The 144,179-nt window shown below is 35.4% G+C and overlaps 5 protein-coding genes and 5 pseudogenes across 10 annotated transcripts; 3 read left to right on the top strand and 7 right to left on the bottom strand.

Moving 5' to 3' along the window:
• Positions 1-7,017: 7,017 nt before the first annotated feature.
• LOC306638464 (olfactory receptor 10AG1-like) lies at positions 7,018-7,974 on the bottom strand (the record flags this gene model as incomplete). The annotated part of the gene is made up of 1 exon (XM_079101727.1): positions 7,018-7,974. Exon 1 carries the CDS (start codon positions 7,966-7,968, stop codon positions 7,018-7,020), a length of 951 nt encoding a protein of 316 aa, XP_078957853.1. The 5' UTR covers positions 7,969-7,974.
• A 10,828-nt stretch (positions 7,975-18,802) lies between these two features.
• Positions 18,803-19,731, bottom strand: LOC306639075 (olfactory receptor 5W2-like; annotated as a pseudogene). Its single transcript has one exon. The product of its transcript is annotated as an olfactory receptor 5W2-like (transcript).
• Positions 19,732-44,118: 24,387 nt separating this feature from the next.
• Positions 44,119-45,053, bottom strand: LOC306639242 (olfactory receptor 5W2-like; annotated as a pseudogene). Its single transcript has one exon. The product of its transcript is annotated as an olfactory receptor 5W2-like (transcript).
• Positions 45,054-56,577: 11,524 nt separating this feature from the next.
• Positions 56,578-57,552, bottom strand: LOC306639217 (olfactory receptor 5I1-like; annotated as a pseudogene). The gene has a single exon. The product of its transcript is annotated as an olfactory receptor 5I1-like (transcript).
• Positions 57,553-77,503: 19,951 nt separating this feature from the next.
• LOC306639053 (olfactory receptor 5W2-like) lies at positions 77,504-78,436 on the top strand (the record flags this gene model as incomplete). The annotated part of the gene is made up of 1 exon (XM_079102494.1): positions 77,504-78,436. The coding sequence occupies one exon, from the start codon at positions 77,504-77,506 to the stop codon at positions 78,434-78,436; it is 933 nt and encodes a 310-aa protein (XP_078958620.1).
• Positions 78,437-80,609: 2,173 nt separating this feature from the next.
• Positions 80,610-104,465, top strand: LOC306639029 (olfactory receptor 5W2-like; annotated as a pseudogene). The gene is made up of 2 exons: positions 80,610-80,785; positions 103,689-104,465. The product of its transcript is annotated as an olfactory receptor 5W2-like (transcript).
• LOC306638963 (olfactory receptor 5AR1-like) lies at positions 89,338-90,279 on the top strand (the record flags this gene model as incomplete). Its single annotated transcript, XM_079102413.1, has 1 exon — positions 89,338-90,279. The coding sequence occupies one exon, from the start codon at positions 89,338-89,340 to the stop codon at positions 90,277-90,279; it is 942 nt and encodes a 313-aa protein (XP_078958539.1).
• Positions 104,466-116,503: 12,038 nt separating the features above from the next.
• On the bottom strand, positions 116,504-117,527 carry LOC306638463 (olfactory receptor 10AG1-like; annotated as a pseudogene). Its single transcript has one exon. The product of its transcript is annotated as an olfactory receptor 10AG1-like (transcript).
• A 9,879-nt stretch (positions 117,528-127,406) lies between these two features.
• LOC306639231 (olfactory receptor 10AG1-like) lies at positions 127,407-128,350 on the bottom strand (the record flags this gene model as incomplete). Its single annotated transcript, XM_079102627.1, is given in 2 exon segments — positions 127,407-128,269; positions 128,272-128,350. Coding segments are annotated over 2 exon segments (939 nt in total). The 5' UTR covers positions 128,348-128,350.
• A 7,454-nt stretch (positions 128,351-135,804) lies between these two features.
• On the bottom strand, positions 135,805-136,752 carry LOC306639228 (olfactory receptor 10AG1-like; the record flags this gene model as incomplete). The annotated part of the gene is made up of 1 exon (XM_079102624.1): positions 135,805-136,752. The coding sequence occupies exon 1, from the start codon at positions 136,744-136,746 to the stop codon at positions 135,805-135,807; it is 942 nt and encodes a 313-aa protein (XP_078958750.1). The 5' UTR covers positions 136,747-136,752.
• Positions 136,753-144,179: the final 7,427 nt, after the last annotated feature.

Below are 144,179 nucleotides of genomic sequence, written 5' to 3'. Positions count from 1 at the left end.
GACTGATAGAGGAGCAAACTTGGTTTAAAAGGCTTATACCTATGTATGGAACTACCACGTATCAAAAGTCAGATACTTATTCAACAATTTTGAATGTTGTCATCTTGAAATGTATTTTATCTTAATTCAAGCTATAAGAACACCTTTGTAGCAATATCTCATTTGGGATTTAATGATATCAGGCATCATTAATGTGATTATTTAGTATCTATATATCACATGTACAGTACATATGAAACTATCTTGTCTATTTGTTTCTCTCAAGCTATTATCTTTTGGGGATATTCAGCATATTCTTACCATGTTTGCTTTATTAAATAAGTGATCTGCAAATATTATCCCAGCATGCATTTTCGTGATTCTAACAACAGCAATACAAGAACAAACTATTTCAATTTTAAATATAGGCTAATTAAAAATGTCTTCTATGGATTGTACTATTGGCAACATACTTCAGAACCTTTTTTTTTTGAAGAAATGTTTTCATTAGAAGCATTTTAGATCAAGTGCCTTGTGTATGAATTTCCTCTGGTTTCTGTAACTATCACAAATTTAGTGACTTATGACAACACAAACTCATAATCCAACAGTTCTGGAGGGCAGACATCTTAAAGCCACAGTGTACTTAGGGCTGTATTTCATCTGCAGGCTTTAAGCAGGGTACTCTGATGTGCCTTTTCCAGGTTTATTTTTTAATTTTTTTAATTTTATTTTTACAGACTGCATTTTGATTCATTGTACACAAATGGGGTACAACTTTTCATTTCTTGTCTATTCCAAGTCATAAAGATTTAACTTTTTTTTTCTATTAATTCCATAGGTTTTAGATTTTACATTTAAATCTATTGTTTGTTTTCATTAATTTTTTCGTAAGTCTCCATTTTTAGTTTGATTTTTTTTGTTTATGTTTGTGTGGTTGTGTATGAATATTCAGTTCTTCCAAATTATGTATTTAAAAAACACCCTTTGTTCAACTGTAACCAATTGCACTATTGTCAAAAGTTAGTTACCCACATTTCCTCAATGGATTAATGAAAAATCAGAAAATAATAAACTGGACAAAATAGTCAACTGCACTCAGGTTTTCTAAATATTAGAAATTATCAAAGGCAAATAACAAATTGTTAACTGTTTCAGAAAATTAAACCTACCTTTTTATGAACATTCAAAATCAGTTCATTGTAGAATGTGATGATACCTATTATCTATTCTCAGCTACTTTGATCAGGACATCTACCAGGGTTGTGTATGCCAAAAATATTGGCTCTCTGTTGTAAGTATTGGCAGAGGATAATGTTACTTAGAGCTGAGTACAAAATTTTTTCCAAGATTAGTGTAAAAAACTGTAAGAAATTTAGTGTCAAATAATATAGAAAAACAATACTACAGGTATATCTAACTTTATTGAATAGAACAGATGAGAAAGGAATTCAATAGGGATAACTGAGAATTGAGAAACATCAAGTGGGTATTGACAGCATGTTCTTATTCCTACTGATCTGGAAGACTGGAGGCAAGAACAGGGCTCCACACACACCCAGGAGAATCCAGAAATCAACCAAGAAGCCATTCATTCCTGGTTCAATATGACCTTGTTAGTAGAGGAAATAAAAATTGAATCCCAACACAATTTTTTAAATTACTCAAACTGTATCACTTAATCACAGACACATGTATTAGGAAAGGATATATTTTTTATTTGAGATGAGTAAGCACAGCATATTATGTGACCACTAAATTACTTCGAACCAAGAATTATACAGAGAAACTCAGAATGGCAATTATTAAGAATACAATTAACAATAAATTTTGATAAGGGTGTGGAGAAAAAGGTGCACTCAGATATTGCTGGTGAGACTGCAAATCCGTGCAACCACTATGGAATGCAATATGGAAATTCTTCAACAAACTAGTAATGAAACCACTTTTTGACCCAGTTATCACACTACTCATTATACACCCAAAAGACTTAATATCACCATACCACAGTGACCTAAATGCATCAATGTTTATAGCAGCTGAATTCACAATACGTAAGTAATGGAACAAAAATAGGTGCCATTCAACAGACGAATGAATAGTGAAAATATACACGCACACACACACACACACACACACACACACACACACACACTGGAATATTACTCTACCATAAAGAAGAATGAAATTATGGCATTTGACAGTAATTAGATGCAACTGGAAGCTATCATGCTAGGTGAAATAAGCCAGTCCCTCAAACCAAAGACTGAACGTTTTCTCTGATATGTGGATGCTAACACACAATAAGGAGGCTACAGAATTTTACCGGATTAAACAAAGATATGAAGGGAAGGGAGGGGGAATGAGAATAGGAAAGACAGTTGAATCAATCAGACATAACTGTCCTATATCATAAGTGAATACATGACCAGTGTAACTCCTGTACAACCACAAGAATGGGCAGTTACACTTCATGTATGGATAATATGTCAAGATATACTCCATTGACGTGTATATCTAAAAATAACAAATAAAAAATGACAAATTGAAAAATAAAGAAAGGAAGTCAGTCTTGTAAGCATGAACCATTTAAAATAAAGTTGGTGGAGTGCAGAGACCTCAGCTACTGCACAGCATAATGGAAACAAGATTCAACAAAATCAGTCTAAGCAAGTTACTAAAAATACAAAGAATGACATCAACCATCCCTGGAGGAAACCAGACTTCACAATGGCTATACTGTATTTATGGAACATTTAGTTTTAGTCAAAGTTTATGATATAAGCAAAGAAACAGCAAAAGTGTGCCATGTACAGAGAAGAAGAAAAACTAAAAGAGCAAGACACAGAGAGCAGACAGGGTGTGTAGTGCAGACAACCCGAGGGGCAGAGCTCCCTCCTCACCCCAGCCCTTCCTCCTGGGCTGAGTCTTTCCCAGGTGAAATGGACCGAGTGCCCTGAGCTCTGCTGGTTCCTGCCTGAGCTTGCTTAAAGTGCTGAGGTTTTCACTGCAAAGGGCAAGAAAGGAGACTGGAGGACACAGACCACCAGTGTCTCATCCTGGAACAAGGTGTCACTCTGGAAAAGTGGAATCTTTGTCCTTGTCATCAGTTCTTTTTACTAGTGCTTAAGTTTCAGTAGTGCAGCAAGAGGTAGGGGAGAAGCACGTGTGAGGGGAAGGAAGGCCTTGGAGTTTACTATGCTCTGCCTGAGAAAACTGGTATTATTATTATCATTACTATTACTATTATTATTATTTTGGGTTCTGGGGATTAAACTCAGAAATTCATGGCAAATGAACTATGTCCTCAAATGTTTTCATTTTTCAATTTAGAAAGGGTCTTTCTCAGTTGCCTACTCTCCTAAAACTTGGTTTTGGTTTTTTGGAATTGGCTTATTTCACTTAGCAAAATGGTCTCCTGTTCCATCCATATACCAGCAAATGCCATAATTTCATTCTTCTTTATGGCTGTGTAATATTCCACTGTGTAAATATGTCACATTTTCTTCATCCATTCATCATTGTAAACCATCTAGGTTGTTTCCATAGTTTGACCATTATGAATTGAACTTCTATAATTATCAGTGTGGCTGTGTCACTGTAGTATGCTGATTTAAAGTCCTTTGTGTAGTGATAGAGAGCATCTCTGGACCATATGCATACTAAGCAAATTGTCTAACAATAAGAAACACTCCCAGACTAGAGAGTAATATTAAAAAAGCTGTATTACATACAATAAAGAAACAAATTCATCACATGGAAATAGGTGAGTCATTCCAATCAATTCATAAGACAAATACACTGAAAATAAACACACGATATTTTAAGAAAATGATTTAAAAATAGGTGAACTGTGATAAAAAGATGAAGGAATTCACAACTGGAATTCAATTGATGCAAAATAATAAAATGTAATTGAGAATTGCAGTATCTAGCATGAGCAAGTCATAAAATGCCTTATTGTCACATCAATTGTCAGAACTGAGTCAGGTTATTTATCTACATACACAAGTATATTACATTTTGGAATTTATATGTATTAATAATAATGTGCATTTTTATAGGACATTGTCTATGTTATTGCAATTCTGGTAAATCCCAAGATCTGCAGAGTGTGTTGGTGAGTTGCAGAACCAGAAGAGCAAGTGGATTAGTTCTGATATAAATCCAGAGACCTCAGGACCTGAAGAGCAGACACTGCAGTTCTATGGAAAGTTAAGCAGACTTGAGACCCAGGAGAAGCTCATGCCTCATTTCTAATCCAAAGACAGAAGAAAGCTGATGCTCTAGTTTGAAAACAGTCAGGTAGGCAGAGTACACAGGGGGCTCAGACCCTGAGTACTCTGCTCTCCTTCCAGTGACTGGATAAAGTCTCCCACATTAGGAGACTTTTTTTTAAAGACATCCCGCCTTTCCTTCTCTTTCTCTTTAAAAGGTCATGTTATTAGATTGGTCTGACTTGAATAATCTCTTTTTTTCAGGATTTAAACCTTTAATCACCTGTGCAATATCCCTTTGCCACATGATGTGGCATATTCAGATGTTCCAGGGATTAGGAGGTGGACATCACTGGGGATCCTTGTCCTGTCAATCACAATAACTCAGTGAAGTAGGAGGAATAATTTTTACAGTCTTTGTTTGAATGGATCCATAACCAAAATAAATTGTTAACTGATGCACCATATGATATTAAATCCCAAGGAATTATTCGTTAAGTCATTTAAGACACAAACTCTAAAATGTTCATGTTGATTGATGGTTTTTACAATAAATTTACAATTAATTTCGAAGATTATCTTACCAAGAATATGTTCAATATTTGAAAAATAACTGCATTACTAAACGTCATTTCAATTTGTAAACAAGAGACTTACTTGTGCAGGTAATCAACATTGATATTCATTTCTTTTTAAGTAGCAATGTATGGTCATCTCAATGAATTTAAATATAAAATACATAACTAATGATTTCTTTAAGAATCATATCTGAATACAGCCACCACTTTAATGTTTCCTTCATAAGGTTTTTCTAATTTTTTTATCTTAGGTGAATAGTTATATTTTCTAATAATCCTGCGTATTAACAGGAACAAGCACATTGTCAGTATTTAACTAATTTTAGTTGCTATACAATGTATTTAGATGACATTTAACTACTTTGCACTTGACACTTGACTCCTTGACACTTGCTGAGAATATGAAGCATGTAATTCAGTTATCTGAACTTCTGGGACAGCTTGGTGCCAGGGACATTGTGATTGGTGCTTTATTAAATTTCAGACAATAAACAAATACCAGAAGCATCTCTGCTATAAACTTTACTTTTATTGCCACAGTCATATCATTGTTGTTTATGCCAATTTTCAGATTCAAAATAAAGCATTAAATCATAAGAGATATATGCATGTGTATTTTTAGGAATAAAATACAGAAATGAATAAATATAAAACATCATTACAGATGGTGTAGGATGTATATAGGTTGATAAAGGAGAAATTTAGTGTTTCCAGGACCGGAGCTAACATGTCCATGCATTGTGTGCACTATTACATCTAAAGTTACAGGATGGAATGATTCTCAGAAGCAAAAAACAAACAGAAAGATAACTTATTTGAAAAAGTGGTAGTGGATGGGTGGCCATTTCTGGTTCTATTGATTGCTTCTCCTTTCCTCAATGTCAACTCACAAATTTAATAATTTTAATCACTTTGGAGTGGGTTAAATGCATGGAAGAAGTGGTAAGGTAATGCAGTCCAGCTGTGTGGACTTCACATATTCCTGAAAATAGTTTCTACCATGTCCTCAAATTTTCACTCATAGATAACAGTATAAAATAGGAATAGGTTTGGGAGCGTAGTAAAGCTGTTGAAGTGTAGAAAGAGATGAGGGCTGGGGATGTGCCTCAGGGTATTGGAGAGTCCTAGTATGCATAAGATCCTGGTTCAATTTCCAGCACCATCACAAAAAAGAAAGAAAAAGAAAGAAAGAAAGAAAGAAAGAAAGAAAGAAAGAAAGAAAGAAAGAAAGAAAGAAAGAAAGAAAGAAAGAAAGAAAGAAAGGAAGGAAGAAAGAAAGAAAGGAAGGAAGAAAGAAAGAAAGGAAGGAAGAAAAAAGGTGGAGGAAGAAAATGATTATGCAAGGTATCCTGGGAACATGACATCAAACATGTGAGCAATAGAAAATCAGTTTTGTAACATCTGGTACTCTTATGGCAAGGATGAGAGGACAGAACTTGTATGCATGTAACCTTTTAAAAGAAATTATATTTTACTTATACTTTTGGTATTGGTGATTGAACACAGCTCTTCTTTTCAACTGAAGTAAGTTCCAAGTTCTTTTTTTATTTTAATTTTTTTTTAAGACAGGTTCTTGCTAACTTGCTGAGGATCTTGCTAAGTTGCAGATGCAGGCTCAAGCTGGAAATCTTCCTGCCTTACACACCTGAATTTCTGGGGATACAGGCATGCACAACTTCAACTGGCCATTATGTCTTTTCTTTTGATGTTATTCAGGAGTAATCCAATTTAGTGCATTGTTATCCCAATACTTATGAATGTTAAAAATGTACAGATTTTGACAAAAATCTGTGGTAAGCCAAAATAACATTCATTTATCCATTCACTCATTTTATTTCCTGAACAGACATTTGTTATACAACTACCCTTGGTAATTATGTCCTAACCTGCCATATAATTAAAGAAGAATGTTAGCCAATATACAGAGAGATTTGGTAAATTTTAATGTTTCTTTAAATTCAATGCACAAGACCCTATATTTTGAATTTTGCTCATATATTTACAAGGAAAATGTGATGCACTTTAACATTTTATGCATGAGAAATAATTTTCTTTAGGTGGGATCAAAGCAATGGATAAATTTCCCTATACATAGGTGAACAAATTAAATTTCAGGCTATGATTTAAATATAACAAAAATATGACATAAAATTGAAGGCATTACCCTCTCAAAAGGAGAATGCAGAGAGTTGAAATGATTCCCTGATAACTTTGATAATAAGATGAACCAACCTAAAGAAAACTCAGAACACTGTTTGAAGCCATAATCTTCTGAGTGCAGCAAGCACATCCTGGTTCCTGAGACTGTAGATCACAGGATTGAACATGGGAGTCACTATGGTGTAGAACAGAGAGAGCAGTTTGTCAGTTCCTGCAGAATGGCTGGATGTGGGCCTGAAGTAGGTAATGGAAGCTGATCCAAAAAATAAAACCACAACCAGCAGGTGGGAGGAGCAGGTGGAGAATGCCTTAGCCTGTCCTTGTGCTGTGGGCAACCTCAGAATGGTGCCAATGATCTTGCTGTAAGAGACAAGTATCAACATAAAAGGTACCGCCCCAACCAATATCACCACTACATAGACAGACACCTCGTGCACAGAGGTGTCCCCGCAGGCTAGCTTGAGAATGGGGGGTATGTCACAGAAGAAGTGGTTGATTTTGTTAGAATGACAGAAATGCAGAGAGAATATCTGCCATGTCTGCCCTACCTGGACTGGCATTCCCCCAAGCCAGGCACCAGCTGCCAGTTGATGGCACTTCTTTGGGCTCATGACTAGAGGATAGTGCAGAGGGTTGCAGATGGCCACAAAGCGGTCATAGGACATCACAGCCAGGAGGAAACTTTCTGCAGTTCCCAGTATAAGGAAGAAGCACAATTGAGTGGCACAGCTCAGTAGGGAGATACTTCTGTCCTGAGTCCAAAGGCTGAACAGAATCCTGGGGAGAGTGACTGAAACGTAACAGATTTCCAAAATAAAAAAATTTGCCAGGAAAAAATACATGGGTTTGTGTAATGCAGGGTCAATCCTGGTTATTATGACTATGAGGCTGTTCCCAATGAGGACAACCATGTAAATGATGGAGAACAGCCCAGACAGAAACCCCTGGAGGTTTGGAAGTTCAGAAAATCCCAGCAGGACAAACCGCACCACTGTGGAGACATTGTCTTCTGCTTCTACCTCTTCAAGCTTCATCTGTGGGAAAGAGTTCACCAGAAGTAAGAGTCATTTCACTGTCTTGGGCTTTTGTGTTCTCATGGATAGTGCAATGATGGTGAGCGTTCTAATTTTCCTGTTCCTAAGGGAACAAAATCTATCACTTTCAGAAATCTAACATTAGAGTTACGTTTTTCATTATTAATAAATTTATCTACATGAAAAATTTTAATCTCTTTTTGTTTCATGGAGATAGTATATTTCTTTTTTATTTCGATAAAATATGTTATTTTAACTCTTTGTATTCATTTGAACTCCTCAAAACTCAAAATCAGAATGTATGCCCATTTTTGCAATGATTTTCTTCCAGTTACCATGTTTTTCTTCATATTTTAAATCTAATTTCTCCAATTATCAATATGAAATTAATTTCGCTCTTTAAGTAACATATTGTGTGGCATTTAAATGTATAAATGCATTCTACTGTCATGTACAACTAATTAGAACAAATAAAATAACAAAATTAAAAAAATAGTTTTTAGAAACAAACATAGTGAAAATTTAAAAGATGTTGGTTTTTCTGTAATATTTCCAAAATATTGTTCAGCTTTGACTTTATATCTTCGTACTTTTATTATTCAGAAATTATAAACTATCCATTACATATTATGAAATATTATTTACTTTTATAAATTATACATGCATTTCAATGTATGGTTTATAGAACCAGCAGTCATGAATTTTATTCAGACCTTCCAGTGAGAAGAAAAGGAATGCCATGCTATTCTTTCTGTTAGGGAAAGCTCAACACAGAAACGTCGGCAAAGGTAGCACCTTTATTCACAAAAGCAATTGTAACTGCAATGTGAACGTTTGAATACACATTTATGGTATTAAAGAAGCATCTTCCACAATTCACCTCTGAAAGCATCATAAACGTCTCATGTGCTCCCAAATTCCTGTTTGCTCTGACCTCATTTGTTTCATAATTTTTTCCCCCTGCCTGTGTATATGGGTGCTTTCTCTGACTGAATATACTGCAGTGTGACTCTAAATATTTATTATGTTCTTTTCTTATCCCTTAACCTATATTGCAAGCTTATTTTAATACTCTAAATTTCATGTGTCTTACATAATATATTTTTTACAAGTTTAAATTTGCTAACTTCTTGAATAAATTATGAATAAGTCAAAGTGGTTGCTTCATTTGAATAGGCTTCAAGGTATAAGACTAGCTTCTAGCCTGAATGCAGACCCAACCCTTCAGTTGCAAATTAAATATGTTTCACATGTCTTTTCCTTTTCGAGTTCATGCATTAGAAAGGATGGGAGAGAGGATGTGTAGAAATTATGGTAGTTTCATCCACTTTTGCAAAGGTAGCATTTTATCTCATTTATTTTGTGTGCGATAAATGATATCCACCTAACATGCTAAGTAATTTGAAGACTTGAAAGGGACTAACTTCCTGCAACAAGACACATCTCTAAGCACATGCTAAGAAGTCTAGGTCTGTACAGTCATTAAGATTTCCTCTTCAAACACATATGGACAGAAGTGAGGAAGTGACTATGAAGCGCTTCCCTGGGCATCCTAAGGACTTTCTGTTACTGGGTAAAACAATGGTAAATACATTTTTTAATCATTTGTTGTTTTTCAGTCAATATGTTGACATTCTTAAAATATTTAAAAAGTTTTTCATAATTATATAAGTGTCTTCATTTTATAGACTATGACAATGCTCTAAGTTCATGTCACAGAAGCAAGAGTACAACGTAACAGAGCTGAGGAAACTGAGGAACCGGCCCTGGAGGGATGGGGTGAGGTTGTACTATGTTCTTGTAGTTACATCGGGAATTTCTGACATGCCATTGCACATCAGGGCTACTATAGACAGCAAAACAGAATTGTTGCATAAAATGGAGTATCTAGATAGTGAAGCACCTCGAACAGTAATCTCAGCTCCTTGAGAGCCTGAGGCAAGGAGGGTTGCAATTTCAAAGCTAGCCTCAGTAACTGAGTAAGACCCAGTCTCAAAACAAAAACAAAAAGGGCTCAGGTTTAGCTCAGTGGTAGAGCCTTTCCTCCCCAGGTTTCAATCCCCAGTACTACCAAAAAAAAAAAAGAAAAAGAAAAAAGTAGCTTTTTACCATAGACATGTCAGTGTTCAAAAAGTTATTTTTACACTGATTTAAGATTATACAGGTGTACATGTATGGAAAAGTCACTTGGTATCACATAAATAGGCACACTTTATGTATCTGCTTAAAATTAAGAGTCAAATGACCACACAAAAAGGAAAATGCTATAACTAAGTTTTTAACATGTTCAATAATAACTAGCTATAAATGACATTACTTAAATAAGATTTCAGGTTAACACTATACAACAATTTTTTAAAATTAGACTACCATATAATAATCAAATTCATTAACTTATTGATTTCAAATTAATTCAATATGGAGACTAACACAAGGACAATTATCAGAACAAACTGCAAAGCACTTTGACATCACTAGGATATAATGCAAACCCAAATCAATAATATCTGTTCACTACCTGAACAGTCATAAGAAATAGTATTTGTAAGAGGCCTTCCCCAGACTTACTACATATGAAATATAAAATACTTGAATGCATACTTAACGCATAGAGATCAACCAATAGAGATTATTTTAATGTTAACATTGAAGAAGATGACGATAAAATTATGATAATTTTAGAGATATGGACTCAGGTTTAAAAACACTTTATTTTCATCTCATGTGATCATAAAATAATTAAAGCCAGAAAAGTAGAGGGACCATCTTAATCAGTGCTTCGAAATCATAAAAACATTTAATGTTTTTCTAATATGATGTGTTCTTCGCTGACACTAAAAAATGCACATGTATGTAAAATTAAAATTGTATTAGTTAGGAGTAGTTAATGCTTACCTATTTGGATCAAGTTTAAACAAAATGCTTACCTTTTTTTACTTGGTGAAAAGTAAGAGAGAAATAAGAAAGATTATTTTTAAGGTCAGGCAATTTATTTCATTTGAAAGAGAGGCTTACTGACTTCTCAAATATATTCTATCGTCAGAACTAATAATGCTCTACAAGTACCGAATATTCTTTGCCCTGGGGATCAGTTCTTTTCCCAAGTCGTCTTCTAATTGAACTAAACCCTTCTGCTTCAGATCAAGGAGTTTGGTACAACCACCAAAAATATTGCTGATGTAAGATTTTGGTAAATTCTCAGCCTCTCTTCCCCCTTTCTTTCTTTTTTTTTTTTTTATGTGTGTGTGTGTATGTTTGTGTGTGTGATCTTTAAAAATTATGACCCTTAAAAAATGTTGCAAGAAAATCTACAAAATCTACAAAAGAAATTTACATATTTTTCAGAAATTGGGGAGTAATGGGTCCAGGAGTGGGGAAGTGACAGGTCTGGAAAAGCACATAGAAATTTAAATTAAAATTGCATTTCCTCTCAGAACAATATGATCCTTGGGAATATCAGAATGTTGTAATCACACATTATATAAGATACAAACTGTTATGCTCTTTCTTTAAAGGCAAATATTCAACATCCTAAATTAGAAAACAACTAAATTTCTGCCTTGGAAAGTGAGATGTCGGATGGGCTACTTGGACAGTAATGTCACCTCGAACATGAGCCTTCCTTCTCCATACCACACTGACCAGGCAGGCAGAAGGCAGAGTAGCAAAGAGGGGCTCTCACTTATTCCTATTTAAGTATACCAACCAGTATGTGGGATTTCCAAATACAACCTCTCATGCAAAATTTAGTCACAAGATCACAACCAGCTAAAAGAGAGGCCACAAGTTATCATTTCTAACTCAGCTGCCATGTAACCAGCTAACACTTTCTATTTCGATAATTACACGCGTACATCATCACAATCTACAACTCCAGTTATTGACTGCATGAGGTTCACAGTCATGCAGTTTTCAGTGACTCCTCCAATTGTAATGTTTATAACATAACAGCAATCTATAACACCTGGAGAAACAAACCTGCAGAGACATGTCATCACGAAAAACAATGTGAAAAATAATGGCCTAGTTATAGGAAACAGGAATAGATTTAGACATTCAAAGATTAATATACAAACATATTTTAGATACATCATGCCCATGTATTAAATACTATCACTGTTCAAAGGAATATAATTTTTCACTAATTTTGAATTATATCATTGATTTATTTCACTTCAGTTCATTATTAAAACACAAGTGTAGGCTTATGTTATTTTTAGGTTTAATTTGCATTTTAATAATAGATAATGAAGGCAGGAATCTTTTTTATTGGTTCATATTCATTATGCAGAACAGCGTGTTTTGTTGTAGTTTATTTGCACCTACATAAAGCATAATTTGATCACTTTCACTCCCAAATGCCTCCTCTACTTCCCTCCCCACTTCACCCTGATCGTCTTCTTCTCCCCACTGGTCTCCTTTCTAATTTTATGGAGTCCATTTTTTTTTTTTCCGGGTATTGCCTTCTAATCTTCACAAATGAGAGGTGACATATAAGTTTGATCTTTACATTTGACTTATTTCCCTAAAAATTATGCTCTAGAGTTCCATTAGCTTTTCTGAAAATTACATAATTGTTTTTCTTCATGACTGAATAAAACTCCATTGTATGCATGTATGTATGTAAATATATATGTATGTATGTATATATGTACTTATGTAAATGTATGCATGTGTATGTGTGATATATATAAATATAGAAATATATAAACATATATATGTTATCTACCAATTAAAATTATAAAAAATATGGGTTCATTGCTTTGAGAAAAAAATATACCAATATGTAAAATGGAAAGCAATCATCGGTTAACAAAAAAAGAGAAAAGAAAACCAAGATAAGCCTTCCTAACATCACAATCAATCCCGTACGTTTTGGAGCCAATTCAGTTTTTTTGTTTGTTTGTTTGTTTAACTAATTTGGTCTTCTGCTGTTGTCTAAGAGGTAAGTTTGGATTCTGGAACTTAATGGTGTCAACTAGCAGGAAGGAGTTAAGAAACACAGAGAAATCAGGTGGTTTGGCAGATTTATTTTTTATGATTTGTAAAGAATGGAAGCTTCAGGGACACACCAGGATTTGCTTCCCGGTCCTGACTGGCAATCCAGTCAGGGTGGTACAGATGGGCAAGTTTCCCCTTGCATCCTTGTGTGAGTAGTACTAATCTGGGACCACAGCTGAGGAGGGATAAAGTTGAGTCACAGGATAATCTTTGAACTACCCCAGAGAATACTGTTTGAAAATAATGGCTTTAGAAAATTTTATTCATCATATTTAACTAAGTGAGAAAAATAAATCTATTTAAGTTTTTCCAGACAAGCCAGGCATGGAAATAACATACAGGACACTGCCTTGAAAAAATCCTTCTTCAGAAAATAGCCATCCAGTCCTGCGGTACAGAATGTCACAAAGCAGCCCTTCATGTGACACTGGCATCAAAGCAACCAGGCCTCCCTGCAGCTGGGAGAAGCCCCAGGGGAGGGCCTGTGAGTTGATAAAGAGAATCTACAAACAAGGTAGCACATTCAGGAGCATGAGAACCATTTCCCAAGGTTTTCAATGAAATTTACTCACCATGTTAAAACTACAAATCTGTTTTTGATTTAGATTGTGGAAAAAAATAACTGCTAAATTTAAAAAAAATAATCTTTCATTTATGTAAAAATTTGATAGCGAATAAGAAAACTTTGTAGTATAAAATTTACATTTTTTTAAAATTATCAGTTATAAAGGACGTTGTAGGTTCTCTCTCCAAGCTCTGGATTATTTTCTTTGCTGTGAAAAAGCTTTTCAGTTTGATACCATTCCATTTATTGATTTTTGATTTTAATGCTTGCACTTTACGAGTCTGTTGAGGAAGTCAGTTCTTCAGCTAACATGTTGGAGTGTTGGACCTATATATATATATATTTTTTTTTTCTAGTAGGTGCAGAGTTTATGATCTTAACTTCTAGGTCTTTGATCCACTTTAAGTTGAGTTTTGCACACCTGTACATCCACAAGCCTGGGATCCCAATGAGAATATGATATATTTCATGCTTATGTAACTATATTGAACTAGATTCTACTGTTATATATAATAAAAGGGCATATTAAGTAAAATTTCAGAAATGAAAAATCATCCTTTCACTGAGAACCTTGCCCATTTAAATAAAAGTGTATCCCACACTAGAAAGTGATCCCACACCCATGACAAAGTGACATCTCATCTGGTATCCCAGATTGTGTATTTTTGATGTATTTGGCAGTAATACAGTGTAATTGTTTTTCACATTCATGTTTCTGTTCTTTCACTCAACATGGACTGCAAAATGCTTCTATGTTGTATGTAGAGGAAATTTATTCATTTTCATTATTGTGTCATATACCATGAAATTATTTATCTAAAGTTAGAAATCACCAAAACACAGTCATTAAAGTTTGTTAGAAATCAGAAACTTTTTATTACTTAGTTCTCTACTATTGTTTTTATGATATAAAATAAACCAGAGTGATTCTGGTAGGGAATTTATAGCCTGAAAAACCCAATAATACATTATTCATGACTTTCCTAGTATTTGTTAACTACTAATCCAATGTGTTGATAATATTTGAGTTGCTTACGATGTTATCATGCCAAAACAATGCAATGGTGAATATTTTATGCATGTTTTGAGTGGATCCTCATGAGTTCATCCTGGATATTAACATAGGGATGGAATATAGGGTCACTTGTCATTTTTGTGTATAGTTGATTAAATCTAGTAATTGGCTCTCTTATCCTATGTCCTGGCTATAAACCAGAGAGAAGAAAGTTCAAAGTCATACTGTAACTAGGAGGGTGATATAAGGTGAATTCTTTGTCTTGTGAGTTCAAAGAATGAGATCCATAGACAATGGAGGGTAGATTTCCTGAAAGCTGAAAAGTCTCCCATGGTGTGGGAGGGGCTGCAAAGGAGGGCCCTACTGGCTGTGCTTCCGGGTTTTTAAAGACATTTCTGAAGGCCCAGCACAGGTGATTGGTGGAGCCTATGTAAACAAGGGATGCTGGACTGGACCAGTCAGGCTCATCAAGCTGTGAGTTTAATAGGCCAATTAGAAGTGCACAAGTTTCATCCTTTATTTACACAATTAAGAGGGTGGGTCCAGCCTTGGTTTTGGCGTGTCTGTTGACAAAGCACTTTCCATAAGGGTAAATTTTGTGGTTGGCCGTTGCCAGTGGTAACTAAGGAAGAGCCACCTGGGGTTGAAGTTGTCAAGGACAGTCACAGGATGTCCCCAGGCCCTGTGGCTCCTTCCAGGATGGCATGGTTTCCTTCACACCTTCCTTTCTCTGAGGCCTTGCCCTATCTGCCTCTGGGTGGTCTACCTCCCCACCTCACTATAAATGAAGGAGTTGATTGATTTTATTAATTGCAACCTTCTGTACAATTCTATGATGTCAAATGCCAGTCCCCTTTTCTTCCATCAATGTGAAAGAACCAGTCCTTCCACACCCTTAATGCTACTTGACATTTCAAGTGTGTTCATTTGAACCCTTCTCTAGTGAGTACAGAACTGAGTTTTTAAATTTTAATTATGTCAGCACAAATAGAGTTGTAGATCCACATCTAAGAAGTGTCCATGGACTTCAGAATGGCAAGAAACCCTGGAAAGGACTACATTTAAAGAAATTTGGCATTGTGAAATTTGCATCCTTTTCTGGCATCATCGTCACCTTTATTTGAGACCAAAACAGTATATAGATATAAATGCAATTATTTTGTGAAAAGATGAAGTAGTTTTTTTTTTTTCTTTATTTTCTTCTTTAAATTGTTTTCAATATTGAAGAGGATTTTACACAGTAACAGAATCACAATTCAAAGAAGTCTGAAAAAACAGCTGGAAAATATTTAGAAACAATCTAGGCTAATTCTCTCTTGCACAGAAGGGGCAGAATTCTAGGAAGGAAGATTTCCATTTTCCTTTCCCTAGTGATTCAGAGTGTCATTGAATACCCTTCACATTATGTTTCTAGAGAGACAGAGAGAGCTGTTGGGGATGGGTGGTGAAAAGGGAATTTAAAAATGACTGCAACCTGCCAGGCAAAGTGACTCACACATGTAATCCCAGTGGGACTCTGGAGACTGAGGCAGGAGAATCCCAAATTCAAAACCAGGCTCAGCAACTTATCGAGAAACTAATTAATTTAGGGAGACCTATTTAAAAAGAAAAAATTACTGGGAATGTGGTTTACTGGATAAGCACTCCTGATTCAATCCAATCCCTGGTATCAATCAATCAATCAATAAATTACTGCATCTGACTGAAACATCAAAACTTGCTTTTACTGCATCATTGAACATCATTACTGCTTTATCATTATTACTACTACTACTACTACTACTACTACTACTACTACTACTGCTACTACTACTATTTGGTACCAGGGATTGAATCCAGGGGCACTTAACCACTGAGCCACATCCCAAGCCCTTTTTAAAATATTTTATTTAGATACAGGGTCTCACTGAGTTGCTTAGGGCCTTGCTAAATTGCTGAGGCTGGGTTTAAACTTGAGATCTTCCTGACTCAGCCTCCCAAGCTGCTGGGATTACAGACATGTGCCACCATGCCTGGTATCACTGTTTTAATCTAACTAATGCATTTACATGGTCTGTCACCCATATGTATCTATTGTCTGTGCTACCCATGTACCTAAATGTATCACTGCTATGAAATTCTTTTGTTTAGGGATTTTCAATGGCAGAGAGTAAAAAATGTGGTCAAGACACAGAAAATTTACTACGATAGGAATCCCTCCACAGTCATTTTTAATATTATATTTGGATAATCGTTTAAGTCATGTGTGAGAAGGATATGATTTAGAGATCCTAAGAGAGGAAAATGAGAAGTATTTAATGAATAAGCTAGGATAGACCAAAAGTTTTTGGTGTTGTATTGACATTTTTGTGAAATTCCAAATAGGAGAATATTATGGGATATGTGCTTTTTTTTCCCCCTAATTTTGAATCACCCTAAAAATGTTCATGATAATTTGTTATTTAACTTCCATTTTTCAGGTAGAGAGAAGGAGGGCTATAATTAGTAAAATCAAGGAATCGTGGTTTGGAACTCTCAGTTGTAGTACTTTGAACTTTTTATTATCTGTAGTTCACAGTAAATAGATCCATCTGATAACAGAGCCAAGAGTTAGATTAAGTCAGTGTTTAGATTTTGAAATACATTAAGTGCCATATTCAAGGGCAATGGGTTGATTAGAACACTAGTAATGATCACAAGTATTATTAGCTATCCATTAAGAGCACATTATGCACATATTATTAATAATTGAGAAGTTTTTTGCTGTGGTGTTGCTCATAGCAACAACAAAAAAAAAATCCAAAGAACATACTACAGAAACAAAGTAGAGGGGGAAACCTTTAAAGTCTTTATCTAAAACAAATATTATTAGATTTCCTCCACCATGTCATGATCTGACAGGCCATTTGTCCCATAAATTTCAGCTTGAAAGGCAGAAGGGGCTTCTTGGGCTTTCATTTCTTACTGAAATATTTTCAAACAGAAGCATTTTATAATGGCAACTAGCAAATCTGGAACATCATTGATTTTTAGTTTCTACAGGTGTTATAGATAACTCAGAGTGACTTTGAGTCACATACGATCCTTCAAATATATTGATATGTAAAATTTGTTTGCAACAAACTGATTCAGTCTTCTAGCAAACAGAACACTATAGCAGAGAAGAATGAAATAGACACATATCACAAATATACACAGATTCACAATCTTTATTTTCAATGCAGATATTTTATGCATCTATGGATTTATTACTTTGTATCCTCAAATATTTTACATAATTTATCAGAAGTTCTAAAATATGTATACCCAGTACACATACCTTAGCAATTTATATTTGTTTTACTGGCATCTAACACCACTGAACGTATCTATTATTTTTATTCTTTTATTTATTTGTTTTCCATTTTCTTCTCACAAACACAAAAGAGTTCTTTTACATAACAGGGACTCATCACTGGGTCTTCAAGGAAGGACACTTGAAATATATTGGAAGCAAATACTTAATACATATACAGGATGACATTAAAAAGTGCCTTTAGGAGATACTTGTCTGTGAGATACTAAAATAGGGGCATTTAACCAAGAATCAAGTCGGAAAAGGAGGAGGAAGGGAAGAAAGTATGGAAGAAGTGAGGAAGAGTTGACCCTTAGCAATTACAGCAGGTGGATCTGTAACCAGGCTCTTCCCTTGCTCTGTAATAATGTGGAATAGCTTTCCATTTAAAGCAAAGCATGAGGTGTTTCACCTCAAGATTCCTCTCATTGTCAGACTGTTTGCCTTTAATCCATTCCTCTTCCCAAATGGCATTTCTGTAGAACTCAGAATTGAGACTTTCCAACCAAAGAAGCCTCTCCACACACTAGATTTAAACTAGTTAATTAATGTCTGTTACTTTCAATAGTTGAGAGGATTCTTTACTACAGATATTATTAGTTTTGCTATGAAAACAGATTCTCGAAATGCACAGATGCACTTAGTACAAACTTAGTAAACGTCAATATATTTGAGAGAGTTTTTGAGTAAAAAAAAAAAAATCTGGTAAAATTAGATCAGGAAAATGTTCCACAGGGACATGGTATCATAAATATTTTAAAGACACATACAGGATGGTGAGAGGTTAGGGATTTACAACATTTTCCTATGATCAGACTTTAATGTAAATAGTTATTTCATTAAATAAAAGTGAGAACATTTCATTTTTCATACGCAATTGCTTACCATTTTAGGAAAACAATAATCACACATGTGTTGGAGGGAAGCTTATCATAAATATTTAAAGGTACATTTTATTTTTCAGTTTTTGCAGGAACTCTTTTACAACCTTGTTCTGGAGGATATAAATCAGAGGGTTCAGCATGGGAATCACAAGAGTGTAGAACAGTGAGCTCATTTTATCTTGATCTAGAGAGTAGAAGAACTTGGTCGAAAATACATGAAGAGCACAGTTCCCTGGAAAATTGCCCCTGCAGTTAAGTGGGAGGCGCAGGTGGAGAAAGCTTTGAATCTCCCCTCAGCAGAGTGGATCTTTAAGACAGATGAGATGATGTAGCAGTAAGAGACCAGGACTCCGGAGATGGTACTCAGTTCAATGAAACCAAAAATGGTGAATATCGCTAACTCATTGACTTGTGTGTCAGAGCAAGATAGTAATAGAATAGGAGGGATGTCACAGAAGAAATGATTAATCTCATTAGACCCATAGAAACATAAGTGGAAGGTTAATGTTGTGTGTATCAAGACATCTGCTGTGCCCACCAGGTAAACCCCAGCTACAAGCAGGGAGCGAAACTTGCTGGACATGTCTACTGCATAGTGCAAGGGGTTGCTGATGGCTTTGTATCTGTCGAAGACCATCACTGCCAGCAGTATGCACTCAGAATCAACAAAGGTGCAGGAGATGAACTGCAGAGCACAGGCAAAGAAAGGAATTGATTTGTTTTTGACAAATATGTCAACCAACAGCTTGGGTCCAATTGCTGTGGAATAGCAGAGGTCACAGAAGGAGAGATGGCTGAGGAAAAAGTACATTGGTGTGTGAAGTTGAGGATCCACTCTAATTAAGAAGATAATTCCAAGATTTCCAAGAAGATTAATGAGATAAACAAGCAGAAATGTAGTAAATACGGCCACATTCATCTCAGGGTTATTGGTAATTCCCATGAAAATGAATTCAATCAAAGAGGAGCAATTTTCCCTGTCCATTCTTCTTTACTGTTATGTAAACTTCCAAGAAAATCATCAAAACATTATAAATGTATATTTTGCACTTGTGGACATCAGTAATGTATCTTTAAAGAGAATATGATTTTTTCATGCCACTTCTATTCTGAGGATATTACCTAGTTATATGTCATTTTTTAAACATATTGTTATTTGAAATATTTTAAAAATAAATATCTCTGTTAGGAAGTTGAGAAACTTTGATCTAAATGTACATGAGTCTGTGACTTTTTATGTTTCTTAGTACCCATGGGGCCTGAATTCCTCATCTCATGGAGTAGAATTTGATGAATTGAAATTTCATTTGATATTCAAAATAATATTGAATAAACGCAGATAGTAGAGACACGAGACTATGAAATGCTTCATTATCTTTTGCTATGCTTCAGAATATTCACATGGAGGAAAAAAATCAATTGTATTACATTCCTTAAAAATCATGATTGGGTTCAAAAGACTTTGGCATTAGTTCTAGAAATACAGAGCACATCACTGATTAATAATAAAGAAATTTACTGCTATTTTACTGCTATTTTTTTAGTATTGATAACACATGAAGTGAGTTTTATTGACTTTCCTTTAGAAGTCTATTATAGTTTGAGCACAATACTTGTAACCTATTTGTAGCAGGGGTCTGGTGTACTCTGATGAGTCTTCTGATCAAAGAAATGTTTTAAAAAGAAGAAAAATCATTAGAATTGAGCATATCCTCTTTCATTTCATTGGAATTTAAATGGACTTTTGTGTAAAAATTGGAAATTGGATGGGGCACAGTGGATTTGTTTTAGATACATAGGCTTCTCTTTCTTAGGGATTATGTAATTTTCCTTTGTGTTCAGAATTTGTGCTTACATATGACTCTGTTAATATATAAGAATTGGACTATGGATGATAGATATGTGTGGTTTTAGACCTACATAAATACATTATGTGATTCACATGGATTTGAATTTGCACATGTTGTTAAGTTTCTTAAATTCATACATACAAGGTAATAAAAGGTATAAAGATCTATCAGGGGATCATTTCCATGCATGGCTGAGTTTGTCAGGATAAACCAAACTACTGTATATAACCATAAAGCTCTAATAAAATTAAAAAAAAAAAACTTTTAAAAATAAAAGAAAATAGAGAAATGTGATTTTTGTGGATATAAGTTCAGTCAGACTCTTCTAATGTTGAGGGCAAAATATCTCTTCCAGGCATAGCATTTAAACCAAAAATGCTGGCAAAATATGATTCACTTACAAATTTCTCATGTTTTTTTCTAAAACATCAAATTTCTTAGTATTTTTCACTCTACATTTTAAAGCCAAAGACTCAAGAACTTACCTGAGCTGAGCTGATGAGTGCATCTTTGGTAGCTGAACACTGGGCAGTCAACCTTATTTAACCAAGTAGCGTCTGGGACTCAGAACTCTGATGCAATTTCCCTCAGGTTTTGATGTGATTAAGTATATTTCTGTGCCTATATTTTCTCCTCCATGAGTACTAGCAATTTAAACATAATTAAGCTTTAATTATTCGGTGTTGGAACAAAATTGATCTATATCAGGAAAAGCTGCAAATTAGTTTTTGTATCTGTAAAATATAATCTAAACTTTTCTTCTCCAAACAAGGCAGAAATTTTTTGAAACTCAAGTAAGCCCCTTTCCTCACCTATTCGTCTTTTTAACTTTCTGTTCTTTCTTCTATCTGTTTGTTTGTTTTTGTGGTACCGGGGGTTGAAGTCAGAGCCTCACACATACTTGGCAGGTGCTCTGCCATGCAGGCCCTTTCTATCATTTTTAAACATTGTCTCTCATCATCTCAGGAATATTGTTTCATTTTATATAATTATTTCATTTCTTATTGCATGTAAGGAAGTACAACATTCACCCTTTCAATGTAAATACTTGTTTAGTTTTCAGTATGCTCAGAAATTTGTGCAGCCACCCCTTCTATCGAAATTCCAGAACTTTTTAAATTTCTCCAATGTGAAACCCACATCAATGAGCTGTCAGACTTCCTTTTCATTTCCCAGCAATCCGTGACAAACACTAGGCTCTTTCTGGATTTTTCTACAGCAAAACATACCAACATAATTATGCCCTTTGTCTTCGGTTTCTTTCACTGAATCTAATATTTTCAAGGTTCTTTTGTGTTGCAACATATTACAGAATATCATTGATTTTTAAAACTGAGTAATGTTTATTTTGATTATCCAGTTTGATTATCTGTTCACCAGTTGGCAACCAGTCTATTTCTACTTTTCTGCTGTAATGAATTATGATTCCAGAAATATACCTATCAATGAAATGTCAAAGATCTCTTCTTTCACCCACGGTTATATATTCCCATCCCCAACAGTCTGTCATCCTTCCACATTAATTTTATGGCTACACTGTGTTCTTCACACTTAGTACATGCTTTGTTTAATTAATTTCTTTCTATTAAGAATATCCATATGACATGTACTACTTTAGAATTAAGGTCATTGTCTGTAATTCTATTTGTATTTCTACAGTCCTTAGTATGAGAATTTCTAAAGATAATTGCTTACTAATATTCATTGAGTATTTTAGGGTGTTTATATTGTAGAGAATTAAAGTGTTCAATTGGCTTTGAGGATTTGTTTTCCTACCAATATAGCACCTGCCATGTAATTGTAGTTCTGACCCACTACATAGTATCTATAATGTAGCTTGTAAGATTCAATAAAGAATTTTGACATGACATTCTTTATGGAGCTAGAAAAAAACAGTTCTAAATTTCATACAACAGACTATAAGACTCAAAACAGTGAAAGTAATTCTGAGCAAGAAAAGCAATGCTGGAAGCAACACAAACCATGATCTCAAATCATACTACAGAACTATAGTAACAAAAACAGCACTGGCATCAAAACAGATGTGAAGACCAGTGGAATAGAACATAAGGCACAGAGAGAAATCTACACAGATAAAGGCATCTGGTACCTAACAAAGGAGACAAAAACCTAAGTTGGAGAAAAGATATCCTTTTTAATAAAAGACTCCAGAATACCTGGATATCTATAAGTAGAAGGAGAAAACTGGATCAGGATGTTTCACCCTGCACAAAAATCAACTCAAAGTGGGTCAAGACCTAGAAATTAGACCAGGAACTTTACAACCGGTTAGAAGAAAACATAGGCTCAGCACTTCAACATATTGGTATGTGAACCAATTTTCTTAACAGGACCCCTAAAGCTAAATAAATAAAATCAATAAGTGGGACAGCATAAAAATTAAAAAACTGCACAGCAAAGTAAATAAATAAGAGATTGAAGAGAGATCTCAAGGATACAAGAAAGTCTTTGGCAACTAATTCTACAACAGGGAATTAATGTCCAGGATATAGAGAAAACTTTAAAAACTGAACAATGATAAATAAATAAATAAATAAATAAATAACCAAATCAAAAAATAGGCAAAAGAACTAAACAGACATTACTGGAAAGAAGAAATACCTATGGCCAAAAATATATATGAAAAAAATATTCAACATACATAGTAATCAGGAAAATGCAAATTAAAACTACATGGAGATTTTATCTCATCCCAGTGAGAATGGTAATCATCAAGAATACAAATAAAAATAAATGTTGATGAGAATATTGGGGAAAAGGTACACTCATATACTGTTGGTGTGGCTGCAACTCAATACAACCACTTTGGAAAGCAGTGTGGGATTCCTCAAGAAACTAATACAGAGTGAAATAAGTAATGTCCACTCCTTGCTGTATGTCCAAAAATTAAAGAAAAATAAACATACTATAGTAACAGAGGTACATCAATGTTTAATAGCAGGACAATTAACAATAGCCAAAATATGAAAGGAACCAAGATGCCTGTCAGCAGATGAATGGATAAAGAAAATATTATACAAACATGCACACACACACACATACCTGTATATATACACACACATACACACACAATGGTATTTTACTCAGTCATAAACAAGAATAAGATTATGGCTTATATGGCACATATTGGTACAAGTATGGAACAGGAGAACATCTTTTAAGTGAAATAAGCCAGACTCAGGAGTCAATGGTTGAATGTTTTCTCTCATCTATGAGAGCTAGAGAAAAATTTTAAAAAAGAGGGATTGCATGAAAATAAAAGGTGGAGTAGAGGAAAGACATTTGGTACTATTCATATCACTTATTTAAAAATTGAGAAGGAGAAAGAAGGGACAGTAACAGGGAAGAAGTGTGGAATGACATTGACCAAATTATGCTATGTGAGCAGATGAGTATAACACAGTGAATTTCATCTTTATTTATATCTATAAATCACCAACAAAACATTAATAAATAAATGGAAGGAAGATAGCAGAGCAGATGAAGATAAACAGGGGTAGGAGGGGAGGGAAAGATGAAGTACTGGGGACTGAAAATGAGCAAATTATATTCCATGTATGTATGATTATGTCAAAATGAAACCAAATATTAACTACCAAAAACATTTGAAAAAGAATTTTGGCATGGATAATAAATACTCTAAAAATAATAATTTCTACTCTAGTCCTTGAAACTATACAGAGTGAAATAAGTAAAATTACCTCAGGTACCATACATTCTATCATTATTAAAATTATCCTAATGTAATTTTAATTAGAATAAGATGTACTCCAGGTTTGTATAAATACATCAAATTGTATTCTACTGTCGTATATAACTAAAAAGAGAAAAAATAAATAAACATTATTTTTTGAAGTTTTATTCATTTATTTATTCAGTTACAAGGTAACTGGGCACTGCAGGCCCATGATCACATCCACAGAAGGGGATAAGCTCTGGAAAATGCTGTTTGACTTTTCATCATAAGTGGTATGTGTTGTTAAGTGTGGTGCTTAAATTACATTGATCAACGGGAGATTAAACTATATTTATAGAAAATAGAGAATTGTTATTGCCAACATGACTTCCTTTTAATACAGAGAAGTTTTCTTTTCATTTCCACCTGGGTTGCACTCAGACACCTGCAGCTGTCAAACAGTGTACCCCAGTAAATCTTTGTCATGCTCATTTGTTCCCAGCCAAGAGAAAGACTTGATACTTAGTAGAATCAAAAGAATCTGGGGGCAGGGGCAGCAGTGAAGTATCCAGTACTCCATTTGTGGAATACAGGTGTCCTTTTTAAGTATCATGATTTGAATACAGATGGTGTCATCATCTAGCCCTCTGACTTTACCACATCATCTGTTTCATGACTGCCTGGTGGAGGATGAGGACTGTGTGATGTCACTTGCTACACAGTTACAAGTGTGGCTCTCTTTGCCAAATGTCTTTCCACATTTTTACCTCCTTCCATAGCTGTGATCAAAATACTAAGGGGATCCATTTTATCATCCTCTTGTGGCCACAGTACCCATTCAAACCCATCAGGGAAGTTAAAAACATCCAGTTCATAGGGGTGTTTTGGGACCGATATGCCCAGTTTTACAGTTATTTTTGTTTGGCAAGAGACTTCAAGTACTCAATTTCACAGGCCCACTGGGCTTTCCATTTTACAAAATCATACAACGGTTTTAACTTTTGTGTTAAGTATGGAACATAGTGGTGCCAGCAGTGTAGCAATCCCAGGAGGATCTGTGACTATTTGGGAATATGGTAAAGTTGGATTTTATCCATGATAGCAGCTGGTACTACCTTAGCCTTGCTCAAACAGATCACCTCCAAGAATTTGGCAGGTATCTGAGGTTCTTGAAACTATACAGAGTGAAGTAAGTAAAATCACCTCAAGCACCACACATTCTACTCTGCACAACATTTATATGCAGCTGTTAATGAGGATCCTGCCATTTCTTTACTATCCTAATAACTACCTATAAAAGTTTTTGGCCCTATATGAGGCAGGTACCCATTGCACCCAAGATGGCAATCCATGGAAGAACGACAAGACTTCCTAAGAGAACTGGATGAAGCAGGCCATCTCTGCAGTGAATCACACTGGTTCTAATAATGAGGCATTCTTAGTCTGCTGGAAGGAAGGACACCACTCCTCAACTGACACCAGAGCAATATTATGGGATTCTGGTACAATCCTGAGTCTATTAGTGGATGTTCCTTTTTCTGAAGCAGCACAGGATATAGATGATATGGGGGGGAACAGAAAGGTTTAGAAAGCAAGGGATGCAGAGTATGAATCAGAATGTGGGAAAAAAAAGAGGACTAAGGAAACACAAGTGCTCCAGAAAGGAAAACCAGGAGCAATTTGCTTTCCTGTGCAAAGAGCAGCTTTGAATTTCCAGAGTTCTTCCCCAAGGACATTTACATAACCAAACACCTTTCTTGAGATGAAGGCAGCAGCTCTGGTCCAGTGGGCCATGAATGGGAACACAGAATCACTGGCAGTTTCTGCTATCACAGGGTATTCCACAGGGGAACTTATACACTACTGCATAAGAGTGACAAAAGTGTCTTGATGGTGTGGGTCCCTAGGTCCATGGGAAAGGGATTAGAACAAAGCCTAGAAATAGAAAACAAAATACAAATTAGGACCTTTAAACTCTAAGGGAGAATGTGTTCATTCCATTATGGTCTGCAGTAACCTCACGGTTGACATATTTTCTTAGCTGAAACTGCAGAAACCACTGGAAAAAAAAATATATTACAAATCTGGTAATGGAGCATAGACTGGTGCTATTCTCACTGAGATCAGTTTTTTATGCGTTATTGAATAACATTACATTTGCCTCTATTAACATCTGTTAAATTTCATTCTTAGAGGTAATTTATCTGTAGAATGGGCAGGGACTTTTGCAGAGGTACAGAATAAAACAGATCCCCAGGCATGCATTAAACTGCTCTGTCTTCCTCCACTGATTTCCTGTCGTATCTTCAGCCAGCCACCCTGGTGCACTAGAAGCCAATATTGAACTGAAGCATCACTCACAGCTCACAGTCACAAATTCATCTTCTTTTATGGACTTGAACACAAATTCATCTTCTTTTATGGACCCTAAATATCAAGTCTTCCATTTGTTTGGGGAACAAATAGCTAAGCCTTTGCTGGGATACACAGTGTTTTACAGCTTGGGGTGGCTAAATGCAATTAAGTGGGAATGAGAAGGAAATTTCCTCACCATAAAAAGAGAAGAAGCAATAGCAGTAATACTTCTCTACACTCTGTAAATATGTATTGACCCCCTGTAAATCATCATAATTTAATAGTGCTATTCAGACATATACTCCATAGGATGGAAAAGTCAGACAACTTGTATAGAAGCACACCACTGCCAATGAGGATGATTATGGGCAAATGACACCTGTAGGTGGCCAAAACTGCCTTAAAACTGGGTTGTCTGATGCATCTGAGAAAGATGTTCTATGCCCACATTGTGGGAAAACCCTAGAAATTGAGACCTGACAAAATTCATAGAGTAATTCAAGTCACCTAATATATTTAACAGCTTGTTGTATTTTCTGGTCAAGCAGTAAATATTGACATTGTGTTATAGGTTCAGTCCTTAACTAAATACAATGTTCCTACCTGAAAAGGTTAATTGGGGTCCAGCTATAAGAGTTAAAAGGAGAGCAATAAAGAGGCAAGCACACAGGATGGTGAAGAGCAAGAAGTGGCTTCCATGGGAAAGCCAGTCCAGTTTATCATCTATTCCAGGGTCATATCAAGTTACCTAGGTTAAACAGTACAGTTAGCATTGAGCATGTGCAGATCACATAACTTGCTTACTTCTCAGAGTCCACTACTACCAAAGGTTATTATAACAAGATAATGTCTCCAGGTCTCAAGGACAGAGGAGTTAGAGAGCATCTCTAAGCCAATCAACCAGAGTGCATTTTGTCATGAGGAGTGTACCCAACTTGAAGGATTTTCACTCCTCTGTACATTGACTGACCTGAAATCCCTACAACTCCCCTTTTTTGTTTTGTATGGCCTTTTGAATAGACATGACTTGTCTTCTCTTCAAGGAAGGTGGAGGGAGAAAGTAAGGCAAACATTGGCAAAAACAAGCACAACACAATAAGACAAAATCAATAAGCATTCTCCAATGAAAAGCTGTGTGATCCATGTAAAATTTTGTGGCCATGAGGCTAACTGATCTAATAAATCCCAACCTCCATCATCTTGATATACTTTCTTTATAATGTTCTTAAGATGATCCAATTCCCTTTGAAAACAACACATATAGTTAAATTTTTGGCATCTGTTATGATGTAACAACAACAAATAATCAATAGCAGCTCTATTATCAAGAATAACTTGATGATACCAATTTCAGAAGAAATAATAATTTCCACTAAGTATGGAGGCACAACCAACAGGGATACAATAACAGATAAATAACACAATAAGAGCCTGCATAGTTCTAGAATTTTGGGTAAGTTTGGCAAACAGAGCTGTAATCAAATTTTCTGGTGTACATTTTAAACCCATCTGGGCTAGCAATTGTTAAGCAGATGTTGTTACAACTCCACAAGTCACCAGATTAGAAGACAGAGGGTCTCTTGGATCTCTTGTCTTCATTGGATGTTCCTTCTTCAAATCAGGGTCCTCTTCATCCAGGGTCAAATGGAATTTGGAAATTGGTTTGTGAAGTCCTTGATGCCAACTTAGATGATTGATGTGTCTCACACATCTGGCAGGAATCCAGACAGGATCTGTAGGAGTAAGAACAGCAGCATATCCCTTCACCCATGTAATCAAAGTTACAGGGTCTTGCCAAATTGGATCTGGCAGAACACAATATTTTACCCAAATTTTTGGTAGTGGTTCCTTGGGGGTAAAGGGACAGTCGGAGGTAGAGGAACAGCAATGTGTATCATCTTCACAGTGTACATTAAGAGCATTTGTGAACAAGGCAATATTGAGAGCATTATTAACATGAGCAAGGCTAGGTTCCCTTTTTTGTTTTTGTTTTTAAGGGCATGTTTTAAATGTGTGGTGTGCACATTCAACTAAGGCCTGTCCAGTAGGATTGTGAGAAATTCCATGGGTTAGAATTATATTCCATTGATTACAGAACTGAGCAAAGGCACGTGAAGTATAAGCAAGGGCATTGTCAGTTTTTAAACCATGAGGTTTACCCATGATGGCAAAGCAAAGGAGTACATGAGCGACACAGACTGAGCCCTTCTCTGAATGATGTGCACTGCCCCATACAAGGCCTGTGGAGGTATCTATGGTAACATATATGAAGGAGTAGAGATAAAAAGGAGGGAAATGAGTTACTTTCAACTGCCAAAGGGCATTAAAGTGTAAACCTGGAGAGTTTACAGTTTCCCCAGTAGGGGAACGAAAGGGTGTGCAGTGAGAGCAATTATTAATGGCGAAACGGGCCTGTTAAGAAGAGAAACGGTTTTCATTAAGAAATGAGTATTTTGATGAAAAAAAATGTGTGATTCCATGGCATCTGAAAAGAGAGGATAAAATGATTTTATAGCAGCATCAGCATGAGCTTTTCCTTCAGTGAGTGGTCCAGGATTCTTAGTGTGACTGCGTATGTGAGCAAGAAATATTGGAGCTGTACGATCCTGCAAAAGAGATTGAAGAGTGATAAACAGGGATAACAGATTACAGTCCAAATGAGGTGACAACATTGCAGAGCAAATAGGAGGCATCAGTTTGGCTATATACTGAGAATCTGTAATGATGTTTAAGGCAGTGGGGAACATACGAAAGAGCCAAAATAATTGCAGCTAATTCTGCTCGCTGAGGAGAAGCTTGAGGCAATGTGCAATAATCAGTCCACTTTTTATCAGTGAATATAGATACCACACCCCATTGTTTTCCTCCCTCAGTATAAACAGTAATCCTGCTGGCAAGTGGAAGGGAGGAGATTATAGAAGCAGGAGCATGAGAGATTTGACACAACAAGGAAAGATGTTCATCTGGAAGTGCATGGAAAGCAATAGGAGCTAAAAAATCAGTTTAGGACAGTTTGATAGTATGAAGAAAATTGTAAATACTGTAAATGTCAAGTCTTTCCATAAGTAAGATAAAGTACATGAACAGCAGTTCCTGTAAGATATAAAACACTATCACTTCCCACCGCCCGCAGAGGAAATGATAACATGTACGCCTTTTTTGGTGCAGTGAAGCTTCTTCTCTTTAATGTGGACAAAAGGCTTTTCAATGTGGAACTACTCCAGGTTATAAGGAATACAGGGACCAATCAGAAAGTTGTCCCTGCGGCGAATGCATGGACATATCAAGTAAATGCCTAGAACATGTACTGTACCCAAGCCAAGCACAAGGTATGTTAGTCAATCAGGAGTACTTCCTGAAACATGTTAACAGCTTCAAGCTTTTTCTGGCACTGCGCCAGGCGCCATCTTGAAGATCAGGCCAGGGCATGCCCGCCTCCGTGGGCCCTCAGAGGCGAGGGTCCCTGACAAAACACGACTGCAACCCTCTGAGATCAGTTGCACATACATATCAGCATCAGTGAGAACATTTCTTATTGAAAAGTAAGGAGAATACAACCACTCTCTTATATATATGGTTTGATTATGAATGGCAACAACTACAGCAAAGGCATAAGACTTTCCTTTAAAGATTATTACAGATAAAGGAACATTGATTGTTGGGAATCTATTTATAAAAAGTGTAGAAAACTTCTCATTAACATGCTGAAGAGCTGTAGTCAGCACAGGAATTAACTGTAAAAAACTGGTGGGATTATGTTGCTTTTTTAACAGCTGAAAAAAGGTGAAAGCATATCAGTAGTTAAAGAAATATATGGTCGAGCCCAATTTAAATGTGCTAAAAATTGCTATAACTGACCTAAAGAAAATTTGGAAGGAAGAGTCAATTTTGGAATATGAGGAATGGAATAATGTTGTGTCGGGGTCTTAAGCCCCCTTACTCTTCTCAGCCAGCGACAAGGGAAGGGGACACTCCCCAACAAGGTCAGACCGGGATAGGTAGGGCCAACTGACCACAGGCTCCCAGCCCTCCAGGTGGAGGACAATCAGACACGTCAGGGAGACCCGTCACAGCAGGAACTCGTTTATTGAGGAAGTCACACAGCTTTTATGTAGGGTGGGGGCTAGGCGGGAACCAATCAGCTTAAAGGTCAGCAAGGCATGGGGGGGTTCACCCAGGCGAGAGACCCATTGGACTATATGGGAAGCACGAGCTGATCACGGTCACGGAACTGTTGTTAACCAATCTCTGACGGTGGTCTGGTTTATCGTCATGAACCTTTGAAACCGCCTTTGAGCCTTGATTTTGCTCACTCGCCAGGGAGTAGGGAGTCAGCCTAGTTAGTTAATGTCTCATTAGTCCCAACAATGTTGGAGTATCTTATATGCAAAATAGTTAATAAGGAGTTGTCATTGAATTTTTTCTGTGACCACATGGAAGCCAGATTCTAATAGAATGTGTTTTAACTTAAAGTATCTTCTGTAAGTATTGGCCTAGTAATCAAAAAATCATCCATATGATGATAAACAAGAAAATGTGGGAATAATTGTCAGAAAGGTTGAAGGGCCTTATTCACAAGATGTTGACACAAATTGGGGCTGTTTAACATACCTTGAAGAAGAATTTTCCACTGATATCTGTCAGCAGACTTATGATGATTGAAAACAGGAACTGTGAAGGCAAAATTTTCTCGATCATTGGGAAAGAGAAATAGTAAAAAAAAAAAAAAAAAAAAAAAAAGTCTTTTAAGTCTATTACATATAAGGAAAAATCCTGAGGAATTCAATTAGGATTAGGCAATCCACATTGAAGTCGACTCAGAGGTCGTATACATTTATTAATTTCTCTTAAATCTTATAATAATTTCCATTTTCCTTATTTCTTCTTTATGATAAAATGGATGTATTCCATGGACTGGTAGAAGGTTCAATATGTCCCAATTGTAACTGTTCTTGAATGAGGGCCTCTGTGGATGCCAACTTCTCCTTAAACAATGGCCATTGTTCTACCCAGACAAGAGTGGTGACCTTCCATTTTAATGGTAAGGTGGTCAATTCTGCAGAGGCCCCTATAAAAAAGGTGACTCTGTAGGCATTTGTAACTTGTGTAAGATGTCCTGCCCCATATAGGAAAGAAAATTGCCATAATGTATGGCTGAATATGAGTAATAACTTGCTGTGGGTTGGAAGGGGTGGAGCATTGCAATCATAGAGAGCTTTTAGACACCTGTTCATTATTGCCTCCTATGCCCCAAACTGGGGTGGCCCTCTGTAAGGGCCATGCAAGAGGCCACATTGAGACAGTATAACTGTGACATCAGCACTGGTATCCAATAACCCTGTGATTGACTGTTCACTTAAACAAAGGGTTAATTTTGGTCTATTTTCAGTGATAGGTAAACATGCTCCAATAATAGTGTAACCAAATCCTACCTTCCCTCTTTCATTTAGGGGTTGTTGGACTGTAATATAAGAAGTGACAATTAATTGAGCTGTGGAGGATCCTTTGGGGAGATTTAAGGGCATATGAGACGAAAGTTTAATGTATATTACACCAGTATAATCAGAATTAATCACTGCAGGAATTATAAATATTACTCCTTTAGCACTGAGAGTGGGGCTAAATTAAACCAAAGGTAGCTTTAGGTAGAGGTCCTTGAATTTGGGTAGCAATTTTACAAACTTCCCCAGGGAGACGTATTTGAGCGTCCTCTGTAGTAATCAAATCTATTCCTGCACTCCCTCTAGTGGAAGGAGCTTCTGTTTCAACTGGAAACATCTGTGAAAGAGACATCTGCCTCTGCAGATGAAAAGGGTTCCTCCTCCTTTGACCTCCTGGGTCAGGAGGTGACCCATAATCGGGTTTCCTGATATGCCCATTTTAGATCTGCATTGATTAGCCCATTGAAATCCTTCATGACAGATTGGTAATTTCTGATTGGGTCACTTTTGTGGTCCTATTTTAATCTTACAGTCCTTTTGAAGATGGCCAGGTTTTTCAAAATTGTAAGAAAAATTATCAGTGGGCTTTAGAGCAGCAGCCAGTAAAGCAGCTTTATGAGTTTCAGTACCAACATTTTTGACATGCCTTTATGAAATCAGAAAGCATAGTGTCCACCTTATGATAAACAGATTTCATTACTTCCTTACAACTTTGTTTGGCAGTTTCATTAACCAGTTGTCTGGTCAGAATGTTGGCAGCTTTCGAATCATCTACTTGTCTTTCAATAGCTTTAGTCAGTTGGTTAACAAAATTAATAAAAGGCTCCCCCTGAGGCTTGTTAAATTACGGCAAAGGACTTGGAAGGATCCCCAGTGTCTGGGATCCTCCTCCATGCTTTACAAACTAAGGATCTGGGCAATGGCGGCTGCAGGCCACTGAGTTCCTTGCTGTAATGTCCCTGTCATGAGCAACAAGGAGGAGTCAATGAGAGTAAATTTGGTCCAAAATCAATTGGCTTTTATTTGATGCTAATCACACAATTATGTTAGTTATTTTAACTTTAGTCACACCAATATCACACATTACTTAATCACTAAATTACTATAAGCCCCGAATAAGCAAGACTCACTCCTTACTGAGACCCGTTCCTAAGGTCCACTGGTATGTGACATGTCTTGAGTCGAAGGGCAGCGGCTCCCAGAGGTTAATCAGGAACACAGCTCAGGAGTTCTCCATGGGGAACTCCCTCCGGTGGAGTCCTGATCCCGGAGGACCATTGGAAGGCGTAGGAGGGTGGTGAGGTCACTGCAGGCAGGCCAGGTGCAGACGTCTTAGGCAGGAGGCACACAGGCAACTCCGCCGTCATGGACGACGAGACAGCTTCGAGGTCACCTCCATAGAAACGTCTGGGTCACGGTCAGCACGATGGATGTTCCAGCAAGCACAGAGCAAGTCAGTGAGTCTCCTCCAGGCTTGACACAGCACTGGCATCATTGGTGTACAATGGAAACTGAAGCTAGGCTCAACATGAGTCCTTTTAAATCCTTTTTATCTGACTCTGCCAGCCGGTCTTGATCAGGGGGAAGTCCGTTATCTTACTCGGGGTCAGTTGCACATGTCTCCAGCTTGGGGCAACCTCAATCTTATCTTGGGGCAACAACACATCATAACTTCAGTACAGTATACAGCACTCAAGTTACTTTCTGCAAGTTACACAGTACACAGAGTGTCACACATTTAATTTTGCTCCTTACAGTCCCTCTTTGCCCCATGCAGGAAGGTCATCATGATCAATATTAACATTTCCTTGAGCATTATCCTCAGCTTGAATACTGGCTAAATCAGAGTATTTTTGTAGAAACACTGTATTTTGAGCAGGAGAAGTAACCATTTTCACTAATACTTTCCAATCACTAGGAACAACGGCATAACCCATGCCTAGTCCCTCTATCATATTAAGAGTAAAATTACTATTAATTTCACTTTCCAACACTATCCTTACTAATTCTTTAAACACAACAAAAGGCAATTGTTCATATTCTGGCTGACTAGCATTGTTTAATCTAATGAGGCAGACAGCCAAGGTCGGAGTTTCTCCTGCTGCAGCTGCCTGCCTGAGACATTCAGATAAAGGAGACTGGACAGGTTTGGGGAGCTGGAGGGAGAAGTAGGAATGCAAGGAGATGGCTGAGAAAAAACTTCAGTCTTAGAGACTACCAGAGAAGTTTGTGGCTCTGTCAAGGGTATTTTTGAGAGAGCATCTCAACCCAAATCCCAGGCATGTAACACAGGTATAGGAGCCCTCAGCTCCTCATGTAATTTTTTACCTATGTCTTCCCAATCTTTGGGTCTGAAGGACCTACTCTCTGGATACCATGGACAGTAAGAATCTAATTCCAACAGCAAAGCAGAAAGATCAGCATTACTTACAGTATGTTCAGCCTTAGGAAGTAAATAAGAAATTTCATCCTGATGAGGAAGTTGAGAGTCAGAAAGGGATTTGCCCATAGCTTACCAGTGGGATCTGTACCAGCTGATGAGTGACGTGTGTCAAAGCCTGTTCCAGGAAGTAAACTATCCCCTTCTCTCCTCAACATGTCCAGAAGGGTCCCTGCTCAGAAGAAGTGGCTTAAGTGGGAAAGACATTCCAATTTATTATCTATTCCAGGGTCATATCAAGTTACCTAGGTTACATAGTACAGTTAGCTTTGTTCACGTGCGGATCACATAACTTGCTTGCTTCTCAGAGTCCACTACTACCAAAGGTTATTATAACAAAATAATGTCTACAGACCCCAAGGACAGAGGAGTTGCAGAGCATCTCTAAGCTATTCAAACAGAGCACATTTTGTCCCAAGGAGTGTGCTCAGCTGGAAGGATTTTCACTCCTCTGTATATTGACTGACCTGAAATCCCTACATCTACCTTAAATAAAACTCATAGAGCCTGAATTTTTGCTTAACGAAGAAACTACCCAAATATGGAAATGATATTTTCCTGTTAAATGGTGCTAGATATGCTAACTGCAGCTCGGGAGGTGCATCATTAAAACAAAATGATGTGTACGTATCCCTGATAATCACCATAAAGGTCTCTGGCTCTACTTTAAGTGGCAATCTCACATGATGGCTATAGGTAAACTTGGTGTTTATCCTACTTAGACTTGGTAACAATCACTTTGCTATCTGAGGTGTGTTGAATACAGTCTGTTCTTATAGCAGGATTTCTCATATTCTGTTCTCTTTGTGTTTCTGTTATGAATTTCATTGCAATTGTACATACTGATGTGCCACCCAAGGTACATTATGGAAGATTGTAAAGACCTATGGAAACATGAAGGATGGAGTGTGCCATCCCTAAAGTAAAGGGGGACAGTGAAACACCATGCCCCTGACTGCCCCTTTTCTGTTCCAAAGAAGCTAACCTAAGTAAGGGAACAATGAGAATATGCCTGAATCAGAATGCCCAGATACATATTATATGCATATTATCTTAAAGGAATCTGGTTTTATTTATGTCCACTAGGAATTAGGACAAGTCAGTGCTATCTGTAGAAACTTCTTTCTTGCATGTACACCAGGGGTTGCTCCTTGGGATACTGATCATATAAGCAAACTGAGCAAATCAAAGTCGATGATGTCATTGCTTCTGCAGCCTAACATATACAACCCCTGTCACAGCTGGGACAGGCACAGAACTGAAGGCACCATGGAAAGGATATGGGCCACTCATCCAACAGCCCACCACTGGCCAAAACATCACGAGGGAGAGGAGGCACTGCTTGTCAAAGCATTGGGAACTGCTCAGCTCGTCACCATTGAATTCTTTTTTTTTTAAATTATATTTTTTTAAATTTTTTACAGACTGCATTTTGATTCATTGTACACAAATGGGGTGCATCATCTCATTTCTATGGTTGCACACAATGCAGATTCACACCACTTGTGAAATCACACATGTACACAGGGCAGTGATGTCTGTCTCTTTCCACCATTTTTCATACCTCCTCCTGAATGGAAAATATCATGCTAAGTGAAATAAGCCAATCCCAAAACACAAAGGGCTGGTGTTTTCCCCGATAAGTGGATGATGATATACAATGGGACTGGGGGGTGGGGAGTGGGAGAAGAATGGAGGAACCTTGAGTTCTTCATGGAGCAGTCACTGATCTCTTGTAAACTTTTCCCATAGACTGTATACCTCCAATTCGTGTCCCAACTCTTTCTCTGACCTTTCCAAAACCTACCCCATTGTCTTGCCACAACTGAACTGTGAGCTAGACAAATGGATTGAGTTCTTAGTGTATTTTGAATATTAGCTCCTTATCAAACAGATGGTTTGCAAATACTTTCTCCTGGTGCATAAGTTCTCTCCACTCTATTGAGTGTTACCTTGGATACGAGGAGTTTGTACTTTGATGAAATCTCATGTGTTCTTGATTTCCTGTGCTATGTGCCGCATGTTATTTTCCAGAAGTTGTAAAATTGACACTATTTTCTGTGATCCTATTACTGCTGTGAAACTCTAACATTTGTCCTTGGTGAAAAAGACTTGGTGGACCATAAATAGACTATAAAATAGTGAGTCCTCATTATCTTTTACCAAAATTTAATATGTCGTATGCAATATTATACCTGTCAATCTCTATTATTTAGGAATTAAGGAAAAATAGAACTAAAGGCATGTGAATAAAGAGAATGCTATGTGAATAATAATATGGTGACCTATGGACAGGTCTTCAAAACTTTGGCCTAAATTCATTTATCTGTCCTTGTTTACACATCTTTAAATATAATGTTTTCTTGTATATAAAAAGTCCATTAAAATATTTAAAAGTTCAGGTAAGACTTTAAAAACTGGATTATAATTATGACTACCTACCCAATTAGTGATTTAATTTTATGATATACCCTGTTCTCTGTGAATGTTGATGTATGCAATTAAAATGAAGGTTGATGCAGGGCAAAAGGAAGCTTCTTTATTGTTCTAAATATGAATAGCCAGATTTTACAACACTTTTTGTTAAAAAGACTGTCTAATATAAAATGTATTTAATTCCTAGGTACATACACTGCAAAAACAGTTACAATTTAGGAAGGATTTTATAACTACTTACTAGGTATAATCATGCTTTCTTCTATATACTGTCAGATTTTTAAGCAAAATGAAATAATACAAGCAATAAGAAGTGTTGGTGTAGATGTGGAGAAAAAGGTTCACTCATACATTGCTGGTGGAATTGCAAATTGGTGCAGCCACTCTGAAAAGCAGTATAGAGATTCCTCAGAAAACTTGGAAAGGACCCACCTTTTGATCCCCTTATCCCGCTCCTTGGTTTGTACACAAAGGAATTAAAATTAGCATATTATAGTAACATAGCCACATCAATGTTTATAGCAGCTCAATTCAAACTAGATAGATTGAGAAACTAACCTAGATACCCTTTAATAGATGAATGGATAAAGAAACTGTGGTATAAATACACAATGAAATATTATTCAGCCATAAAGAAGAATAAAACTGTGGCATTTGTAGATAAATGGATGGAGTTAGAGAATATCGTGCTAAGTGGAATAAGCCAATTTGAAAAAAAAAAAAAAAAAAACAAAGGCCAAATGTTCTCTCTGATAAGTGAATAACTATACATAATAAGGGGGGTAAGAGAAGAATGGAGAAATTTTGGATTCTGTAGCAGGAAATGAGGTGGGGGCATTGAAGGATAGGTGGTGGAATGAGACAGACATCATTTCCCTATGTACATGTATGACTACACGAATGGTGAGAACATCGTGTACAATCATAGAAATGAAACGCTGTACCCCATCTATGTACAATGAATCAAAATGCAGTCTGTAAGTATAAGAATGAATAAAAATTTAAAAATAAATAATACATTCATCTATTAAATATTATTAATGATGTCTATGTATTTTATGCAAATACTTTATTTCATCAATATTGCTTCTTACATATCATTTTAGTGTAAAGATATAAAACAGTAAATACTTACACATATTATAAAAATCCCTGAAAACAGTTACAGTGTATGTTCATCATCATATTCAAATGTTTCTTTGCAAAAATCATTGGAAATTAACTTGAGGGCTAATGTGAAATTATTCTGAAATATTTAACAGATTTAGATATTTCTACATGTCATTTTTATTTTTTCTATAAAACACCACATTTTTATATATTATTCCATATAACCTAAGTTGCTTTTAACAGTCTCATGATGTTGGATGTAGCTGTAAGTTCACAGATACTAGGGTTTTCTGAACTTGAGCACTGTGCCCTCAAAATTCCTCATTACATTGCAAATAAATGAATTCCTTTAAGAAATAATTATTAATCTCATGGAATGCTAAAGATTCATTATAGTAAAGTTCCTTTGAAAGTTTTCAAAAAATTAATGAACCACATAATTTTAAAGTTCCAAAAAATTTGATGACATACATTCTTCATTTTTGAATGAGGCAAATTCTCAACAGTGGTGATGAAAGGTAAAAGGGAGGAAGCACATGAGAAGAGCAAAGATGGAAGTAGTGTTTGATGTATATTGACAGAACCATTGAACCTTATTAACATTGATGTGACAAAATACTTCAGAGGGCAGTGACATCTTACAATTTCAGAGTAAACAGAAAATAGGAAAATCATTGTCTATAGAACTTATACCAGATAGAAGGCTTGGAGAAGCTTCTATACTAGCCACATTGTAAGTGACATAATACATTAATCAAGACAGTATACTCTCCATGAAATTCTAAGAAAATTCATAATTATTCTCATTGGGCATATTGCATCATAGGGCGACTCATTGCCATTAACAGTCAATGCAAAACTTAAGGGTCAAAAACAAAACAAAGTAAACAAAGTAACAAAGTGTTTGATGTCACTTGAGTAACTGAGTGTTCTGGGTAATGTCCTTCTTTTCTTCTTTTTTTGAAGCCACACCTGGGAATGAACAGGGACACAGCTTCTTTTGTGTATGTGTGTGTGCCTTTGTGTGTGTGAGTTTGTGTGTGTGTGTGTGTGTGTGTGTGTGTGTGTGTGTGTGTGTGTTTAACTGTTTCATTAGTTTGTTGTTTTCTGTTTTGAAGCTCAAGCCACCAAACTGACTGAGAGTAATTGCCTCTGGTTAAACTTAAGAAGGTAATGAGTATACAACCACAGAGCTTCCTGGCTGCTATTTACTTCTCTGGTGGCTATATGGAGGACATGGATTCCTCTCTGCACACCCACCATTTCTTTCCATAAACATTATCCTCTTAGATGACTTCCTGTCTCTGAGTTACATTTGGTTTAGTTATATATCTGTTTTTTCTTTTTTCTTTTTGTTTTTTATATGTTCGGTTCTGAAAGACTTTTCAAAGTACTGGGGTGGTGGTGGGTTTCTTGACATGGAAGAGAACTAGGGTTCTGCTAAGGCATAAAAGTCCCACTGAAGCTCAAGAGGAAACTTAATCTTCCTTGTGAGGCATTAGGAGTGGGACCAGGTGGAGTGTTGAGAGGTGGCTGGGTCCCAGAGGGCTCTGCCTCACAAATGCATTCATCTCCTCAGAGGTGAATGGGTGAACCAGTTATGGCCAGAGTGGCATTGTTAGAAGCTTCTCTCTGGCTGGCTGGCTCTGTCTCACCCTGGGATGCCTTTCACTATGTTATGAAGTAAAGAGGTAGAAGGACATGGTCTTGTAGAATCCAAATACAAGCTGTGAGCTAAGATGTCAGGTCTCATCATCTCCTGGGCACAGAGAGGGAGGGGGGGCTAGAGTTCACAGCCAGAGTCTGCCCTCCCTCCTGCCTGTGTGCAGCCTGGAGAGATCAGAGGTGCAGGTCCACACGCAGGGGAGTGTATGCAGCCTGTTTTTCTTAATTCAATTTTTGAATTAAAGCAAAACTCATGTAACTTAAAATTCCCTTTGTGTAACCCTCACTACCATCTGAATCTAGAGCACTTTCATTGAAAAAGATACCCTTTATCAATTAAGCGCTTAATACCATTCACCCATTTGCCAACATCTGAAATAATTGTTTATTGTTTCTACAGTTTGCCTGTTCTGTATTTATAAAAATGAATCATCAAATATGTAGTTTTCTGTGTACATATACCTTCTTTTGCTTAGCTTAATGTTTGCATCTTCCATGTTATAGCATGTATCAAAAAGTCAAAATATTCCTTCAGCATATGAATATCACTCATACTTGCACTAAATATTTTTAGATTATAAAATGTATAAATATTTGTTTACTTGTCTACCTAATCCTAATATTCACTGAGTTTCCTATATTTGATGATAGGGAATAACACTATGTCTTACTGCTTTTATTTGTTACTGAATGTTTTATTATTATTATTATTTTGAATATCAGTTTTAGTAATATATAATTTACATACCATAGAATCAAATCATTTTTTAAAATTCTTTATTTTTGCATCCCATAAATATGCATAGATACTATGTGTAAATTAAGATTTTTTAAAATATCTAACTAATAAAAGTTCTAGGGAATCATAACATTACAAATTAATTTTATAGATAAATATGTAAACAATTTTACACATTTGTTAATAGCACATATGTATTAGAGCATATGAGAAAAAAACTCTCCCAGGAGGTGTGCTCTACGTAGAACGTGTTGATTCAGCTCCTTTTTGTTGTCCTAATCTCTAAGTGAGGATTGAAGGGTCAATTTTAATATATGATACATCATTTTATGTTAACTATATCTTTTTACTCTCCAGTAAATTGCTCATCTACTGCTTTAATAAAATCTACATTTGTACTTTAAAAAAAAAAAAAAAAAAAAAAAGTCAAGCAGCTTCGGCTTCTTAAACAAGTTTCTCCTTCACAGCACACAGAGTACAAAACCCAAGCCACACCCCAATTAAGACCTGAGCTTGTAAAGTCATGCTGATTATTACAAATTAGATACTCAAATTTAATGATATAGAAATTTGCATTTTCATTCATAAGGAAATTTCTAAGTAATGATTTCAGGAAATGTTATTCACCGCATGTAACAAATTCAGAAAAATGTATCCATATTTAAGGTTTTTCAGGTGCCCTGGTGACAAAATAACATGCACAGAACTCCCTGCCTAGAAAATCACCTTCTCCAGAAAATATTTGTCTGGTTCCAGAGCGTGGGACCCTGGGAAAGAGTCACACATGACACACAGCAAAGTACACCAAGCCTCTCTGCTGCTGAGAGAAGGATCTGGTGCCTGTGGGCTGAGGAAGATGTTCTACAAATGAGGCAATTTCAGTTAAAAAAAAAAAAAAAAGTTATTTACTGAGTCATTCAATGGAATATGTGCACCAAATTCGTTTTATAAACCTGTTACAACTGGTTGTGTAGAAAAGCACTGATCGATGTTAAACCTAACATAATCTTGCATTAACTTAAAATCTGAAGGTGATATACTTAGTTTTAGAAAACCACCTTATATGCATATTGAAATTACCTATTAAAATTACAGTGCAGGTAAGTTTTCAGAAATAAAGTGTCCATTTGTAATAAACCTGGCCAATGAAAGAAACTCTCTACCATCCCAGAAATTGACCCTGCATCCATGAAAATTGATTTCTAACCTGATAGGATAGTTTGTATGTTGCTTGAGGTATCTGGAAGGAATATAATATACTTTTATTTTATTTTCATATTTGTCTTCATTCACTCAAAATTATTTTGCAAAATTATTTCATGTTGTGTAGAGAGGAAGTTCATTCATTCTCATTATTGTTTAATATCCCAATGTACAAATGCAGCACCATAAAGTTATTTATCTAATGACATAGGGCTCATAAAGATTGTTGGAATTCGGAAATAATATTTCATTAATATATTGTCTATTATTGTTTTATGGTATAAAGACAAAACTGAGTGATTTTCAAAGGAGTTTTTTAACCTGAAAGTTCTTAATTTGTACTGTATGACATTTTACTATGTCAACTCCTGATCTGATGCATTGATAATATTTAAAATATTTGCAATTTTATGTTACTGAAAATAATGCAACAGTGAATATTTGTGTATGTGTCTTTAGGTAGACATAGTCAACAGTTCAGCTTGGTTATAAATGTAAGGATGAATTTTTGGAGTTACAAGTTGTTTAGATATCCAGGTATAGTAGCTGTTTCCACTCAATTTTTGAGTGTGAAATGCAATGATCTTTTCTGCTATCATTCTGTAAGAATCACAGTTGCTTCACATTTTCCCATTACTTGATATTTCAATTGTTCTCATTTTAGCCATTCTGTAGGTGAGACAAAAAATTTCAATGAAGTTTATTTTTTTAAATTTCTTAATGTTGAATTAAAGAACTATGATACAGTTGGAAGCCTTTGAAACCTTTTATCAAAAGCATTCTTCATAGTTTTCTTCCACCATGGTAATATCTAATACATTAAATCATATCATAAATGGCACCTTGAACGGCGGAGAGGATTCTTGGGCTCTCCTTTTATTCTAAATTATTTTCAGAGAGGTACTTTATAATGGCAGCTAGAAAGATTAAGACATTCATTAGATCTTAGCCCCTATAGTTGTAATGGATTATAAAATGTACCTTTGAGTCATATGTGGTCCTTCAAAAATAGGGTTATATCCATATTTTTCCCAATGAACTGATTCACTGCTTTAGGGAATAGAAAGTTAGAGTAGACAAAGATGAAATAAGTGCGTCTCCTGAGCACGCACACATGCATGAACGCCCTTTACTTCCCATGTAGTCACTGTCTATGTCTTCACAGATTTGTGACCTTGGTAGCCACACCTATTTTATATTATATATCATTTGTGTAAAAGTTATTATACATATATATAAAACATGTGTGTGTGAGTGTTTATGTGTTGTAAAGCGCATGCCCTACCTAATGAGTTAGGTTAGATTTACTGCCATCTAACAACATCACAAATGTCTCATGTTTGTAAGTCATTATTGCTTTGTTTGCTTCCTTATTTTTTTCCACAAATGCAATTCAGGTGCTTTCGATGACAAGTCTGGAATACTCACACCTTGAGCAAAGGACATTCACAAGCTCATATTGGAAGCAAATCATTTCACATTCAGAGTGATACTAAGACAATTCCTTAAGGACATAGATAATTTCCCAGGAACTAAGGAAGGGGCATTTAACCAGCACAAAGAAGTGGGGAGAAGGAAAGAACTTCCTGGATGACCTGATGGAGATGGAGAGTTAACAGTTACTGCACAACGATTATCTTTTAAAAGGCTCTTTCCGTAGCTCTTCAAGAAGGTTGAATAGCTTTGCTTCTAAAACAAGACTTGTTCGAGTCCAGACATTTCTAATTGCCAGACCCTCTGCTGAGGATCCATTCCTCTCTCCAATTTGCTTTTCCAAGCACCTGGATTGAGATTCTCAGTCCAAGAAAGCCTCTGTCCTATGCACCAGATTTAGACATTTTGTTTTGGACTTATTCCCCTGCCTTTTGTACTTCATAAAGGATTTAAAGCTTTTTGTGAGTTATCTGAATCCTTAGATAATTAATAGGTTTTACTTCCACTTGTTTTTAGGATTCATTAGTACAGAAATTTCTGGATTAACCATGAAAACAAAGCATTTCAATTCCCAGAGCTCTTAATTTAAAAAAGTTGCAAATTTTAACGTAATTGAAATAATAACCTGAATGAAATAAGGAGCATATAAAAACTTGGCCAAGATAGAGATATTTTCACAGAGACATAATCTCATGCTGAATTCAGGAGAAAACTGTGCAGGTTTTCTGTGAGTGCTATTTATCCAAGCTACTCATGAGATAAGGCAAGAATATTGCAAGTGAGAGGCCAGCCTGGGCAAAATATTGGGGGGGAGCAGGGGAGAGACACATAATGGACTCTGGTATGTTTGGGGATCTGCATTTTCCTACTATGGATTTTAGTACTAATTTTCATTACCTTAAAGTATTTTAGAAAATCTTCTTTCTCATGAATTTCACCATATGACTTTATGAAACAAAAATTAGTACATATGTGCAAAGGTTTGAGACTTTGTAAAAATATTTAAAAACACCTTTTATTTTTAAGTTTTTGTAGGGCCTCTTTCACATCCTTGTTCCGGAGGCTATAATCAGAGGGTTCAGCATGGGAATCACTAGGGTGTAAAACAGAGAAGTCATTTTGTACTGATCTAGAGAGTAGGAAGAACTCCGCCGGAAATATGTGAAGAGCATAGTGCCCTGGAAAATTGCAACTGCACTTAGGTGGGAGGCGCAGGTGGAGAAAGCTTTGAGCCTCCCCTCAGCAGAGTGGATCTTTAAGACGGATGAGATGATGTAGCAATAAGAGACCAGGACTCCGGAGATGGTACTTAGTTCAATCAAACCAAAAATGGTGAATAATACCAATTGATTCACTTGTATGTTAGAACAGGAAAGGAGGAAAAGTGGAGGCAAATCACAGAAGAAATGATTAATCTCATTAGACCCACAGAAACATAGGTGGAATGCCAATGTTGTATGTAACAAAGCATCTGCTGTTCCCACCAGGTAAACTCCAGTCATAAGCAGGAAGCGCACCTTACTAGACATGTCTACTGTGCAGTGCAAGGGTTTGCTGAGGCCTTGTACCTATCAAAGGCAATCGCTGCCAGCAGGACACACTCAGAATCTGCAAAGGTGCAGGAGATGAGGAACTGCAGAGCACAGGCAAAGAAAGGAATTGATTTGTCTCTGGAGAATACGTCCACCAGCATCTTGGGTCCAATTGCTGTGGAATAGCAGAGGTCACAGAAAGAGAGGTGGCTGAGGAAAAAAGTACATTGGTGTGTGAAGCTGGGGATCCACTCTAATTAAGAAGATCATTCCACGATTTCCCAGAAGATTAATGAGATAAACAAGCAGAAATGTAGTAAATATGGCCACTTTCATCTCAGGGTTATTGGTAATTCCCATGAAAATGAATTCAGTCAATGTGGAACAATTTTTCCTCTCCATTCTTCTCTTCTTGTTTACAACTTTTAAGAAACAATTAAAGAATTATAAATGTATATTTTGCACTCGTGAACATCAATGATATAATGCTGTGGCAGAATATAATTTGTTTCTTTATTGTCATTCTTACCCTAGCAAAATTTCTGAACACAATTCATTTCTTAAAAATCATTATCCATTTAAAAATGAAAATAAATAAAGAAATATTTAAGGTTGGAAGTTCAGAAACTGATCTAAATCTACATGCCATTCATGATTTATGACTTTTGATAAGTCCCCAAATTGTTTCCTACTTTCTTTGTTTGAAGAAGTAGATTTAGATGAATTGAAAACACATTTGATATTCAAAGTGATATGAAATAAACACAGACATCAGAGAGACAGGCTGTAAGATATATGAGTCAGCATTTTATATGCATCAAAGTATTCATATGGGCAAAAAAATGATTATAATCATTATATTCCTAAAAACTCATGAGCTATTGAAAAGACTTTTGTGTTCATTCCAGAAATATACGGCATATCCCTATTAATTCTGAAAATTATTGTTGATCTATGAGTCTTTACTATTTGGTTAGATATGAAATAAGTTTTATTTACCATTTTAAGATTATTTTTTAATTTTACTACAGTATTCGTTACCTGTTTGTAGAAGAGGTCTGGTACCAAAGGATAAGTAATCTAACCAAAGAAGTCTGCTAAAAGGAGGCAAAATGGACAGAATTTAACCCACACACTTGCAATTTCATTACATTTAAATAAATTTTTGTATTAAAAATGGAAGTAGGATGAGGAACCATAAATGTTCTGAGCTCCACAGGCTTCTTGCCTTATTTGTATATTCCCATGCATGTGTCTGGTATGGGTATGCATTGCACATATGCATGTTTATCTTGATATATTAGATTTGGAATGTCAGTGATGGATATTTGCCGGTTATTTTAAACTTAAGGAAATATGTACTTCACATGGAGTTAAATTTGCACATATAATTATTTGTGATATAGTTATCAAACATTTTTGATATGAAACAAACTTAAAAATACCTTCAATTCATTTATGTCCATGCACAATGATAAAAGGAATAAGAATTTTCCTGTATAACTATTCTAAAATATTTTAAATATTATTTTTGTGGATATTATCTAATTCAAACAAGTTTTTCTCCAATTCTGAGGGAGAAAAAGATCATGTTCAGGCATAGATAGCATAATTTATTGAAGTCAGTGAACAAATATAAAAATGATTCCTTAACAAAATTCTCATTATTTTTCCTTAAAAAGTGATATTTGAAAAATTTCCCCGTATGTCTTTAAGTCTGGAGACATGAGAACCTACCTGAGGTGAGCAGGTCTTTGGTAGCTAAACACTCAGCAGTTAGCATTTTATATTACCAGCTAGCAGCTGGGACTTCAGTTTCTGAAGCTGTTTCCCACAGGATTTGATGTTTTAATTAGATTCCTGGTTCTGTATTGCCCCTGTGTACACAGGCCTGACTTAGCAAATGTTGAGCTTCAGTTCTTTACTATCCTCACTAAATTGACTATGTCAGGAAAAAAAGCTGTAAAGTATATTTTATGTGTATGTACATGCTACTACCTGATCAAAATCTTCACAGTCCAAGCAGAAAGCAAATGAAACTAAAACAGCTCAACTCATATTGTTCTTCTGTTTTTCATTTTTAAAAAAGTTTTCCTTCATCATCTCATGTTAGAAATATTATTATCCTTAGATGGAGTTATTTTAATCTTATTATATGATTAATATGCTATTATATTCTTCCTTTTAAAATAAACATTTCATTTATGTTTTCATAAGGCTGTGCAGACACCACCACTATCTAATCACTGAAAATCTTTCATCATTTAGTAAGAAACACACATCCCTTAGCAGACACCCTCCTTCTGCATTTTCCATTAGCCTTGGTGATCTTTAACTTACTCTGAGGTTGTGTATTTACCTAATTAGCAGAGTACATATAAACAGAAGTATAAAATATGGACCTTTTGTCTGAGGTTTCTTTCACTAAGTCGGATACTCCAAGGACTCATCCATGTTGTTTCATTTGCATTTTTATCTATGTAATCCATTTTCATTATGCATTCACCAGTTGATGGCTTGTTCCTTGTCTTGTTTCTTCTTTTTCGCTATTAGGAATAATGATGCTATAACCATGCGTATCAATGGAAACTTTGTCATACATTCAGTCCCCAATGACAAGCCATCACCCACATTAATTTTATGAGTATACTACACAGAATCTTCAATAAAGATTAATTTCTTCTACTAAGAATTTATCTACTTAATATAAGACCTTAGTGGTAAGATCAATGTGTATTCTCTGTGTTCCCTATGGTGTCTGGAATAAGGATTGGCAAAAATTATTGTTTAATATTACTTTTTAAGAATATTACACTAGTAATTAGAGATCAAATGTAAAAATACACTGACCTTATGAATTATTTTCCTAATGATATAGCTTTATGTGCAAGATTGAATCATGTAAGAATATTGACATGGATAATCAATATAAAAAAAGAAGTGTTTTTTTTTTTAATTCCAAATATATTTTAGTTTGTTATTACTACTTCTTTTCAAATCAAGAATAATTATGTTAGTCTTTCTTAATCTCCAAAAATCCTCAGCATATAGTAATGAAATTATACAGTTGTGAGGTGATAGCTCATTATAAATTTAATACACATCCTCTGCATCTGTAAAGATGTTACCATTTTTACATACCTGTTAAAAATTTGTGTGTTTTCCCCTAAGAAATACCCTTCGCCCATTTTTATGTCTCCCATTAGATTCCTAATATTTTCTTTATATAATTAGAAATTCCAGTGTTGAGTGTATACATATTTACAATTGTTATGTCCTCTTGAAGAATTGGTACTTTATCAGTATAAAATTGCCTCATTTTCTCTTCTTACAGTTTTCAATCTCAATTCTGTTATGTCTGAAGTAAGCAGAGCTAGTCCGATTCTTTTTTCATTTGCACTGAATGGATTTTCTCTCGTTTCATTATCAAACTATATGTGTCCACTAATGAAACATGGATTTCCTGTAGGTAGCCCATAGGGGGTCTTAATTTTTATATCTATTCAGCCACTCTATGCCTTTCCATTAAAGAATTTAATCCACTTATATTCAAGGTAATTATTGGTGGTTAGGACTTACTAGTGCCATCTCATTAATTATTTTTTGGAAGTTTTAAGAATTCTTTACTCTTTTCTTCCTCTATTACCTTCGTGCTTTGTGGTTTCATAGTTTTTTGCATTGATATGTTTTGGATCTTTCCTTTTTATGGCTAATCTGACTATCATATATATTTACCTTGTTGTTACCTTAAGGTTTACATAAAATGTCTTGTACTTACAAGTGATTATTTTAAGCTGAAAACAACTAAATTTCATTACCTACTTAAATTATATTTTCACCTCTCATGTATTATGCTTTGATGTTATACTTTTTGTCATGACTTGTATGTATAATAAAACATTATAGCTTTAATTTTTAATCTTTATACTAGAGAGAGAGAGAATTGATCAACTGCCATTATGGTGCTAGAATATTTTGGATTTGACAATGTAAATTTATCCATGAATTTTGTTCTTTATGTATTTCCATGCACCTACTTATCACTCTTTTTCTTCAACGTGAAAAAGGCCCTTCAACATTCTTATAAAGTAGTTCTCTCTGTTTTCTTTATTTCACAAAGTCCTTATCATTCTTTCATATTTTAAAAACAGGGTTGCTGGTTAAAATCTATTTGTAACTTTTTTATCCAAGGTGATGAATGTAACATTTCAATTCCTTTTGGCCTGCAAGGTTTCTGATGAAGAAAACTTCTGATTTTCTAGGTGATTCCACTGTACATAATTCCCTTTCCCTAGCTGCTTTAAAAAATGCTCTCTCCTTAAAATTTGACAATTTGTTTATGATAGGTCTCAGTGTGGATAGTTTTTGATTCATCATATTTGGTGTTCTTTGGACTTCTTGACTTTCTCCTGCTCTGGAAAGTTTGGGACTTAATTCTTGGAATATTTTTCTGTCTTTCCTCCACTTTCTTCTTCGCCTGGTACTTAAAAAATGTACATGTTGTAATGATTTATAACTCTTAAATCATTGTAGATTTTCTTTTTTTCTTTATTCTTAATAGAGTGTATAACTTCTAGTTGTCTGTTTTCCAAGTTCACTGATCCTTACTTCTGCTTCATGTAGTTTGCAGGTGAATCTCTTTCTAATTTGTTAGTTCAGTTATAGCATTATTCAGTTCTTTAATTTCTATTTGCTACTTTTTAGTATATATTTTAACTCTCTTGGTTAAAATTCTAAGTATATTTTTGCCTTGCTATCTTGAACTCTAAGTGCATTTCTTTGATGATTATTTTAAATTTCCTGTCAGGTCAATCGCAAGTCCTCACTTTGCTCATGTCGACTTCTGGATATTTATCATATTATCTTCATTGTTTAAATTTGGAGTAAATTTCCTTAGTTTTTTCTTTTCCTTGATGCTTTTTACCTTTGGTCCAAGGATAATTATGTAAGTCTAATACCCATTGCTTCCAGTATTGATGGGTTGAGAGGCAAACCTTGGAGGACTTTGGGGTTAGTAGTATACTGTGAGGTGTAAGCCCTACCCTCTTTAGGAGATCAGTATGAGGTATTTCTATTCAATTTTATGTCACAGTTCCCAGGACATGTTCTTTGTGAGAGTATATCTCACACTTTCCTATTCATTTAAGGTGGATATTTTCTCAATTGTACAGCAGGTGAGGATCTTTCAAATGGCCACTGACTTTCTCTCTCAAAGGAAATTGATTTTAGAAGACATTGATTTGGAGTATTCATGGTAGAAGGGAGAGTTGAGTGACTCATTTGGCATGTTGCTGATATTATTCACTCAGTAATATGTCATATTACTAGTTTGATTATGGTAAGTCTTACCATAGTCAACTTTAAGTCAATAGACATCTTTGAATTTTCTGCATTTAAATATTTATATTTTCCCCACATTTGGTAACCTTTAAGCCATGATTTCCTTAAGTAAATTTTCACTTGATGTCTATATTCTCCTTCTTTAACTCCTATGGTATGAATGTTAGCTCTCTTGAAGTTGTACCATAAATCTCATGGGTTTCTTCATTCCTACTTATATTTTTTTTCCTTTGAATATATATTCATCAAATTCTCTACCTTAAGTTCACAGGTTATTTCTTCTCCTTGATCAATTATACTATGGAATCTTTCTATTGTATTTTTCATTTCATTAAATATTTTCTTCAGGTTCAAAATTTCTGTTAGGTTCTACTATTTTATTTCAATCATTGAAGTTCTTGTTTGGTCAATGTATTATCAAATTATTTAATTCTGTTGAATTGTCTCTGTATGTTCTTTAGATGTTGACTGAGATTTCTTAAAACCACTATTGAACTCCTTTTAAGGTCATTTACAGATTTTCCTTTCTTTGGGGAGAGTTAATGAAAAACTAACCTGTCTGGTTTCAGTGTGGAAAGTCTTTCTCCCGTGGAAGGTGTAAGTGTGTTGTCTGAACAAGGTCTGCCTCCGAGGGAACAGTGTCATGGTCTGTATGAAAGTCTTCTAGCTTAAGTCAGTGTTGGTGAAGATCAGAGGGATCCTCAATGGTCAACACTGTGGATGTCCACAGTAGTAGAAAGGGTTGTAGGAGTCTTTGGTGGGGAAGTCTCCAGTGTCTTCCACATGTTTTTTCCCACTGATAAAAATCATTCCCAAGGGTATCACTCTTGGCACTGAGCCCAGGTTGGGGACAGGCTCATGGTGATGGTAGTGGTAGTGTCTGGTATGCAGAACCTGTGGAATGGGCATGGAACTTTGGTCTTAAACCTGAGCACAGATGCAGAATTTGTAGCTCTGAGATTCAGGTCAGAGGTAGTATCAGTACTCATAATTTCTCTTGATATATTATTGGTAATGGTGTACAAAGTGAGTGCTTGTTGAGCAACTCAGATCCAGAGTCTAGCCCCTGAATGTATGCAAAGATTCTGTGATTCTAGAGGTAGGGCAGTTCTAGATTGCTAGGGAAGAGAAACTTCTTAGTCTGTTCATGCTCTTATACCAAAACAACTGATATTGGATAACTTATAGACAATATAAGTTCAGTTTCAAAATACTGAAGCCTATGAAGTTCAAGATCAAGGCACCAGCAGATTCAGTGGTAAGGGCTTCTTCCTCATAGATGGTACTGTTTCAGTGTCACCAATAGGCAGACTAGGCAAAAGCTTTATTGTCACATGTCAGAAGTGCCAGGGAATTCCTATTTTGAAAGGGCACTATGAGTTTATGAGGGCAAACAAAACCTTCATAATTTGACCATTGCCTTGAAAGCCCCACCTCATACTGCCACACTAGGAATTAGGTTTTAACATGAATTTTGGAAAGACACTTTCAGACCATAACAACAGTTGTCCAAAGCATAGGTACACATAGAAAGATTGTGTTGGGTGTTGGGGGCTATGCCATAAGGACTACGCCAAGATGGCGACAGGCAGCCAGCCAGAAGTTGTTTTGGTCACATCGGCAGTGAGGAGGTTAATTAACATAAGCACTCCCAGGTGTTTGGTCATTGGCCGTATTCAATTAAGTCCATGCACACAACTAGTGCACAGGTGTTCCTAAGTGCTCCTGCTCGGGCCTGCTCCTTTTAACCTTTGCCGTGATAGGGCAGCTGGCTCCTCACCTGATCTCAACTGGCATGGCCCCACCCTCCACCTCCTGGAGGGAATATAAGCGGGAAGTAGTCAGAAGGCAAGAAGCAGCAGCTAGAAGATGCAGCTAGCAGAAAAAAGAAGCAGCTAGCAGAGAAAAGAAGCAGCAAGCAGTAAGCAGCAGGCAGCGGCAGAAGGCAGATCCTAGAGTGGAGAACTGAGAACACACCTCTAAGTTGTAGATCACAGATCGCAGTACGCAGGACGCACCACTAAGAAGCACCTCAGATAGATAGCACCTAGTTCACAGGATGCAGGACCTACCTCTAAGAAGAAGCAGCAGAACTCTAAGAAGAAATAGATCTCTGATAAGCGTAGAAGCCTGTCTTTCTCTAAAACTTTCTCTATAAGCAAAGCCTATCTTTCTCTCAAAGCTTCTCTTCCTCTAAAATCAATCAAGCCTCCTCTTTTTCCTCAATAAGCTAGGGAATAAGCAAGCAAGCAAGGCAGAAATAGAAGTAGTTTATTTCCAGTTCACCTCCGATAAATACCTGTGCAATTTTTGCTGCAGGCGGTAACAAATATCCGTAGGATTGTTGCTGCGGGCAGCGACAGTTGGGAGTGAATGGAGATATAGCAGTTCCTGGGTGCAGAACATAAGTTAAGTTGTTAATGCAACAGATCTGTTGATGAGAGTGTGACATACACAGAGGAACTGAGGATCTGGGTGAAGGACACAATATAGGTTGCAATACTGGTGGTTCTGGTTTCTGAGGCAAGGATGCATGTGGAAGCTATGGAGCTAGTGTCCAGAAGGACAGCACTTATGGAAAGGCTGCAGCTCTGGGGTGAGTGGCATGTGTGTTTGAAAGGGATGCTTCTTGGGGTGATGCAACAGCAGTCCATTAGTGATGGGTTGCAGGCAGCAACATCTCTCACTTCAGGGTTGTCTACAGCAGAAAAACCTCAGGGGCAAAAGATGCCAATAGTCTATACAGAGCACACTGTTGGAGACAAAGATGGTACCACCCTGTCACTCACACAGATGATTTTCTCCCCCTCTTGTTTCTAGTCATCTGCAGACATCTCAAGCATTCTAATCTTCCAGTAGTCTTGTAGTCTTCTGTGAATTTATCCTCCATTTCATTTTTTTTTTCTTTTTGCCCTACTCTATTACAGCAGGTAAATAAATGTCCCCTTGAGTCATCCTGAGACTACTATGACTTCTGAATAATTGTCTATTTTTCCCCTGGAGGAAATGATGTCTTCTATGCCAACTTTCTAAGATTACTATTCTTAAATCTCAACAGGATTGAGTCTAATAAAGTAATGGGACAAAAGGAGACAGCTCCTCACACTCTTGAATCTGAAGGCACATTAAGACATTTTTGTCCTCCCATCCTCACAATGTTGGAATATACTTTGTTTATTAAAAAATATTCTTTCCATCTTCTGAGCTCTTCTTCAGATTCTTTCCTTAGTGTTCTGTAGTCTTCATTGTAGAGGTTTTCACCTCTTTTTTTATATTGATTCCCAATTTTTTTATTTTTTTGAGGCTATTGTGGATGGTGTGGTTTTCCTAATATCTTTTTCAGTAGAATCATCACTGATGTATAGGAACGTGTTCCTGAGAACCTAACAATGATTCCATTAAATTAAGTGGAAGAATGTTAGCTGGGCACATCAGGATGCCCATGCTAAGGGATAAACAGGTAAAAATAAGTTTACTCTCTTGATTGTGGTGATGTTCTCTAGTTATGTTTTTACTGCCATTTAATGAGTCAAGAGGGCAGAATTTCTGGAAGGCAGGAGAGCCTTTGAAGTGTCTTACATTATGTCCATAGCTATTGGAAAAGCTTAATAGAAAAGTAAAACAGCTCATATAAAAATAACTACTGATGACATGGATATTACAACAAGCAATGATAGATTGGATGCCTTTACCAGAAAGGAACCATAACAGGTGAGATGTTTGCTTAAATTGAATAGAGTATGAAATAGATCATGGAATAAAGTAAGTTAGGTTTGCCAACCGTAATGATACCAACAGTAGTGGAAACCAAGATCGTTGTATATGTTTATTTCCTTCTAGCTTTGACATATATATTATAAATGTTATATCCAATATTCCCCCCTCTTCCATTCTTCTGCTTCTTAAACTAAGACATGGTAATTGTGGCTGTACTTCTAACTCAACAGTTTACTAAACCACAGGGTATAAAGTTTCTGTGTGACTTAGCTAGAAAAATCCTCATTCACCCCAGATGGATAAGATGACATGTAAAATTCTATGTAACCTCTTTATTCAGTTGTATGTATGCATCTGTTTGAAATAATCATACTTTTGAATTGGTTTTATTTAAAAATTAAATATGATTAAATAGAAAAAAGGAAGGATTCTTCTAGTTATTGTTCTCAATAAGCTCACCTCTGGGTGCTACATTTATCAAATCAACCCTAGGTTAGAAACAGTTAAAAGAGGTACTTACATGAGATGTCAACATAAACCTCAAGACCCTAGAATACTTAGAGTTTTCTGCTTCCACTATTGAAATGCAGATTAAGTTCCTTTTGATACCAGTTCAGGGACCATATGCACTTCAGAAAAATGCCTCAGGAAGTTCTTAGTCCTATTGTAAATAAGTGGGTGGCTACTGAAAATGATGACTGTGCTGGATCTAAAACACAAATTCAGCTTTGCTAGCTACATTACAGTCACAGGAATGTAGCAAACATCTGACCCCTCAGTGGTGAAGTACAGCGGACTCCCTGTATAATGAGGAGGACAGGACACCTGGAAAAAGAGCAGATGATCACAACCCTCAGGCATTTAGTAAGCAGGCAGAGCTGAGCCAGAGATTCCTCTAAGAGCTGCCCCAACTTGTACATTGGAATTGCCTGTGGACTTCTAAAAACCACTGGCACATTCTACTCCCTTACTTAGAAATAACCATATTTTCTCAAAGACAAGAAAATATTGTGATGTAATTATTGACATCAAATGGCAGTAGTATAGCAAAAATAAGAATTTAATTTTCAACTTCATTGTACTCAATGTAGGTATTATCGCTCGTAAAAATAATCACTAATAATAATAATAATATTAACAAGAGTATTAAGTGACATAAAAATAATAACATTAAGAGGGATGAAAAGCTATGCTTAGGAACCCTGCATCTAACATCTCTTTATGGTTATCAAGTTGGGTGAATTAATCTGAAACCAAATTCAGGATTAGATTGTTCAGTTTGCTTGTGTAGTTTTGAGTATGTGTTTTCTCTTCCTATCAAATGAGGCACCAGAAATGCTGCAAAAGAGCATTGCTCACCAGAAACATCAAGAAAAGATACTTGGAGGAATTTAAACCTGGCACAAGAATGATTCTGGCTGTAACAAATAGAATATTGATGCAAATATACTTTTACTCTGGTATTTCCAGATCAAAGATTATAGATACTTATTATCACAGAATACTATTATGCACAGCAAAATGTATCCATTTCTGATATTCATTTTGCAAGGATAGGCATCCTCCAATTTCAGACTTCTAGTGCACATTGTATTAGAGTGTTCCACCATAGCACTGAAATAATCTTCCCAAGAAGACAGAGGTAGACACTATCATAACAATAGTGGCTTAGACTGTTTTTGAGATGCCACAGAAAAAATGTCCCATACTTTTAGCATTACTTTGTTATGATAAAAAAAAAAAAAAGATAGGGAATAAGTTTGCTTTTCATTATGTTGCTCAAGCTGCTATTTAGACAAGTTTCCAAAATACTCTGGGGTAAACTAAGTGTATAATTGTTAGGTTGGAATTTAGGCAACTGTAGGTGGCAGAGCTGAGCAGCTGGAACAAAGGCCAGCCCACCAAAGGTGACCATCAAGTGGGCTAGAAAGTTCCATTGACTCCTCACGTCCACCTGTCACTCAACAGGACCCCCTCCCATCCCAGCCTATAAAAACCCTGGGCAGCCAGGGCCACCTGTGATTTTCTTCTGGTCCCTATACCCCGGGGGTCTGGGAATTTCACCTGAGAGCCAAATTCCAATAAAGCTTGCCCTGGCCACTTTCTGTCCGATTTTATTTGGCCACTAACTGCCGGTGGAGCCTGCCGAGCTTACATTTAGTCCCGCCGCCAAGCCCACAGAGCATACAAGAATATTGTTTAAAAAGTCACTGAACTGCACTCTATTCAAGTATTTTTAAATTTTTCTTTCCAAATATTTATGTCAGTCACCATCTTATTATACAATGTACTTTCTTATTAATGTGCAATATGAATATATAAAATAAAAATCATTCAAATGGTGATGCTATATAGGCACTATTCTTAGCACTTAAATGTATTAACACTGTTGATCACTTAAATCAATGAATCATATAAAAGTATTCTTTCTAATTTTCAGATAAATGAACTGAGGCAAGGAAAAGTAAAGTAACCCTTTCAATGCACCAGGTACGGACTTAACATATAAACCTAGATGATCTGACTTGCTTCTTCCCTTGCCCAGAAGTTCACACTGTGAGATATTCTGCACACTTACATATACACATTTCTCTGAAATATTTACTATATCGCTTAAGATAACATGACCCAATCCATTTTAACACACATCCTAAGCCTGTGGCCAAAGACTTATTGAAGAACAACTACTATTTAGCTGCTATTTTTTAATGTTTACTTTTATCATGGGATTATACGAAGCATTTGATTGTGTGAAAAAGCAAATTGATAAAAGCCTGTCATGCAAGGAGTTGTGTGCCTGCTGGTAAGGTGGTGCAAGTTCCCAATTAGAGTCACACATTGGGGAATTAGATGAATCTTGAAATGTTATTTCTCATGAAGAATTTACCTTGGATCTTAGAGCCCTCTCAGCTGCATCTTTTATGTCTTATGTCTCAAACTATCAATCAGTGGATTCAGCACTGGGGTGACAATGGTGTAGAACGTGAGATAATTTTATCGGTGTTGGGAGCATCCACAGAACTGGGATGGGAGTAAATGAAGAGAAGAGTGCCCTGGTAGATGGCCACAGAAGTCAGGTGAGAGGCACAAGTAGAGAAGGTTTGCTTCCTCCCACCAGCAGAGCAGAACTTTAAGACTGAGAGAATGTTGAAATAGTAGGAGGTGATGATGATGATGAAGCAGATAATGTACACCAAGCTGCCAAATGCGACAGGTGAGGAGCCATTCCTTAAGAGATGTGTCTGTTTAGGAGAGCTTAAGCGGGGGAGGGAGGTCACAGAAAAAATGGTTAATGGTTAATTTTTTCTCCAGTATTTTAGAATAAAGGCAAAGGATGTGTGAACCAGGGAGCTCATGTTGCCTCTAACATACAACAAGACGATGGGACACAAACAGATGCCCAGTGACCTCATGAGGCTGCAAACAGTAAGAGGTGGCAGATGGTCACATAGCAGTCATAGGCCATGGCAGCCAAGATAAAGGATTCAGCATCTGCAAAAGTGCAGAAGAAATAAAACTGCAGGGCGCACCCAGAGTAGGAAACAGATTTGGTCTCTGAGAGGAAATTGATCTGTATTCTGGGTACAATGACTGAAGAATAGCAAAGGTCTACAAAGGGCAGGTTGCTGAGGAAGAAATACACTGGGGTTCGAAGGTGTGGATGAGTCCTGATTAACAGCATCAATTCCGTGGTTCCCATTAAAATCATACCATGCAACATGAGAAATACGAGGAACAGGACAATCTGCAGTTCAGAGCAAGTTGGAAAACCCAGCAGAATAAATTCAGTGACCAAGATCTAGTTTCCATCGGTAAATTCCATCCTCTGTGTGATTTTCCTTTTGTGAGAATTCTGTCCTCCTAAAATTTATGGATGAAAGAAGAAATATAAATGTACTATTTAATAAAAGTAATTAATCAAACATACCATCAGCTGTTTCACTGCTATGGCTAAATGACCCCACCAGCACAACTGGAGAGGAGGAAGAGTTTATCTGAGGGCTCACAGTTTCAGAGTTCTCAATCCATAGATAGCCAGGTTCATTCCTCAGGGCTTGAGGTGAGGCTGAATATCATGGGGGAAGAGTGTGGCAGAGGGAAGCAGCTCACATCATCAGGAAACAGAGGAAGACCCGATACAAATATATACCCAAAACCACACCCAATTCCCACCTCCTCCAGCCACACCCCACCACTTCAGTTACCACTCAGTTAATCCCTATCACTGATTAAATCCCTATCACTATCAGTGATTAAATCACTGATTGGGTAAAGACTTTTACAACCCAGTTCTCCTCTGAAACTGCTTGCATTGTCTCACATGTAAGAGTTTGGGGGACACCTCATATCTAAACAATAACAGATATATTTCATAATTTAGTGGTTAGCAGATTTCACAGTTGCATCTCTTTATTTATTTATTCAATTAGTGATTGTGTCATTGAAAAAATGGCTCCCTGTGTGTAGGAATTAATGTTTGGTTCCACTAACATTTTTGGACATAAAATAATAGTTGGCTAATTATACTAAGCAATAAATCAATGGACTGACCTAGAATGGTATAAATAACATGTAATTATATATATATATATACACACACATATATATATTTACTTATAAAATTCAAAATTGATTCCTAGAGTGTGTATAAAATGAGAATTTTAGGAAAATGTTTTTCTGTGTAAGATTTAATTTACCCTAATGTGTTATATTTCTTGACAATGTTGATTAAATGTTTTAATGAAATGTGCTAGATAAGCATTTATACTTAAAAATATAAAGTAAAAGCACTATCAGTGAAATAAAAACAAGCATCAGTAAATATCAGATCTGAATATAATTTTAACAAGAGAAAACTTTAGGTAATACCATCCTGTCCACATAATAAAATGAACATAAAATCATTTGCTTGTTTTTTTAGTTTTGATATATAGCATCAGTGAATCATCAGTGAACATTATTCCACTGATACAGCATTTCATGGAAAATTAACTTCTAATTAAATTATATATTTTCCAGTTATTTTAAGATAATAAGCAAACAGAAAAAGCCACTATTTTTGTGGCAGTATAATATAATTTGTTAAGTCTGAGAAAATTTCCTTCACTGCTTTCAAATTCTCAGAATATTTCCAAGAGTAGAACGAACTTGAAGTACTTGTAAGTTGAATTAATGTGACTTTGAAGTAAAAGAAATTTTGAACTTAAACTCAACAAATGGACTTGGAAACACATAAAATAATTTCAAAAAGGCAAGGGACCCATTAGCTATGTTAGCGTCACCCCAGAGAGACAGGAAGGGCTTAAAAATGTGTCAGGATCATTTCCTAATTTATGTAGTAAGTGCTATGGCGGCAGCAGGGCTAATGACTTCATCTTGTTTAATCATGAGCACCACGTCCCAGCAGGGGCATGTTGAACAGGAGAGGGTTGATAACTAGAAGCTTAAGCACCTGCTCAAGGTGCTCTTCTACCTTATCTCCCAGGAGTGAATGCAATGCTGCTCTGTGGCAGGACAGTGCTTAATTTATTTTTATTTTGATTGTAAAATAATCAAGTTTGGTTCATTAGAGTTAGTAAGATTTTGGCTACCAGTCTATCTTGACCAATGAAAATTTGACTTTGTGTAACATTATCTTATTATACATTATCTTATTATACATTATCTTAATCTACACCACAATGAGGGTAAAAACTATCTCATGGTTTCTGTGTGGGTGAATGTAGGAACTTATATCTGTCTACCACCTACCTATCTGCCTATTTATCATTCCATGTGTCATTCCTTAGACAGAATGGCATTTAGTGGGTAAACAGCAAACTTTATATCATGCTGATTTTGTGTAAGGAAAATATTCTAAACATTTTACCTATAACTATGTGTCAGCAAAACCCTTAACAAAGTTATAATGGGGTTACTCTCATGATTCTCTTTTTCTTATAGAAAGGGAAGCTTAGAGAATCTGCGATCTACAAATGTGACCCAAAGAGGATTGGTATCAAAGATCCTGACCCCAAACCTCATGATACACTGGCTCTCTATAAACTCCATATTTGAGGCAAAAACATTGCCGCTTAGGGTGAAATACCAAGGTCATTCAATCAGCACTGAGTAGAAGTGATTCTAGCTCAGGTGTCCCCCAGCGAAAGCCCATGAGAGCAAGTGAGTGTGGTCAGAACGTGAGCAGGGCCGCACTCTGAGACAGGCAGAGGCACCTGGAGTCCTGACTGAAAAAGAAGGGCATTTTCTCTTCAGAGCTTCAAACTGGTCATTCCTCCTGATTGTCTAAGGATTCTACTTAGAGACAGGATAAAGGGAAGGGAAAATGGAGGATGGGAAAGGTAGGGAAGAAAGAGGATCTTGAATGCTTGTTTTCAAAGGAAATTAACACAATGATATCATCAAACTACTGGATTCACTAAATTCTTCCCACATGTCAAACAATCTTTGGTTATGAAATAAAAGTATCAGGCAGGCAGACATGTGTGTTTTCCTGTGTGTGACACAGCAGTATTCAAGCAGAGATGCATTGGATCCTGTACAAACTGGATCAGAGTGACACAGATGAATTATCTCATCGACATGATACTGAGTAGAAATAAACAGGTTTTCCCAATTGCACACAAGTTAGTGGTTCTTGTTCTCAGAACCACAAATACAACACCCTACTTTTTTTACTTTTTTTTTTACTTTTTAGTGCTGGGATTAAACCAGATCTTCTTGAATTCTAGGCAAGAGCTTTACCATTAAGTTACACCTACAGCCCCCAAGCCCAATTTTTCTTCATGAAAGCCAGATATAATAATTACAGAAGCCAATTACCAAGAAAGGAGCTGTTTTCCAACTGCCTCAATGAACAAATTCACCAGCAGGACTAAAGACTTTGACATGGATTCACCTGTCACTGGGGACCTAATAATTGAAAGTATCCAAACAAGCTCATTTCCAAGGGACTCCTAGGAAATGATTGTTAATGGGGTTATTTTTATTTTAATTTTTTTCTAAATAATCATTGGTAATTATACTACAAATACTGTCAGTGTTAATTTGAAGAGGTAGTTTTCACTCCCAGTAATACTGGGGTTATTTGTAATAGCAACCTCTTTATTATAGATGTTCTTTGCAAATAGTTTAAATACTTAAAACTGTAATTCATCCTATATGTACGTCAACAAGAAATAGCAATCATAAATAGTTATACCCCAAACAATGGAGCATCTACATACATCAAACAAACCCTTCACAAATTCAATAACCAAATAGACTACAACACAATAATATTGGGTGACTTTAATACACTCTATCATAACTGGATAGATCTTCCAAAAAAGAATTAAATTTAAAAGCTACAGAATTAAAAATACAGTTAATAATTTAGACTTAATAGACATATGTAGAATGATTTATCCATCAATGACTAAAAACAATTTTTTTCTCAGCAGCACACAATCATTTTCTAAAATAGATCATATCTTAGACTACAAAATAATGCTTAGCAAATACAAATATATATATATATGTACATATATGCAAGATTATCATAGAATGAAATTAGAAATCAACAATAAAATAAAAAATAGAGGCTACTCTATAACACCTGGAGACTAAATAATATGCCATTGAATGCCCAAAATTAGTAGAAGAAATCAGGAAAGAAATAAAAAAAAAATATTTGGAGGTAAATGAGAATAATGACAGAGTATATCAAAATACCTGGGACACTATGAATGTGATTCTAAGAGGAAAGTTTATTGCATTGAACTCATTCATTAAAAGAAAAGAAAGTCACCAAACAAATAACCTAATATTACATCTCAAAACTATAGTCAAAGACAAACAAATCAACAACACCACCAAAAGCAGTAGAAGAGAGGCAATAGCTAAAATCAGATCTAAAATCAATGAAATCAAAACAAAACAAAACAAAAATCCAAAAAGTCAATAAAACAAAAAGTTGGTTCTTTGAAAAAATAAAGTTCCAAACCCTTAGCCAAGCTAATCAAGAGAAAGAGGGGGGGAAAAAAAAACCAAAAAACAAACAAACAAACAAACAAAAAAACTCAAATTAATGAAATCTGTGTTGAAAAAAGAAATTTTGCCATGGACACTACCAAAATACAGACTATAATCAGAAACTATTTTGAAAATTTATATTCCAGTAAAGTAGAAAATCTAGAAGACATCAACAAATTTCTAAAGACATATAGCCTATCCAAATTGAATCAGGAGAACACAGAAAATTTAAACAGATCCACTTCAAGCAATAAAATTGAAGACACCATCAAAAGCCTACCAAAAAGAAAAGTCCAGGACTAGATGACTTCTCAGTCAAGTTCTATCTGTCCTTCAAAGAAGAACTAACACTTATCCTCCTCAACTTATTCCATGAAAAAGAAAAGGAGGGAACACTTCCAAACTCCTTCTAGGAAATTAGCATTACCCTGATATCTACACCAGACAAAGACACATCAAGGAAAGAAAACTTCAGACCAATATCCTTGATGAACATAGAAGCAAAATTCTTTAGAAAATATGGCAAATTGCATAGCAAAACATAGTGCACCATGATCAAATGGGGTTCATCCCAGTGATGCAAGGTTGGTTCAACACATTGAAATCAATAAACATAATTCACCTCACAATAGACTTAAAATAAAGAATCACATGATTAACTCATAGATGCAGAAAAAGCATGTGACAAAATACAGCATCAATTCATATTTAAAACACTAGAAAAAGCTAGGGATAGAAGGAACATACTTCAACATTGTAAAAGCTCTATACAACAATCCCATAGCCAACATCATTCTAAATGGAGAAAAACTAAAAACATTCTCTCTAAACACTGGAACAAGACAAGGACACTGTCTTTCATCACTTCTATTCCATAAAGTTGTTGAAACTCTAGCCAGAGCAATTAGGCAAAATAAGGAAAGCAAAGGGGTACAAATAGGAAAAAAAGATTTCAACATTTCTGAGAATGGAATACTATATTTAGAAGACCTCAAAAACTTCTAGAACTCATAAACAAATTCAGCAAAGTAGCAGAATATAAAATTGATACCCATAGATCAATCATATTCTTAGACAAAAATAATGGATTAGTTGAAAGAGAAATTAGTAGAATTATCCCGTTCATAATAGCCTCAAAAAACAAGAACAAAACAAACAAACAAACCAAAAATACTTGGGAACCAATCTAACAAAAGAGGCAAAAGTCCTCTACGATAAAATCTAAAGAAAGAAATTGAAGAAGACCTTAGAAGATGGAAAGATCTCCTATGTTTTTGGATGGGCAGAATTAATATTGTTAAAAAAGACATACTACCGAAAGTGCTGTACAGATGCAATTCCTGTTAAAATTCCAATGGTGTTTTTTCATAGAGATAGAAAAAGTGGCCATGAAATTCATTTGGATAAATTATTTTAAAAAGCAGGTGAATGCTAAAGAAACATGAGAATGTTTGCATTCTCATGACCTTGCTGTTCCTCTGCTTTCATAAGAATCCTTTAATTTTTTCAGGAGTTTCATGCAAATGCTTCAATCGTTCATTGCAGAAATTTCCTGAACTACCCACAGCTTCTTCAATGGAATACATTAAAGAAACTTTGTTCCTTAAAGTCTTTGAATGTTTTTCCTCCAAATTCTTGCTTTGCTGTTCCTACCAACATGGACTATTCTGTTTTGCTCTCTATCTAATCTCAATCAAAATTTCCCTTTGAAAGGTACACCTGAAGCACGGTTTCCTCTTATTAATGGACTTTTTTCCTTGCCTCCTCTCTCCCCTAGACACTGCAAAGGTTTTTTGGGGTTGGTGTTCTTCTTAATCAGTTTTCAAGCAAAAAACTAAGCTTTGTCTTATCGAATTTTTACTTTGATGATATTAGGGGAGTCCACTTTTGCATCATATATATGAACTCATCAATATGGGCTAGAGTGAATATAATTCAGGGTTCAATCATTCAGAGTTGAGCTGAGGACCCGCAAATGTCCCTTGAACTTCAAATTTTATAATAAGCTAGCATCACTATGAAAGCTCAAAGAAGTGAAGTGGAATATTCCTGTTTCTACTAAGGCTAAAAGGACCTGCAAGGGATTGACGACTTCAGAATAAAAGAAGTGTGAAAGCCTCAGGGAATTGTCACTTGACACCTGTGACCCTTAATCACATTCCTTAGAGAATGCCTGCTAATCTAGGTGCATCTCACAGCAAAGAGTATCATATGGCTCTTCCAGGAGGACTGCAACTGTGGTCAGAATAGTTAGCAGAGCTTCTGGTAATAGCACAAGATTAGAATTTCACAGGCAGAGATCTGCGGGACCTCAACTGCAAAGTGAAGTTGCTTCCAAAATCTTCACAACATTCTAACACTACTTGTGGTGGAAGATTAATGCAATAAGCCAGAAATCTCTGGAAACGCAAGTGGACATTCTTGAGTTCTTTCTGCTGAAGAGACAAAGACCTCAAGCTGATGAGTTAAAGTCAAGTAACAATAAATGTTGGTTGGCAAGGATGTGGGGAAAAAAGTTACAGTCATACACTGCTGATGGTACTGCAAACTGGTGCAACCACTTTGAAAAGCAGTATGGAGATTCCTCAGAAAATTTGGAACAGAACCACCATTGTGCCCAACTATCCCACTTCCAAATGACTTAGAATCAACATACCATAGTGACAAAATCACATCAATGTTATGACAGCTCAATTCACAATAGCAAAGCTATGGAACCAATCTAGGTGCCCTTCAACAGATGAATACATAAAGAAAATGCAGCACGTATACACAATGGAATATTACTAAGACATCAGGAGGAATGAGAGTATTGTATTTGCCAGTAAATGGATGGAATTGGAGACCATCATGCTCAGTGAAATAAGCCAGTCCCCCAAAACGAAGGTCAAACGTTCTCTCTGATATGTGGAGCTAGCACACAATAAGGGGATGGGGGGAGAATAGATATTCATTGGATTAGTCAAAGGGGAATGAAGGGAAGGGAGGGGAAATGGGAGTAGGAAAGACAGTAGAATGAACTGGACATAACTTTCCTGTGTTCATATAGGAATATACGAGTAGAGTAACTCCACATCGTGTGGAACCACAGAATGGGATCCTAATTAGAATAAGCTATACTCCGTATGTGTATAATATGTCAAAATACACTCTCCTTTCATGTAGATCTAAAAAGATTAACAACAAAAAAGGTCAGGATGGCCAAGCAATAGAAATAGGGTAAAATGGAGGGAAACTGCCTCTTCCCAAAGTCGAAAGAAAGGTGCAGTTCTAATAAGTTGTTGATGGGATTGAGTTTTCAGTCTAAATTTTAACACAGGAAAAATTGAGTCCTCTTTAATAAAAGAAATCATCTGGAAAATCTTTGTATTCAAAAGATGGCATATAATAAGAAAATAAATCACTCAATGTGGACATAAACAGACTAGGCAAGACCTATGACCAATAAACAAGAAAAGAAATTCTAAAATAGAATGCATGTTGGCTCAAAATTTGAGTTGGCAAACAAGGATTTTAAAATAACTGTAATAATTTCTTTTCTCCCACATATTTTATTGGTTCATGATAATTGCACTTAATGATAGGATTTGTTGTCACATATTGGTAAATGCACAAAATAAAACAATATATTTTAGCCAATATCACTCCTAGCACTCCCCCTCACCCTTCCCTCCTCCCACCCCGTGGTCCCTTTCCTCTACTGATGTCCCTTTGATTTTAAGGAGATCTGCCCCCACTTTCCTTTTCTTTTTCCTCTCTAGCTTCCACATAGGAGAGGAAACATACAATCCTTGAACTTCTGAGTTTGACTGGGGCTGTTTCTAAGTCGGTGAGCACTTTCTCCAGTACTGCTAAAAATGACACAAAAAAATTAAAAATAGAGAAAACAATAATATCTTTAAAAATGATTTTCATAAAGAGTTGGATAATGACAAAAGTCTTTCACCATGGAATTAAGCTGTAGTAAGACATCAAATGGAGCTGGCAAACAGTGTCCATAGGAATGGACAACTTCCTGAACACATTTAATAGTACTGACTAATAGACACAAGGAATTGGGTGGAAACAGTCTTTAGAAAAAAGACATTGGGATTTGCAACTAATTTAAAGTAAAAGGTTTTCAGAAAAATATAATGTATCCAAATACATAGAATGCCCACCCTGAACCAGCCTTAAGACGTTAGTCTCTAGTACGCTAAGTGAAATAAAACAGTCCCAAAAGTCAAAGGTTCAATTTTTTTTCTCTGGCACGTGGAAGCTAGTCAAAAATAAAGGGGAAAAGAGAAAAAGATAAATGAATAAAGGGGACTATTCCATCAAAATAGGAAGATCTGTGGACTAGATCTGTGGGATTGAGGGGAAGGGAGGCGGGACAGGATAAGAGACGAAAAGCGGAAGGAATCTAAACTAAATGTCTTAGGTACATATATGAATATACTACAATGAATCTCACCATTCTCTATCTCCACAAGACACTAATCAGAAAAAAACATGATAAGTAAATAGCAGAAAGATTAGTAGAGTAGAGGGAGGAGAACAGGGGAAGAGGAAGCACTAGGAACTGAATTGGAGCAAATTATATTCCATCTTTGTATAATTAAGTGAAAATGAATCTGAATGTTACATACAACTAAAATAACCAATAAAAATAAATTTTAAAAAGCATTTTTTTTAAAAGAAATAAGTCTGTCCAGAAAATGTTCTTTCTTTCACATTTTTTGTGCTTGGCAAGGAGTGATTGGCAAAGTGGTTTCCCCTGGCACTGCACCTACAGTGTTCTTACCTGTACCACACACTAGATGGTGCCAGCGACAAGTAGGTCATCACCTAATTAGTAAACCAGCCTCAATCTTTCAGTTTTCTTCCAGGGCTTTGGTATATTCAAAGTCTCACATCCGGGTGAACGGTGTTTTGTTTCTCACTGTTCCTGTGTGTGTGCACATTTTTTTTATGTTTATTTTCTTTTGAAAAAAACTTCTGTCTTTGGTAGTTTGATATCACTTCTCTTTCCCATGATACTCTGATCCTCAGATTCCAGTAAGCAATTATCAAATTATCAGGTAAAGTGTCCTGATTCTATACTTCCCCAATCTTGTCATCAATACTCCTATTGGTTAAGATAATTTACAGGTATATCAGCTAACACATAACTGAATTGAAGCCAAACTCATTTTCAGGTGACTGGTGGAGCCAGACTCTACTGGCTGGGGAGATATCCATGAACGCTAGTATAGGACTTTATGTCACAGTCCAGTGCCAAGCCTGCCAAGGTGAGCCCCAGGACCTGGTAGAAACTTGAGACTTCAAACAGCCAGAGATCACAGAGGGGGCCTATAGACTAGACCCAGCATCAGGGAGAGACCTGGGCGCCGGTGGGACTAACTGAAGTATTTTCAGCCTTGCAATGGACGAAAGTCACAGCCTGCCCACCTCTCTAAGATGGAGCAAATTTCTTCTACTGTGAGACTCAGACGTGACCCAGCTTAGCGTCAGTTTTGGTGGCCAAGAGACTGCTTCCACGAACCATCCTCCAAATCCAGGCAATATAGACTTCACCAGGTCAGTGTTTGAAATGGGCTTCCAGTACCAGGGAGACCCATACCCCAGTGAGATGAAATCTCTTGGCTTACATCATCACTAGCTGTTGCTTAAACCTTAGTAAATCTTTGAAACTGTGCATGTTCTTGTGGCCATGAGACTCAGATATGATTCAGATTAATCTCAGCTTAGGGAGCCAAGGGACTGTTCTCACAAGACTCATTCCAAATTCAGGCAGCATAGCCTAGTACATGACCCTATTCACTGGGGGGTAAGTCATGGTAGTAAACACAAGACTGCCCTCAAACTTAGTGTTGGAATGCAGAAATAAAACCCTGGGCAGAACCTAAGGAGCCCCATCCCCAAGCCTGCTTGTGGACAGAGGCTCTAAAATAGCTTGAGTTCCAGGAGCAGACAGGTAGCCCTAGTATTTCAGGCTTCGATTAAGCTAATATAATATATGGCTGTTTAAACTGTCTTGAGTCACAAGTCTACATAAGCATTTGGCAACCCATTGAACTGTGGACCTTGGTCTTGTTCCAATATTGTGTTTCTTATGGGACCTATGGGTGCATTGTGTGATCCAGCTTGGAAAGATTGGTGGTCTCAGGTGCAACATGGGAACCTTCCATAGTGATTCTTCATAGAGTCAGGCAAATTCCAGCAGGGCCTGACTTCTGGCTAGTAACTATGGACAAGGCATCTCAGCCTAATCCAGCCTCAATGAGAGCTTTGGAGTAAGGCTTTGTAAGTACTTTTCTGGTATTTTCTGAACAATACACCAACAGTGTATATGGATTACTAGGCTTAGCTTGACTTCTAGTACTGAAACGATGACCACAGACACCAAAGGTACACCAACAATTGATCCCAGATGCTTTAGTCAACTTTTTTGCTGCTGTGACTAAAAGATCTGGCCAGAACAATTTTAGGAAGAAAAGGTTTTCACTGATTAGGCTAAGGCTATAGTCCAATCATTTCTCCTCCAAACTTTCTTGCATTGTCTCACACATGAGCTTTTGGGGGACACTTCACATGCAAACCAAGCATGGAGGTGGGAATTATTCACAGTTCAAATAATAGAAGTGGCTAAGTTTGTGTGTGTGTGTGTGTGTGTGTGTCTGTGTATGTGTGTGTGTAATACTTTAATCCTACTAATTTAATTTGCCCTTTTCATCCTGATATAGATCAACTCAATGATCAATGTCAAGAGTTAAAACTCAACCTTTACTAATGACATGGATGCACTCACAGGAGAAAATAAAGAACCATAATATAATTAATCATATTACTTTTGCATAATGGCAAAGTCTGAAGGAAATAGCTTTATACTATATATATACTATCTGCCGGTGTTTGTCTACCAAAGAACTGCTTCTCTTAAGAAAGTTTCTGATTTCCAAATTTAAAAATTTAGGGTAAAAATGACCCATACCTTTTGGGGAAAAAATGAGAGCTTTATAAAGTAAATCATTTAATGCCAGCTTATTTTGATTGATAAATTTTGAAATTTATTGCTCAAAAAGGATATTTTCTACTGAAAACCAAAAGACTTTCACTGACCTTATTAGTGTCCAAAAAATAATTTTTAATTATTTTGTTATAATCTGGGTTCACAAGCAACCCTTAGTTCATTTTATCATTGTATAGAAACATATATAAATTTAAGGACTTTATTTTGTTTCTTTGTGTTAAGAGATAACTGAAGTATCATATTACAAACAAAAATATGTAAATTTCAACTCAATTGAAACATTTTCCATAGTTACCTAAACGTCAAGGGGACCCACAAATATCCATCCCCTGGATTCCGATTATTGTAGTAAAATCACACTTGTGGTAAAATCATAATATATTTCCTGAAAAATAGAAGTCAATAATATTTATTTTTTACCAAATACTAAACAGCACATTGATTATGAAAAATATAACAATTTTAATTTTTTATTAGAGATATGCTCAGTATATGTAGAAGTAACACAATACTTTTTTAACCAATGATGATTTTGAGGAAAATCATAATTGTATGATTTTGTGTCCTTGCAAATGTTTTTACAAAACACAAAATTACAAAATTGTTTGTTATTATATCTTGCAGACTAGTCTTACTGTAGTTGGTGTTTATTCCATATTTGAAAACATACTGAGATTTCATGAAGTAAGGAAGGTAAGGTCCCAAGAAATTAAAAATCATTTAGAAAGTTCTATCCCTCTTCGATGACATCTAGTTCTCAAATTTTCTCAACTGCTATTTCAGAATTTTTTCTACTTTTTTCAAATAGATAAGATACATTTTAAAGAGTAATGCATGACTAGATATTTTTTTCTTAGGATTAAAAAGAAAATTACGGAATTGTTGTTATTCTTCATTACAGACAATCCATGGATATACAGATTAATTAGACACATATATAACATTATTGGGATTTTTTTAAGTTTACACAAGAACAAAGGAAAATGGATGGGGGAAATTCCTCCATGACTGAATTCATTTACACTGGCATTAAGATTATCCATATTTGCCATGTTTCTGCTTGCTTGTCTCATTAATCTTTTGGGAAATCTTGGAATAATCATGCTAATATGCTAATTAAAGTGACTTCCCAGCTTCACACACCAGTGTACTTATCCTCAGTCACCTTTCTTCCTGTGACCTCTGCTATTCTGCAGCAATTGGGACCAAGATGCTGGTCGACATATTTTGTGAGAACAAATGAATTCCACTTTTGATTGTGCTCTGCAGTACTTTATCTCATGGGTCCTTGCTGATTCTGAGTGCCCAGTGTTGGTGGTGATGGCCTTTGAAAGGTACATGGTTTGTCCCCTGCTGTTGACTGGAGTTTACCTGGTAGAATTGGCAGAAGCTTTAATGCATAAAACATTGACACTCTAATGATGTTAATAATTTCTTCTGTGATATTTCTTCTCTATTATACCATGTTGCTCAGATACACATTAGTGAGTTAATGACATTCACCCTTTTTGTATTCATTGAACTGAGTACCACATCTGGAGTCCTTGTCTCTTATTACTATACGATGTCTTCAGTCTTAAAGATCTACTCTACTGAGGGAGATCCAAAGCATTCTCCACCTGCACCTCCCACTTAACTGCTGCTGTAGTTTTCTGGGGCAATATGTTTTCCATGTATCTCCAGCTGAATTCTTCCTACACTCTAAATAAAGACAAACTATTCTCATTATTTTGCATTCTTGTGATTCTCCTGCTGAACCCTCTGATTTATAGTTTATGGAACAAGGATATGAAAGAAGCCCTGCAAAGATTAAAAAATAAAAAGTGCATTTAAATATTTTCCTGATGTGTACATATGTACCTATTAATAGTTGTATGTTTTTCTGCAAAATTATATTGCAGAATATAATAAACAATGTTGTGTCATATTGTTTAATATACTAAAATAAGTGTTTCTGCAAAAGTCTAATCACAAGAAAACTTTTCAGATATCCAAACATGTTATGCTTCATTACTTGTCATGAATCAATATACAGTCATCTTTGTGGAAATTTTTCTGATACTTTCAATAATTTCAAAGTTTTATTTCTTGATTCTTCCACTCAATTAAATCACTATATGGTTTATTCCGTGTATATGAACTGCCTTTTTTTTTTTTTTTTTTTTGGCACTGGGGATTTAACTCAGGGGCACTTGAACATTGAGCCACATCCCCAGACCTATATTTTGGATTTTATTTAGAGACAGGGTCTCACTGAGTTGCTTATTAGCACCACACTGTTGCTGAAGCTGGCTTTGAACTTGTGATTCTCCTGCCTCAGCCTCCCGAGTCACTGGGATTACAGGGGTGCACCACAGTGCCTGGCTACTAACTTCCTTTTAATGCATTTAGATTCTTTGTATTTCATGGCAAATCTACTACCTTATTTACCAATGAATCTTATATATTAGTGAAAGTAACACACTTTCATTAACTAAACTCTCAGCTCACATAAGTCTCAAGGCAATCCCAAAATAAAGAAATCAACTTGGATAAAATTAAGAACAGAACGTTTAAATCCAGTGTGAACATGGAAAGCTTCCTTGGATGCAATTAGTCTTAGATCAAAACAGATATTTGTTGGGGAGAGAGAAGGGTCGGTGCCTAGGATTTAATAGGTAGGAAAGATGAGGTGAACAGGTTCATGATGTTAGAAATAAAGGAGTCCAAACATGTTAAGTTATAGAAAGCAATTCAAAAGGCCCGGGTACATCTTTGAATGCCCCAAAGTGTCTGCCAAATACCCCTCCATCACTGTCTCTAGGCAGCTTTCCTTTCCTTTGTCCCCAGTCCCATCTCTGGTCAATAACATTTTCCAATATGATTCACAATTACCTCTTTAAAACATTACAGCCCACCTTCTTAAATCAATATCTCTAATAGCATATCATAAGCATATTTTTTGCTCCATGACTGAGAATTCAATCCCTGTTAGCCAACACGCTTGCATCATGTCTGGGAAACAAAATGGGGAAACTAACTAATAAGAATAAAATGGGGAGTATGAAAAATGATGGAATGAGACAGACATCAATATCCTATATACATGTATAAGTACACAAATGGTATGAATCTACATCGTGCACAACCATAGAAACGAAATAAAGTACCCAATTTGCATACAATGAATCAAAATGTAGTCTGTAAAATTTAAAAAATAATTAAACTAATAAAAAAAAGAATAAAATGCCAGATGCCATAACACCTAACTGTTCAATCAATAATTGAAGCAAAATTAACTACACATACCCCACAGCTTTTAAGAAGGCACACAAAATGATCATGGATACAAATATAATGGACCTAGAAAGAAGTGGTTATTAATTGAGAAGTAAACTGCATACACGTGAGTATGCCCCCGAAATTTACTTTTTCATCATTATCTGCTCCAGTATTCTGATGAGGAAGGTGCTGCATGAGTTTCTTGACAAAACTAAAAAAAAAAAAAAAAAATTTTTTTTAGTCTCACACAAAAACTTCCCTGTCCTGCAGAGGCTCAGATCCTAGAAGGAAGGTTAGGATTCCTGAAGGTGGAAGATGTTAGGCACAGTTGGGACAGTGGACATACTTTATTTGGAGGCAGCCCCAACCCCAGCCCTCTGAGTTCTTCCATAGCCCTTTTTTTATATGCAGAGCAAACAAAGAAGGCCCAGAGCCAACAGGTTACCTAATGAGTACATGCTCACAAGCTGCTGCTCATGACCTTGAGTACACATGCTGAGTCAAGGTGTTCATGACCTTGAATATATACTAAAACATGTTTGGCCAGAAGTCCAGTTAGCCGGTTTAACTATACCCTCTTGGGCCTGTCCTTCAACCCTCAACCTGCCTTACAACTGTAGAACCTACAAGCCACCAGGACTCTCAGGGTTTCCAGCTGACAGTATGAAATGTCCATTTGTGAAATTTTAGTATAGAAATAAACTCAAGGAGCATTTGTTTTCAAGGTGGCATGTGGGATACTGTGACAACTTAGGGAATGGCATCATGGTAGAAAATAACTGTGAGGAATCTTGTTTCAAATAAGAAGCTATTTAGAGCTCCACCTTTACCACATTTTTCTCAGTTAACACCTACTCTTTTGTAATTGTGAGCCATGAGCACAGCTATGGCTTGCTTTCCCTATATTTTGAGATTCTAAACACTGGATTTAGGTTGTGAGTTCTTTAGGAAGTGGTGAATTCACAGGGCAAGATTCTTAAAAGTTAAATAATTGCCTTTATCATGCAGGGATTGAGACCTCCCTCACCCCTTCCACTACGGAAGGACATTGAAAATCATGCAGTTTATGAACCAGAAGGTAAGCTTTCCTTAGACACTAAATCTGTCTGTGCCTTGATTGTGCACTGCCCACCTCAACTTTGAGATAACATTTTTTTTGTGTATAAGTCAGTCAGTCAATGGTATTATAACTCAAAAAGATAATACAAACAAACATAACAGAAAACATTGTTTGAAGTATATCAAAGAATATATATAAATGGGGTGCACATTTTCTTTCAATTGATTCATCTCCTATTTCAACTTAATTACAGATTCTAAAGACTAATTTGAGCTTTAAACTGGCAACATTTAATTATGTTTAATGAGTGTGAACTCATTAGAGAGAAAGAAAATTAGAATTCTATATAAAATGTCCAAAAATTCAGTGAACTCACTTTGTCACTGAATTTATGCATTTAAAAAGTCATGGTTTGGAATTATTTTAGGGTATGTATAACTCAGAAGATTGAGTGAATGGATCATGAATCTTCCATTTTAGGATTCTACAGAACTATGGAAAACAACATCAAAGTCATTCTTCTTTCCTGGAGTTTCTGGTTTGATTTTCATTATTTCCTTCCTCTCGTCTCGTAGTGTTTCTAAGTTTAATTCCTCTTTCATGTCAACCAATGTCTAAAGCAAATATTCATTAGACTTAATGGCCTTCAAGGGCAGATATGTAAAGGAAAACAAATTTAGGTTCTACCTAAACAGAACCTGACCTAAAGAGATATGCTATTCTTGGAGAGAAGGAATCACCTGATGGGAAAATTAGTTTGGATGAAAAATAATTCCCATTTCTTAAATACTCACAAGAGCATAGATTGTTGTAGCATAGCTCTTTGGCAACACAAATGCACCAGCTCAATTTAATGGGTGGGAGTTAGCTTGGGCATACCTTAGCAATGCTTTCTACAGCGGTAAGTTTATTATGTTTGTGTCAGCACCATCACCCACAAAATAACAATAAAATCTGAAAAGAATTTGAAAAGTATCAGAAAGAAAACTTTGTGGGGCACTGTGGTGCACACCTATAATCCCAGCAGCTTGGGAGGCAGAGACAGGAGGATGGCAAGTTCAAAGCCAACCTCAGCAGTGAGTCCCTAAGAAACTCAGCAGGACCCTGTTTCTAAAAAAAAAATATAAAAAGGTAAAAAAAGGGATGGTGGCGAGAGTCCCTGGGTTAATCCCCAGTACCACCACCAACCCTGTGAAAAGGAACCCTTTCTTCTAGTCAAGAACATTTAAATGGTTTTAATGCTTTTAACTCAAGGTATTATCCATCTTTAAAGACATTTTGATAAAAAAAGACTAGATTCCTCTCCAATCCCAGATGAGGTTTCAGATGATACAGGGATTTCCTGAATTTGTGTGTGTGTGTGTGGGGGGGTATATGTACATATATATATAAATGTATATTTATATATTTGTACATTTATATGCTATTATTGCACATGCAAATTTTTCATTCATTTGCTTTATATTGAAAATAAATAAGTTCATTAGCACATGGAAATATGTGCATCCTGCAGTGATTCATGCATTATAAAATATGCTTCTGAATGTGACCAACACAGAGAGGTCACTCTGATATTGCTATGGTACATGACTCAGGAGAATTATGAGTATTATTTTATTTTTAAGTGCTCTCTGGAATTGTGTAATATGGCAGATCACTTCAAACCAACATTAAAAAATAAGCATCCAGATAAAACAGACGAACAGATTACATATTAAAACGGCAGTCCTTTCTATTGCTCCCTTTGTACTCAAAATCTTGCAGAATCTTGCACTGAGTATGTACCTCTTCAAACTTCTAGACATCTAAGATTCACTTTGATCATTATTTCTGTGAATTTAACATAAACACCTAAATGACTTGTGATAGTAATGAAGGGAATTATTTATTTTTTAAAAGAGGGAAATTTTTTTTCATTACATTCTAGTTAGAAATCTATTGAGAGAAATTGCTTTGATCTTAAACAGATATGAAGCAGATGGAATCCCAGAAGTTTCTTGATACTTTCTGGATCTCCCATTTTCTTTCTCCATAATGAGGGAAACAAACTGTAATATTTCAAATATATGATAATATATACAAAGACAACTTAAATAATATATGAAAACATGTTACCTTTTTAGAATCTTCATAATGGTCTATGTTTACATTACTAAGTTTTGCTCTCACAAGTTCATCACTAAATGGAGAGGTGCTAAAGAAGCACATTTACAGAAGGAAGAATGTAGACATTCTTTAGTCAAAAGAATGTGAATGAGGATTCAGCTCTTCGTCCCAGTGCAAAAACCCAATGAAGGCAAAAGTGAAGATGGTAAACCAAGATTGAGAGAAGATAGAATATTATTCTGGTAACTACAGAGATTTTAAGGACACACAAAATTCACACTTCCAGTAACTCCCATTCATCAAAGAGCTACTTCAAATGATATTGTGTATAAATTATTTTTGAAATGAATGGAACATGGATTTTTTTTTCTGTTTCAAAATACCATTTTGATAATGGGTATTGAACCCAGGGGTTCTTTTCCACTGAGCAACATCCAAAGCCCTTTTTTATTTTTCTATTTTATTTTTAAGACATGGTCTTAACCAGGTTGCTAAGAGTCATGCTAAGTAGCTCAGGCTAGCCTGGGAGTTGTGATCCTCCTGCCTCAGCCTCCCCTGTCAACGAGACTACAGATCATTATGTCACCATGTCAGCTTTGTTTGATTTTTTTGTCAAACACGTTTTTAAAAAAGAAGCATCAATTGTACACATGAACTGTGTTAGTAGAAACAGACCTCAAAGTTTGTTTATTTCTACTCATCATCGCATATCCATCAGTCTAATAGTCTTAACAGAATATGTTTAAGAATGTATCTTTCCTGATTCATTACTCACAGAAACCTGTGTGCTAGTGATTCTGGGAATATAAAGACACATGAGTGAAAAATTCACACAAAGCATACTAGGTATAGTGGAGAACTCACAGCCATAAAATAATTGACACAAGGGTGGGTGGCATGGATCTGTGGGGGAAGCACAGTGATTAATGACAAAGCAGTGTGTGAGATTAGCACGTTTCCAAATGGTGTGGGAAGGAGACGACCTGGGGGTGGAGTCTGTATTCCAGCATGTTAAGCAAACTATAAATTTCAGTTTATTAGATGTCAGATTTCACCAGAAGAAGGTGACTCACGATTGCTGTGAAGCATGTTGTTTGCTAAATTTGTTGCAGTATTCTCAGGGGAAAATACTGAGCCAGGAAACTAATTAATCATGTTTAAATAACACAAAAGACTGAGGCAGAGGTCTAGAAGATATAAGTCCAACAGACATTGGGAGGAAATAAACGTAATCCTATTGCTCAGGTGCCAGAGAGAAGGACAGAAAGACATGCTCAATTCAGGTAGGTTTCTGAATGGTTGTTTGAAGGACAGAGAAAAAGTAAATTCTGACCTTCAGACAAAACAGAGATCAAGTATTGTAAAATGTATAGGTGAATGATTGCTTGCTCTGTGAATCACACCGTGCGGTCTTGTGGTCAATGATTTTTTTTTTGTTAATCTGAGTTAACTGGATTCACTGTATTTCTCATTTGTAGAAGAATTGTAAAGGATTTATCTATTTGTATTTTAATCAAGATTCACAAGTAAACCTTCTATTTTTTAAAATCCCTCTTCAAGTGATGTAGTACATGTAAATTAAAGATTTGTTTTCATTGTATTAAAATAATAATAGAAGTGACCTATTACAATCCAATTCATGTAAATTGGAGTCCATATGTATCACATACCATAATATTTAAAGGAGTAAAGATGACCACTCTCCAGTTTTCATACATCAACAAGTAGATACACACAGACACACCATCACCTAACACACCATAACCAGACATCGATCATACCTGACCAAAAGAAACTGAAGCTTAGACAACTGCAAAACATTGACTGTCCATCATCACACTTTCATTTCAATGAAAACATCAATTTAAAAATCAGGAACAAGCAAGTGATTGGTTGTAGTCCATCCTTACCAGTTCCTTTTATAATTCCTCTTTGACTTTTCAAGGACTATTTCCTTTGGAATCAGAAGGAACATACACAGAAGAAATAAAAGCCTGGTCAACCAGTGATGGTGAGTGACAGACTACAGGTTAGGGATATAAAATGTTCACTCTTCTAGCATCTGGCTGGAGGCTTCCGTCGTCTGGGAATGGGTGATAGAGGAACAGACAAGTTGCACATCCAGGTTCTATATAAAGTTAGAATCAAAGCTCATAAAGTTCCTACAATATATTTTTTAATATCATAATGTATTTTTAAAATTAACCTATGTCTTGGATATAAACAATTTACAGAATGAAATTATGTTCTTCTTTACAGATAAGCTTTTATTTTTACTGTTCAGAAAAGAATCAAACCCTAACTTTTCACAGCTTTGATGATTTTCTTAACTATTTACTAAGAAGAATGGACAAGGGAAACTGCTCCTCTTTAACTGAATTCCTTCTCTCAGGAATCACCGATAACCCTGAAATGAAAGTTTTTCTATTCTCTGTGTTTCTGGTTGTTTACCTCATTAATCTCCTCACAAATCTTGGAATGATCATTTTAATCAGAGCAGACTCCCAGCTTCACACTCCAATGTACTTCTTCCTCAGCCACCTCTCCTTCTCTGACCTCTGCTGCTCCACTGCAGTTGGGCCCAAGATGCTGGTGGACCTCTTATCCAAAAACAAATCAATCCCTTTCCTTGGTTGTGCTCTGCAATTCCTTGTTGTCTGTATCTTCATAGATGCTGAGTGCATGCTGTTGGCAGTGATGGCCTTTGATAGGTACAAGGCCATCAGTGACCCCTTGTGCTATGCCGTGCACATGTCCAGCAGGGTGTGCTCCCAGCTGCTGGTTGGGGTTTACCTGGTGGGAACAGCAGATGCTTTGATACATACAATACTGGCATTCTGCTTATGTTTCTATGGGTCTAACAAGATTAATCATTTCTTCTGTGATTTACCTCCACTTTTACTCCTTTCTTGTTCTGACACACAAGTCAATGAGTTGGTATTATTTGCCCTTTTTGGATTCATTGAAGTGAGTACCATCTCCGGAGTCCTGGTCTCTTATTGCTATATCATCTCATCCGTCTTAAAGATCCGCTCTGCTGAGGGGAGGCTCAAAGCTTTCTCCACCTGTGCCTCCCACCTAACTGCAGTGACAATATTCCAAGGCACCATGCTTTTCATGTATTTCCGGCCTAGTTCTTCCTACTCTTTGGATCAAGATAAAATGAGCTCACTGTTTTACATCCTTGTGATTCCCATGCTGAACCCCCTGATTTATAGCCTCCGGAACAAAGATGTTAAAGGAGCCCTGGAGAAACTGAAAAATAAAAGTTGGTTTTAAATAATGTCCTTTTATATACTATGCATCCATGTACAATTTTTGTAAAATTATATTTGCACGATGCACAAGAAACAAAAGTTGTGTCCCAAAGTTTAATCTGACCATACAATTATTTGTTGTAGAGTCTAATCATAAGAAAACAGTTGCAGTCTTCCAAATGAGTCATGCTTTATTATTTTTCTTGAATAAATATACAGTATTCATTCTTCTGCAAAATTTTCCTGGTCCTTTCAATAGTGTAAAAATTGTATCTGTTTATTCTTTGATTCAATATTAATTATACTGAGATTTAATGAGTGTTTACTAATTGTCTTTTTGTAAATTTAAGTGCCTGGCATTCCATCCTAACTCCAGTAGTCCTTGTGGTAAATTTTATATTTACTGGAAATAGAATATCCAGATTAAATAATTGATGTTAAAACTAAAATCAATCCTGAAACAGACACAAAAAAAGGATTTGGACTATAATTCAGAGAAAAATGTCTAAATTATATGTGCAGGGGAAAATCTTTCTGGGATGGAGCTATTCAGTTAAAATCTAAACGCATGCTTGAGAGAGGTAAGGACTGTATCAGGGCATTTACAATTAAAAAATCTCAGAGGAGAATGTGTCTATTGCAGCTGGAAAGTAAAGAAACCCAACCAGATTAGTTTACAGCGAGCAGCTGAAGAGCCCTGGTGATGTGTCTCAGGGCACTGGAATTATAATTATCGCTTCCTCCAGAATGATTGCCCCTGCTCTTTCCGCCTTCTCAGCCCTGGTTCAATGCTCCAGTGTGGAGTTATGAGCTCTGAGATTAAGGACTGTGCTTTTATCTCTTCATCCTGCCCCAGCCTACCACCTGAGCAAAGGAAGGAAGGAAAGAAGGAAGAAAGGAAAAGGAAAGGAGAAAGAAAGAGAGAAGGAGGGAGACAGGGAGGTAGGAAGAGAGAAAAAGATCTTATTTTGGTGAGGAGTGCCATCTAGCTAGCACATTACTATTCATGTGACTATTGCAAACTATTTAAATTTATATGGTTTGAGAAATGTTTCAAGGAATGATTTTATTCCTGCTTATTCAGTTAAATATATTCTTCAATCTAATGGAAATATCATTGGATATTTTCATGTTAGAGCTGTGTTAACTTCACTGGATTCATCTGTCATTTGTGTAAGGAAAGTAAATGTGTCACTTATTTATTTGCTTTCATCAAAATTCATTAGTAACCTATTCCTTTTAAAATCAGTCTGCAAGTGATGTGGTTAACTTAAAATCCACCCTAGCTTAATTAAAAGGTAATAGAGGTAACACATTACCAATATATGTAAATTCAAGCCCAAGTGGATCACATGCCATGTTACTGAGGTCTAGAAGAAATATTAGATGAGTGCTCACATTCCAGTTTTCATATATGAGCAGGAGGACACAGACACCCCACCACGTACACACATAAATGCATGCTGAAAACAAGAAACTGAAGCCTGACTCTAAACTATTTACAATTTTTTTTCTATTTTCATTTGAGAAAAACTCAATTAAAAGCAAAATATAAGACAAAGCATGTGTTGTGCTCAGTTGCTCCTACTTCTCATCATTAGTCTTCTGTTTTTCAAGGGGTTTTTCCTTTGGAACCAGGTCAGTTGTACCAAGTACTTATAAAATCTTAACAAATCAGTGCTGATGTGTAATAGACTAGTTCTATAAAATGGGAAAGGTGTTTTTTTTTTAATAGAAAACACTAAAAGCACCAAAAATTATCATATTGATTTTAATAACTTTATGCAATATCATTATTAGGAATAAAATCAATACCATTTTTTGAACACATAATAAATGTCAAACTCTTTGTCACAGTATTGGATAGTCTTTTATCTTATGGTTTCTGTCTCTACATTTGGTATTTCCTTTATATTATTTTATACCTAAAACCATGTAAGTTTATTATCCACTGCCTAAGAATGAATGATAGATGCCCAGAGAGTAACATATCTCAGGAATTACCCATACTAAAAAAATTAATTTATTTTTAAGTAATAATTTTAAATATTTGGGACATTTAAAGAATGCCCTTTTAAATAATTTACAGAAAGAAATTACATTCTGCTTTATAGATGATATATTTTGCCTAGTCAGAAAACATCAAATCTTAACCTGATTAATTTTCTAACAGTGAAGTAAAAGAAGGAAGAAGAATGGACACTGGAAACTGTTCATCATTAACTGAATTCCTTCTCTTGGGAATCACGGATAACCCCGAAATGAAAGTTTTTCTATTCTCTGTGTTTCTGGTTGTTTACCTCATTAATCTCCTCACAAATCTTGGAATGATCATTTTAATCAGAGCAGACTCCCAGCTTCACACTCCGATGTACTTCTTCCTCAGCCACCTCTCCTTCTCTGACCTCTGCTACTCCACTGCAGTTGGGCCCAAGATGCTGGTGGACCTCTTTTCCAAAAACAAATCAATCCCTTTCCTTGGTTGTGCTCTGCAATTCCTTGTTGTCTGTATCTTCATAGATGCTGAGTGCATGCTGTTGGCAGTGATGGCCTTTGATCGGTATTAAGCCATCAGCAGGCCCTTGAGCTATGCAGTGGACAAGTCCAGCAGGGTGTGCTCCCTGCTGCTGGCTGGGGTTTACCTGGCAGATGCTTTGATACACACATCTTTGACATTCCACTTGTGTTTCTGTGGGTCTAATGAGATTAATCATTTCTTCTGTGATATTCCTCCTGTCCTATCAATATCTTGCTCAGATACACAGGTCAATGTGTTAGTGATATTTACCATTTTTGGATTCATTGAAGTGAGTACCATCTCCGGAGTCCTGGTCTCTTATTGCTACATCCTCTCATCCATCTTAAAGATCCGCTCTGCTGAGGGGAGGCTCAAAGCTTTCTCCACCTGCGCCTCCCACCTAACTGCTGTTTCAATTTTCCAAGGCACCATGCTTTTCATGTATTTCCAGCCGAGTTCTTCCTACTCCCTAGATCAAGACAAAATCACTTCACTGTTTTATACCCTTTTTATTCCTTTGTTGAACCCTCTGATTTATAGCCTACGTAACAAAGATGTGAAAGAGGCCTTGCAAAAATTAAGAAATAAAATTTTGTTTTAGTGAATACCATAAATATACATTCACACACAAATATATATTCATTATTTCCTCCAATTTTATAATATAATATACATTTTTATCACATACTTTATTATAATAAATATTTCACTAGGACACAACATACTACTTTTTATCATTCATGAAATATTCTGTCCTTCACTGTGGGATGCCAAAAATATGGTACTCTTTATTTCTAAAGAAAACTTTCTGACCTTTGTGTGAGTGTGACAGAGGGTTGGTCATTTGGGGTATATTTTATGCACAAATTTTATTTTTCTAGAAATTATTGTTTCTTTAGGATGAATAAATAATTTGTATGTTAATGAATCCTATAATGTATTGGAAATTTGAACATTGGTTAATTAGGCATATACAATTCACAAGAAACTTTATAACTCCATGATGTCAAAAGGTAAGGAACATCAAGAACAGCATGTTAAAATTTAAACTGCAAAGAAGAAATGAGGACTTTTAGTTTCAAAAAAGAACAATGAATAGACGTACACTGGATGGGCAATGGGGAGAAGAAAAGATTCTAGATGTTAGAGTGCTTAGGTGGGCAGGAGCATAGACCTTTAGAGATAAGGAAGTCCAGAAGTCAGGAATAAAGGGAAACAGGTTTTCATCTGTAATCCCCTGATGATTAGTGATGTTGAACAGTTTTTCATGTACTTGTTGCCAATTTCTATGTCTTTCTTATTTTTTTGAGAAGTGTCTATTTGAATAATTTGTACATTTTTATCCTGTCTTTGATTTTCTTTTCTTTCTCTTTATATTTCTTGAATTTCCTTTGTAATCATGAGGTCTAATGTTCTTCTAGGGTGAATATAGACCATTAAAATAACTGTATACTTAAAAATAAACGGAAAAGGTGATTTTGAGTGCTAAGCCACAAAAAAGGCATATGTGTTTAAGGTGTTGGATATAATCATTGCTCTGGTTACATCATGAGTGTATGACTCAGTGTCACATTGTACCCTTACATTCGGACAATTCCGTGTCCATTAAGCATAAATTAAACAAAGGAAGACAAAATTGCCAAGAGAAGCGCCCTTGTGCTAAATTTCTCCACTCAGTCACGTACACCAGGGTTCTCTTCTTCCTTTCTCAGCCCTGATTACATGCTCACCTTCGTGATTCATAAATTCTTTCTCCTTCCAGCATCAATCCATCCACCACTCTGTTCATTAAACTGTCACCTCCCATAGGAGGCACAAAATCCTTTGCTCAAGGACAGCATGCTTCGTTCCTGTCACTCTAGCACTACACTGTGACTGAGACACAAAGTGGACAAAACAAATAAACAAAAGAATCAACCTAGTGCAATCCCAGTGACTTGGGAGGCTGAGGCAGGAGAATCTCAAATTTGAGGTCAGACTCAGCAACTTTGTGAAGTCCTCAGCAAGTTAGGGAGATCCAGTATCAAAGTGAAAAAAAAAAAAAAAATCTAGGCATGTAGTTCAGAGGTTAATCAATGGTTAAGTGTCCCTATGTTTAATCCCAGGTACCAAAAAAAAAAAAAAAAAAAAAAAAAAAAATCAACTTATAAAACAAAATCAACTCAATAGCATTTTGAGAGCTTATTAGACATCAAATTAAAATTAACTGACCTTATGGTATGTGCCTTGAATATATATTTTATGAATTGGAAGAAAGTAAATAAAACTGTGCATTCTATGGTAATCAATTAATGAAGGCATGAAAATTAATTTAAAAAGGAAGTAAAAAAATCATTTATGTAGTTCATTGATGTTGAGTTATTCCATCGAACTCTGCTAAAGTTTATCATGTCACAACACTGGAAGAAACTAGTTGAGGAGATGGGTCTATGACCACATGTTTGAAGAATGACACAAAACTATATGATATTCTTAGTTATCTGATAAAGCTGTACAAGCTAAAATACATGAATGCTATTATGGTTTGGATCTAGAAGGTTCCTCCTGAAAAACTCATATCTTGAAAGCACCATCCCAAAGCAGAAAGATTCGGAAGTATGACTTTTAGGCAGTGAGTAGGACTGCAATGCTATAAGTGGATTGATCGATTTGACAGATTAATAATTCGAATTGATTAGTAGGTGGTAACCCTAGGCAGTAGAACATAATTGAAGGAAGTATGTAACTGGGGGCATCTTGTCCCTGGCTCCTTTCTTCACCCCCTTCTTTCCCTCCCTCAACATTTTATGAGGTAGACACCCTAAGTAACTCTCAGTGACTGTGGTATTTAGCAAGTTACTCTTCCTCAATAGACACTAGTCCCCTGTCAACAAAAAAAAAAAAAAAAAAAAAAAAGGGGATTTATGGTAGATAATCTGTGAGGCACTTTCCAGTGGATTCCTCTTTTCCTCAATGTATTTATGGTGTATTTATGTATTTATGGTGTTGCTGCCAGCTAAACCTATCAATGTTATTAGCAATATTTTAAAAAGAAAAAAAAATAAAAATGATGGGACATTTCAACTTTGTACCAAAGATACCATGGTATCTCATGGTAATGTGGCCTAAATTGTCAATACCAGTGGTATCAGCTGACAAATGTGAGTTGTGAAAATCAGGATGCATTTTTCAACAGTCTCTTTGAACTCACTTCCATTTCTGCATTTAGACTTAGAGGCACATCACTCAAGTGGTTATATGGATACTAATCCTTAGATAAATAAAAATTAAATCTGCAGTACTATAGACTTACCCAATTAAATAACAAAATGGAAATGACTGATGATATTAATTTCAGGCATTTGCACAGATACATAACAACCTCGGCTTTTAAATAGAGGCAGTAAGAGTCAGAATTTTTTCAACTGGAGAATTATTTGGCCGTATTTTTTATAACTGAATATACACATGCCTTATTACCCCAAAATTCCATTTTTTATTTTATACCCAATAGATTAAGTTCTTAGTACACAACCACAGCTTATATAAAAATGATCACAGTGGAAGTTTTTGCTGTTTGGTTAATAATGTATGGTGTGTTTATTCGTTAAGATGCTGTTGCACATTGAAAGTGAATTAACTATCACCACGTACAAAAGAATGGAGTAATTTCACATAAAAAGAGTGAAAGAATCCAGAAATTTAGGGATACAAATTGAGTTATTCACTTATATATGGCTTTTTAAATGTCCAAAACTAAGCTAGCATATTGAATGCCTATTTATGGGAGGACCCAGAAATGTTCGTTCTGCTCTGTTTCCTGGGGCTTGATGCGTTACCATTTCCATTTCCAAAGTTTCTCTTGCTGCTGTTTACTTTTGAGCCACTCTTATTAATACACAAATCCTGTGTGAAGTAATTTATATTAACTGGGTTTCAGCACATATTAGTATTACTGGTGCTCCTGGATTGTTGGGAAGTGGAAGTTGGAGCACAGGGCCTGGAGGGGCTGCCACATTCATGAAGTTAGAGGTTGCTTCCTTCCCAGAGGTACGCTGAGGAAATTGAGCCATCCCTGGTGGTAGGGAAGAACATGGAGCAAAAAAACCTGAATTTAAAAAGGAACCAGAAAAACGTACCTATGAATGATTCCTCCAAATATGCACCAGAGAATTAATAAAGCTCTTGGATATCACAATATATTACATTCTTGAGCTAACCTGGTAGAAAATTACAGGCAATTATTTAGGTTTGTGTTTTGCCTCAATAGTATCCCTTGCTGGAATGAATACATTTGGTATTTTAGTGTTGAAGTCATCATACAAAAAAAAAAAAAAGAAAAAAACAAAGAAATATCAAGAGATACTAAAAATTGTCACTAAGAATCACTTTTCCAAAGTTTAAAATATTAAAATGTAGCAGAATCTCACCTAATGCATATTCTAGCTTTCTGGAAAACAATAGGTATGCTCCGTATCAACAAAGCGGAATAAATAACTAAAACAACCATCACATAACCTAAACCATTCCTCCAATTGGGCTTTCAGAAGGAACGTGAAACTACTTGAAGCACTGGCATCTATAACCTGCTCTCACTGTTTTGTTTTTTTGTACATATTCACCATACATAGGATTAATGGCCATTTAATTAACTAAAATAAGATTCATGTAATAGAGTTAATATAGATGATCATTGTACTTTTTCTTAAAAATATCATCATATCCATAGCAACCAGTGCTTGCAAGTGCACTACAGTGACCCACACATTGTGAAAAAGTGACCACACAAAAGCACACCCATAAGCCTGCCAGGTTGTGCAATTTCAAGGGCATTTGTTTTTCTTTCCTTTTCTTTTTTTTTTTTCTTTTTTCTTCCTGGAACTGAGCAAAACAATTGTCCTCCACACTATTTTCTATTAGTAAAAATGTTAATGATTTCCAGGTGCCAAGTCCATAAAAATAAAACAAATGGTCCCCCATGTGTAAACCCTCCAATATGCTCCCATTTCTTCTCAATCACTGTTGAAATCCTGTCTTGGTTCACAAGTGTATGTCAGTGGTCTCTGAAGATTCCCTGGTTCTCTTATTTGTAAGTTTTCAAACATTTCTTTAAAGTAAAAACATTTTGATTTCTGTGAGAAGTTATAAAACATTATTTTTAAGACACATCTGTTTCATTGTGCTTCTTTCAGGAATCTAACTTGAGAAATTTCTATGGATTCCATGAAATAAAACCTGCAATACTCTAAAGTTGACATCACTTCTGGGTTTCATTGTAGGGAAATTCCTCAAGCTTATCTGACAGCAGTCACTGACACCATGGTCTAAGTAAGCCAAACAATCTGGACAGAGAAGCTGAAGTAATGGTAAAGACTCGTCATAGAATGAAGGTCTTTGCAGTTGTTGAGGCTGAGCTAGGAGCTGAGGGGAGGCCTTGCTCTGTCAAGCATCCCAGCAAGCTGTGGTGTGAGCTTGCCTGTGCTGCCTTGCCTCATGCTGTGTGCAGGAGCCCCCTAGTCCTTTGTCTCAGACCTGTTGCTGGGCAGAATTACTGAGGCATGCTTGGTTTGTTTACACTACCTCGACATAAAGTTCACCTATAGGCTGACTCTGTTATACTTTAACAAGCATGTTAACCTGATTGGATAATGTGCCTATATATGTCCTGTACAACCCTAGATAAAATTAGATCCGTTCCTTCAGCGTTCGATCTCCAATGTCTGAATGAGTGCACTGGGGTAGGTAGACATCGTTCATCCTCATCCTCAGTGGACCCCCATCTCTGAACATCTATGTTTCACTGTATCAAATATTAAGAAGGTCGTTGGGGACAACTCAGAACAACTCAGTGTATAATATATATGGCAATCCTTGGTGATAATTAAATAATGTAAAATGCCTAAGGTGAGAAGGCTAAACTTGACTTTTAAAGGTGAAATCTATTTGTTGTTATAAGCCATTTCCTAGCATTTATGTTTTAAAAAACCCTTGGACATGATAAATTATGTATGCAAAATTTTACTAATTTTATCCTAAAACTAGATATTTTAGAATGTGAAAAATTAGATATAAGAAAAATGGGCATTAGTAGAAGATAGACTAAATAAATTAATGTATGCAAATAGAAAGGAACACGTTGCCTCTAATCATAATATTGATTTGCATGCAAAGTAAGCTTATTTGGACATTATTTTTAGTTGAAAATGAGAAACTCTTTAGTATAGATACCAAAATCTAATTATCACTAGGCAGTGTGAAAACTGTTCATTTTTGCTCCCTTTGTAAAATGACATTTTTAATATGTTTGATAAGAATATTTGTGCATGTGTGTCCATGTACATGTTTGGGGATTCATTGGTTTTGTACTTAATGTCATTAAAACAAAAGGAACTGGCTCACTGATGTAGGGAATAGTGATTGACTGCAGTCACTTTACTGTTATGTATTGGGCATTAAAACTAAATAAGAATGTAAAGCAATTTTTTCAAAGATCTGCATTTCTTTCCTAATCACCTTGATACTTTAAAATATCAGATGCAAAACTTATTCCCAAGGGATCAGGTGCTTAGCACCCAGGGACCAAACACAGAGATGTTTAAAATCCCAATAAGTCAGGAGACAATGGGGAGCCTTGGCCAGATAGAGCTGCATCCAGTTACTAGGTCAATAGCTCTGGATCAGGTCCTGAGTTATTTATTTATTTATTTATTGAACTTCTGTTCTGACTTATGTCATATATTGTTTCACTTTTTTGTAATACTTTTTGTAATAAAATTATCATGTAACAAAATCAGACCATGAAACTTGATGAAAACATTTATTTTAATTCCTTTACTTGTTTATCATTTTAAATAATACAAAGATGGCAGAGAATAGGCTAAATGTTTACATGGTATAGAGGTATTCCAATATCATTTATCATTTTAACCTTTTACCTGCATTTTTTGTATATTTAAAACACTTTCATAGTACAAAGGAAATCACTACTTTTAGAGATCTGCTTACAGTGAGAAATATTTAAAAGAGTTTATGCCAAGATTTGGAGAACTGCACATTGACCATTTATTCCTGGTAAGGTTTTAACTTTTTTTGATTTTCTTCATCTGCCTTCAGTTCCACTTTTCTTATATCTGCACTGGTCAAAGGTCACATGCATGTTTTTATAAGATGTACAATTAGTTTGGACAAAATATGACAGTGGAGTGGAACCTATACTTACAATGGCCTTTTCACTAAAAATCAGCAGATTTCATTGGTATGAAGCAGAAACAGGGATGAAAGAAAATAATAAAATAATACAACTTTGAGGAAACAGTTCAGAGACAAATCTCTCTGAGGACATGGGACAGTGGACATAGGAGTTTTTCATCATGTATTATACATATATGAACTATTGTGAACAGATCATGTGGATTCTATTAATTAGAAGGACTCATCCAGTAAACCACAGTGCATTTCTTGCCTTTCTGTCACCTACACTATCAACCTCTCTGCAGTTAAGTTTATGACATATTTAGAATCTCAGGCAGACAATAGCTACTTTCAAAGGGGAAAATGGTGCACTCTTGTCCTCTTTTCCTGTACTAGTTTCTGCTCATGAGGACCCTTCCATCTCCTTCTTCATGAACCACTAAACCTCCTGCTCCAGTGGATCCTGATCCACAAAGTATTTTCTTCCCAGTGATAATAGTGTGTAGGCATACCATAGAAGCTAGATAGCACCTGAGTTGGTTAATAGAGAGATGTAAAAAAGTTAATCTAAGACTAACTGCTACTTGTACCAGTATCTATGATGATGAGGAAAGAAGAATGGTATGTATATTTTATCTCCCTTTGCACATAACTATACTTCTCTGTTACAGGATAAAGAACTTTTCTACACATTTGAAATCAACAACAACAGCCTCTTTGGAAAATGTGAATTACCTGGACCAACTAAGTGTAAGAACTAGTATGTTAAATTCTAAAAACATCAATTTATTAATCTATAAAAATAAGCAACAAAAATAGTTCTAAGTACTGCATAGATTTTCATGAAAATAGCTGGCTTAATTTAGATGAAAGAATGTTACACCCTTAGTCCAGAGTCATATAAATAAGAGAGGTAACATTATCATCTTGCTGATGTACATTAAAATGGATATATTTCCAGTAAAGAAAACATACTTTAAGGAATTGTAGAATTCTTTCTCCTGTGATTACTGAGAAGGAAGGAAGGAAGGAAGGAAGGAAGGAAGGAAGGAAGGAAGGAAGGAAGGAAGGAAGGAAGGAAGGAAGGAAGGAAGGAAGGAAGGAAGGAAGGAAGGAAGGAAGGAAGGAGAGAAAGAAGAAAGAGTGAGCCAGGAGATTAACTAGGACTAAAGTAAGATTGTGATAACCTTCCACTTCCACTTTCTTTTTCCATATCCAGGAACTTCCAGATCTGAATGATGGCAGTTGACAACTTCACTGTGTTTACTGACTTCGTATTCTTGGGACTGTCTGACAGACAGGACGTGCAAAAGGGGCTCTTTGTGTTTTTCTTCCTTGTTTACGGCATAACTATCCTTGCCAATCTAGGGATGATCGTGCTGATCAAGGTAGACTCCAGACTTCACACACCCATGTATTATTTCCTGAGTAATCTGTCTTTCTGCGAATTCTGTTATTCCTCCACTGTCTCTCCAAAGATGCTGGCTGATTTCTTATCTGAGCAAAAGAGGATTCCCTATGATTTATGTGCCACCCAGATGTATTTTTTTGGTGCCTTTGCTGATGTGGAATGTCTCATGTTGGCTGTCATGGCCTATGATCGTTATGTTGCCATTTGCAATCCACTGCTTTATACAATTGCCATGTCCAGGAGGATCTGTATCCAGCTGGTGGCAGTTGCCTACATTGTGGGCTTGGTGGATTCAACAATCCACACTTGCTTCACGTTCCGATTGTCCTTCTGCAATTCGAATGTTATCAATCACTTTTTCTGTGACATCCCACCCTTACTAGCCCTCTCTTGCTCAGACACCTCCATCAATGAGATAGTGATGTTCACCTTGATTGGGTGTGTCGTGGGATTCAGCATCGTCACTGTCCTCCTCTCCTACAGCTACATCATCACTACCATCTTTAGGATGAACTCAGCCGAGGGCCGTCGCAAAGCCTTCTCTACCTGCGCCTCCCACCTCACAGCTGTGGCCATATTTCACAGCACTCTCCTGTTCATGTATTTTCGACCCAGCTCGAGTTACTCAATGGACACAGATAAAATGGCCTCTGTTTTCTACACAGTCATTATCCCTATGTTGAACCCGCTGATCTACAGCTTAAGGAATAAGGATGTAAAGGGTGCTCTGAGCAAAGCTATTAGCACTAACTTGTGTTCTGGGTGAAATCATTTTTCACACTCAAAAAGATCTGCAGATTTTGAGAGTAAAGTTGGAATAATTGAAGTAGTTTCTCACCAATGCAACCTTCGAGATATTTTCCAACACTTACTGTTGTGCCTCTGTAAGCTTTTAACTTAAAACATGGGTTTAATGAACCAGAGGGAAATTTAGAGAGCCAAACTCAGTCTTGGTTGTGTCCTTCCTAAGCATTAATGTCACCTTAAAAATTTCCATTGTAACTCTTAGAATAACTAAGTAGCAAATAAATAAATAAGAATGAACAAAGAAGGACCATCTTAGACAGTTTATAAAAGCCGTGTTCTTGCCTGGCTTCTGGTCTGTTGTGTTTGGCTCTTTTGTTTAGGATGTTTGGTTGCAGGGTGACATTTTAAAACACTGAATAAGCAAAGCAGTGTCTCTTACAAAATGAATGCAGAAAGGAGTATTGTAAATTAAACAGAAAAGGAACTCCCTTCCTGTCATTTCACTGTACCATGTTTACTATAGAGGAAATCTGTCTGCATCTCTTGCCTTTGCCTAACCTGAAATGCAACATTAGGAACACAGGGCATTTGATGTACAGAACTTCTCATCTCAGATCCATGCTTCTTCAGTCTGCCTCTATTATAACACTAATAACTCCTAGACCCGAAGTTCCAGCCTTTCTTTGCACCTTGCTGTCTGGGCATTGGAATGAACTTCCCTTCTTGTCTTCAGTCTGGAGGACAGATGTTGTGCTGCTGGGCACCATATAGTGGCTGGACAGATGGAAGCCAAAGATAAAAGACCAGGACCTTCTCCAAAGGCATCTGGAAAGGGGGCCTCCCTCTCCCTCAGTGGGTTGGTAGCAATATAGTGTATTGAATGCTAGTTAAAATTAGAAAAGTGGTAATGACCAATTGGGATAGTTTAAGCTGTAAGCAAGAAGACTTAACCTGGAAAAAACAAGTAATATTTACATTATTATTTCATTTAGAATGATGTATACTGGCTCTTTGTGTATCTAGAAAATAAACTGAAACCCTACTGTAAACAACATTAACAATGGTCATTTAAGAGTTGGGTATTAGGAATTACTATAATAAATTTCAATAGTTAAATTAGCTTGGTTGCAAAGGTTGTTCTCAATGTTATCACGTATTGGTTAATCCTATTATGGAAAATATCACAGAATTTCAAGTTCTCAAGAGTGTTTGTCTTATTTCAGGTTGTTGTAATAAAAGGAACATTGAGGTTATGAAGGTTTTCCATTTAACTTCTCTTCCCTAGTTTTACATATTCTTTTGCTTATAAAATGTGCTAAATGTTACTACTTTAAAAATTATGGAAATGAACCAATTTATAAAAAATGTGTAATTTTTCTCAGGGTTTCTGTCCTGTATTACCAACTGAATAATTTAAAAGAAATTAAATAGTGTCCTACCTTTTAAATATCTGTTTTTCTTTATAATCTCAAATTGCATACTTATAGAATATATTACTTATCAGGAACTTTTAATCATCACTAACTTTCTCAACTCAATGCAATTTATTGAAAACATTAAATATATTGACATCCATAAAAACTAAACATGCATTGCAAATTATCTTTACTACCTATTTTTCTCATATACTTTTCTGCAGTGTTTCCTTTAAAGACAGAGATGTAACAGTCTTATTTTTCAATTTTTTCATTTTAATTAGTAAAAATTATAAAGATAATAGAATTTAAGAGTAAAATTTGTGCCTTAAAGAGAGACAGGTGTTGGTTGCCAATATGTATGCTTTCATTATTTGTTAGTCAGGTCTCAGTCTTCTCATCTGTTAAACAGGGGTTCAATAGAAACTTTCTATGATTCTATCTGTATATCTATATTTATCAGGCACATAAGAAATATATGATATTGTTCTGGAGAGCATCTATGATCCTACTAAGCCAGTTCTCAGAAACAGATCTCCTAGTGCTGCAAGAAAGGATGGTGTTGTTGACAGAACCACGGTGGGTTTTATCGCCTGGCCCCGATAGCCATGCTCCTCTAGCTGGTCAGAATCCAGCTTCAGAGTCTAGTTTCCAGCCTCTTCAAGACTCAATTTTTCTTGACTCTGCCTCCACTCCTGGTTAGAGCTGAGTGGAGGCTCCTCATGATTATCCCTGACCTCATCTTTACCCTGCTCAGATCAGAAGCCTGAAACTACACTATGGGATTCAGTTCCAGACTCCACATTTCCAAGAACTTTAGATAATTAGTCCCAGAGGACCTCATTTTATGTTACCCCGTGGGGCCTGTTCCTAGGGGCTGTGGCTAAAATGGTAGCTACAAAAAAATCAATACCTGTCGATTGTGACACATCCATGCATTTCAAGGAATATTTCCTGCTGAGCATTGAGGTTGAAGTACTCCATTCACTTCAGTCTCAGAGTACCATATTCTTACTTATTCTTACCGATGGACAAATTCTTTTTTACAAAAATACATACTAATGTAGTGAGTGAAACTGTGGCCGGTGTCACAACCTGCCATACATTTTCACTATCTGAAAGGTTTCCTCTTAGCTCATCCTCTTTCCAGTCATGTAACCTTGACTTCAGATTTAACTTTTTTTTTTTTTTTTTTTTTTTTTAGCTTTTCATCCACACTTTCTGTATGGGTCATTTAATAGCAGCCAACTAATCCATAACCCCACCAGTCCTAGGCCATTGCTCTCAGTCCTGGCTATAGGAGTAGAGCATCCCTCAGAATTTTTTTGCTGCACATTTTATAGATCAAGAAATTTAAGACCCTTTAGACTCTTGAAGAAATATTTTAAGAACTAGACTTTACATTATTCTATATAGATGAATTTTCAAACAATTTACCTATTTTTTTTTTTTTTTTTAGACATTCTACTTGAAGATAACTTGTAATAGCCATCTGAGCATGTGGTACCACTTTGGAGAATGAACCAAAAACACTGTGAAAGGAATAACTAGTTTGGCATATTGGAGATATATGACATAAACTGAAACAATCAATCATAAACCTTGACTTCTTTCATAAAAATCTACTCTGATATACACTGGGGAAGACTAAGATAAAAATGCAAGAGATAAAAATAATGAATCAAAATCAATGAATAACTATTGTAGGAGGATAGAACACAGACACAAATAACTATAAGACACAAAATGAAGAGAATAGGGTACTCAACGTAGTACACCTAAGATTCCTAGGAGGTTTAGAGTACAAACTACCCTGTGATAGAATATGAGATTTCAGAAAAAGACACTGGCAATAATACCTAGGAATTCCTTTTAGAATGAGTAGGACTTATACAGGTAAAGTGTAATGTACACATATTTACATGGGAATCAAAATTTATTTGCAAACAATCTTTGTCAATATCATTAATTTTCTTTCACAAAAGGAGCATTATGTTATTCTGTTGACATATTCATTATGAGAGGAATTGTAAAAAAACGTTAAAGGGAAAGAATAGAATATGTGTAAGAATATGAGACTTAAAAGTGTAAGGAAAGGTAGATCTTCCCCTGAGATAACTATTAAAAATTTCAACTTTTGAATAACAGATAGTTATGATATAAATAAAATGAGAGAGTCTATCTTCAATGTTAGGCTCTGGAATTTTCTTTGGTTGAGGCATCATTATCCACAGATTAGAGGAATATCCATATTAAATCGACAACAGACAGAAAAATGTGTTAAAGAAGAGACATTGTTGAAATTTACAGGCCCATTTCATTTTATTAAAAAAGAGAAATTTTTTATGAGTTTTCTATGGTCCTTTTTGGCATCTTTGTTCCTTAGACTGTGTATGAATGGAGTCAATATAGGGAAAATCAACATGTAGAATACAGAGGTCACTTTGTCAATATCCAGTGAATGACTTGTCTTGGGGCACAAATACATGAAGGTCAGGGTGCCATGGTAGCTAGTGATCACTATTGGAGGGTAGGGGGAAGCTCAGATTGAGAAGTCATTCCTTCTTGCCTCTGCTGAACCTGTTCTAAGGATGGCTGCTATAACATAGACATAGGAAAAGAGAACGGTTAGAAGACAGATAGCCTCCACCAAGCTGGCAAAGACCACCAGAATGATGTCACACATATCCATGTCAGATGAGAATCCCCTTCCACACCAACAAAATGCTCTAAGTGCAAGCAGGCAACAGACCTTCTAGACACAATAATGGTATAAAGCAGTAGGTTGCACATTGCCATGTACCTATCATGAGCCATGGTGGCCAAGAAGAAGGATTGTGTGCCAACCAAAGAGCAGAAAATCTATAACTGTGGGACAGCCATTGGAAAAAAAATGGTTTCACATCAGAAATCAAGTCCATAGTAATTCAGGGACAATGATAGAAAGTGTTATGCATCTATGAAGGAAAGCATGCAGATGAAAAAGTACATTGGAGTGTGCAAGTGGGAACTGGTGATGATTAGTAAAATCATCCCAACATTCCCCATTGAGATAACAGAGTAGATGGAAAAAACACGGCCCAAAGAAGACTCAGGTCCTGGATGGTCACTGAATCCCAGGAGAAGAAATTCCATTTTCAGAGTGTCATCTTCTCACCACATTATCTAGGGTGCTTCTGGATGGAATCATGACAGAGTAAAGATGACAGTGTTAATAATAACCTGAACACTTTTAGTGAAACTTTTAGTTTTCTAACCACAGAATCAGATCACCTGCAAATAGGCATAATTTGACTTCTTCATTTCCTATTTGTATATCTTTTATTTCTTTTTCTTTCGTAATTTCTTTGGCTTAAATTTCAACTATTGTATTGAATAGGAATGGTAAGAATGGATATTCTTGTCTTGTTCCTAATTTTAGAGAAAATGATTCCTATTTTTTTCCTATTAAATATGATATTGACTTTATGTTTGTCATGTATAGCTTTATCATAGTAAGGCAAGTTTCTTCTATCACTACTTTCTTCAAGGTTCTTATCATAGATAGTGCATATATTTTGTCAGTGGCTTTTTTTCTACATCTGTTGAGATTATCATTGGTTTTTGTTTGTTGGTTGGTTTGTTCTGTTCTTGGTTATATTTGTGTGGTGTATGTCATTGGTTGATTTGCTTACTTTGAACCAGCATTGTATTGCATCCCTAGGCTGTAATCAACTTGATTATGATGTATTTTTTTTAGTCTTGTTTTAGTAAGCATTTTTGCTGCTGTAACCAAAAGACCTGACAAGAAAAATTTTAGAGGAATAGAAGTTTCTTTAACACAGTTTCAGAGGCCTCAATCCACAGATGGCCAATGACTGCTCTGTGCCAGAAAGGGAGAACATTGTGGCAGAAGAGTGTGGTGGAGAAAAGCCACCACAAAAGTCAGGGTATGGCCACAGGGAAGCAGAGAGAGAGAGTAAGTTCTGCTCACCAGGGACAAAGTATATACCCTAAAGGTGTGTTCCCAAAGGCCTGCCTCCTCCAGTCACACCTTACCTGCCTAGTTACCACCCAGTTAATCCCCACCAGTGGATTAATGTACTGATAAAATTAAGGCTCTTATAACCCAATTTAACCTCTAAATTTTCTTACATTGTCTTACACAAGGTTGGGGGGGGACACCTCACATCTAAACCATAACAAAAGTATTGCTGAATTCTCTCTTCTGATATTATATTAAGGATTTCTGCATCTATATTAATCAAGTATGTTGGTTTGTAGTTTTTTTTTTCTTTATGTGTCTTTATACAGTTTTGGTATTAGGGTGATACAAGCTTCATGAAATGGGGTTGAAAGCATTCTTTCCCTTTCAATGTCATAGACTAAGTTAAGGAATCTTGGAAATAATTCTTTAAAGAAATAGTAAAATTCAGTTGTAAATCCATCATTGGTTTTTTAATTGGTCTCTTTAGATTTTCTATGTCCTCTTTGTTCTCTTCATTCAGTTTTGGTAAATCATGTGTCTCAAAATTTATCCATTTCTTAAATATTTTCTAATTTATTAAAACATAATATTTCAATTTAGTCCCTAATAATCCTTCTGATTTCAGTTGTGTTTGTTACAATTTTCCCATTTTTTGTCTGTTATTTTATTAATTATAGGTAGGCCTCAGGGAAAAGGAAATCAAAACTACACTGAGATTCATCTCACTTTAATTTGATTGACATCATTGAGGATGCAAATAACAATAAACTCTGGTGAGGATGCAGGGTGAGGGAAATCTTTTGTAGGTGGGAATGTAAAATAGTACAGCCACTATGGAAGTCAGTATGGAGTAGCTTCAAAAAGCTACCAATACAACTTCCATAAGACCTAGCTATACCACTCTTCCACACTAATACAAAAAAATTAAGTCAGCATAATTAGCATGCTTATCTATGTCTATAGCAGCACAATAACAATAGCCAAATTATGGTTATCAGTCCAGGTGTTCATTCACAGATGAATGGATAAGGAAAATGTCCTATATACACAATGGAGTTTTATTCATTCACAAGTAAGAATGGCATTATGCCATTTGTACAAAAAAGGATAGAAATGGAAACCATAACTCTGAGAGAAATAAATCAGAGAGAAAAGTATTGTATGTTTTCCTTCATATGTGCAAGCTAGATGGAAAACAGGGAAATAAAAGGATTCCATGAAATTAGAAGGGAGACCATTGGAGTAGAGATGGGGGTTCGGTAGAGGAAGGCAGATAGTGGGGAATTATTGAGCATTGAAATTGATCATATTGTGTATTTATGTATGTGCAGTAAGCCATAACAAGACCCACCAGTCTGTATAATTGAGAAGCACCAACAAAAATAAATGAATAACCTGGGCACTGACCAAGGCCAAAAAAAAAAAAAAAAAAAAAGAAAAACTTAAATTAAATAAAAGAATGATTGTGAGTACAGTTGAATATACTGATAGCAACTAGGCATGTCTAGCATTAGTGCAATTCTGATACTGCTGGTTGTCAATGACGAGTTCTGCTTCCTCAAATGTTGAAGTCTGAACATTAGAGAAGAAGCCAAGGCAAGTGTAAAAAGCAAGTTTCACTTAAAAAAAAGAAAAAAATAGTAACACGACCCAGAAGGGGAAAGGGGGACACAGCTGGTGTCCTAGAATCCTAAGAAATAAGAACAGAGATTCCTGCCCCTTTTATAGATTTTAGACTTTCTTTGTTCTTCTGCCCTCTTCCCCTCATCTCTTTCCTTCCTGCGTAGTGACTAGGCCCAGGAGAGGTGGGTGGGATGGCCAAAAGATGAGAAGCAGGTGGGCTGGAAGGACCAAGGTGGAGGGATCAGGGCAGGAAGGGAGCACAGCCCAGGGTGCATTAATTAGAAGCTGCCTGTCTGCTCAGAGGGTACTTCATTAACAACCTCCTGGAGGGGCAGTATAGGCAGGTAATCTTGGTAATCAAAGGGCTCTAGAGTCAGTGATATTTCAGTCTCCCAGGGGCAGTCTCCAACTTTCAGAGCCCGAATGAGCCTCCATTTTCACCATCTGACAGGATTACCTATCTACACTGTCTGTCTTTAATTGTTGTTTCAGTTCAATGCATAAGTTTTAATATATTTAAATTTAACCAGAAATTGGTTACCTCTGTCCTTAAATCAGTGTTTCCCACATTAAACAACAAGACCATTAAAACTCGCACAGACTTGGCTTCCCCTTTGAGAAAGAAAGGAATTCCTTAGAACTGTGTGAAATCCAGTGACAAAACAGAACAAAGATGCTGACTTCTGACGTACATGACTGGGTCCTAATCCTGTCTCTCTCCAGCTAGGAAACCTTCGGTAGGTTAACTGCTCAGTGATTTCTGTTCATCACCTTTCCTAGCAATTTCAAAAGTTAAATAAATCTTCTCCCACAGCCTCAATATTAGAATACAATATGTTTGAGCTTTTACTGTGGCATTGTTCATCTTTAAAGAAAAATTTAAAAGGGGTATTGAATGTATTAAATGTATCAAATCTTAGTTATAAAAATATTTTGGTTTTGCCTCACTAAAACAAAATATATAGTGATTTCTGATAATTCTTTAATACCTTTTACTCAATGGTACTGCTCTAAATATATACTGCTCTATATATTTTACATTGTTATATTTATTAAGACTATTAATGGAACTCAAATGTCTCTGAAAATCACATCCATGTTTTCTGTTCATACAAATTTAGATTAAAATTTCAAATTACATTTTAAAATAAATTTTATTATGTATAATGTATATGGATGATATCACCTGTTGCCTTTAGATAGTAAAGTGATTACTACAGAAGGCAGGTTCACATATCTATCATTTCATATTATTCCCAAATCTTACAGCCTTTCATACCTTGCTTTTGGAATTTATTCATTATCTTTTACTACTGGATATTTTCTTATCAATTTTTTAGACTAAATTTTTCAGGTGTGGAATCAAAACAACAAGAATTTGAACAGTTTTCAGATAAATCAAAGACTAAGAGCAACTTAACCAATTAATTGAGTTTATCAGGCTACCTGATTTCTAACAGGTTCCATTTAAAAAATGAAATGAGATGATTGAATGAGTATAAAGATATTAATCAATCCCATTCACTAGTTTTCATCTTTTGGTTCTCTTTGTGCCATATATCCTTGATTTAAATATCGCTACAATAAGACAAAGAAAATATCAATCACCATTTTTCAACTTACTTTCATACCACTTCAGGAAGTCACATGTATTTAATGAGCATTTTGGATTCATATGCATTTTGTCACTATAGAGTAGGTTTTGTTTTGATATAATTTTTATAAGTGGAATTATAGATTATATATTCTCTCAAATTTTTTTTTCCCCAAACACCACGATTATTGTGAGATTCCTTCATACTATTGCATGGTTTAGTAATTTAATCCTTTTTATTAATGGGTATATTTCCAGTATAGGAATATGCTAGTTTGTGTAACCATTGACACTGATAAAATTGAGCTATTCCTAGTATTTGGATATTAGAAATGAAACAGTTATAAACACCCACTGAAAAATCATTGTGTGAACATGGGACTTGACTTCTCTTAGGCACTACCCAAGAATCAAATAGCTGTATTGCAGCACAGGTCTATGTGTAACTTTCTTAGAAATTGCCCATGTGTATTCCAAAATGCAACATTATATGTGCTCACCAGCAGTTCATGAGAGTTCAGATTCAACAATATTTTCATTAATAATACATATGACTTTTAAAATTTTTATTTCATGTATTATTGCAGGTATGTCATGATACCTCATTTTAGCTTTAATTATCATTTCCCTACTAACTACGGATGATGTTCATTTTCTCAAGCATTAATTTTTTCATCCAAATATCTTCTTTGGAGAAGTTTCTATTTAAACCCCTGCACCTTTTTTTTTTTTTTTTAATAAGATTGGTTGTTTTCTTATTATTGATATGAGTTCTTTATATTCTGACTACATGTTATTTGTTGGATCTAAGGCCCTCAAATGCTTTCTTCAATCTGTGAGAAAACAGACACATACATGTCTACATACACACAGGCATATGCACAAGAATGTTTATGTGTGTATATGGATATAGGGTGTAGTATTAAAAATAAGTGCTTTCTGAAAAAGCACATGTCTAATTATATTCTCTCCACATTGTTCTAGTTAATTGTTGCTACATAAAATCCTAGAACATAGGGCTCAAAATAACCAGTATTGTTATTTTGCTTATCTTCCTATTGACTGAGGTCACACTGTGGCATACGGTGGACAGCTGGGCTAAGTGGAAGAAGTCACACAAGTGACAACAGGGTGTGAACGTCAAGAAAGACAAGCTCATCAGGTCCTCTCAACTCTTCATATAGTCTCAGAGTGGGTTACCTTGTTACTTTAGCTTATTAGGGGACAGCTTGTGACTCTTTCAGAATAATTTCTTAAAGACTGAAACAGCATTACCTAGAACGATTTCTCTGTTTTGTTGGTCGGAGCAATTATATGACAACAAAACTTTAAAGGGAGGCTAAATGAACACTGTGTTTCTAAGGGAGATGTATCTAAATGCTTACCACTATCTTCAGTCTGTCAAAACTACCAATGGCCCATTGTGGAAAATCTTAAATTTCTCATACTAAATTCTTCACTTCCGAACTGTTAACATTTTATATAAGTAGAAACTATGTGTGTGTTCTCCTTTTCTTTTTGATGTGCATAACCCTAACAAACAAATACTTGAACAACACTTATTTAGAATGACAGACATTTCAATCAACCAATCTGGAAGAAGGGGTTGACTCTGATACTTTTGAAGTAGCCCAATCCAATCAAATACTGCAGTGATAGACCAAGGTTCAAAAAATATGAAGAATCTCATTGATATCTGATATTTGGAATATATAAAATAGAGCCTTCCAGTATTTTCTAATTTAGCGAAGAATTGTATTGTACCAATGAAATTGTTTCACAAGACATTTGTAGCTATATTTTTAGGAAGATTGTTACCTATGTACAATATTTAAGTGAATCATCCATACACATATAAGCTATATTCGTACAAAAAATTCTGCAAATACAGTGTACTTCTAAGTTTTGATCTCTGGTCTCTAAATTAGCCAAAAATATTTAGTAGCCAATTAACTCTATGAAATCTTTTACAACAGATTACAGAGAATACAAAAAAAAAAAGTGAATTTTATTCCTAAAGGCTTAAATTTAGTAGTGAAATCCTCACATGGATAAAATACACTTAATTCAAACAGCAGTGTATTAGCTACACAGTATGCAACCTAATAATAAAATCAAAGGTATGTGGATGAATGGCATGGTTGGGGCAGGAATGTGGCATGGCTGGGTAAAAAATGTAACTTTTAATATTGCTATTAATGAGAGTATTCCCAGCATTATTATTAGAACAAATAAGAATAGAAACAAACCAGATATCTCCAGTAGAAATGAATAAACAAAGGGTCTTATATTCATAAAATGAAATGCTATGCAGTCATAAAATGGAACGAGATTTAGCAATTTGCTAGGACATGGGTAGATTCTGACAGAAGGCTGCTAAGGAGAGAAGACTTACAGAAGGGGACATGTATCATATGCTTCTTTAGTATTTAGAATAAGTAAACACTTAGAACCAGAAAATAAAGTTTCCAAGGACCACAGGTCAGAGAAAAGTTGGAGTGACCCCCAATACATGTGTTTTTTAATGGGTGTTGAAAAATGTTCTGGAAGCAGAGTGTTGAAGGCTACATAACCTTGTGAATATATTACATCCATGGAAATTTTGTCACTAGAAGTGTATGGTTTATAAAATATGAATGATATCTCAATATAATAATTGCTGAAAGGTATTAATACTTCATTAAGACTAAGCATAATATTTAAAACGACAGAAAAAAATGAAAAAAAGCAAAGTGTGCAAAATAACTTGGGTACTGATTTCACTTACATTAACCTTTTTTATATAGAGTTTATTATTATTATTATAATTATGTTTACAGAATGAATTTTGACTCACTGTTCACAAACAGGATACAATTTTTCATTTCTGTGGCTGTGCATGCTGTAGATTCACATCATTCATGTAACCATACATGATGTAATGATGTCTGTCTCATTCCATCACCTCTCATACCCCAGCCCTCCTCCCTCTTATTTCCCTCTACATAATATAAAGTTCCTCCATTCTTCTCTCATCCCCCACCCCCTTAAGCTTTAATTGAACAAGAAGTACATAGACCATATTTTATAGTAAAAGATACGTATGTATTGCATGTAGTTTACACCATGAAATTAACTCATGGTTTTCATCCTGTCATACATCAGTTTGGTAATAGCCAATAATAAAAACTCAATCTTTCATAAAGATGTGGATGTATTCAGAGGGGAAAATACACAATCATAAATATAATTAAGTCATAAGTTTGCATAACAACAAAGCCCCAGGGAATAGCTTCGGAGAGTTAAGTCCCAAAGGTTACCTGGTATAATTTCAAGTTATCTGCTTAGGGTTCAGTTATCAAAGAACAGTTCATGTCAGGTAAGCTCCTGAGTTTCCAAACTCAAAGACTTGAGGTTTAAAGAAATTACAATTCAAAAAAAATAAGTCTGAATAAGAATCATGTTATGCCAGCTTTCTCTATTCCATGAATCCTGGTCTAATGATCAGAAATGAAAATTTCTTCTCAAAACTGGAAGACAAGAGTAAATTTCCTATCTACAAAATAACATTGTACTAATTTTATTTTAATATAGCTACATAAGCAAATGTTTAATACCTGTATGCATTTACAACAATTTAAGGGGTTTTGTTATATTTTTGCTCTTTTGTTTTTTAGTTAATAAATATTTGAGGTACTGCACTGTAAATAACTATATATGAAAATTCAATTCAGTGTGAATCACATAGTGTTGTTACTTAGGCCAAAATCAGAAAAAAAAAAAAAATCACCTATATACATTCCTTCCTTACTATTTCCCATATTCCCATTAAGAATCATACATATTATCACCTTAAAAGTACATAAAATACATATATGCCTTAGTAAAAGATGCCTATTAAAAACTCTTTATTCTTTTTTCATTTTTAAATATAAAAGTCTACTTAAGATCAAATTGCAATGTAAATGTATATAAATGATGGTGTTCCTTCTTTATTTTTGGCATTTTCCTGTGCAGGATCAGTAGGCTTATCCTTTAATTCAAGGCTACGCATAAAAATAGGTAACAATCATTGTGGTAAAATCATACCACATTTATTAAAACACAGAAAGAAAGGAACAGTTATTTTATATTTCACAAATACTAAAAGCCACATATAATAATAACAGTAGAGTAACATTTTTTTATTTTTAGTTGTCAGTGATATTTTTACTATTTCTAGAACTACTACAATGAATTTTTAAACCAGTCAGGATTTTGAGAACATATGTACATGGAATTACCCTTTTTGTCTATGTGAATGTTGTAGATTCTGTACCTGTGATAGTCTCTCTAGTGCTCCTCCATATTATTTGGCAGATGAACACAGATTTCAGTATAGTAAAAGTAAACTCCCTAATGTAAGGAGGTAAGATCCAGAGAAATTAATGAAGTTATAGAAAGGCATATATTTCTTGAATAACATTCAGATTTGAATCAGAACTTTCCATCGGCTTTCTTGGGTTTATTCATTATGATTGTCAAGCAGATGCAATTATTCTTTTAAGAGTGATACATGCATGTTTGTTTTTCTGAGACTAAAAAAGAAAATCACAGAAAGAAGTGGTGTTCTGCCATATAGATACTTGTGAATGTAAAGAATAAAACACAAATCTGTCTTTTTATATAATTTTTCCAAAAGTTAGGCAAGAACAAAGAAGAATGGACAGGGGAAATTGTTCCTCAGTGACTGAATTCAATTTCACAGGAATTGCCATTAACCCTGAGAAGAAGAGCACCCTATTTGCTATGTTTCTACTTGTTTATCTCATTAATCTTCTGGCGAATCTTGGAATGATCTTCTTAATTAGAGTGGATCCCCAGCTTCACACACCAATGTACTTTTTCCTCAGCCGCCTCTCCTTCTGTGACCTCTGCTACTCCACAGCGATTGGACCCAAGATGCTGGTCGACATATTTGCCAGAAATAAATCAATTTCCTTCTTTGGCTGTGCTGTGCAGTTCTTGATCTTTTGTATCTTTGCAGATTATGAGTGTCTACTGCTGGCAGTGATGGCCTTTGACTGGTACAAGGCCATCAGTAACCCCTTGCTGTATACAGTCAACCATGTCTAGCAGGGTTTGCTACCTACTCATGGCTGGAGTTTACCTTGTTGGGCTGGGAGATGCTTTGATACACACAACATTAACCTTTCACTTATGTTTCTGTGGGTCTAATGAGGTTAATCATTTCTTTTGCGATGTCCCTCCTCTCCTGTTACTGTCTTGCTCTGACACACAGGTCAATGAGTTAAATATTCACCATTTTTGGTTTCATTGAACTGAGTACATTTTCCGGAGTCCTGGTCTCTTATTGCTACATCATCTCATCTGTCTTAAAGATCCACTCTGCTGAGGGGAGGCTCAAAGCTTTCTCCACCTGTGCCTCCCACCTAACTGCAGTTGCAGTATTCCAGGGCACTATGCTCTTCATGTACTTTCGACCAAGTTCTTCTTACTCTCTAGATCAGGACAAAATGAGCTCACTGTTTTACACCCTTGTGATTCTCATGTTGAACCCTCTGATTTATAGCCTCCAGAACAAGGATGTAAAAGAGGCCCTGCTGAAACTGAAAAATAAAAGATGAACTTAAGTAATTTTAATATCCATACATATGTGCATATTTATAGTGAAAGTTTTTAATATATTGCATTATACACAGAAGGAAAATTCTTTCATGTAGTTTAATTTATTAAATGTCTTTGTACTGAAGTCTAATTATAAAAAAAGTTGCAGCTGTACAAACATATCCTGCTTGATTGTCTTAAATGAGCGTATTGTCTCCATCTCTGAAAAAATTATCCTCAATATTTTAATTTTCTCAGTTTTCTTTGCTCATTCTCCTATTTATGCATTATTTTAATTACACTAAGATTTAGTAAATGCTTATTAACTGCCTTTTACATATTTTGTGCCTGTTTCATTGTGAATTTATGAGTTCATAGACTAGTGAATATTACATTCTAGTTAAATTTTTTCATTCACTTATTAACGTTAATCAATTAAGTGACAGAAATAGACCTTAAAACAACCCCAAAATAAAAAAGATGGTGAGTTACATTGCAAAGCAAAAATGTTTAAATGCAGTGTGCAGGAGAACATTTTCCTTGGATGGAAAAGATCAGTTTCGTGTTTAAAATTATTAAGAGAAAATTATTTTTGGCAGAGTTTGACAACTAGGGAAGTCTTGAGTGAGTTGGACAAATCCATGACATTTGAAAAGCAAAAGAGTCCGACAATGTTAGGCTATTAAAAAAAGAATTAAAATGACCGTGGCAAAGAATATCTTGTAATGAAATTATTAAATTCATCACCTCCATAACTTCCCAGAAGATTTTCTTTCCCTCTTCCTCATTATCAGTCCCAGTCAATTGATTACCTGTCCTCCACAAACATTCACTTCCCCAAAATATTGTACAATGGCACCATTTTTGCTTCAGAATGGAGTACTCCTTTCTTGTTTCAAATCACTTGCCTCATGTCTGGGACACAAAGTGGATAAGCAAACAAATATTAAAAATGCCAAATAGAAAAGTAGTTGTGAGTACATAATAAATTAAAAGAAATAAATAATTGATATGATATTTGCTACACACACACACACACACACCAAATTTCTTTAAAGAAAGTACGTAAAATTGTGCGTACAAATGCAATGAATTCACAATGATGTGGATTTTAATTTAATAGGAAGTAAATGGCATACATCTATATATGTTCTTGATGTTTGCCTTTATCATGGTTTTCTATTTTTCTGATGACTCAAGTACTGATTCAACTTCTTAAGAAAACATGGAAATGGCCACATTTTAAGAGCCCAGGAAGACATAGGGCATACTTAATTATCCTTTCCAATTATGAAAGTAAAAGCCACTGGGTCTCTCAGGTTTTCTGGCTGTCTCTGTATGAAAATACCTCAGAATAAAAGGAAAACCCACAAAGACCTCTGCTTTCAAGGTGGTGGGAAAAACACTGTGACAGGTTAGGAGAAAGAATCCTGGTTGAAAATAACTATGAAGGACTCTTGTTTTCAGTAAAAGGCTTTATGCATTTCCACCTGTACCACATTTTCTCAATTAACACCCCCTACTCTCTTCAACGTGTATTTGTAAACACTGCCATTGTTTGTTTCCCCGAATATTAACATCATACAACCAGAATGGTGCTACTCAGAGATGATGACTTGGAGAAGTGATGAATTCATGACTGATCATTCAGGAATGGTTTAATGCCCTCCCTTACAAAAAAGGACCAAAAAGTTCCCTTGCACTTGACTTCCATACTCTGAAATTATGATAAATAAATTCATGCTCTTTGTAAGCCCTTATGGTTTAGATATGACATATTCCTCAGAGTTCATGTGTGAAACAATGCAAGAGTATTCACAGGTAAACTGATGAGTTTATGAGACCTAAAACCTAATCGTTGGATTAATCTGATAATGAATTAACTGGGTAATAACAGTAGGCAGGTAGATGATAGCTGAAATAAATAGGTCACTGGAGGCATGCCTATTGATTTATATTTTACCTGTAGTAAGTGGAGCTATTTCTCTATCTGCTTGCTGGTTGCCATGTCCTGAGATGGTTTCTGCTTCAATGTTCTTCCACTGTGATATTCTGTCTTATCTCAGGCCCAGAGTAATAAAGTTGGGGGTCTATGAAATGAGGCCTCTGGAACCATGGAATCTATAAACTTCTCCTCCTATAAAATGGTTTAAATCTTTTCATCACAGTAATGAAAAAGTTGGCTAAAACAAAAATTGGTACTAAGAAGAATGCCAGGGTCCAGGCCCAGCAGGAGTCCATGGGTTCCACACTGGTAACCCGGGAGGGGGGGGAACACAGCGTCGTTTCCACTTTATTCTGGGGAAGGCTGGGTTTATATACATTTTTCTTCAGCCTTTGATGACAGGCTTGTGACTAATAAAATCAAAGAAGTTTCCAAAGTATAGGCAGAAATTGTTTTTACTGAAAGATTATGAGAAAACAGTAACCTTACAGATTACCCTTACTTAATCACCAGAGCTTGCCATTGCTAAAATAAGCTGGTCCATATCTAGTAGCTACTGTGGGAGGTGCTTTGTGCTTAGAACTTGGGGAAACATTGTTATCTATAAGTTTCTGTGCCCCAACAGGTTCTGGCTGTGCCAGTAAATGCAGTGTTTGGTTTTTAACAGAAGTACTGTATAGAGGGTAAAGAGGGGTGGGAGGGGTGGGGGGAAGGGAAAAAATAACAGAATGAATCAAACAACATTACTCTATGAAAATTTATGATTACACAAATGGTATGCCTTTACGCCATGTACAAACAGAGAAACAACATGTATCCCATTTGTTTACAATAAAAAAAAATAAATAAATAAATAAAAATAAAAAAATAAAAACATTCTGCTGTTGTGGGGTTAATCATCACAGGGTTTCAACATGTGTTTGGTCTCCATGATGTTTTTCTGGAAATTTGTAGAATTATTCCCATCACCTCTAGCAAGATCCCTAGACTGAAGTGAGTAATATATTATTAGGAAAACTCCACAGAATAACATTCAAGCTAGGGAGGCATACATCTGGCATGCAATCCTTTTAGGATAAGTTTTTGCAATCATCCTTCAGTGGAACTCTGTCAAGCACTGTAAGGAGAGCCAGGTGCCCCTGCAGAAGAGGGACCATTGCTCTAACTGATAATGTGGTTCAAAAATCTTTGAAAACAGAATCTTCAGGGGACAAACTTTGAAAATTTAGAAAAGCATTAGAATGTTTAAAGTGGAGATTAATGGGCAGTCCTGGAGGGAACTCTGAAGAACAGAATGCCAATAGAACTGTGGACAGTAAAGATTGGGCTCATGAGGTTTCATGGGAGAACAACTCTAAAGGAAATTAAACTAGAGATCATTTGCATTTTATTCTGGCAAAGAAGTTCTCTCCATTTTGCCCATGTCCTAAGACTTTCTGTAAAGTTGAATTTAAATGTGATATTCTAGTTAATCTGGCAGAGTAAATTTCAATATTTCGCAGCATTCAAGTGATGTCATAACTATTATTGGAAGCATTTAGCCAAGTTTATTGTGATAACCAGTAGCAAAGAGCAAAGCCGCATCATTTGAAGACTTGCAGTTTGTCTAGAAAAGTGCAAGTACAGCTGGGGCTAATGAAGATATGGTTGTTACAGAGATAACAGTCACTCAGGACATGCTTAGTACTTCACTAGGGAAAATAGGAAAGATGGCCTAAGAGCATCTCAGAAATTGGCAAGTCCATTCTCATCAAATGCTCAAGGGAATAAAAAGAGTAAAAATTCCTTTGAGAAGAGATCAGTTGGACACCCTGTTTACACAAAGGCTCCTAGGAAGTGATTTCACTGTGCTCAGCCAGCCAGTCTCTCAAAGACTGCTTCAACCTGTGTCCCAGGAGGCTTGGCAACTTCTTGGCAACAGACCTTGGCATCACACACACCACATTGTTCTGGTTCTGCAGGGTTTCAGGGTTAGAGGGCCATGGAGACATCCACTGAGATTTCAAAGAAAGGCCTCAGAGACCAAGCAAAGAGTACGAGCTTCTGAATCCCTTGGGGATGTCTCATAAAGTGTGATATTTAAAGAACTGAGAAGCTTCAGTGGAGACCCTCAGATTAAGAGATGCCAGTGTTGTGAATCATCTTTTCAAGAAAGCTGTAGAAACCCAGTAGACATAATTCAAGAGAAAAGTCATAGACCCTACAACCATCAATGAGATAGGGCCAGAGCTACAGGAGCCCTTTGGAGAGAACATCATGATGTAAAATGCTCCACATACTGAACTTACAGCTATAGAGCTTGTTTTCTCAGCTGGATGTTGGTTTAGCTTTGGTCCCATTCCTTCTTTCTATTCCACTGTTTCTCCCTTGTGGAAAGGAAATGTTTATTATTGTGTGAATTAGGAAGTTTTTATTTTCTTAACAATTTTTAAAATTTATTCTAATTATTTATGCATGACAGTAGAATTCATTTTGACACATCATACCTAAGTGGAGTATAACTTCTCATTCTTGAGATTAAACATGATGTAGAATCACACATGTCATGTAAGCATATATGCACACTGAGTAACAATGTTCAATTCATTTTACTATCATTTCTACCCCACACCCACTTCTCTACTTTTTCTCCCTTCTGTCTAGTCCAAAATAACTCTATTCTCTTCCCACCCCTTATTGTGAGTTAACATTGAATATTAGAGAAAACACTCAGTTTTTGGTTCTTTGGGATTTGCTTATTTCACTTAGAATAATAATCTCCTGTTCCATCCATTTACTGGCAAATATCATAATTTCATTCTTATTTAATTCTTAGTAATATTCCACTGTGTATATACCACAGTTATTTTATCCATTCATCTGTTGAAGGGCATCTAGGTTGGTTCCATAATTTAGCTCTTGTGAATTGAGGTGCTATAAACATTGATGTGGCTGTGTCACTATAGCATGCTGATTTTAAGTCGTTAGGGTATAAATCTAGACATGGGAAGACTGGGTCAAATGATTGTTCCATTCCAAGTTTTCTTAGGAATTTCTATATTGATTTCTAGAGTGGTTCCACCAATTTGCATTCCCACCAGCAATCTGTGAGTGTACCTTTTCCCCAACATTCTCACCAACATTAATTGTTGCTTGTATTTTTGATAGTTGACATTCTAACTGGATTGGAATGGAATCTCAGTGTAGTTTTGATTTGCATTTCTCTAATTGCTTGAGATGTTGAACATATTTTCATATATTTGTTGATCAATTGTATTTCTTTTTCTGTGAAATATCTGTTCAATTCCTTAGCCAGTAATCCATCATCAAGAGTAGCCATAGTCTCAACAGTTGCAGTATTGCCCAAAACTCCAACTCCAAAATCTCATGAGACTCAAGGTGAGATCTTAGCTGTGAGAATGAAAATCAAAAGCAAATTGCATACATCTAATTCCATTATAATAATATATTGCATATATATAATGCCATTATAATTCCATTATAATTAAATACACAGTTTTCATTTTATTTTCACTCTCACAGCTAGGAACTCACCTTGGGTCTCTTGAGAATTTGGACTTGCACTTTGAGGTAATGCTGAAACTGTTAAGACTATGGGGTCTCTTGGCAATTGATGAAATGCATTTTTTCATTGTGTGATAGTCAGGAGCTTTTGAGGTCAGAGATGAAATGTTATGATTTTGATATATTGTGTCCCCCCAAATCTCCTGTTTGAGACAATATATGTACACAGAAGTATTGGCTAAAATAAGTACAATGTTACTTTTTATGTGTTCATCTGTTTATTAATTATACATTTCTCTCTAAAATTAGTTTGAATTTTTCCTCATGCATCATCGAGTACTATTTATTATTTAGAATCAACTAATTACTATATTCTACAAGTTGTAATGTTAACATCAAATTCATTTTAGATGTACAGATGTTATTTAATATTTATTAGATATACAAATATAATTTATTTTCATTGCTATAGATTCCAAAAAGTATTTTTCATATATATATATATATAAATAACAGTAGGTAAATTAAATTTTTAGAAAACTTTATAAATATGATTCTATCTTTTGAATAAGATGTATTTCCCATTTAAAAATATTTTCAGAGGTAAAATGATTACATTTTGAGAGCTATAGTCTAATTAGTGAATTGCTCCACTAACATGGAATAACTGGTGGCAACTGTAGGCAGGTAGGCTGTGACTGAAGGAAGGAGGTCACTGGGGGGCATGCCTACATGATTTGTATGCAAACAAACAGAGAGAGTAGACCTCTCTCTTTGCTTGCTGGTTGCCACGTACAGAGCTGCTTTCCTCTGCCATACACTTCCACCATCATGATCTGTTTCACCTGAGGCTCAGAGAGTTGAAACTGTCTGACCATGGACTGACACTCTGAAATGTGGAGCCAAAATAAACTTTTCCTCCTCCAAATTGTTCTCTTCAGGTCTTTTTGTCATAGGGATGCATAAGTGGATTAAAACATAAGCCAGCCAATTGTTAGTATTTTATCATACCAGCTCAAACAGTCGGAGACAAACAGAAAGATGGCAGAAACATTGTTTGAATTATATTAAAATATTAGCAAAATTGAATGGCAGTGAATTGCCAATAATTTAGAAAAGGCAGATTGTCCTCCACATTAACTCACCTCCCTCTCCTATATGCACTTTTATTGCAGCATCTACAGACTGCTTTGAGCTTCACAATTTCCCTTATTTTTAGAATCATTGGGTAAGAACTAAAGAGAAGGAAAGTTAAAATCCTACACAAGGGTATCCCAGAAGAGTGTACTGATTTGATTAATTATGACTTTTTCACTTTGAATTTATAAAGTGGAGTATTCATTATATGTAATTAGTTTGCGGGAATTCATGACAAATGGAAACTTGGGCAGATGGTCATACTCTTCTATCTCAAGATTCCACACAGTCAATGCAACGTGAAATGTTATGATCTCTTTCATACTGTCTAGTTCATGCTGAAATTCCTTCCCTTCTCCATCTGTTCAAATCGGATTCTGGCAACAAGCATTACTGTCCAAATATTGTGGTACCAGTGATTGTGGAGAGTTAATATCATAGTTTCCACACCTTGACATTATTCTTCATCTTTGCTGCTGAAAATACTAAATATACAAATGAGAAGGAGATGGGATATCTGTGTAGATATGCAACACAATATAATTTAATCTATTTCTGCATAAAACAGGAATTTAGTCTAGATTATTTGTAATGTCCTTTCCAGATAGAACATTCTGTCTCTATGAATTATTATTTTAATCTCATGTGAACCCATCCCCACTACTGAAATGACTTTAATTTGAATGAATTCTTGTTTGTACAAAAAGTTTGTGTTACATCCGTTTTAGTCAGCTCTGTGTTGCTGTGACCAAAAGACCAGAGGAGAACAGCTTAAGGGAGAAAATGTTCATTGTGGCTCTGTTTTCATAGGTTCAGTTCATCATCCACTAACTCAATAGATCTGGGCCTCAGGTGAGGTGGAACATCATTGCAGAAAGTAATAGCAGAGGAAAGCAGTTCAGAACATCACAGTCAGGAAGCAAAAAAAAAAAAAAAAAAAAAAAAGAAAGATCTACACACCAGAAACAAAATATAAACTGCCTAGGATTGCCCCCAGTAATCTCTTTCCTCCAGCTACACCTTACATGACTGCTGTTACTACTCAGTTAATCCGCATCAGTGGATTAGCCCACTGATTAGCTTATACATCTCATCATCTAATCCTTTCACGTCTGAACATTTTTGCATGGTCTCTCACATGAGCTTTGGGGGATACCTTATATATAAATCATTAAAATATCTCTAGTTTTTTTTTTTTTTTTTTTCCTAAATGAAATAAGAGTCAAAAGAATAATGGTGTCAGGGAGATAGTGGTAGCATGGGGGTCATGAGGCCCCAAACTCATAAACATATGTTCTTCAACTGGTCTCTTATTCGAACTTGAAATTTCATAGGTGTGATATCACGGTGGACACACAACTTATTTTGTGCCCAAGTGAATTAAAAATAATACCATGGTGCACTACTATGATTAATTTACAAAAGTCAAAGTGAAAGCATTGAAAATACAAAACACTGGTGAAGATGTGTAACAACCTTCTTGACAGTGGAATGAGAACTGACATTTCACTTCAGAAACCTGCCTGACCATTTCTGCTCTACCTAGATATACAAATGCCACAAGAACCAGTTTTTTCTTAGATTCATGCTCAAGAGAATTGTGCTCTGAGAGACATACCCCGAGATGCAAATTTTTTCACTGTTGCTTTATTTGTAATAGCACACATGGGAAAAAAAACTCAATTTTTAAAAATTTATTACATCAATTCAACAAGCTTTTCTTTAAAATGTCAGGTAGCATATATGTTAGACTTTGGAGACCTGAACACTCTGTCATAACTCAGGTTTACCCTTCTATCATATAAACAGAATTAGGTGGTTTATTAATAACTTTGTGTTTTGAGTCCCCAAAATTTTATGTGCCATATTTTGTCAATTTTAGCTTTATACTAAACAAAAAAATTATGATGTTTATACTGGAATTTTACACACAAATGAGAGTGAATGAATTACCTGCATATCAATCACATTTGGAAATATCACAAACATAAAGTAGAGTGAAAGAAGAACAAAAAGCAAAGAAACATGGAATAGTGTAAAAACTTCATGACTACAATATTCAGCAAAAATACAAAATCGATGGCCATTTCATGATGAATTGGCAGAGACCATACATTACTGGTAATTTTCTTTATTTACATAGTTATGGGTAAACAGAATATATATGAAACTCCAAAAACTCAACACCAAAAATAACAAATATCGCAATTCAAAATGGATAAGAGACCTCGATAGATGTTTTGCAAAAGAAGACGAATGGTCAACAGGCGTGTGTCCACATACTCAACCTACTAATCATGGCAGAAATGCAAACTGAAACATCACCTCACCTTGATAGAACAGACTGTGATCAACAGAACAAAACAATAGTTAGAGAAGATGTAGAGACTAGGGAACACTTGCACAATGCTGGTGAGACTATAAGTTCATGCAGACATTATGAAAAAGTGTATGTGATTTCCTCAAAAAATTAAAAATAGCACTATCATGTGATCTAACAGTCCCTTTTCTGAGTATATATTTAGAGGAAATGAAACCAAAGTATTAAAGGGAATCTGCATTCATGTAGTCATTACAGTACTATTCACAACAGCCAAGAAATACAAACCATCTGAGTGTCCATCAACTGACAGTTGAGTAATCAAAATATTCTGCATACATACAATGGACTACTAGTCAGCCACTAAAAGAATAGAATCCAGGGACTGGGGTTGTGGCTCAGTGGTAGAGCACTTGCCTAGCATATGTGAGGTACTGGGTTCAATTCTCAGCACCATATATAATTAAATAAAATAACCCTCCATCAACATCCAAAAAATATTTTAAAATAGAATCCTGTGATTTGTGATAGTATGGATATATTTGGAGATCATTATGTTAACTGAGGTAAGCCAAGAGCAGATCAGGTATCGCATGATCTCACTCCCACATGGAATCTTAAAAATGTTAATATCACATACATTCAGAGTACATTGCTGGTTAGGAGAAGTAGGGGAGAGTAGCAGGTTACGAGGATAACGGAAAGCTTTCTCAATGAGTTCTCAGATTCACTTACATATGAGAAAGAATTCTGCTGTGCTATTGCACTTCGGGGTGACTAGAGATAGCAATACTGTACTCCATCATTTGAATCCCTAGAAAAATGGGATTTTGAAATTATTCCCAGAAAGAAATCATGAAAGATTTTGGAGATAGATACATCATTTATCATGAAGTAAAAAGTACATAATTTATGTAAATATCAAAATATTACATGGTACATCATTAATATGTGAACTTTAGTGTGTTTACATATCACTTAAAATTGATTAAAATGATCTGTAGTCATAAAGCTATATCATTTTGGTGTCTATACTCAACAAGAAGTACACAGACCTCTTCAGCCTGCTCCTCTCAGTTGTTTTCCTGCTCTGATGAGCATCTCTGCTATCCCTCCACTCTGTCCTCACACCTTCCATTCTACTCTCTGCTCTGAGTTCACATTGTGGGTTACACATAGGAGTGAGATCATAATGTGTTTTTTTCTTCATTGTCTGGCTCACATCATCTACTCTAATGGCCCCCAGTTTTTTCTACATTGCCACAAATGATGCGATTTTCTTCATTTTTAAGAACAAACGATATTCCATTGTGTTTATGCCAGCTTCTATGGATCTGTTCAGCCGTCGATGTACAGTTAGACTTATTCCATGTTCACACTTTGTAATTAATGCTAAAATTAGCATGGCAGTATAGCATACTGACCAGTCTCCTTCAGACGCATATTCACTAGTGTGCTTGCTAGATCATATTGCAATTATATTTCTCATATTCTGAGAAGCCTCCATGCTTTTCTCTATATTGACTGAATTAATTTATATTCTGACAAATGTGTTCAAAGTTTCATGTTCTGCACATCCTGACCAAGACTTTTATCTTTCATCTTTTGATAACAACATTCTTCAGAAGTGAAGTGATATCACCTTGTGCCTTTAATTTGTTTTTCTCTGACAAGTAGTGATGTTGGGTAGTTGCCTTATATAACTGTCACTTTTAGGCCTTGAGGATGTCTGCTTATGTTTTTTTTTTTTTTTTTTTTTCCCTTTTGAAAATTTAGATTATTTGTTTCATTGTATGGAGATTTGGAGTTCTTGATATGCTTTGGATATTAACCCATTAGATTTTGAAAAGGCTCCTTCCCATTCTGTAGGTTGTTTATTCACTCTCATGATTATTTTATAGCTTTGAGCCAAAATTAAGCTATTCTGTAAGTCCAGCAGTGGCTTTATTCATTTTAAAATAAAGGTATCAGCAGAGCTGCATGTTTTTCAGGAGAATAGCCTGAGAAAACCCCTCATTGCTCAATTATTTTATTGAAAGAATTCTGTTCTTTGAGGAAGTTCAACTGTGATCTCTGCTTTCAGTGAGTGTTGGTTAAATGTCATTGGTGGCTTCTCAAAGTCACCACTTTGGCATGTGGTCCATTCATGGAAAGACAGCAAAGGCCGTTGGGTCCTTATTACCTTATTATCTCTCACTTTTACTTCCTTTTTGTCATTGAGTATCTCCGACATACTCTTCTTTGTTCCTTCTCTCTTTTAGGGCACATGTCATCAATGGGATACCTGGATAATTTCCTAAACTCACAGTATGTGATCTGGCCCAACTATGCAAAGTTCCATGTGTCATGTACTTACTGTATACAAAAGCCCCATGAATTAGGATTTTTAGTCTATCACAGTGTTCCAGTGAATTGGATGACTGGTTTATAAGGACTTTATTTGATCAGATCTCTAACTGTTAAAATTATTAACTGGCACATCATATGATATTGCATTCTATGGAAAGTTTGTTAGGCTACCTAGGGCCAAATTCTAATGCATTCATATTAATGAGTGGCTTTAGATGTTTAATTGAGTGAATAACTTATCAGAAAAGAATGTTGTATTTTATTTTGTACTCAGATAGGAAAGGTTAGGGAAGAAAATTAAATGCTCATAAACTTTTATTTTGATATTATCTCTGGATAAATTTAACACTGACACTCAGTGAGTTAAATGTGCTATCCTTGCTTAGTGGTAATATAAAATCTCAAGAGATTGCCAAGAGGCTGAGGTAGACAACAGCAATATCTTTTATGCTTTTCTCATTTAATCACTCTCTTAACAAACATTAGTATTCAACTACAATTGGCAAGTCTATATATTAAATCAAAGGAGAAAAACAACCACTATAACTGTGAATACATAAGAAATTATTTAGGTAAATAATTTGCCAGTTTATTTCAATTGCAAGTCATAACATTGAATTCTGCTCATATAATTTACAAGGGACACGTAACATACATTGCAATTTTATTGATGAGAAAATAATTTTCATTAGATACAAAATACTAAAGATAAATTTATTTGCCTAAGAGATGTCCAAGCAGAGTAAATTTCAGGCAAATGTTCAGAAATAATGCAAATGGATAAGTTAGAAGTGATAAGCATCTCAAAAGGGAAATGTACAGATATGAAATATTTTTCTGATAATTGTGTGATGAGCAATGCAAACCTTCATACATAAACCCGTGATACTATCATTTAAGCAACAGTCTTTCAATGCATCAATCACATCCCTATTCCTAAGGCTGTATATCCTGAGATTAAACGTTGGGTTATTATGGTGTGGAAATGAGAGAGTAGTTAGTTCCTGCAGAATGGTTGGATTTGGGTCTAAGCTAGGTAATGGTACCAGATCAAAAAATAAAATCACAACCACTAGGTGTGGGGAGAAAGTGGAGAATAACTTCACATGTCCTTGGGTGTGAGCAACCTCAGAATAGTAAGAATAATTTTGGTGTAGAGGCAAGTATTAACATAAAAGGGGTTATAATAACCAATATCACAACTACATAGACAGATACCTCATGCACTGAGGTGTCCCCACAGGCTAGCTTGAGAATGGGAGATGTGTCACAGAAGAAGTGGTTGATTTGGTTAGAATGACAGAAATGCAGAGAGAATATTTGCCATGTCTGCCCTACCTGGACTGGCATTCCCCCAAGCCAGGAGCCAGCTGCCAGTTGATGGCACTTCTTTGGGTTCATGACTAGAGGATAGTGCAGAGGTTTGCAGATGGCCACATAGCGGTCATAGGACATCACAGCCAGGAGGAAGCATTCTGCAGTTCCCAGTACAAGGAAGAAGCACAATTGGGTGGCACAGCCCAGTAGGGAGATGCTCCTATCCTGAGTCCAAAGGCTGACCAGCATCCTAGGGAGAGTGACTAAAACATAACAGATTTCCAGAATAGAAAAGTTTGCCAGGAAAAAAAAATACATGGATTTGTGCAGTGCAGGGTCAAGCCTGGTTATTATGATTATGAGGCTGTTCCCAGTGAGGACAACCATGTAAATGATGGAGAACAACCCAGAGAGAAACCCCTGGAGGTATGGAATTTCAGAAAATTCCAGCAGGACAAACTGTACCACTGTGGAGACATAGTCTTCTGCTTCTACCTCTTCATGATTCATCTGTGGGAAAAATTCAGTCAGAAGTAGAAAATTAACTTCATTTTCTGTGGGGGCGCCTGGCTCTCCTTATAGTGCTTGACAGAGTTCCACTGAAGGATGATTGCAAAGTCTTATCCTAAAAGGATTGCATGCCAGATGTATGCCTCCCTAGCTTGGAGTTTTCCTAATAATATACTACTCACTTCAGTCTGGGGATCTTGGTAGAGGTGATGGGAATAATTCTACAAATTTCCAGAAAAACATCATGGAGACAAAACACATGTTGAAACCCTGTGATGATTAACCTCACTACAGCAGAATGTTTTATTATGTTAAAAACCAAACACTACATTTACTGGCACAGCCAGAACCTGTTGGGGCACAGAAACTTATAGATAACAATGTTTCCCCAAGTTCTAAGCACAAAGCACCTCCCACAGTAGATACTAGATATGGACCAGCTTATTTTTATCAATGGCAAGCCCTGGTGATTAAGTAAGGATAATCTGTAAGGTTACTGTTTTCTCATAATCTTTCAGTAAAAACCATTTCTGCCTATGCTTTGGAAACTTCTTTGATTTTGTTAGTCACAAGCCTGTCATCAAAGCCTGAAAAAAAATTTATATAAACCCAGCCTTCCCAGAATAAAGTGGGAATGATTGCACCAGAACTAGTCTGTGTCTCTCATTCTCCATCCATCGCTGACACTGTCTCCCTGGGACCCCTTACCAGTGTGGTACCCATGGACCCCTGCTGGGGCTGGACCCCGGCAATTTTCCTTTTGTTTTCTTAATGTACACTGAAGATGGCATGCTTTTCAAATTTCCCAGTTATCTATAAGATAAATTCATACAGTCCTGAAATTGTGGTGAAGATTTTTTTAAATTCTAAGTATATTTATAAGAAATATTCAGTATTATTTTCTGATGAGTGTTATTACACCTCCCTCCTGTGTCTTTGATGAGGCATTTCACTTTATTTTCATTTGAATCCCCAGAAGTCTAAATCTGAATCCAGGTTCAAGAGAAACAATAATTCTACTGTTTGAGATTATGTTTTCTGTTTTCCTAATGTAGTTTTTGATTAATTATCAGGTCAAAATTAAATTTATGAGATCATAGTTCTTTATTTCTAATAATTTTAGGGTAGAGTATATTTGATCTTTGAAATTTGATTTTATATATTTTCAAAGACTGTTTTAGCTTTGATATTTTTCATACTCTTTTATAAAAGTTAATTATTAACAGTACAGCAAATATAATGCAGTACTATTTAATCTTTAAAACTCTGTGTTCATTTACTATAAGGCCTATGAAATCAGAAGTAACAGATCTCATTCAGATTTTGTAGTATAAATCAATGTTGATAGGATTACTTAGAATCTGGAGATTGAGTAAGAACCTTTAAGATGGTTTTCCTAACCAGGAAATCTCAATAGTAATGATACAGGATCATTAGCACATGTGGTCTAGGAACCAGTCCTAACTACAATGTGCACCTCTTTATTCTTAATGCAGATCTACTGTATACATAAGACATTAAAAGCAAGTCTTCTGGAGATTTCCTAAATCTTACATGTCCTTAGCAATGGTTGGTCTTCTACAGAGTTCATTTTTTCCATTCAGTCTATTCCCTTGCTTGTGTATGTGGTGAGTTCATGCTTGAGTGTGTTTGAATGCTTTGTTTATTTGCATTATGAATGAATTACTTTTTATTTCTTGGCCTTTATTATAACTATAATATTATATGTGATACCATATACAATATGTTATATGAGATATTGTATAGTTTTCCAAAAACTTTGATTTGCTGACTTCTTGGTAAATTATAAATGAGTCAACTAATTGAAGTAATGCCCAAGACTTAAGTACAAGTTCATGGATTTCTGAGTTTGTATGCATGCCTCGTGTGTACGTATACATGTTTGTGTGCTTGGTTATGTAGAAATTATTATATTTTTATTTACTCTTGCAGAAGAAATCCATAATTTCATTATTGCTAAATAATTTCCATATTAGTAATAAATGATTTAAATACAAGAGAATTAACTGCAATAAGGACAGATACCACTAATCTTATTCTAAAACTGTTAAAGTGTGTATGGTGGTCAGGATTTCAGCTTCGAAAAAAAGATGTAAATGAAGAAAGAACAAAGTCCATGCTGAACTTCGGCATCCTATGGACTTTCTGTAACTGACCATAGGAAAATCAAATAATAATTTCTTGTTCTATCTTCAACAGGTCATCAAATATTGAAGTCCTAAAGGTTTCTTTCAACTTATTCCATAATTGTACGATGACTCTGAAATGAAAATTTGATATTACAATTTCAAAAGGTGTAACTGAGACTCTAAGAGGATCACAAACTACCAGATGATAGGTGGCTGTTTACTATTATTGCAAGGATATGAAACTACCCGCTAAGTATTTTTCCTGTTGCAACAAAATAAAAAAAATTAAACATTATTATTTTTATTATTATATTAATGTAGCCTAGATATTAATACCGGACAATTATAAAATTGTTGCTTGAGTCATTATTTCCTTGTGGACTTTCATAGGTTGTGTTCTTACATTTGATTATTCTACCTTAATATTTTTAGATATTGCCATTCTCTTCTCTCTCTCTTTGCTTCATCTGCTAACTCTCATGCGTTTTGCACATTGCAATCTCCTTTGGCTCTTATTTCCTCTGTTCAAGTAGGAGTATACATTTATAAGCAAATTACAACCAAGCTTCAAAAATATAATGAGCAAGAGCCATATGAACAGAAAGAAGTTGCACTTCCTCTATAGCCACTGAAATCTTACCTTTTCTTTTCTTTTCTTTCCTTTCCTTTTCTTTTTACTAGGTGGGAGAGTCTTCAATTTCCATTTGTGAAATGAACCAGCAATTTCATGAATATTTAACGTAATTCTTCATGTACCACTGTATGTGAAGGAAAAAAATATTATAATTTCTATTATTCAGAAGGTTTAGGTGGGAGGATGAAAAGTTTCAGACCAGTTTGGGCAACTTGTCAAAACCTTATCTCAAAATAGAAAAGAATAAAGATCTGGGGGTGAAGCTCAATGGTAGAGTGCCCCTGGACTCAATATACAATACCTAAAAAGAGAAATATTATGATTACTCACAACTATTCAAATTGTTCTTAAACTCTAAACACAATTTGGCTTAGGAAGCCTCCTCAAATCACTCAACGTTATTGTTGCTATCTCTAACGTTTAGAAACTTTAGAAACATCTATTTATAGTACTAAGAGAGAAAATTTCTAGTAATTAACCTAGATGTATCCCTGTTTGTTTTGGTTCAGATACTTCATGTTTATTTAACTGTTACCCTCTCTGAAACAATGATCTTCTTTAGTACAAATAGTGTGGAGTTAAATTAGAGCTTCTATAATCCATAACACATTCAAATCAAGTTGATGAAATGACATTAAAGATAAGCAATAAAAGTAGATATCAGTGTACATAAGATAGAAGGATGTGTTTCTGTCAGAAATCTCTAATGATAAAAAAAGCATATTACATTTCTCTAGCATTTTTAAATTCTTTTATCATGCATTTGGACTCTTCACAAGCAGGAACCCTCTTAATAGTAGTAGAATGCAAAGCATTTTAATACTGTGTATTCAATATTTTTCTAACCCATTATATACAATTGGATTTTCGAGAGATATGCTTTCCAGATATTGTTAATGTAAAATAAACACATGCTTAACACATAATTATTTAGCAAACATTAGCACCTTAAACAATGATGTAAACAATAATCTTTCATGTTGCCTCTTTTTATTGAAAAGGATAATAGCATCTAACAATAGCAAACATCACAAGTACAAATATAATCTGAAAAGCATGTTTAATTGAAAAAAGTAACCAACAACAAAGTATTCCTTTTAAATTCTAAATATTTATTATTGCTCATGCTAATAAAGACACGAGTAGACCTGAAAATAAATTCTATTGTCAGAGTAGTTCATGCATATCTATTTTAGAATTACTTTAATTATAATACTTACTTTCTTGATTGGTAAAGGATACAAAGTAATAAAGAACTTTGTCCTTTTGATAACTTAGGAATTTACCTTTTTCTGTAACAGAGGGTAAACCCTTCTAATGTATATTCTACTGTCAGGATAGTAAAAAAACAAAAAAGTGCTCCGGAGGTAGGAAATAGCGACTGCCCTGGGAATAAATCCTTTCCTAGTTAGCTCAAATTGAGGAAAGCATTTCCCTTCTACTCAAGTTTTGTGAACAAACTAACATGAATGGCTATACCACCCCTCATATTCTCAGTCTCTCTTCTTTCTGTGGTTATTAAGACATATAAACACTGAAAAATCTGAAATTTATAACTTCATTTTAATTATGATACAAATGAAGTATTCTAACAAGCTGCAAATGAATCAGTGCCCTCTGTTAGAAAGAAGTTTGTGTCATGAATGTTCTCAAGAGTTTCAAGGTGCTTAGGCAGTCTCAGTATCTTCCACGTGAATCTGCCTTCTGTGTGTCCACATTGAGAGGTTAGTCCTCGTGATCCCCCATATAAAGAAAGACGGTGAAGGGGAAGGAAGACTAGTATTTGCTTTTCTTGGAAAAGTCATGTAGACTTTCGAGGAAGAATCCCCAGTGTAAATTTAGTTATCGGGACTATAACAACCTGGATAGGATGCTATAAAATGTAATTTCAGGATGGATTGCAGTGTGACCAACTATGATTCCCTATTTTTATCATTAATTGCCTGAACTTGTCAAAACCTAGAATTTCAACAAATTATTGCTTGAGTTTCCAGTCAAGGAGCTCCAGGTATCCACACACAAACACACTTAGACACACATGGTCAAAGGGGACAATATTAGATCCAACCACAGGAACAATACACACACACACGCACACACACACACGTCGTGTCTGTTCACACTATATATAAATACATATATATTTATATATATATGTGTGTGTGTTTTTTGGTTAAATGAAAAATACACTTCAGGAACGTATGCCTTCCTCATTTCCAAACTTTGAAAGCTATAACTATTCAAGGGTTCTATATTTATTTACCTATGTTGAGTGATAATTTTGTGATCAATTAATTTTAGCCATTAAATTTTACATGAAACATTAATTTTTGTTTCAAATATCACTTGAATGTTGTACATTGTTTAATTAGGCCATGTCTTTCTCATCCTGCTATGTTATATATATTTTCATATATTTTATGTACATTTTCTTTGTCAGATATGTGATTTGCCAATATTTTCCTGAGTCTATAGTCTGTTTTTATATTTTTCTAAGACTTCTAACCCAGAACAAAATACTTAATATTGATGAAGTCTAATTTATATATAAAGATTTTTTTTTTTTTTGGTTGGTGCTTTTGGTAACATTCATGATATACGTCCATGCATAGTGACATATATTTTTTCATACGTCTTCTTCCAACAACTATATTTTTAAACCTTCTACATCTAAATCAATAAGACATTTTGAGTTAGATTTCTTGAAGCAAGAATTTTAAGTTTACAGTTTTTGTGCATAGAAGTTCAAGTTTCTTAAGAAAAGTCTTTGCGTACTTCTCAAATACTACGTACAACAACAATGCACCAACAACATTTTAAGAAAATTAAACTACCCTGAATAAGAATAGAGAAAATTTTCTGCATTTTACATGAGACAACTTTCTTTACCCACTTTGAGTTACATGGAACAGATATCTACCAGGACTCCACATGCCAGAAAGGTTAGCTCTTCTCTGATTATTATAGAAGTTTCATGTAATTCAAGCAGCATATAGCAATGAAATTTCCTGGATTATTACTATAAATGATGTCAATCTCAGTACGAAATCATCAAGACTAGGGTAAAAGTATTGTTATACCTGGGTGTCCATAGACTTCGGGACACATTAGTCAACAATTTAACAGGAGTTTCTGGAGAATGAGAAAATAAGTGGATACTATTGAAATCCTAATCATTGTAGTGATCTGAATGACTGGGTGCAAGTGCAAGCCCACAGACACGCTCAAGGCTGTCCCAAGAGGGATCTGGTGAATGATTGTGTACATGCAGAGAGTACAATTCAACCAACATTGCAAAGTTCCTGAAATTTTAATTCATTTTTCAAGCCAGTCCCAGATTCATCATAAATGAGTGTTGGAAACCTCCCTAACTAGGGTATTTAAGGACAAGGTCATTGTCTTTTCACTAAGCTATACTAGTCAATGGGGACTACTTAGGAGTTCAGATATTGGAATATAAGCAATGATAATTAATAATAATGATGATAATAATAATAATGACCAGGTTTTATCAGTAGTTTCACAACATAAAGAAACGAGATTCTGCAAAATTAGTCCAGGCAAGACAAAACAAACAAATGTCACAACAACTTTTCTAAATGGTACTAGAATCTGAAGTTGCTATAGTGTGTTTAGAAATTGTTCAGTTTTAACCAGACTTTATGAAATATGTAACTAAACAAGAATTGCAACCTGTATACAAAACAAATTCAATAACATTGTTCAAAGCAGGTTGCTGCTTGAAGCCTATCCTATGAGAAATATTAAATAAGTCTTAGAGATGAACAGAAGTGACACCAGAAAGCAAGTCAAAATTACTAAAAACAAAGAGAGCCTTTGTGAGGCTAATTATACCAGGAATTATAAGGCATAGTGTTTAAGTATTTTCTATTTTTCCACTTAAATAAAGTAGTAATTCCAAATCAAAAATTAAAAACTGTGATTTTGCATATATTACAACTGATTCTGAAAAAGATAATATGAACCAATTTTATCACAAACAATTGCACAGCTAGGCAAATCAACTACTGAATGACATCACACCAAAAATGATGTGCAATAATGTGAAATAAAATATCCATATAGACTACTAATGAGTAATTTAATTAAAAATTAAAAAACATCACTGCCTAAAATGCCAAGTACCAGATGGCCTCACTAATGATCTATTTCTTCTTCCTACTTTCAATTTTTATCATCAATTTTAATGCTTTTATACTGCATTATAATATATGTATGATTATATGTAATAGTTGGGTTTATTTTGATATAATCTTACTGGCATGGATTAATTTGTTCCATTTCCATTCCCAATGTCTTGTTTTATCCCTTCCCTCTTCCCTTTCTGTAAAGATCATCAAACCAAAATATCATTTTCATAAAGTTCAATAATATATATGTATATATAATAAGGATGATTGAGAATGATAAAGAGATTCATCACAAATAGTAAATTAAGATGAAAAAAAGGAAATTTCACATCAGAACTCATAGATATATTTAAAGCACTAATGAAAACACTCCTAATAACTTTAAAACTATAAATATGCCAGATAGATAAAAAGAATTCCTTAAAATCCACAAACAGTCTTCCTTTCTCAAAATGAAATAGATCATTTGTATAGTCCATCTAACTAGCAGGGAAATTTATTTTTTTATTTAAAAGGGCCAAGAATCAAACTGAAGTGGTGTATGAAGGTCTTCAACAAGACCGGATGTTGCAAGTAATTTAATTCAGAGAAAGGTCAAAATTCTCAGGGTCCTTTCTTCAGCTGCTACATTATATTTTTTCTGCTACATTATTTTCTAATTGTATAATTATGACCTCATGAAAATTGACTTAATAAAAAAATGTATGGGCATCGTTTACCTGTTTCTATGTGACACTCAGGAATAACCCTAGAGCTGACTTCTGTCACAATGCAGCCCCTTCCTGGGACTTGACTCAAGCGCACTGGTGAGGGAATAGGTTCCCAGGGGAGGGACTCTGAGCCGCACTTCTGGTTGTTCATTTAGTTTAGAAAGAAAAATGGCCAGATGTGTACCCATCCATGGGTTAAGGTAACGGTGTGAGTGAATAATCTGAGATTTGGAAGGAAATTAAATTGAAAATTTGATCATTAAGAAGTCTTTATTAAAGACACATAAACATACTTCTCTCATCAAAAAAAAAGTGAAGGTATTTGTGAACCATGTGAATGTTTTTCAAAGGTTAACCTCAGCTGAGGAGGTTTTGAATCATCAGATGGGCAAGGAAACCCATTCTGTGATTACCAGCAGCCTCTTTCCCAGTTACCATTAGTATTGTCCCACTGGGCTGCTGTGCCCAAATGACCATGCAGACATGGGCCAAGCTATGCATGGACACCGCCACACTAACTTCCCATCGTCATCCTAAATCTGATTAGAGCCACTGATGAACAGCCAATCTGTCAGAAAGCAGGGATTAACCACAAATTCCTGGTATGATATCATTTCTGGGGGGCCCTCCCAGCTCTCTAATGGCAGGTTGAATACATTGGATATATTTCACCATGATAAAGCCCTGTGGTCACTAGAGGAGACATGCTTCTTCACAAACTCTCTTCTCTCAAACAGTGTCTCATTCTATAGTTCCAAAGGTGGAACAGTAAAGAATGGAAAGACTCCTCAAGTTCTGTTTTCACTCCATTCTGAAAGGCAATAGCCTGTGATTTGTCAATTCTTCCTGGAAATTATTTTTTCTGAAATTATTCTTACTATATTTTTTCTTTCCTTATCATTCTTCTATTACCAATCATTTATGTTAGATTTTAGTAGCTTCTGATAGAGGCTTTATCTGAGATTACTGGTGATTTACTCATGCTTTTCTTGATCTCAGCTGAGGTAGACTTCTTGGGTTGTCATTTAGGTTGTTGACACTTATTCTGGATGTCTTCTGCTACACAGAAGGAGTACCACATTTTCTTTCCACTTTGGGTTAGGCATCTCCATATAAATGTGCTAAGAAAGAATATTCACTTAAAGGAAAATGCTTTAAGAACAGGGGCAAACTTTACATTTGGTTAAATCATAAATCCTGGTGACAGGTCACGGTTTCCCAGAAATATGTTACCTTTGTGCAACAGTAATAAGTTTACCTGTATCAATATAAATTTTAAAATATCACAAAAAACTATTAGATTCTCTTTTATCCACAATGGATATTAAGTTATCATTTGCTTGTTTACTACATAAATAGCACAAATTAATAATAAACTCTGTGAAACAACAGAGAAAAATTATTCTCAGATAAACCTAGTAATTATAATTTTAATTCATCATTTTCAGTGTGTACAGTGTAAAAGTGTGATATACCAGTGATTTTATAGCAGATACTTGCTTTCATAAAATATGTAATTATCTTTCCTATTCAACTCTATCTCCTAACTCCCCAAGATTTCATTTTGAAAAACAAATTGTCAGCATTCATTAAAAATACTTTGTCAGTTATTTACAGAGTTCTCCTTCTTCCAGTTCTTCAGATTACATGTGTATATTTTAATAACTTTCATTATAATATGATATGATTACAATATAGGAATATTAATTTTTAAGGGTACATAAACCATGCATAATGTTCACCAACATCATTTATGAAAATATATTTTCATTCTTCTAACAAATGGTTTCTCTGAATAGTCAATTGTTAGTTGAAAATATGTGTGCATATGTGTGTGTGTCAGTGTGTGTTCTTCATTTAATGTCCATTATCTACCTTTTCTAAAAATGGTTGTAACAAATCTATGGATGTGAATGACATGATTTTCAATAAGTAGTACAACAGAGTCTGTAAATAGTAGTATCATTACAGTAAGAGCTGTTAATAGTATGTTGAGAATAGGTGTTGCACAAACATACAAAAATAAATAATTATCAATGCAATGATTTAAAATTTGATGAAACATATATCACCCATAGAGATGAAGACAGAAACATCTCTCAACATAGAAAAAAATTTGAAAATAGTATTGAAGAAATTCGTAAGAAACAGAGCTAAAAATATACACCACTTGAAATTTTATTACAAATGGAGAAAAAAGCAAGCTCTGAAAATATATGCTTTCGTCAAGTAAACTATTTAAATAATAATTTTTTCAATGCCAATATGACATCTTTGTTCCTTAAGCTATATATAATAGGGTTAAATGTGGGAGTCACAATAGTATAGAAAAGAGAAAGCACTTTGTCAGTTTCTGCTGAATGACTAGCCTCAGGTCTGAAATATGTAATAATGGCCGATCCGAAGAATAATAGCACCACTGTAAGATGAGATGAGCAGGTGGAAAAGGCTTTGGCCCTGCTTGTGGCTGATGGCAACTTAAGAACTGTAGATATGATTTTGCTATAAGATACAAGTATTAACAGAAATGGGGCAGAAACGAACATCACAGCAGCCACAAAGATCATGAGCTCATTAGTGAAGGTTTCCCCACAAGCCAGCTTAAGCACTGGGCGGATGTCACAAAAGAAATGGTTGATTACATTGGAAGCACAAAATGGCAGAGAGAAAACCTGGAGGGTCTGCCCTGCCTGGACAGGAATTCCAGTGATCCAGGAGGCAGCCACTAGCTGGAGACAGACCTTGTGGGTCATGACCAGAGGATACTGCAGAGGGTTACAAATGGCCACATAGCGGTCATAGGCCATCACTGCCAAAAGGAAACATTCTGCTGCTCCCAGAACAAGAAACCAGAACATTTGTGTAGCACAGGCAACCAAAGAGATGGTCCTTCTCTGGGTCCCGAGATTCATGAGCATTCTGGGGAGAGTAACTGAAACATAACAGATCTCCACAAAGGAAAAATGGCCAAGGAAAAAGTACATGGGGGTGTGGAGAGCAGGTTCCACTTTGGTTATTACCATTATAGTTCCATTGCCCAGCAGGATGATCATGTAGATGACAAAGAACATTCCAAACAGAAGCCACTGGAGATGGGAACATCAGCAAACCCCCAAAGGACAAATTCCATCCATGCAGTTAGATTTCCTTCTGGTGTTTTTACCTGGTGTTTCATCTGTGGAAAGCAAATCTCAGCATGTGCTTCTCACTTTACCTTCAGGGATAGGTGCTGCTCTGTAAATGAATTTGGTCATCCAGAGCAATACTCAAGGCCACTGGGATTGTTTGTGCTTCCAAAATATGAATTCTTACACATTCCACCTTTTCCTACCTTAGACCCTATGGGTGATCACTGTACACATTGCCCTGAAATTTCTTCAGAATCATCCCAGGGTACCTCCTTGTCAATAATTCAGGATAATCCAAATTACGCGTAGTCATCTGTAGTACTGGCAACTCCTGAGGAAGAATTCAGAGGTCTGCTGTGGTATCTCGAGTTTAATTAATTACATTTAATTAGGTTATTTAATTGCATTTCATGAAACTCCTCTAGAATGTTTTGTGTATTTTGTCAGGCATGCTTCAATCACACTGTATCATAGATTACCTTTTCCCACAGTTTTAAAAATTGTATTTATTTATATTTTTGGTGGAGCTGGTACTCATACCTACATCCATACAGCTACACTCTCAGCTCTCATAGCTCAAAATTTAATGGTTATTTAAAATCATTAAAATCGTATATAACAATGGGGTACCATGTTACGTGTGATGCATGAATGCATTGCAAAATATTTAAATCACGTTACACATCTATTGCCACAAACATTATTTCCTTATTGTGAAATTTTCATGATCATTTTTTTCTAACTTTTCAAATTAAAGTACTTCTTTTTATTGTAAACAAATGGGGTACAACTTGTTTCTCTGGTTGTACATGAAGTAGAGGCGTACCATTTGTGTAATCATACATTTACATAGGGTAATTGCATCTTATAGAAGAAAAAGTAGGTCCAAATCTTCATCATGTGAGTTTAGGATCAGGCTTCCTTAACATGACCCCCATAGCACAAGAAATAAAAGCAAGAATCAATAACTGGGATAGATTCAAACTAAAAAGCTTTCTCTCAGCCAAGGAAACTATCAGCAATGTGAAGAGAGAGCCTACAGAGTGGGAGAAAATCTTTGCCACACATACTTCAGATAGAGTGCTAATTTCCAGAATATATAAAGAACACAAAAAACTTTACACCAAGAATAAAGTACATTTTTATGTGGACATTTCAACTGTCCATTTCTTCCCATCGATTAATTTTAACATAATGCCTTATTATATTTTCCACAATTATAGGAAGTTGCAAAATTGAGAATATTTTATGACCAAAGGAAAAATGCATCCTTCAGTAGGATATTAAGTGGGAAGTACCACAGGATTTTACTTAGTATGGGAACTTGGATAGAATCAATTAAGAAAGTAACTGAGGGAAACCAGGATGGGGAGTGAGGTATGTGATCATGTGCATGGCTATGGCACATGTATATAAAAGAGACTGGCCACTATCTTAAACTCCATGTCCAGGGGACCAAAGTCTTTGCTGTTCTAAAAATGAAAAACAAAAACAAAAAAAAAAAAACCCCAAACCAAAAATCTTTAACAAACTTTCCAATTTTCATTTTTTTTTTTTTTTTTTTAGATAATAACATATTGAGACTTGATAATGATAGACAATTGTTGAAGTTGACTCCTTTGGTAAAATAATTAAGAGGTACTCCTTCGTTCTCAGGGGCCATTTAGTAAGTGCCCAATTCTAAAAGGTACTGCTAGTTTAGATATGTGCCAAGGTGTCTTCTGCTTCTGGCTCTTCACTAATCCCAGCCTTGCCTGTCATTCCTCCAAACCTGCAGCTTTGGACCTTGTCCCCAAAACACAAAATAAGGGTAGTCATGGAAGTGTAACGGAATCCTACCTCAATGGTTTGGAATTGAATTACAGCTCCTCTTCCTACTGGTGTGAGATTCATGCAAATTGCTCTATTCCCTGTGCCACGGGTCTTCAAAAAAAATAGTCTACGAGTTGTACCCAGACTTAGGATTAGTATGTCAGTTACTGATCTTAATATATGTGAAGCAGCTTTAGAGGGCATGATATTCATGTAAGCCTATTTAAATGCTGCTTATTCTTTTTAAGATTCTTTTAATTTTATTCAATTTCCAGCAACAGGGGAAAAACATTTTAAAATTCTTATTCTTTTCCATGACCTATATATATATTGTGGGCATAGAAAGAGATCTTTGAATAATCTTCTAAACTTATGGAATTCCAGAACTCTCAATATGAAATATCCATAGCTTCTCTGTCACATTGTTGTTTATATTCTTATCTCTATTCTGTGGTTTTACTACCCAAAATACAAATGACTCCTCAGCCCAGTGTGTTGAAATTTGGTCCAATTTTTCTGTATGCCTTTTATTATCAGTAAATGATCTGAGAGGTAAAGACTATAACTATTTATTATGTCGGAGCAAGACAGATTGTAAAAAAGTGGTTGTCCACCTTTTATAGTGCTCAATATTTTACTCAGAAATGATTAAAAGTAAAAGACACTTTTAAAATTATCCCTCTTAAGAGAAAGAAAATAAAAAGAATTCAACCTTTATTGTTATGGTGAAAGGCAATATTTTAAAATAATAATTTCCTATTACAATAACTTTCATGATAAATATAATCTAAATTAATGTTGTAAAACCCCAACATTTGTTACGAAGTTATTAGTACCTAAAAATGAAATGAATATTATTTCAATTAGAGGAAGCAAGGTAGAAAGAGCAGAAATTTGTCAATATGCTCAAATAAAATTATACTGCCCTTCATTTTGGTACATGTTTATGTTTGTATTAGCCAAACATAAAAAAACTTAATGCTCTAGTTTGTCTCTTTTAAATTCAAGCTCCTATATTCAGAAAAATCCAAGAGATTAAAGTAATAAGTAATTATATCAAGTGGGGACAATGACTACAATCTCCCTAAGCTTCAACTCTGTGTGTATATTTCCTGCACATTAACAACTTAAATTCTAAATTAAAATTAAAGAAAAAAAAATACATCCTATAGGTCTTTTTTTCACAAATAATTATTTTTTTAAAAAATTATCCTATATTTCTATACTACTATATTGCTTGTATTCCTCAATGATTATAAGTTCACTTCATGAATTGTTTGACTTTAAATCATCTATTAAAATATAATCTAGACTGAATAGGTATATATGGAATGTATTGCTTACACAGTGTTTGCTTGAAATGAAATTTTTCTATATTATTTGCTTAAAATACAACAATTAGAAAAGTTTTTTTCACTTCAAATAACTTCATATCAGTGTTTAATAATTATTATTTCATTGCAAGTTATATTTAATATAATAAGAATTATATATGAGCTACTTTAATAAAAATACATTTTCTTATTATGTTCTGATCATAAATATTGAATTTGTCTTATGAAGTAAAGCTCACTATCAGGATAAAATAGTCCATACTTACCTTTCTTGAATGGGTAGATTTTCTTTCTCACTGTAAGTCTTAAATATTTTTATATTTAAATTGCTTAAAGTGAGACCACTTATATCAACATAGATATTCCTTCTGCTTTTAAGATACTCGTTCTTTATAAATTGCTCTTCAAATATCAACAATTCTGTCTACTCCAGGGACTTCTTCAACCTACACATTTAAATTTCTAATTAAGAGTAGCTCCTAGGCATCTGATTATTTGCTTTATATAATTTTTCCCAGAAAACTCTTATTATACCCAGAATACACCATCTTCAGGCTCCTTATGGAATAGAATACACAGAACATTTTACTATTTAATATAAATTGGGCAATGAGCAATATCATCTGTAACCATCCTAATTTGACACTTACCTGTTTATTAATTCTCCAATGAAGAGCTACTTTCATGTGTATATTTATTCATGTGCACATAGTGCTGGGGATTACAACCAGGCATCAACAAGCGTATATCTTAAGGTTTGCAGCCCTGAACTTTATTACAGCCACTCAGGTTTACCTTTCTGTCATATAAACAGTAATACACAGTATATTAATAACATCTTGCTTTGAGTTCCAAATATCGTGTGTGCCATACCATGCTGACTTTAGTTTTAAATTAAATAAATAACATTAAGATACATTTCCTACTGGAATGTTACACAGAAATGAGAGTGAATGAATTACCTGCATATCAATCACATCAAGAAATGTTACCAACATAATGTAGAGTGAAAGAGAACAAAAAGCAAAGAAACGTGAAACACTGAAAAACTACATAATTATAATATTCACCTAAAATACAAAATTGATTCACAACTTGTGGTGAATTGGTATAGACTACAAAAGTCTAGTAATTTTTCTTTATTTACCTAGTTCTGGCTAAACAGAATATATAAGAAACTGCAGAAACTGAAGAGCAAAAATTACAAACATCTCAATTAGAAATGGACAGTAGAGGTGAATAGATATTTGCAAAAGCAAAAAAATGATCCACAAGTATGGGATAAAATACTTAACCTCACTAATCATGACAGAAATGCAAACTGAAACATCACCTTGACAGAAAGGACTGTGATCAACAGAACAAAACAATAGTTAGTGAGGATGTAGGCTAGGGAACACTTGCACGCTGTTGGTGAGACTGCAAATTAGTGCAGACACTATGAAAAGTGTATGGGACTTCCTCAAAAAATTAAAAATAACACTACCATGGAATCTAACAGGCCCTTTTCTGAGTAAATATTCAGAGGAAATGAAACCAGAATATTGAATGAATGCACATTCATGTATTCATTCACAACAGCCAAGAAATATAAACCCTCTAACTATCCATCAATCAACAGTTGAGTAACTAAGGTATTTTATTTACACACAATGTACTATGAGTCAGCCACTAAAAGAATAGAATCCTGTGATTTGTGACAGCATGGATTTATCTGAAGATTATTATGTTAAATGAGAAAAAAACAAGAACAGATCAGGTACCACAGATCTCGTTCCCATGTCGAATCTTAAAAAAGTCGATCTCACGTACATTCAGAGTACCTTGCTGGTTAGGAGAAGCAGGGAAGAGCAGGGGGTTGTGAGGGAAAGGGAAAGGGAAAGTTTTATCAACGGGTTCCTAGTTACAAATGAGAAAGAATTCTGCTGCACTATTGCACATTACGGTGACTAGAGGTAGCAGTACTCTACTCCATCATTCAAAACCTTGGAAAAACGGGATTTTGAAAATATTCCCAGAAGGACATGATGAAAGCTTTTGGACATATAGGTTTATTGTGATGTAAAAAGTACATAACTTATTCATGTACCAAAACATTACATGGTACACCATTAATATGTAAACTTTTGTGTAATTACATATAATCTAAAAATAAACATGAACTATAGTCATCAAGCTATATTGGTGTCTACACTCAGCATGAAGTACCAGATCACTTCAGCTTGCTCCTCCTCTGAGTGATTTTCCCTGCTCTGATAAGCATCCCTGCAATCCCTCCACTCTACCCTCACACACTCCATTCTATACTCTTCTTCCGAGTTCACAAATGAAGATTACACACAGGAGTGAGATTGTGATTTGTTTTTCTTTCTGCGTCTGGCCGACATCACCAATTCTAATGTCCTCCCGGTTCTTCCACATTGCTAAAAATGACAGGATTTTGTTTGGTTTTTAAGAAAAAACAACATCACGTTGTTTATATACCAGGTTCTATGTATGGATTCAGTTGCTGAGGTACTGATAGACTTACTCTATGTCTTTGTAATTCATGCTGTACACAGCAGTACAGGTATCACCTGAACACACTGGTCGATCTACTTTGGACACATACCCACTAGTGTGATTGCTGGACCATACTCCAGTTCTATTTCTAATATTCTGAGGAGGCTCCATGCTCTTTTCCACATTGGGTGAATTTATTTACATTCCCACAAAGAGTGTTCAAAGTGTTATTTTTTCTTATTCTGACCAACATATTGGAAGACATCATTTTGCAGACATGAAGTGATATCATTTTTGCTTTTATTTACTTTTGAATGACAGTCATGTTGAGTAGTTGCCTCATGTAACTGTGGTCATTTTTATACCTTGAGGAATGTCTGCTCACTTTTTTCACCATTTTTAAATTAGATTATTTGTTTTCTTGGTATTGAGCACTTTGAGTTTTTTGTATGCTTTGGATATTAAACAGTTAGGGTTTGAAAATACTCTTTCCCATTCTGTAGGTTGTTCATGCACTCTGTTGATAGACTCCTGAGTTGAAATTAAGCTATTCTGTAGGTCCACCTGTGCTTCTCTCTTGCTCAGTCTCACTGCATGTTTTCAGGAGGCTATCCTGGGGAATCCATTTACTTGGTCAATTACATTATTGGAAGAATTCTGTTCTTTGAGGACACTGAAATGTGAAATTGCTTTCTTAGTGAATGTCAGATAATTGTTTTTGGGTTGTCATTGGTGGCTTCCAAAGTGACCACTTTGGTGTATATGGCCCATTTATGGAAAGGCAGTAAAGACAAACTGAATCCTTCTTATGCCTCCTTTTCTCTTTCTCTTTGTTGTTCCATGTACCTGACATACTCTTCTTTCATCTTTCTTTTTTGAGGGTCTCATGTCATGGGTTGCCTTGATGACCTCTTAATCTCCTAGTTTTTAATCTGGCACACTTGTGCAAAGTTCCATTTGTCATGTCCTTACTGTATTCATGATCCCATGAATTAGGGTTTTTTGCCTATCACAGTGTTACAGTGAAATGCAATGACTTGTTTACATGGTCTTTATTTGATCAGATCTCTACTAACATTATTAACTGACACATATAATATTGCATTCCAGGGAAAGTTGATTAGGTTCTTAGACTAAATTCTAATGCATTCATATTAACCAATGACTGTAATTGGTTAATGGAATGAATAACTTACCAGATAGGCTTGTTATATTTTATCATGTACTCAGATAGGAAATGTTAAGGAAGAGAATTAAATGCTTGTAAGATTTTTTTTTTTTATATTGTCTCTGGAGTAATTTCACACTGAGACATAGTGAATTAAATAAATGTATACTTAATTCTTAGCGATGCTCTAAAATCTGTAGAGATGGCCAAGTGTCTGAGGAATGAAGCAAAAAATATTGTTTATGCACTCATTTAAGCACTCACTTAACAAACATTTTAATATTCAACTTACAATTGGTAAGTAAATGTATTAAGAATCAAAGAAGAAAACTAACAACCTTAGCTGTGAGTACATAAGAAATTATTTAGGTAAATAATCTGCCAGTTTATTTCAGTTGCTAGTCATAACATTTGATTCTGATTGTGGATTTTACAAGGGGTATTTCATATACACTGCAATGTTTTTGGTGAGAAAATTTTTTTTTAGATACCAATTATTGAAGATAAAGTAATTTGCCCAAAATAGGAACAACCAGACTAAAATTCAGGCTTGTGTTCAAAAGTAACACAAAGAGATACTGAATTGGAAGTAATCAGTATCTCAAAGGGAGAATGTAAGATTTAAAACATTTTTCTGATAACTTCATGACAAACAATGCAAGCATTCATACATTAATTTGTGACACTATCATTTAAACAACAATCTATTCAATGCAGCAATCACATCCCTATTCCTAAGGCTGTATATCATGGGATTAAACATTGGAGTCACTATGGTGTAGAAAAGAGAGAGCAGTTTGTCAGTTCCTCCAGAATGGTTAGATTTGGGCCTAAGGTAGGTAATGGATGCTGATCCAAAAAATAAAACCACAACCAGTAGGTGAGAGGAGCAAGTGGAGAATGCCTTCACACGTCCTTGGGTTGTGGGCAACCTCAGAATAGTAAGAACAATTTTGCTATAAGAAGCAAGTATCAACATAAAAGGGACTACAGCAAACGACATACACACAACATAGACAGACACCTCATGTGCAGAGGTGTCCCCACAGGCTAGCTTGATAATAGGAGGTATGTCACAGAAGAAGTGGTTGATTTGGTTAGAATGACAGAAATGCAGAGAGAATATCTGCCATGTCTGCCCTACCTGGACTGGCATTCCCCCAAGCCAGGCACCAGCTGCCAGTTGATGGCACTTCTTTGGGTTCATGACTAGGGGATAGTGAAGAGGGTTGCAGATGGCCACATAGCGGTCATAGGACATCACAGCCAGGAGGAAACACTCTGTTGCTCCAAGCACAAGGAAGAAGCACAATTGGGTGGCACAGCCCAGTAAGGAGATGCTCCTATCCTGAGTCCAAAGGCTGACCAGCATCCTAGGGAGAGTGACTGAAACATAACAGATTTCCAGAATAGAAAAATGTGCCAGGAAAAAATACATAGGTTTGTGAAGTGCAGGGTCAAGCCTGGTTATTATGACTATGAGGCTGTTCCCAATGAGGACAACTATGTAAATAATGGAGAACACCCCAAATAGAAACCCCTGGAGGTTTGGAAGATCAGAAAATCCCAGTAGGACAAACTGGACCACTGTGGAGACATTTTCTTCTGCTTCTACCTCTTCATGCTTCATCTGTGGGAAAGATTCAATCAAAAATAGAGAATTAACTTCATTTTCCTTTTGTTTCCTTAAATGTACACAGAAGATGGTTTGCTTCCCAATTTCCCAGATGCGTAAGATAAAAGTCTATGACTTCCATTTGGCTGAAATTGTGGTGAAGATTTTTTTTGGTTCCAAATTTTTAGTATTTATTTTCTGTTGAGGGTTATTAAACAATCCTCCTGTTTCTCTGATAAGGTATGTCACTTTAATTTTCATTTAAACCCTCAAAATTCTATATCTGAATCTAGGTTCAACTGAAGCAATAATTTTACTAGTTTAGTTTACATTTTTCAGCTCTCCAAACATTGTTTTATATATAATGATCAATTCAAACCTTAAGACATCTCTAATAATTTTTGGGAACAGTATATTTGATCTTTGAAACAGATTTTTGTACATTTCCAAAAACTGATTTAGCTTTGATATTCTTTATATTCCATTATGTAAATTAATGATTAACTGTCCAGTAAATACAATGCAATACTATTCAATCTTTAAAAATCTGTATTTGTTTAAGTGTAAGTATCAGAAGTCACAGATTTTGTTCAGATTTTGTAGTACAATTGGCATTGAGGATGTATTTAGGATCTCAAGAAGGATAAGGGACATTTAAGATGATTTTCCTATAGAGAGAATCTCACTATTCAAGAGGCAATCTAATTAGCATCTGTGGTCAAAGAACTAGTCTTTGCTAGAATGTAGGCCTCTTTATTCTTAATGCAGATCTACTCATACATAAGACATTAAGCACATTCATTTTCTGGACATTTCGCTCAATCATTCATGTCCTCAGAAATGGCTGCTGTTCTACTGAGTTCATTTGCTTCATTTTTTTATTCCTGTATTTGTGCATATGTGGGTTCATGCATTAGTGTGTTTGTATGCTATTATTCATTTACATTATGAATATATTCATTTTCATTTCTTGATCTATATTATAGCTTTTTTAATGTTATGTACACCATTTTATAGGTATAGTATAGATTTTCAAAGGTTTTGATTTACTGACATTTGGATAAATTACAAATAATTGTAGTATTGAAGTAATGCCCAAGACTCAAGTACAGTTTCCTTGATTTCTGATTTTCCTTTTCAAGTCTTCTGTATGTGTATACATCTATTTGTGTTTTTGGAGGTTGGTATGTTGGAATTATTTTATTTTCCTTCACTCTTGCAGAAAAATCCTATCATCTCATTTTTTGCTAAATATTTTCGGTATTGGTTATAAATATTTCACATACGAAGGGACTAAATGCAATTAGGATGTGTACCTTTAATCTTATTTTGTAAAGTGTACACAGTGGTCAAGATTTCAGCTTCAAAAACAAATTAAAATGGAGAAAGAACAAAGTTCATCCTGGACTTGGTCATTATTTGGGCTTTCTCTAGATAAACATGGGGAAGTTAAATAAGAATTTCTATTACATGCATAATATTCCACCAAATATTGATGTTCTAAGTTTCTTTAAACTTCTTCCATAATTATACAATTACTTGAAATGAAAACTTGATATTACAATATAAAATTGTGTATCTGAGACTCTTCGATGACACAAACTACCAGATTGAAAAAAAAAAAATGTGGCTTTACTGTGATTTTAAGGATATAAAACTCTACCACAAAGTTTTTTATTTTCTGACATAAAATTTTTTAAACAAATATTCTTGTATATAATTAATCTGAGAGCTTAATACATGAACAGTTTTACAGTTTTATATATATATATATTATAATTTTTTTTTTTTTTTTTTTTTTTTTTTTTACGGTGCTGGGGATTGACCCCAGGGCCTTGTGCTTGCAAGGCAAACACTCTACCAACTGAACTATTTCCCCAGCCCTACATGGATAATTATAAAAACCATTCATTGAATCATTACTTTATTGTGGACTATCATGTATTATTGCCCACAATTGATAATCTAACCCTAATCATTAGGAAGTGCCATCCTCTTCTTTCTCTTTGCTACATCAGCTCACTCTTTTAAATGCTTTCTACACAAGGTAATCTTCTTTGGCTCTCATTTCCCTCTGTTCAAGTAGGAGTGTACACTGATAAAGCAATTTATGACCAAGTTTTCAAAATATAATAAGCAAGAAACAGCAATATGAACAGAACTTGTGTTTCATCTTCATCTACACCTAATGATATCTTACCTTTTTTTTTTTTTTTCATAGGGGGGAGAGTCTCAAATTTCCATTTGTAAAATGGACCAGCAATTGTATGAATATTTAAGTTGATTCTCTATGCCTAACTGTATAAAGAAAACATTTTATAATTCCTACTACTCAGAAGTCTGAGAGTGAAGAATGAAATTTTTTAGATCAGCCTGGGCAAATTTGCAACATCTTATCTCAAAATAAAGGATTAAAGACGTGGGGATGAAGCTTCTGCTACAGTGCCCTGGATTCAATACTCAATACCTAAATAAGAGAGAAAAATTATAATTATAATTATTCAAATTGTTCTTAAATCTAGATATAATTAAACATAAGAAGTTTACTTAAATTACCCAACTTTCCTGCTGGTTTCTCTGATTGGAAAACCTATAGAAATTTTCATTTATACTACTCAGAGAGAAAATCACCAGTAATTCAGTTAGATATAACCACCTTTTCAGAGTTCTGATACTTCATGTTTATTTAACTGTTAGCTACTTTGAAACAATGATTTAATTTGGTACAAATAGTGTTGAATTAATCAGATCTTCTGTTATACATAGTATATTCAGAGGAAGTTGATAGAACCAAATTAAAAATAAGAAATGAAAGGATATATCAGTGTACACAAAGCAGAAGGATATCTTTCTGCCAGAAATCTCTAAAGATAGAAAAAAATATAAGCATGCTAACATTTCTCTAGCATTTTTAGATTCATTTATCATGGATTTTGACTCTTAAACCAGGAAACTTTTCAATAGTAGTTTGATACAGAGCCATTGTTATAAGGTGTATTTAATATTTTTTCTAATGCATTTTATATAATTGGGTTTTCAAGAGATATGATCTCCAAGTCTTTTGATGTGAAATTGTTAAATATATGTTCATCACATAATTGTTTAGGAAATATTAGCATGTAAGAAGATTATATGAACAATAAACTCTCATGTTTTCTCTTTATATTGAGAAGGATTTTCCATTTTGCTCTCAGTTCACCTAATAATAGCAAAAGTCACAAGAGAACAAATTTAATCTACAAGATCAATTTGGAATTGAAAAAGTAAACAATAAAGTGTTCCTTTAAAATTTTAAATTTCTCTTATTGTTCATGTTCATAAAGATAAAGGTAGATATGAAAACAAATTCTATATATGTCAAAAGTATTCCATGCTTATCTATTTTAGAATTATCTATTTTAGAATTAATCTTAATTCTTACCTTCATTGTTTGTTCAAAGACAGAAAATAATAAAGAAGTTTTTTCTTTTCATGTGTTAGGAATTTACCTTCATTTGTAACAGAGGGTCGCCTTGTCTAATATATATTCTACTCTCAGGGAAAAAAATAAATAAATAAATGAAAAATAAAAAAATAGACAGTGCTCCTGAGGTAGGAAATAGTGTCTGCCCTGGGGATTAGTCTTTTCCCAGGTAGCTTACTGATGGAGGAAATTAATTTCCTGCTATTCAAGGAATTTAACACACTAAAACATGAATGGCTATTCTGCCCTTATATTCTCAGTGTCACTTCCTTTTTGCACTTATAAACACTGAGAAATCAACAATTTATAACTGACAAATTAATTATTGTACAAATAAAGATATTCTAACAAAACTACAAATGTTCAGTGCCTTCAATTAGAATGAAGTTTAGTTTATGTGTCATTAAAAGTTCTCAAGAGGTTTCAGGCTCTTCAGTTGCTCCTGCCCTCTTCAACAGGAGTATGCCACCTATAAATGCACACTGGGTACTGAGACTTCATCAACACCCCCATAAAGAAAGGGAGAGAAGGGGAATGAAAAGCAGTGTTTACTATACCTTTCCAATTGCCCAAACTAGAAAAGTCTTGCAGACTTTTCAGGAAGAATCCCCCGGTTAAAATTTAGTTACGGACTATAGCAACCTGGACAGGAAGCTGTAAAATGTAATGTCTAGCTAGATCGCCATGTGACCAACGAGGATTCACTATTTTCATCATTAATTGCCTTCACTTGTGAAAATTTAGAATTTTAAGAAGTTATTGTTTTTTTACAGTCAAGGAGCTCCTCAAATTGAGTGTAAATTAATAACATAGTTTTATATACTTATCGGCCCACACATTCCCACACAAATACACTGACACACATTCACAAGTTCAAAGAAGAAAATACTTGGTCCAGCCACAGGAACCTGGGATATATGTACACAACCATAAGGAAAAATAATTACCTAAATGGAAAATACACTTTGGGAACATATGCCTTCCTCATTTCCAAACATTGAAAGCTACAACTATTTAAGGGTTATATATTTACTTACCTATTTTTAGTAATATTATTTGTTTGTTTTTTTTGTTTTTTTTTGTTTTTTTTTTTGTTTTGTTTTGTTTTTCTTTTCCCTCAAGGTCCATTGACGAACCTGGGGAAAGAGTCCTTTCCTTTGCCTCTGGCCTGTCCCATACTTGGACATAAACCCGTGTCTTTGGGTCATGTGAGGTATAATGCCCTTCTGCTGGACCTAACATTCATGAACTATATCATGCCTACATTGGTTCAGTAATAACCAGTTCTTATGCTTCTGGTCATGCAGAGATTGATGTTTGGATGACACTGCATTCTTACAGATGTCAGTTCTTTTTCTGATCTCTTTATCAGCATGACTTCGAATCTGGAAACACCCATAGAGTGAGTTTTTGGAATATTCAGTTCCATGAGAGAATGGAAACAGTCTGGAAGTGAAAGCTGCGTTTGACAGGATGATTTCTTTATTTCTTTTTTTTTTTTTTAATTTATTTTTATTGTAAACAAATGGGATACATGTCGGTTCTGTTTGTACATGGAGTAACAGCATACCATATGCATACCATATGCATTTACATAGGGTAATGATGTTTGATTCATTCCATTATTTTCCCTTCTCCCCCACCCCTCCCACCTCTCTTTTCCCTCTACACAGTCCCTCCTTCCTCTATTCTTGCCCCCCTCCCACCTCCCATTGAGTGTCAACATCCGCTTATCACTGAGATCATTCGTCTTTTGGATTTTTGAAATTGGTTTATATCACTTAACATGACATTCTCCAATTTCATCCACTTGCCTGCAAATGCCATAGTTTTATGATTCTTTATAGCTGATTGATAATCCATTGTATATATACCACAGTTTCTTTATCCATTCATCAACTGAGGGACATCTAGGTTGGTTCCACAGTATGGCTATTGTGAATTGAGCAGCTATGAACATTGATGTGGCTGTATCTCTGTAGTATGCTGATTTTAAGTCCTTTGGGTATAGGCCGAGGAGTGGGATAGCTGGGTCAAATGGTAGGTCCATTCCAAGTTTTCTAAGGAATCTCCACACTGTTTCCAGAGTGGCTGCACTCATATGCAGACCCACCAGCAATGTATGAATGTATTTTTTTCCCCACATGCTCTCCAACACCTATTGTTGCTTGTATTCTTGTATTCTTGATAGTCAAAGTCTGGTATTGCAATACTTCCAGTTTCATTCTTCCTCCTAAGGATTGCTTAAGCTACTCTGGGTTTCTTATTCTTCCAGATGAAGATGAATTTCAGATTACTTGCTCTATTTCTGTAATGTACATCATTGGATTTTAATTGGAATTGCATTGAATCTGTATAGCACATTTGGTAGTATGGCCATTTTGACAATATTAATTCTGCCTATCCAAGAACATGGGAGATCTTTCCATCTTCTAAGGTCTTCCTCAATTTCTTTCTTCAATGTTTTGTAGTTCACATTGTAGAAATCTTTTACCTCTTTGGTTGGACTGATGCCCAAGTATTTTATTTTCTATTTGAGGATATTGCAAATGGGGTTGTTTTCTTCATTTCCCTTCAGTTGTTTCGTTGCTTGCATGTAAAAATGCTTTCGATTTATGCCTGTTGACTTTATAGCCTGCTATTTTGTTGAATTCATTAATGAGGTCTAGAAGTTTTCTGGAGGAGGTTTTGGATCCTCTAAATATAGAATCATGTCATCTGCAAATAGTGACAGGTTAAGTTCCTATTTTTCTATTTGTATGCCTTTAATTTCTTTGGTCTGCCTAATTGCTCTGGCTAGAGTTTCGAGGAAAATGTTGACTAGAAGTGGTGAAAGAGGACATCCCTGTCTTGTTCCCATTTTTAAAGGGAATGGTTTCAGTTTTTCTCCATTAAGAATGATGTGGTGTGGCTAAGGGTTTACCTATTTTGTTTACTTTCTCAAACAACCAACTTTTTGTTATGTCAATTTTTTGAATACTTTCTTTTGCTTCAATTTCATTGATCTCAGCTCTGATTTTAATTATTTCCTGTCTTCTACTACTTTTGCTGTTAGTCTATTCTTCTTTTCTAGGGCTTTGAGCTGTAATGTTAGGTCATTTAACTGTTGACTTTTTATTCTTTTCTGGAATGCGCTCCATGCAATGAATTTTCCTCTTAGTACTGCTTTCATAGTGTCCCAGAGATTTTGATATGTTATATCAACATTCTCATTGACCTCTAAGAATTTTTTTATCTCCTCCCTGATGTTTTTGGTTATCTATGTTCATTCAATAGCATATTATTTAGTCTCCAAGTGTTGGAGTAATTTCCTTTTTTTACTTGGTTGTTGATTTCAACTCTCAGTCCATTGTGATCTGATAGAACACAAGGCAGTATCTCTATTTTTTTTGCATTTCCTAATGGCTGCCTTGTGGCATAACACATGGTCTATTTTCGAGAACCATAACACATGGTTCTATCTAGTGGTGACAGCGGTGCATTAAAGTTGCCCAGAATTATTGTGTTGTGGTCTATGTGATTCCTGAAATTGAGAAGGATTTGTTTGATGTACAGGAATGCACCATTGTTTGGGGCATAAATATTTACTATCCTTATGTCTTCCTGATTTATGGTTCCCTTAAACAGTATGAAATGTCCTTCTTTATCCCTTCTGACTAACTTTGGCTTGAAGTCCACTTTATCTGATATAAGGATGGAAACCCCTGCTTTTTTACTGGGTTCATGTCTGTGGTAGGTTTTTCCCATCCTTTCACCTTTAGTCTGTGGATGTCTTTTTCTATGAGATGAGTCTCTTGCAGGCAGCATATTGTTGGGTCTTTCCTTTTAATCCATTCTGGCAGTCTATGTCTTTGATCGATGAGTTTAGGCCATTAACATTCAGGGTTATTATTGAGATTTGATTTTTATTCCCAGTCATTTGGCCTATTTTTGGTTTTTAAGTTGGCTTGGTTTCACCTTTGAGTGGTTTTTCTCTAAGGTAGTT

This window comes from Sciurus vulgaris, assembly GCF_902686455.1.
Source record: "Sciurus vulgaris genome assembly, chromosome: 11".
In the NCBI taxonomy this organism is placed as follows: Eukaryota; Metazoa; Chordata; class Mammalia; order Rodentia; family Sciuridae; genus Sciurus; species Sciurus vulgaris.
Note: the sequence above shows the minus strand (reverse complement) of the source record. Positions and strands in the feature narration are given on the sequence as shown.